This window comes from Balaenoptera acutorostrata, chromosome 11 (assembly GCF_949987535.1).
Source record: "Balaenoptera acutorostrata chromosome 11, mBalAcu1.1, whole genome shotgun sequence".
Lineage (NCBI taxonomy): Eukaryota > Metazoa > Chordata > Mammalia > Artiodactyla > Balaenopteridae > Balaenoptera > Balaenoptera acutorostrata.
The window spans coordinates 64,976,544-65,116,853 of record NC_080074.1 but is presented as its reverse complement, the minus strand read 5'-3'; the positions used below and the strand labels follow the sequence as shown (position 1 = coordinate 65,116,853).

General features: G+C 40.8%; 2 protein-coding genes and 2 non-coding genes across 7 annotated transcripts; all 4 read right to left on the bottom strand.

The window, feature by feature from the left end:
- Window positions 1-9,510: 9,510 nt before the first annotated feature.
- On the bottom strand, window positions 9,511-9,617 carry LOC114237650 (U6 spliceosomal RNA). The gene has a single exon (XR_003623189.1). It is a non-coding gene; the product is annotated as a U6 spliceosomal RNA (small nuclear RNA).
- A 3,765-nt stretch (window positions 9,618-13,382) lies between these two features.
- On the bottom strand, window positions 13,383-48,470 carry CERS5 (ceramide synthase 5). Of its 2 annotated transcripts, XM_007179343.2 has the most exons (11): window positions 48,148-48,470; window positions 24,331-24,436; window positions 23,589-23,719; window positions 22,826-22,883; window positions 20,510-20,560; window positions 19,728-19,820; window positions 17,952-18,080; window positions 17,744-17,850; window positions 16,782-16,938; window positions 15,835-15,943; window positions 14,136-14,270 (listed from the first exon to the last, which is right to left on the bottom strand). In XM_007179343.2, the coding sequence occupies exons 1-11, from the start codon at window positions 48,342-48,344 to the stop codon at window positions 14,263-14,265; spliced, it is 1,146 nt and encodes a 381-aa protein (XP_007179405.1). In that variant the 5' UTR covers window positions 48,345-48,470; the 3' UTR covers window positions 14,136-14,262. The 2 variants fall into 2 exon arrangements, with proteins under 2 accessions (XP_007179404.2, XP_007179405.1); XM_007179342.2 differs by lacking the exon at window positions 15,835-15,943 and having other exon boundaries at window positions 13,383-14,270; window positions 48,148-48,465.
- A 3,103-nt stretch (window positions 48,471-51,573) lies between these two features.
- Window positions 51,574-139,719, bottom strand: LIMA1 (LIM domain and actin binding 1). Of its 3 annotated transcripts, none has more exons than XM_007179344.2 (12): window positions 139,598-139,711; window positions 136,929-136,962; window positions 109,024-109,165; window positions 95,726-95,771; window positions 84,996-85,460; window positions 73,973-74,057; window positions 72,696-72,844; window positions 69,934-70,041; window positions 65,065-65,122; window positions 63,416-63,528; window positions 55,428-55,561; window positions 51,574-53,924 (listed from the first exon to the last, which is right to left on the bottom strand). In XM_007179344.2, the coding sequence occupies exons 3-12, from the start codon at window positions 109,140-109,142 to the stop codon at window positions 52,916-52,918; spliced, it is 2,286 nt and encodes a 761-aa protein (XP_007179406.2). In that variant the 5' UTR covers window positions 109,143-109,165; window positions 136,929-136,962; window positions 139,598-139,711; the 3' UTR covers window positions 51,574-52,915. The 3 variants fall into 3 exon arrangements, with proteins under 3 accessions (XP_007179406.2, XP_007179407.2, XP_028021628.2); XM_007179345.2 differs by having other exon boundaries at window positions 63,416-63,525; window positions 139,598-139,710; XM_028165827.2 differs by lacking the exon at window positions 136,929-136,962 and having other exon boundaries at window positions 139,598-139,719.
- Window positions 96,121-96,193, bottom strand: TRNAG-GCC (transfer RNA glycine (anticodon GCC)). The gene has a single exon. It is a non-coding gene; the product is annotated as a tRNA-Gly (tRNA).
- Window positions 139,720-140,310: the final 591 nt, after the last annotated feature.

Here is a 140,310-nt window from a genome sequence, read left to right as displayed (position 1 = left end):
ATATGTTAACCAAGGACTCCACTGCCTTCTCTGCTTTCTCACTTGCCTGTACAGACAGTAAGGTGACCGTTCTCTCAGCTCCCCAGTGCCACTTCCAAACAGTGTAAAATCAGTCCTTTTTGAGGAGCTTTCTTATATTCTCATTTTCACTCTATTCGAGAACTTGAATACTTCAAATCTTTGGATTCCTTTTTTTCCTTCCAATCTTTCATCCCCTTTTTGGTCTAAACTGCTTCCCTGTCCAGCCTGTGCCCACAGCTGAGCCCCCAAACAGCTGCCCTGCCTCCAGCCTTACCCTTCTCAACCCCAGACCTTGCTCCATTAGTTATCTAACTCATCCTCTTCCTTCTTCTCAGTATATAAACTTGCTTAAGTGGTAGTTTCTAATTTAGAAGATTGGTTTGAGATTAAATGAGACAATTCATATTAATACTCCAGTACCTGACAAGCGATAAATGTCAGCTATTAACACCTGCTGCTGACCTCCATATCTGTATCTTCCAGGTTGACCTTTTGAGCTTCAGATATATCCAATTGCTTGCTATATCCACTCAAATCCTATAGTCCTCTCTAACTTGTCCACGACTAACAGCATTCCTTCATATCTCCAGGACCTACTTGTTTTTTTCCCTTATTTTCACTATCATTTAAGTCAGGAATATGGGAGTCTTATTACACTACTCTCTGTACCCTACTCCCAACCAAGTAATTGTCTTATTAAGTTTTACCATTTAAACATCCATTCAGTCAGTTCTACCCTTGTCATTTCTTGCTTATACTTTTGCAGGAGCCTTTTAGGGGTCTTAGTTCCAATCTTGACCTCATATTTGCCACACTGCTGTCAGAGACATCTATTTGGAACAGATTCAATTATGGCATTCTGCTTCGGATCCCCTCTGAAGCTCAACCATAGACAATAGGTTAAGAATCCCTGACCTATAAGGTCCAGTCCAGACTCCTTGGTATGGTGTATGAGGTCCTTCAGACTTGACCCACCTTATGTTCCTACGTCACCCTTTGTGTTCTAGTAAAATCAAATGACCTGTGTGGTTGCACGTTGTTTCTTGTCTCCATGCCTGTTCTTGCTTTCTCTCTAAATGGAACATCCTTTCTATCCTCTTTTTCCTAAAAGGTTTCTCTGACCCTTCACCCTCCCATGCTGGGCCAAGTATCTATAGAAGACACCACTTTTTCTCTAAAAAAATCTTTAAAAGCACAGGTATCTAAGACAATTTTGAAAAGAAACAAAGATGGGTTGGGGTTACCAGATATCAAGACATAGTAGAAAGCTAATAGTAATCTAAATGTTGTGGTACTAGTGCAGGAGCAGACAAATAGATCAATGGCACAGAATAATAAACTCAGACACAGATCAGTGTATCTGTGAGAAATTGAATATGATAGAGGATACATCACAAACCCATGGGGAAATTCATACTCTATGTTGTTATGGATACATATGTGATTATAATAAAAGTATAAAAAATTGATTGAAAGGACAATAGTAGTCATTACATTGGGGATGAGGTGAGGTGGAACAGGGCAGAGGTTAAAGGGGGTCTTAAATGGAAACTGTTTACTCACAACACTCCTACCACCAAATATGTTTTTCCCACACCAAACAATTCTCCAACTCTCCAGACACCAACTATGTCCTGCAGTTCAATTCTGCCACTAAGCTACGTGGAGTTAGCGCAGACACCACAGGTTAAGGGCTCAGTCATTCACAAGTAGTGGGGTCCCCAGGTTACCCCCACTTTGCCTGACAGCTACAGATCCGTTTCCACGACCTCCTTCTCAGGTTTGCTGTGATGGCTCACATGACTGAACTCAGAGAAACTATTTATTATTACTAGTTTATTATAAAGGATACCACTCAGGAACAGCCAAATGGAAGAGATGCATAGCGCCCATCCCTGTATCAGCATCTCTGTGTGTTCCACCCAGAAGCTCTCTGAACCTCATTGTTTAGAGTTTTAATGGAGGTTCCATTATATAAGCATGATTAAATCATCAGCCATTCAATGGTTGACCCAATCCCCAGCACCTCTCCCCTCCCAGGAGATCGGGAATGTGGGGCTGAAAGTTCCAGCCCTCTAATCTGCCTTCGTCTTGTTCCTCTGGCAACCAGCTCCCAACCTGCTCCCAACCTGAAACTATCTCGGGGCCCACCAAGAGTAACCTCATTAGCAAATAAAAAGATATATCACTCTGGAGATTCCCAAGGGTCTTAGAAGCTCTGTGCCAAGAACCTGGGACTAAGACCAATTATATATTTATTATATCACAATGTCACAGGTCTCTAATTTTTTATTTCTTTTAAAAATAAGATTTGAAGTAAGACAAAAATGTTAGAGGTATTAATTTGGGGTATTGGAAATATGAGAGCATATAGCATTCTTAATGTTTTTCTCTTTTTTTTTTCCAATTTCTCAAAAAGTTGTGGGGAGAAAAAATACTTTTGATAGCTTCCTCTTATTTACTACAGTGGTTCTCAGCAGAAGTGGCACCCCACACACACACAACAGAGGTGAAAGTGTTTTGACTGTCACAATGATTGGGAAGCATCTGTGGCATCTGGTAGGTGGAGGCCAAGGACGCCAGAATTCTTACAATGTCTGGGATAGTCTTACACAACATACTGTCCCAAGTCCTGCACAACTATCAAATGTCCCCATAAATATTCACGTGAAAAAATTTATAATTAGCTGAGACTATAACCTCACTCTTTTACCTATAAATATGAAGTATTTTTTGTACAGTTTTTAGTGTACTCTGAATCCTCTAGGCATGCAACTACTGTATAAATGGAGGGGAGATTGTAGTGTAGTTTATTTAGAACTTTTGTTCACCATTTCAAAAAACCATGCCTTTGGTGGCACAGCCTGTTCCTGGCATATGAATCTCTGACACAACACGATACTATCAGTCTGCATTTGTAGCCACTGTATTCATGGTGAATGTACAGAAGTGCAAGCATCTGAGTGCTAGTATAACTATGCCCAATATTTATATGTGGAAATAATTTTATTATAAATTCTTCTTAAAACATATCCTTTATATTACTATTAGAACATTATGGTGATTTTTAAAAATTATGTGTACAGTAGATAAGTTAAATATTAATTGCATTTAAGGATAGTAAAGGGAGTGTTTTACAAATATTTGTAACCACCTGGTTTAGAAATAATCCATTCATATTTGGTCAACTTTTGCTATGGTGTTGGGGTGATGGTTAATTTTGTTTCAACTTGGCTAGGCTATGGTGCCCAGTTGTTTTGTCAAACATCAGTCTGCATGTTGCTTTGAAGGTATTTTTTAGGTGTAATTAACATATCAGCCAACTTGGAGTAAAGCACATTGTCCTCCATAATATGGATGGGCCTCACCCAATCAGTTGAGGCCTTAAAAGCAAAGACAGAGTTCCCAAAGAAGGAATTTGGCATTAAGACTGTAACACAGAACCCCTACCTGAGTTTCCAGCCTGTGGATCTTGGACTGCAACATCAACTCTTACCTGCATTTTCAGCCTGCCGCCTGCTCTAGATTTCAGACCTTCCAGTCCCTACAATTGTGTTAGCCAATTCCTTGAAATAAATCAGTCTCTCTTGCCCTCACTCTTATTCTCTCTCTAATGTATTGGTTCCGATTCTCTGGAGAACTCTAATAGAGTGGATAATATGTAATATGCCAATATATATCCGTCCAGTCTTACTTCCTGCCTTAGGTTCAGTCCTTTCCTACCTCATTTTCACTTGGAGTACCTACTGTCATTTCAAATAAGCTTGTCAAAACCTAAACTCAAGCAACTGTTTAGTATTTACTGAGCATGAACTATATTTAATAAAGAAGAATAGACTTAGTTGCTGTCAAATTAAGATGAAGGAATATAATTAAGTTCATTGGTTATTACACTAAATATCAATAGACTGAATTCTCCCATTAAAAGACAAAATCTAATAGACTGGGCTAAAAAAGCAAATCCAAATTATATATAGTTTCTAATAAACATACTCACTAATAAAGAGAAGTTGAAAATAGATGGGTAAGACATACCAGAAATGCAAACGAATGTAAAGCAAGAATGGTAATATTAAGAAAGGTTAACAAACACTAAATGGAATAAAGATCATCTGGTAATATAAAAAGACATAAATTATGAAGAAAGGGTGGTTATAAATTTGCAACAAACAAAGCAACTAAAAAAACTAAAGCAAAAATTCTTAGGAATACAGGAGAACAGGTTAAAAATACAATCATGGTGAGAGTCTATCATACTTTGTTCAGACTGAACAGCACTAGAAGAATAAAGTAAGGACTGAGAAAAAATTAATAATACAAACAACAAACCTTATACACACGTGTGTGTATATATAATAAGTAGAGAATAGATCATCTTCTGTGAATATAGTTCACTTATAAACACTAATTGCCTATTCAAAACAATTTTTTAACAAATTTAAAAGTAGGAATTTTACAGATTGCAGGAATTTTACAGACTATTCTCTGATCACATCCAATAAAATTATAAATAAATAATGATAATCTCAACTATGTGGAAATGAAATATTCCTGGGCAACCCTCAAATCAAAGAGAAAGACCAAAACTGAAATTTCTTACCTTCTTTAAAGCAATAAAACAAAATATTTCATATAAAACTGCAGGACACAGCCCAAGATCATGTCAGGAAATGTATGCCCTTAAGTGCCTTTGCAAGAGAAAAAAAAAAATGGTATTGGGCTTTTTATAGAGATGAGAACCACTGGCTACTGGGTCAAGGTCAAATTCCCTATCATGATATTTAAGACCTCTTTTGTACTCCATAGCAACCACCCCTTTCACAGCACTTTTATTATTATTATTATTATTTTAAAATAATGTGTTGGGTCTTCGTTTCTGTGCGAGGGCTTTCTCTAGTTGTGGCAAGCGGGGGCCACTCTTCATCGCAGTGCGCGGGCCTCTCACTATCGCGGCCTCTCTTGTTTGCGGAGCACAGGCTCCAGATGCGCAGGCTCAGTAGTTGTGGCTCACGGGCGTAGTCGCTCCACGGCATGTGGGATCTTCCCAGACCAGGGCTCGAACCCGTGTCCCCTGCATTGGCAGGCAGATTCTCAACCACTGCGCCACCAGGAAAGCCCCACAGCACTTTTAATACTTAAATAATACAGGGCAATCTCTCGTTAATGGCAATACAAGTTTGTATAGTCTTTTTCTATCAGAAATTTAAAGTGTCTATACCCTCTTACCTAGTTATTTCACTGCTAGGACTCTTGCCCGTAGAAGTAGTCACACAACTGTACAATATATTCGTACAAGGTTATTAATTGCAGTATTATGTTAATAGTAAAGAACCTTAAATAAGCTCAAGAATTAGTTAATGAATAATGGTATACCCATAAAATGGAATGTTATCAGTCAAAACCAGCAGAATATGTATGGTATAATCTCATTTTTGTTTTAAAAGAAACACATTTGTATACATTTGGTTATCTGACAAGTGGTTCTAGAAGGCTATATACCAAACTGTTGATAATGATTAGGGTGAATGGAGATGTCATGTACTTGACATTTTTTTTACCATGAGCATATAGAGCTTTTTTTTTTACCATGAGCATATATAGCTTTTATAACAAAAATATTTTTTGTTACAAACATATACAAAAGCTGAAGGAATTTAGAAATAAAACCCATATACTTATTCCTCAGTTTTAATTGTTTTGAACATATTGCCACACTTGCTTCAACAGGTTTTTTGCTTTTTGTTTAAGGAAGAAAAAAATGTGTTCATTTGTATCATATCTACTAGTTTGTAACTTCTTAAGGTCAGGACTCAAAACATGAATATATTTTCAATGGAAAATATTTTAAAATACAGATAAATAAAAGTGCCCCTTGTCACTCCGTCCCACCCCCAACACCCCTTCCCATTTCCCTACTCAGAAATTGCCTGTGTTAACAGTTTGGTGTATTTTTTCTACCATTCTCAATGTGTTTACATGTACATAAAGAAACATATGTTGATTGAATTCTCTTTTTGCTGGTCTCTTCAACTATTCAGAGGCCAAAGACTTAGGAGAGAAGGACTAATGGGCAAAGCTTGGGACACCATAGATCTCCCCACCCTGTGTTAGTCAGGATCAGCTTTGGTAGCAGGGTTATAGCTTGTCCTAGGAACCCTATTGGAGAGAGAGGACAATGAAGGAAAGAGACCAGCCACAAGGAATACCTCCATAACTGCACGAGCCACAATTCCTTATAATAAATTATTACCAGCAAAGCCATGTTGCTGCTAGAAAGTTTTATATTGTTTCCTAAAAGTCTTTCATAGAAGTCAGTTGAGCGAAAGCAGATCCCAAATATACTTTTATAGGCTTAGGGCTTGCGGCTAAACTCTTTTTGGTGAGACCTGCCCTACGAGAGACCTTGCTGAAATAGAAGAAAAAACAGAATTGTATGCCGACGGCTGAGGTGAAGGTGGTACAGATAACCCTACTGTGTATTGCCCTATGCCAATTCATAGGCCCCTTCTTTAAAAAAAGCCATTTTCTTTACCTCTCTTAGGTTACGTCCCAAGTCCTAGGAAAACCCTCTCTACAACTTTTAGAAGACTCATCTTACTGCTTTAAAACTTTGTGGCTCCCATGACCTACCAGCTAAAATTTAACTCTTTAGCCTGATAGTCAAGGTTCTTCACAATCTGGCCCCAAGCAACCTTCTTATTCTCATCTCCTGCCACTTTGATCCAACTGCAACAGATCAGAGTTCCCTGAAAATGCCACATACTTGTTTTTACATTTAAAAAGTTTTTTAAAATGATGAATTATTCCAAACTTATTGAAGAGCACCAGGAATAAAATTTCATACCAAATCCACACCCCCCACTCCATAAAGGTAAGCACTGTCCATCCTGCAGTTGCTGTATGTTTCTGTATGTTTACTACAGAAGTACCCTAAATATATTTTTGGGTTTAAAAAGTAATGTTAATTGCATCAAACGGGACATATTCTTTTGCAACTTGCCTTTTTCATTCAACATTATGTTTCTGATATTTATCCTTCACACTGGTTGATTTTATGTGTCGACTTGGCCACTGAAGGCCCAGACAGAAAGTTAAATAGTATTCCTGGTACATCTGAGAGGGTGTTTCTGGATGAGATTAATATTTGAATCTGTAGACTGAGTAAAGCAGATTGCCTTCCCCAATGGGGTTGGGCCTTATCCAATCCATTAACAGCCTGAATAGAACAAAAAGATGGAGTAAGCTCATACAACTCAATGTAAAAAAACAACCCGATGGACAGAAGACCCGAATAGACATTTTTCCAAAGACGACACACAGATGGCCAACATGCACATGATGCTCAACAGTGCTAATCATTAGGGAAATGCAAATCAAAACCACAATGAGATATCATCTCACACCTGTCAGAATGGCTATCATCAAAAAGTCCACAAATAACAAATGTTGGCAAGGATGTGGAGAAAAGGGAACCCTAGTACACTGTTGGTGGGAATGTAAATTGGTGCAGCCATTATGGAAAACAGTATGGAGGTTCCTCAAAAAACTAAAAATGGAAATAACATATGATCCAACAATTCCACTCCTGGGTATATACCTGAAGAAAATGAAAACACTAATTCGAAAAGATATATGTACCCCCAATGTTCATAGCAGCATTATTTAAAGTAGCCAAGATATGGAAGCAACTAATGTGTCCATCAACAGATGAATGGATAAAGAAAATGTGGTGTGTGTGTGTGTGTGTGTGTATATATATATATATATATATATATATATATATATAAAATGGAATATTACTCAGCTGTAAAGAATGAAAATTTGCCATTTGCAACAACACAGATGGACTTGGAGGGTATTATGCTAAGTGAAATAAGGTAGAGAAAGACAAATACTCTATGTTGTCACTTATATGTGGAATCTAAAAAATATATACCTGAAGCTGATATAATATAAATCAACAATACTTTAATTTTTAAAAAAAGATGAAGAGGGCAGTCTTTCTGTCTACTTGACTGTCTTTGAGCTGGACACTGGTCTTCTCCTGCCTATGGAGTTGGACTGTGACTTACACCACCAGCTTTCCTGGTTGTCAGGCTTTTGGACTCAGATTGGAACTATACCATCAGCCTTCCCGGATCTCCAGCTTGCTGACTGCAGATCCTGAGATTTCTCAGCCTCCAAAACCATATGAACCAATTCCCTATAATAAATTTTTTTTAAATTTATACATAAATATATATATGCCCTACTGGTTCAGACTAATAGATCCATATTAACAGGAAAACTTAGCTCTTCATTTTAATTGCTGTATAATATTCCAATTATATGAGTAAATCAATTTATTCCATTCCTCTAGTGAAAGATCACTGAGTCTCTTCCACTTTTTCCCTCTTATAAACAGCAATGCAATGAGTATCCTTGTACTAGTTTCTATAAAAGACCAATTACTAAGATTTAGCTTTACTAGTTAAGTTGCTTTTCCAAAGCAGTTATGTCAATGTCACTCTCACCAGCAACATTTCCTCATTCTGTTGGTGTCAAGGGGTTTCTATTCATTTTAATTTACATATCATGGATTTCCAGTAAGGTGATCACCTTTTTATTGATTATCCATTGGCATATTCACCCTCTAGGAATCACCTATTCATATCCTTTGCTCCCTCCCCCTCTCCTTTTCTTGCTATTGGTTGTCTTTGTCATTTTTTAAATTATTCATACTCTGGATACTTGTATTTTGTTAGTTATATGTGCTGCAGGTTTGAGGAAATCTTTTGGAACTTTTTTATTTGGTGGGGGGTGGTGGTGGTAGTGTAAGAATCCCACATTGTCTGCATCATCATGTACAGGTCTTTCCAGAGCAGTCCCATAGATAATTGATCTGAAATCAATTTTCCTGCACGTTCTTTTTTTTTTTCTTTTTTTTAAACATCTTTATTGGAGTATAATTGCTTCACAATGGTGTGTCAGTTTCTGCTCTATAACAAAGTGAATCAGCTATACATATACATACATTCCCATATCTCCTCCCTCCTGCATCTCCCTCCTTCCCACCCTCCCCATCCCACCCCTCTAGGTGGCCACAAAGCACAGAGCTGATCTCCCTGTGCTGCGTGGCTGCCTCCCACCAGCCATCCACTTCACACCCGGTAGTGTATATATGTCCATGCCACTCTCTCACTTTGTCACATCTTACCCTTCCCCCTCCCCATATCCTCAAGTCCATTCTCTAGTAGGTCTGTGTCTTTATTCCCGTCTTGCCACTAGGTTCTTCATGACTTTTTTTTTCCCCTTAGATTCCATATATATGTGTTAGCATACTGTATTTGTTTATCTCTTTCTGACTTACTTCACTCTGTATGACAGACTCTGACTCCATCCACCTCACTACAAATAACTCCATTTCGTTTCTTTCTATGGCTGAGTAATATTCCATTGTATATATGTGCCACATCTTTATCCATTCATCCGATGATGGACATTTAGGTTAAAAATATGGAACGCTTCACGAATTTGCGTGTCATCCTTGCGCAGGGGCCATGCTAATCTTCTCTGTATCGTTCCAATTTTAGTATATGTGCTGCCGAAGCGAGCACTTCCTGCAAGTTCTTACCTGGGGACGGGGTTGGAGGTTGTCATGTTTCCCAGACCACACAGGAAGTATACATTCAGGTTCTCAGATTCACATGAAGTGTGGGCCCAGAACTTGAGAAAATTCTCAAGAGCATCCTGACTACACAAGCATTCAAATTTCTTTGCTTTCTCCTTTTGCCAACTGTGTGAATTTTTGATAGTTTCCCCCTTTTGCTGTTGCTCTTTCCGGGTCCCAGCTTTAACTGGAGGTCTCAGTTCCAGCTTCCTGCATGGGGCCGCAATCTTGTCTCTTGTCAGCATTAAAACCCAAGTGCTTAGGTTATATTCTCCTCTCCCTTCAGTAACTGCATCAGCTGTTCTGCCTTCTGCTCTAGTTTTCAATACCTTTGCATCTTTTGTGTCCCTTTCTTGGAAGCTCAGCTGTGCATTAAAGAAAAAAAAAAAACACACCACAACTTTATCCACCATTCCTGGATGTTTGTCTCAGGTTATTTTAGTCTACATTAAGACAGAACTGGGGACTTCCCTGGAGGTCCAGTGGTTAAGACTCCGTGCTTCCACTGCAAGGGGTGTGGGTTCGATCCCTGGTCCGGGAACTAAGATTCCACATGCCACGCAGTGCGGTCAAAAAAAAAAATTTTTTTTTTTTGGCTTCCCTGGTGGCGCAGTGGTTGAGAATCTGCCTGCCAATGCAGGGGACACGGGTTCGAGCCCTGGTCTGGGAAGATCCCACATGCCGCGGAGCAACTGGGCCCGTGAGCCACCATTACTGAGCCTGCGCGTCTGGAGCCTGTGCTCCGCAACAAGAGAGGCCGCGACAGTGAGAGGCCCGCGCACCGCGATGAAGAGTGGCCCCTGCTTGCCACAACTAGAGAAAGCCCTCGCACAGAAACGAAGACCCAACACAGCCATAAATAAATAAATAAATACTTTAAAAAAAAAAGACAGAACTGATAGCTTTCATATACTCCCATCTCTTCCAAACATAACACCTTCCTATTCCTGTTTTCCTGGCAAAGCTCTACTCATCTTTAATGGCCCAGCTCCACTTTCAAGTTTTCTCCCACCTTGCCAAGAATAATTTAGAATAGTTATCACATTGTATCATTTTTTTTTTTCCTTTCCTAACTGCAGTCTGAGATCTTTGAAGTAGAAACCAGATCTTGTTCATCTTTGTGTCCCCAGCTTCTCTGCCACAGTGCCTATCGTAAAGTAGGCACTAAATAAATATTTTATTGAACTGAAAATATCCTCCTGCAGGCATACTGGATCTAAAGTCTGAAGAACTTGGTTTAAAATCAGCATACTATCACCCACTAACCAAACTCATATGATTATTTTTAGGATTGTGATAATGCAAAAGCTCATGATACATTATAGGCAATCTAAGATGTTTGTGTTTTTTGAACAACTTCTGAGACTCAATTTTCTCACTGTGGCAGACTGAATTTTTCAAAGGTGAATGCAACCATACCTCCCATTGCCCATGCTCTTCTGCAGTGACCTCGCCACTGCTTCAAGAGGTAGAATCTATCTCACCACCCCCTTATATCTAGGTGGTCCCTGTGACTACTTTGATCAACAGGATATAGTGGAGTAATGTGTGCCAGTTCCAGTCAACATTCTTCTTTTTTTTCCTGGCCACACCGCTCGGCTTGCAGGATCTTAGCTCCCCTACCAGGGATTGAACCTGGGCCACCAGGGAAAGCGCTGGCGGCCCTAACCACTAGACCACCAGGGAATTCCCCCAGTCCACATTCTTAATTGGCCTAGTGACTTCTGCTCCCTGCATCATGGAATGCAACCACCCAAGGCATGGAAAGGTCATGTTTAGGTACGTTAGTTGACAGCCCTGACAGAGTTCTTAGGGAACAGCCAGCATTAACTTCTAGCCACACGAGTTAATCACCTTTGACGTCCAGCTCAGTTGAGTCTTTAAACTACTCCATTCCCAGCTGCCATCTGACTGCAACCACATGAGATATTTCCAACTGGGCTCATTCAACCAACCAAACCATGAGAAATAATAATTGTTCTTTCAAGCCACTATGTTTTCAGGTGGTTAGTTACATAGTAATAGACAATCAGAACATTCATTTATGGAATGGGGATAATAATCCCTACTTTTACAGAAGTGTTCTGAAGTTCACGTTTTGATGTTGTGAAATCATCTTCAGAGCAGTTAAGCACTATACAAACATGTTATCTTTTCAATAAATAATAAAGTTAAAACTCTTTTACATTCAACAGAGGAGAGGTAATGCCTTGCTTCTCTTACAAATATTCCTAGTTCTCGGGTAGGGATGATGGGTCTGCATCTAACCTGCTCTGCACTGATTTGGGGCCTTCCTCTCAGGCATAAAACCTTCCCAGGCCATCTATAAAACTGGCCTCATGACAGTCTTGCTGCCCCCCGTTAACACTATTATCTTCCGGCTCTGTATTCAAACTCCCTAGCAACCTCTCTCTCATCTCCCACTCTAACTATATGCATATAGTTCCTCTTCAGAACAAGACCCTGTTCCTATAACTGACCCTAATGTCAATTCACTCATCCAAGGCTAACTCTAATCAGTCTATGCCTCTGGCTAAACGTTTCTTCAACAACTATTTTTCCTCATATGAAGTCTTGGGAAGTGTTACAGTATAGTGGTTAAGAATAGAGACTCTGAGTTTGATTCTTTACTAGCTGTTTGAATTTAGGCAAGTTAACCTATTTTGCTGTATTTTAATCATATGTAAAGTGCTTAATACAGTACCTGGCATGTAATAAAGAGCTATGTGTTAGCAATTATTACTTTAATTATTATACCACTTGGTTGCACCTTGTGTCAGATTAACTGGGCCAACTAATTCAGATTGTATTTACAAAGCAATTGTTCAAATTTCAAAAGGCAATATACATACCTTGTCTGACTTTCAAAAGCATTTTCATTCATATTTCATAATTACTAATTTATTCAACAATACGGCAAATTGAGGAACTAAATGTAAGACCCTAGTCTTTTAGTCTTCCTGACTAGCTCTGACCAAATAACTATGTAAGACTTTTTAGAACTTAATTTTTCCGTGCCCTATAGTAAGTCTTTTTAAAATCCAGCCACTCAGTAAGTTTAGTAGAGTCAATATCCCAATAATGTCAATGAACATCAAATGAGTTATCTGATTCTTGGAATAACCTACTTCTTTCAATTTTTATCCATCTCCCTAACAATGAAGCACACCATATGTCTTAATGTACACAAATATCTGGAAATATTTTGGTAATCTGAATATTCACTAAATGGAAAACTATTCTAAGAGATGAATACTACTATTAGTAATTTTGCCTTGACCTCAACTAGAGAAAAATCTAGATTAGGAAGACTGTTTCTCCACAGGCTAAAAGAGGAAACAGAACTAAAAGAGAACACATCTGCTTAGACTCACTTATCGCAATCTTAAGATGTTAACTGACAGTCTCTGTATTCAATAAAATGGGAAATACAGGAAATACTCAAGGTGTCTTAGCTCTTCAACCACAGCCTTTGTTGCTTTAGTAATATACATGCTTTCATCTGCTCAGTATTTTTTCTTATGGTCACTACACATGTTTATTTTTTCTTAAAATATAAAGCCCTAAAATGCAGGCACTCTCTTTCCAGCATGCACAGAAAGGAAAAACTTGGTGTCCAATGGCCTCTAGAATCAGACCTGAAAAAGTTCTTAATTAGATTATGGGTTCAGGGGATTGGGGGCAGAGTCACTAAAGAGGTTGAGACAGCAGATGAGGGTTGAAGCACTTTTAATCACAGAAGAGTAAACAATAGTATAAACCGTTAACAGCTCACCCAGTGGCTGCTGTCCTCCAGCCCTCAGCTCACCTGCTCCTCCCACCCCCCAACTCCCTGCGTACCACTGAATAAAGAGCAGGGTATCTATCAGCAGCTGTCCATCACTACCAGGTGGCAGGAAGGGGACCTAACTAGGGGCCACAGCAATCCTGGCCATCCATTCATGGTTGTCTGTTTCTATATAACGTCATGTGAAACATTCCAGCTCCAAAGGAGGAACAGTGCAGAAACCTGGAGCTGAACTTAGCTGCTCCATTCAGATGGCCAGAGCTTCAAGAGCCATGGGCAACAAGGGAGGGGACTCTCTGGAGCCAGCATAATTCAAGATGCAGCCAAATCTGGGACTGAGGTGGGTTCAAAGGGGACCAGGCTTGTGCCCCAACCTAGGCAACGAAACTCACGCATATGCACAAATACATATGCACATGCGCGCACATATGCACACACGCACGCACACACACAGAGCAAATAACATTACTGAAAGAACCTGGAGGCTATTAAATACAAAATGGCAGAGTTTTTTTAAAAAAAGTGAAAATATTTGCTTCTTTGATTCTCCTCAGTGCCCTGCACACCCCCTAGTCACAGGAGTGCAGATGCGGGGAGGCCCAGAGGAGTAGGTTGCCAGCAGCCCTACAAGTCCATCTATGCTGAAGTCCCCATACCAACCACCTCACTCTTCAGCCAGTAGCTGCCTCCCATGTGACCATTCACCCGACCGGCACCATTGCTGGAGCTGCGGCCACAGGGGCCTTTTGTGCTACTGGTCATATCTTCTTCTTCTGAGCTGCTCTCCACATCACTGCGATCATCCTTAGATACCTGGGTGGGATGGGGCCAAAGGTAGAAAAGGTAAGGACAGAACTTTTCTAGAATCATAAGACAGACAAAGCCCACAGAGCCCATGTTTGGGCATTGCTCCCAATCTGGCCTACTTTCTGGTGGCACCTGACTCAAAATACTATCTGGACCACAGAGACTGTTGTGAATATCCTTTGCCTGCTTTCTGGGTTTCTCTCTCATCATCTCTAATTCCGTTCTCAATGGAATAAGTAGCCATCTTGGTAGAGGAGTTTATCTTTCAGGACCAGCCTAAAAGAGCTGAAATCATTCACCCAGTCATGGTTTAGGTTTGAAGGGAACTCCACAGACACCCTTTCTCCTCCTGTACCTCAAAAAAGAAAAGGCCAACACAAACAATACATATGGCTATCATCACTGCTTCTGTCTTCTGGTGGTGTGGCCACTGCAGTTTTGGTTATTCAGAGTTTTGCTTTATCCCCAAAGCTGATCCACAGCTGGGCTCTTCCTGGGCTCAACTATCAACACCCTATGACTAGTGTCATAGGGTGTTGATAGTTACTCCTCTTGAGCAACCCCAAGATACACAGTATGGTGAAAAGAAAAGCAGACTGGCAGTCAGCGAGTAAAAATTCCCAGTCCGAATCATGCTACTCTCTATGACTCTTTGCCTTTCAACCTGAGCTTTTTGTTCTATATTTTCAAACGAAGGATTTGGATTAGAGCAGTGTTTTTCAATCTGGACTATCCTGCATACCAAGCAAAGTATTTCAGATTCTCTACCGTGGACCATAGAAGTAAAGGAGAGAAACCCAGTGAAACCTATGTCAGACTTTTGCCCTCCCGAACTGAAGGATAATAAATGTGTGGGTTTTTTTTTTTTTTTAAAGTAACTAAGAGAAGGGGGTGAGAAGGAAACAAAACTACAATTGCTGTTGCCAAGGGGTGGGGTAATTGCTTTGGTTAGCTCTAAGATTCTATGGTTTATTATAGTTATCGACCTCTGAACCCAGATAACGAACTGATTATCTGATCTTTAGGAAATTTCCACCAGAGGGCAGTGTGTCTAGATTTGAGGGAAAGGGAGGCTCAAAAAGGAGGGGGGCGGTGGGTGGGTGGGAAGGAAAGGAAAACAGAAAGGGAAAAAAAAATGAGTAGACTCTAATCTTGCCTCAATTTAGGAAAAAGAATATGGCAACTTGAGCTCCATGCAACAATGGCCCAACCTGAGCTCCATATAAAATGGCAGAGTTTTTTAAAGAAGTGAAAATATTTGCTTCTTTGATTCTCCTCAGTGCCCTGCACACCCCCTAGTCACAGGAGTGCAGATGTGGGGAGGCCCAGAGGAGTAGGTTGCCAGCAGCCCTACAAGTCCGTCTATGCTGAAGTCCTCATACCAACCACCTCACTCTTCAGCCAGTAGCTGCCTCCCATGTGACCATTCATCAGACCTGCACCGTAGCTGGAGTCAGCAGAGATACATGCTCTGATACAACCCAGGGAAACAGAAAGGAAAGCAGGAAGGAAGAGAAACACATTCAGACAGACATGCTTCACTGAACACTAGAAGCACAGATACACTTACATGCAAGAGATGAAACTGTCCAGCTCCCACCAGGCATAGAAAAAAGGAAGGAGGTGAGAAAAGAGTGGAGAGTACAGAGTCTGGGTCTAATCCTTCCTGGATAGGTCACCTGGTCAGGAAAGAGCAGGGGAGAAGAGAGATGTCCAGTAGCTACAGCAAGATGCACAGGCACACTGAGCAAGTTCTGAAACCAATTGCAGCCATAAAGAATAGTGACACAAGGGATCATATATTCCTGGGAAACATTCCATCCCTTTGTCCTAGAGTCAGTGTATCCTCTACCAGAGCTCCTCCCCTTGGGATTGTGTATTACCGAAGCCTGAATCCCCAGCCCGCAGGCTAATCACAGTCTGATTGCTTCAGAATTTGCAAAATTCAGTTATGAGTTTTATCACTGAATGATCTTTCTTTGTGCTTTTGGGCTCTTGGCAAAAGATGGGTATTTGAAACCCTGAAGACCTATCTCACTTAAGACCCCTGCCTCATCCAACAGTAAGGTGAGATTGGTACTTAGTCCCTTACATAAACCATATCTTGAACATCACAGTGTGGCCATCTTGGGGTGGCTTGCGACTTACCAAACTACTCCTAGGCAGTCTAACATCTCTGCTTTTATACAGTTTATATCTTGGAGCTCTGCATATGATTTCCTTTGAAAAAAGGCTCCCATGCTAAAAACAAAAATATGAAATCCACGAAGTAGGTAGGTAAGGGGTAGGAAATGGTTGAGGTCATCTCCAAACCTAATCCTGTTTATTATTTTACAATGGTCATTCCTAAAGGACAGGAAGAAGGCAGATCCTTCCTCTGACATCTAAGTCATGTCTTAGATGGCTAAACACTCATACTTAAAGAAAAGATGGAAACTTTGGAGCCCTAGGTTCTTTGCTGGGTAATACCTATTTTCCCACCCAGCCCCAAAGAAAGAAGCCATCTTTCATCCTCACCTTTCCTCGGATCAAGGCTTTGAAAGCAATTCGTGCAATTAGGTAGGACCAGATGACATGCAGAACCTGTAGGATCAGGAGAAGGCCATTGAAGAGCCACCAGGAGGGATAGGGCCCGATCATCTCCCAACTCTCAAAGAGGGTCGTGTTCAGAATCCTGTAAGAGGGAGGCCAATGGTCAGATTCCAGAGTCAAAGCCAGACAGATAGGGATGAAGCTGAATTCCCTGGAAAGCAGAACCTTGTGTTTTCTCCCCATACCTTCTATCAGTTGAAGTTCCAGAGATATTCATCCACAGTGAGAAAAGAATAAAGAAAGGGGCCCATGGAGTTTTCTATCTTTAGGGATAAGGAAAGATATAGAAATCTTAGCAACTGATAGAATAAGTCATATTATTAATCACTTCAAATATACAGAGTTTCACAAATTTGGGACACCGATTTTAATCATAATCCTAGGAGTTACTCAGATCCTCAGGCACATATAGGACAGCTGGTAGCTGATTCCCTCAGACTAAGGAGAATCTCCAACCCACAGAGAAAATGACTTTGTATCATAAAGTAGTGAGTGTAGAAGTGAGAGTGGTGTATGTGTGTGTTGGTCAGAGTGGGAGACAGGGTACAGAGCAGGAAAACAAGCAAGAGCCTGAGAATTTTGTAATCAGTACAAAAGAAGGCAAAGGAATTACTTAGGCATAAAATGAAGACTGCTCCTCAGAGATGAGTCAGGAGAGCCACAGCTAAGTGAGCTGGATGCTCTCAGTCTAGATCACACCTCACTAGAAATATTGTGCAAGGGAAATGAGGTCCTTTGAGAGTCCATAAAGGGTCAGGTTAGGTCAAGGAAGAAGCAGAGCAATATTTAGGGTTAGGGAACCTTGGTGGTCTGTTCCCTAAACTGGTGAAAGGTATCACCAGTTTATGGCTACGTATCTACCATAGCTCCACAGCCCTAACACTTACCAGAATGGATAGATTCCTAGACGAGTCACCACAAAAATAGCACTGAAGATCACAAAAAGGGTGTCACAGAGACGCTGATACTTGGCATAATTGGCCAGCTTGGCTGCCTGGAGAAAGGAAGACAAGAATTGAGCTGGGGAGAAAGCCAGTTCTCAGGAAGAAAAGTAAAGAAAGAGGAATAGTGAGGAAAGGGGGATTGGGGTCTTACCTCCAGCAAGAAGTCTGAGGCATCATGTAGACACATGACCAGAGTTCCCACTCGAACCATGTTGTTGATGTAGGAGAAGGTAATGAGCCCAATGGTGGCCAAGTGATGCACAAACATGATCAGGAAGTCCTAGGAAGGAATGGAAATAAAACAGGCAGGTAAAGGGAAGGCCATAGAGCTGCCGGCCAACTCAATGTCCTGCACTGTTCTCAGAGGGTCTTATCCCACCCCTTAGAAGTTCCATTTTGTTTAAATTCTCCCTCAAGGAGCTGCCTAACATTTGACCCAAAACTCTCTACGTCAATGACTGACCCATAATCTACGTTAATATAGCTCAAAACACAGAAAAGAATAATTTTCTTTGGTAGTTGCAGAACATGTAGAGCTTGGGTGCTGAGCTGACACTTGGAAATAATTTCCCAGGTGGTAGTAAGGCATACAAGCCTTAGATATTTCAGATATCCTTGAAAGTCTAAGACTCTTCTGCTTCGATGAAGGAAATTTCAACCAAAGGGACCTAACGGAAAGGGGAGGTTTGTGAAGGGGGCAAAGCTAAACTATTCCAAAACATTTCAGAGACATGCTAAACAATCCATCTTACTACAAGCACTTCCTGCTTTCAGATTTAAAGCTCAAACTTCCTCTTGGGTTCAAATGCCAAGGTTAGTCCTGGAGAAATCTCTAAATACCTGAGTTATTGGACATATCTAATAAATACTTCCCAGCCCAGTGAGGGAGAGAGGGTGGGAGAGGGCAGGTAAATTTGCATCAGAGAAGCAAGGATATAAAGTCTGTGCTCTCCACAGAGACAGATACAATGGTGTATTTTAGCTCTTGAGTTGGGGATGACTTTACAAATACACATTCTAGAATGTTTTAAAACCAACATATGTATTACAAACCTTTTTATATGTGTCATGTATTAAAATAAAATTTTAGTAAGGAGACCTGTGTCTCCTAATCATAGGAGGGTGAAAGGCATCTGAATTGTGTATCAAGCTTCTAGGTTACACAACAACTAATAACCCAGATCAATTTCAATCCATTCCCACAAAGGCTAACCCTGATTTTCCTTACCAAAGATAACCACGAGTTAGTGACAGATTAGGGTTAGAGCTGCTGGAACTGCATTATGTCAGTTATGTCAGGACACCAATAAAAGGTGAAGATTCTGCCCTTTCTGTCTGCTTATAAAAAACTTAAGTCATTTCCAACTTTGCCACTCTGTGGGCAAGTCAACTCACTTCTCTGAATCTTCGTTTCCTAAACAGTAAGAAAAGGGTAAACTAAATCATCTAAAACCCCTTCCAATTGACATTCTTTAAGTAAGTGGGGTCACCAAGAAGGGAGAACAGAGAGGGAACAAGGGTCCCTAGTGCCAAACAAAAGCCAGATCTAGATCTAGCTTTTCTGGAATCAAGGCTTTTCTTGGATCAGGCCTTACTATCCCTATGTCCTGAGCTTAGGGACAAAGCTCAGACTAAGTTTCCTGAGCTTTGGATATGTTAGAACCTTGGAGAAAATGAGGAAAAGGGTATGCTTCTTAGATGGTTAACTGTTTTCATCCTGGGCTGCCCTGAATGCCTCAAATATACTTCATCATTAGTCAGGTCTCACTTCTGAGAACATTACAAAGAGCTAAAGTCCCATTAAACCTACTTTCTCCCTCTTCTGTGGTCCCAATCAGGGCAGAGAATCTGTCACAATGACAATAATGACAGCTGCTGGAAAGGAGGATGCAATAAGTCAGGGAGTTGAGGGAGCCAATGTCCTTACCTTTCTTTTAATGTCTGTAAACTGAGAAAACATCAGAGACCAATAGAAAGCCAATTCCATGATATAATAGTAATAAAGCCCATTTGTGAGAGGCTGGAAGAGAGAAAGAAGTAGTTAGAATACCAGCTAGTCAAAGACTCATTCCATCTCCCCAAATTTCTCCGTCTCAGAGGACCCATACCCCAAATTATTAAATAACCTTCCTCTCCATCATCTTCCAAGATCTGCAATAGCTAACAGACCTTGGATTGGGGCAGAGACTTAAACCTCTTCCCTTCCACATACACATCTTCAGCTCTCATCTTTCAGAGATCAGGTAAGGTTAACACATACTATAGCACAATCAAATCAGTGTGTCTAGAATTCTGGGCAATTAGTGCTTTTCAGGGGATTAAATACACTGAGGCCTTTCTTTCTTCTACTGTTAGCAGCCCCCTGACATTTTTCTACTATGGACTAGAACCATAGTAGAAAATCTTGAGGGATTCAAAAGGGACACATGAACCAGAAAGCACCTCATTAAGTGCCAGGAAGCTGTTTTTTCTTTCCAGCCCAATTAGGGTGAATATAGGAACCTGGAACAAACAGATCACTGGATTTCACTGCTATGGGGACCCCAAAAATAGATACCCTGAATATATGACTCAAAGAGACTCAGTCCCTAATCCCTCAAGAATCCCACGGAAATGTGCCATCTTCCCTTGGGACTGTCAGTGTACTCTCCCCAACCCCATCTTACACACACACGTAAGACCCCTGTCTTGAAAGGGCTCAGATCCTACCTGATAAGGGTAACTGTGCCAGCACTGTCGGGTGTCCCAGAACCAAGGCGACTAAGAGAAAACAGATAATCCAAGTCAGCCTTTAGAATTCTCCCCTGGCTCATCTATATAATCCCTTTCTCTCTATGCTTGGGGCAAAAGAGTTGGGAAAGAAAAAGGAATCCCTCTTGACAGAATTTAGGGTAACTAAACGGCTAGACTTTTCTTCTAGAAAAAGAAAGTGTTATTACAAAGAGAGAAACCATGCTTTGAGGTACGTAAGAGCAATGAGAGAGCTCTAAGATAGTTTCTGGAAACATCACAACCTGGAATATATAGGAAACTGGGAGGCAGGAAGACAATGATTTCATTTAATAACTGAAAGAGAGATCTCCATGCCAAAGATTCACAAGTCAAAAGTAGTAATCTCGAATGGAGTTTCAATTAAGTCCATTTCATCTAAGTTGTTGAATTCATTACTAATAAATTGTTCATAATATTGTCTTATTATTCTTTCAGTGTCTACAGGATATATAGTGATAGCTTCTTCTTTTTTTTTTTTTTAATTTTTGGCCACACCCCGCAGCATGTGGGACCTTAGTTCCCCAACCAGGGATCGAACCTGCACCCCCTGCATTGGAAGGCGGAGTCTTAACATTGGACAACCAGGGAAATCCCCATGATAGCCTCTTTTTCTCCCTGATACTGGTAATTTGTTTTCTTGTTTTTTTTCTAAGCGTTTATCAATTTTAATTAAACCTTTCAAAGAACCAACTTTTGGCTTTATTAATTTTCTCCATTATTTGTCTAATGCCTATTTCATCGATTTTTGCTTTTTTTTTCTTTTTCCTTTCCTTTAACTTACTTTGGGTTTACTTTGCTCTTCTTTTTCTGGATCTTAAAGTGAAAACTTAGGTCATTGATTTTAAAGCTTTCTTCTTTTCTAATATAAACATTTAAAGTTATAAATTTCCTCTTAAGTATGCTTTAGCTACATGCCACACATTTTGGTATGTTGTATTTTCAGTATCATCCAATTCAAAATATTTTCTAATTTCCCTATGATTTCTTATTTGATCTTTGGGTTATTTAGAAGAGTTGTTTAACTTCCAAATATTTCTCTAGATATCTTATTATTAGTTTGATTTCTATTTTAATTCCATTATGGTCAGAGAACATATTTTGTAAGATTTCAATATTTTAAAATTTGCTGAGGGCTTCCCTGGTGGCGCAGTCGTTAAGAATCCTCCTGCCAATGCAGGGCACACGGGTTCGAGCCCCCGTCCGGGAGGATCCCACGTGCCGCAGAGCAACTAAGCCCGTGCGCCACAACTACTGAGCCCACGTGCCTAGAGCCCGCGAGCCACAACTACTGAGCCCACGCGCTGCATCTACTGAAGCCCATGTGCTCTAGAGCCTGTGCTTGGCAACAAGAGAAGCCTGTGCACCGAAACGAAGAGTAGCCCCCGCTCGCCGCAACTAGAGAAAACCCACGCGCAGCAATGAGGACCCAATGCAGCCAAAAATAATAAATAAATAAAAATATATAAATTTATTAAAAAAATAAAAAATAAAAAATAAATAAAATTTGCTGAGACTAATTTTTTGGCCTAACATATGGTCTTAGTTGGTGTTCCATGTGCACTTGAAAATAATACATATCCTTCAGCTGTTGGTGTAGTGTCCTATATATGTCAGTTAGGCCAAACTGGTTGATTGTGTTGTTTAAATCTTCTACATCTTCAGTGATTTTTGTCTAGTGATTTAGTCAATTACAAAGAGTATTAAAATCTCCAAATATGATTGTATATTTGTCTATTCTCTTCCTTTTCCCTTCTTTCTGCCTTTTTATGTTTCATGTATTTTGAAGCCTCAATTATTGCACTTAAAGGAAAACTGTGGTACAGTGAAAAAAAAAAAAGAGGACTCATGAATCAAAAAGCCTGAAATTCTTCTTTGACTCTGACAATTAACTGAAAAGCAGGAATAATACCTGTTTTACCCACTTTAATGAGTTACTAACTTCATTTCTGTAATGTCTCCTCCTTGAAAGAACAGGACTTTGTCAAGTGCTTTGTAAACCATCACGTACTATGCTGATTTAATTAATTTTTTTATTATTAGCATTATTTATGGGAGAAACAGTAGTCACGAGGTTACTGATGTCAGGCCCCAGACAGAAGACAATCTATTTAGCTTATCACAAGAAAAAAAAAAAATCACAAGAAAAAAAAAAAAAGGGAGTGAGGGACAAAATCTAAAGGTATTTAACTCTTATCTTCAGGGATGTAGGCATGATTAGAACCCAAAGGAGAACCAGAGAAAGTTCAGACTCACCGACCAGAGAAATCTAACTCCATAGCAGAATATACATAAATAAAAAGTGAATCTCCACCTGGATGGGCAAGAAGTAGAAGTTAGATACATATTCACTCAAAAGAAAGTCTGTGAAGTAAAGAAGTCAAGATAGCAGATTTGGGGATAAGACAGTTACTGGTAAGAAATTAAGTTCCCATAATAGGGACAAATACTGTTACCGAAAAAGCCAAAGAGATAAAAATCTTCCAGCCTCTGTTTAAAACAGATTTCCACAAGTGTATACTGGCTTTAGTAAACTTTTCTTCCATATTAGACTCCCTGATGATAGTGCCTATTATTATTATTTTTTTGCATGACAATGAGAAATACAGTGCTCGGTGTCCAGAGGATAATCGGCAAAAACCCAGTGAAATGGATTATAGTATGTCCAGAAAAGGGATGCTTCCCACTAAAATGTCAATTTAGAGCAAGCTGGTATTATCTCTACCAAGGTGTACAAGGGTATGCATATCTACCTATGTAAGTGCCGGTATAGGAATTCATTCCCAACTTATTTGGGAAAGGGGCACAAAATGGAACTACATCTAGCTTGGGGGCAAGCATGTCCAAGAAACTAAAGGTGATCAGGCTTCCAGTTCTCTTCTTCCCAGCCTATAACAGAGTTAGCCCTCCACATCTATTGACTGTTATCCTAACAAGAGAAGTGATTTCCAAAAAGAAAACCTTAGTCCAGTCATACTCCACCCTTCTCCTCACTCCCCACCTCCTTCTGCACACCTACATGCTTTCACAGAATTTAGTGAGCGTTGGGGGCTTGTCCTGATTCCTCCGATGGCGAAACCAGCATTGGATTTTTCGGACATCCCAGTCCAGTTGCTTTGACAGGCCCTCCAGCCTTTTCTCATCAGGATACTGCAGATGTATGACCAGAGTCAGAACATCCCTTTTTCTTCAAACATCTCATTAAATCCCTTTGACTAGCTGAATGGCAAAGCGGCGATAACTATAGTGACTTAAGGAATGTTTTTCTTTCCAGCTTTCATCCCCAAAGTCATTTTTAGTACGAAGTACTATTTTACACATCAAGGACTTTTACCATTCATCTATACACATCCTTGTTTGGTCTTCTCCCTCCAGCCCAAGCTAAGTAAAAAGAGATATTAAAACCCAACCGCAAAGGCTATCAGTACCATCTCCATTTGATTATGCAACTAGGTAATGACAAGAGCTGGAGCAGGGAAAAACAAAATCAAAATATGATGTGTGTCTGGGGGAGAAGGAGGGGTGGTGGTGGCTGCTAGGCCCAGAACTCAAATGTATGTAAATGTGACTTATTTAAGGGATCCTGGCCCAAAGGTATTTCCCTGAGTGGATAAAGTTTTCCTAATAGCTCTATGGACTACCCAAATGTGAAAGATCATCCCATCCTATCCCTACCCTTGGAAATACTTGCTCTTTTATCCTCCCCTGCCCTATGGGATAAACCCCCACACGAATCTTCCTCTGTTTCTTTGCCCACTTACCTTGGTAACAGATATGAACACCTTTTCAAGGATGGCATTAGGTTGGGCCTGATAAGGACCACTGTCCTGGATGCCAACATGGAGTGCACAGGGTTTGGCAATATACCTGTAATGGAGAAAACCCAAAAGCCAATTCTAAAAATGGTTTGCCAAGCATGAAGCAAAGATCCTGATTAGGGGACTGATAAGAGGAAAAAGGGGAAACACTTGGCTGGGAGCCAGGACTTTTTGATTTAGTCCTGGATTCTGCCATTGACTCATTTGAGAAGTGACTTGTTGAAGAAATATTGGAACATAAGCTCTCTTTCCATTTTTCCCTGGCTTCCCTTATCACATCTTGAGCTTTAGAGTCAGAGAGAGCTAGATCAAATCACTAGTCTACCATTTACTGCCTGTATGAACTTGGGCAACTTATTTAATCTTGCTAAAGCTCAGTTCTTTCATCTATAAGATTAAGATTCTTGCTACTCAACATAAGGCCAACAGATAAACAGCATTACTGGTTTTTCCTAGAAGCTTTTTAGAAATACAGAATCTTGAACCCCATCTCAGACCAGCAAAATCAGAATCTGCACTAATAAGATTCCCAGGGGATTCATATTCCCATTAAAATGTTAGAAGCGGGTCTACTTTACATGAATCTTGCAGGTACTATGATATTACATATATGAAGACCGTGACACAAGGAAAGTGCTTAATAAATGGTAATTTTCCTTATATCAAATGATCAAGACGATCTTAATTGGAGGGAAAAGTATAACTGAGACTGAGCTCTTCCTAAACACAAATATCCCGGGTCACGGTCACCTTCCTGCCTAATCAAAAGACTATACGGAAATACTTAGAACTTTCAGGAGCTCTGAAGAAAGAAATTGGGAAACTATGAAGAGTGGTAAGAAAGAAATTACCTATTAGTACTCAATTCTAGTCCCAGATCTACCACTAATAAGTCACATAAACTTGGTCAAGTCACTTAATTCTTGGGTTTTGGTTTTGTCGTCTAAAAGAAGGGGTTATATGAGATGACGTATAAGATTTTTTTTCTCGAGCTTCCCTGGTGCCGCAGTGGTTAAGAATCCACCTGCCAACGCAGGGGACATGGGTTCGATCCCTGGTCCGGGAAGATCCCACATGCCGCGGAGCAACTAAGCCCGTGTGCCACAACTACTGAGCCTGAGCTCTAGAGCCCGTGAGCCACAACTACTGAAGCCCACGCGCCTAGAGCCCATGCTCCGCAACAAGAGAAGCCACCACAATGAGAAGCCCGCACACTGCAATGAAGAGTAGACCCCGCTCGCCACAACTAGAGAAAGCCCGCGTGCAGCAACGAAGACCCAATGCAGCCAAAAATAAATAAATTAAATAAATAAATAAATTTAAAAAATAAAAGATTTTTTTCTCTTTCTAAGATTCCATGGTTATATCATTGATTATAACTAACTTATAACTTTTAGATCTTTGAAAATTGAGGAATTATTCCTTGGTTCTTCAAGAAAGATCTCTCTGTTCTCCACAACCATAGATTTTTATGAGCCTCAGCTCTAGGAAAAGCTTTATGTAGTCACTTTCAGAATAAGTCAAAACCAGTTCTAGCTCTCTTAGCATCTTAGGGAGTCTCATGATGAAATTATAACTGGGAGGCGTAAGATGGAATGCTCTTGACCTATTTTCTTGATCTGCATTCGAATCCAGAATTTATCTCTAAGGGAGGGACTGAAAACAAGAAACTTTGTTTATTGTCTTCCTCTATGAAAACTTCTTTTACCTTTATCACCAAAGTTCCTGAGCCATGGGGAAGCGTTGATTCAGATAAAGTAAGCCACATCTGCAACCCATTCTTTTCTCTCTTTTGCACGAGTGGTATAAAAGTTTCATTCAAATGCCAGTGCTAACAGATACTTTAATTTATACTTCCTAGTATATAATTCTGTGTACAAATATTTTAAACCCCCATTCATGTTTAAACTCCTTGTGAACACAGAGAATTCTGTTTTTGTATTTAGCAAGGTTCTGTACTCAGTAGTTGCTCAGCAATTGACAAGGAACAGGTCTAGTGAATTCCACCCTTATTCTGTTGGAGCTCAGTTTGGACCCAGCATTGATCAGCATCCAGAAGAGTAATTAAGGCAGCCATTCTTGGGACTTCCCTAATAGTCCAGTGGTTAGGACTCCGCGTGTCCACTGCAGGGGGCGCAGGTTCGACCCCTGGTCCGGGAACTACAATCCCATGTGCTGTGCCGCAGCACGGCCAGAAAAAAATTAAAAAAAAAAAGGCAGCCATCCTTTGCTGTTGAGTTGGTGCCATATCAGAGATAAGAGCACTGAATCCTCTCTCCCTGTCTCCTCTCACCTATGTTAACTGAATGAAGAGGTAGATCCAAGAACAAAAAACTGCCTTTCCAATTCCTACTTTTACTCCCTGATCCAGGCCTCTTCCTCAATGCAGTCAGGTGATTAAAGGCCCTGGGGTTAGACAGATTTTACCAGCTAAGAGACTTTGTGAAAGCTACTCACCTACAGAATGAGGATAATAATATCTGCTTCACAGGTTTATTTTAAAGATGAGATGACTTGATGCATGCCTAACCCAGTACCTGACACTTTGTAAACATTCATTAAAAGGCAGCTATTATTATTTTTACTAGGAACAGATAGTTCAGTGTGGGTACTCCCTGACGGTACCTCCAGCAAAGTGAGAAGAGCAAGAAACCCTCTTTTACACAACAGGGATGGGTTTGTACCCTGATCACTTGGGTGAAGCCAAGATTGCTTTATTATCTAGACCTTGAAGCAGACTTAATATCCTAGAGTTGTCATACGCTCACATCCTGCCCTCATTAGTTCAGAGTTCAATGAAAGACATAAAGCTACTGGCATCAAGTCAGTGGCAGCTGTAAGACTCTAAGAAAATTTGTTTATTTGACAAATATTTATTGGGCACTGATTCTGTGCTATAGCATGAAGCACAAAACCAAAAATAAGGACTTATGATTGGAAAAGAATTTTTTTAAAAAAATTTATTTATTTAATCATTCATTTGGCTGCACCAGGTCTTAGCTGCAGCACGAAGGCTCTTCACTGTGGCACGTTTAGTTGCAGCACACGGGTTTCTTAGTTGCGGCATGCGAACTCATAGTTGCCGCATGCCTGTGGGATCTAGTTCACCGACCGGGATCGAACCCAGGCCCCCTGCATTGGGAGCGCAGATTCCTACCCACTGGACCACCAGGGAAGTCCCAAGAATTTTTTCTGTGATAAAAAAATTCAAATCAGGGGACTTCCCTGGTGGTCCAGTGGTTAAGACTCCATGCTTCCACTGCAGGGGGCGCAGGTTGGATCCCTGGTTGGGGAACTAAGATCCCACATGCGTTGTGGCGCAACCAAAAGAAAAAAAAAATTCAAATCAGAACTTTGAGAAACTTCACACCTAGTCATGTGTTCATTCCACATCATTCATCTGGCATTTAGTATAACTTATAAAATAGGTTGGTCAAACTCCAAAGAGCCCAGCATTAGCATTCATCCTTTCTGTTAAATCAGCACTTCTCAAAGCGTGCCTGGAGACCTCTGAGACCCTCTTCAGGAGCTCTGCAAGGTCAAAATTATTCTCATAATTCTATAGTTTCATACTAATTCTTTTCTCTCTCATTCTCTCATGAGTGTACAGTGGAATTTTCCACAGCTTACATGACATATAGCAACAGATCGAATGCAGAACTGATATGAGACTACAGCTACCAGATATTAAAGAGATTCACAAAAATGTAAAATAATGCTATCCTCACATTTTTTTTTGTTTTGGAAAAGTAACTTTTCATAAAACATTAGTTATATTACCAATACAATCAATGTATTGTTACTTATAAGTGAATTAATAAATACAATTTAAAAAATTTTCTATTTTAATTTCTAAAACAGTACATATTGGTAGATATTATCCGTATAAACAAAAACTCTCTGGGGTCCTTGATAATTTTTAATAGTGTAAAAGATTCCTGACATCATAGTTTGAAAACTGCTGTGCTGGACGACATTGTCAAACTCATCTTGTGATTTTCTGTCCTCTCCAGTATCAATGTTACCCAAGTTTTAAAATAATTTGTAAGACCAGACTACACTTTGCCTGAATATCTGAATAAGTAGGTATCTAGTGGTCTACAATGGTAAACTACTCCTTTCCACCTGCCACTCCAGGAACATAAGTCTAGTGACCCAACCTGACTGTATCTGTCCTGCTCTAGGGAGATCATTTCATTCTGCCCCTTTCCTGTCCTCCAGATACATGGCAGCAGCTGACCTAAGCCTGGGTTAATTAAGATGAAATTACTCACTGCTTTGCTTTTTCATACCAAAGACAGGAGCTATATCAACAATTCTATCTTTGTGACCCATTGTAACATCATTGACGGATATGAACTATACACAAATATATTCAAAAGTCTAGATCGAGCTTCTCAACTAGTGTGTCATGGAAAGTAACACAGATGGGCTATACTTATGTTGAGATACTGCTCTTAGCTCTCAGGGTGGTCCACGGGGTGGGTGGTAGCCAGACACCCTTGTCTGTAGCCTTTGGCCTCATATATCCCACTGTGCATGCACATATTATTTTCTATGTGTGCAGCAACATGATTGGGTTGGGAAGCACTGGCTTAGATCAATTTCTGGAAAAACATAAAAATGTCAAAATTGATATATAAAGAAGAAAAATAACCATCAAAGAAACTGAAATACAAAACAAGATGAAGAAGGGAAAAATACAATAAAAAGAGAAAGGTCTTATACAGACTGATGAAGATGGTGTATCATTAGGTGAAGAGTATTGAGTAACTAAATATTTTGAACCTGAATACTCCCTCCACCACCCTCCACATAGAGAGACAGACAGACACACACACACAAACATGGAGAGAAGATAGCTGAGATATTTAGAGGCAAATGCAGAATCTCATAGAAAACATTCAGAAAGTCCTTTCCCTTTACAATTGAATTTTTTTTTTTGGCCACGCCACTCGGCTTGTGGGATCTTAGTTCCCCAACCAGGGACTGAATCCGATCCCTTGGCAGTGAAAGCGCAGAGTTGTAACCACTGGACTGCCAGGGAATTCCCTACAACTGAATTCTTAATAAACCAATCACATTAAAAAATGTAAGTAGCTTCTAAAGAGTTGAAAGAGAAGGAAAAAGTAAAAAGGACACTCGGGGGCGGAGTCAAGATGGCAAACTAGGAGGATGCGAAATTCCCGTCTCCTCACAACCAGGGCACCTACCAGGCACCAGAGGGGGACCACAGACACCTAAAGGGACGGGAGGAAGCCCCAGCGATCCGGTAGTGCGTGGGGGTAGTGAAGGGGGAGGAGAAGTGGAGGCAGGATGGGACTGGCACCCCTGAAGGGTGGCTCGGGGAGGGGAAAAGGGGGAAATTGGGGGACCATTGGGAGGGCAGAGGATCAAAAGGGAGCATGGCCAGGTTTCCCCTGCCCACCTGCTGAGACCCCGGGCCTGATCCTCTGCCCACCTAGGCCCCCTCCAGCCCGGTGGGTCCTGAGGGAGTGGGAGGGAAGGGGGAGCAAAAGTAAAGGCCAGACCTCCAGGACCAGCACCCCGAGGGGTGGCTGGGGGAGGGGAGGAGTTCCTACACCCAGCGGGACCCACCCACGGTTAGGGGTCCAGTGGCGACGGGGGAGACCCTGGGAGAGACGGTGGGGGAGAGGCACGAAGGAATGGAGCCAGTGCTTACCCTGTCCACTTAGGCACCGGGAAGCCTGTTGGGCTCTCCGGCCTAATCCTCTGCCCTTGGAGCCTCCCCCCTGCCGTGCAGAGCCCAAGCCCCGCCCCTACACCCCCACCCAGGGCCCCAACTCTACACTCGGAGACCCCCTCCAACGAGCTGGGCCTAAACCCCACCCACACACCCTCACTCAGCGCCCTACCTCCAAACTCGGAACTCCACACTCCTGAGGCCCTCCTTTCCACATGCTGCCTCTCCTCTTCCCCACAGGTCCTAAGCAGAGGCCACGCCCCACGCTTAAACGTCACCCACCTAGGCCCCACCCCATGCTCAAACGTCACCCCCCCACCTGCCTAAGCCCCGCCCCACCCTAAACACTGCCCCTGCCTAAGTGCCACCCCAGCCTAAACCCCACCCCCATGGCCAAGGCTTTTTTTTTTTTCTTTTCTTTTTTCCTCTTTTAGATTGGGGTTGTTTTACATTGTTGATTCATTGTTGTTGATTCTTTCATATTTTTGTTTTTTCCTAATAAACCTTTTATTTTTCTAATTTTATTTTACTTTTTATACTTTGTTATTGTTCTCTCCTTTTGGCTTGCCCCCCCCCTTTCCTTCTTTTTTCTGTTGTGGTTTTATTTTACCTTGTTGCAGTTGTTTCAATTATAGTTTTATTTTTCCTAATATAATTTTTAATCTTTCTATTTTGTTTTTTCTCTTTCATGTTGTGCTGCTCCTTTCTTTCTTCCTTTTTTTTTTTTTTTTTTAACCATGCCACAAAGCTTGTGGGATCTTGGTTCCCAGGCCGGAGGTTGGGCCCAAGCTCCTGTGGTGGGAGCTCCAAGTCCAAACCGCTGGACTAACAGAGAACCTCAGACCCCAGGGAATATCAGTTGGAGTGAGGCCACCCAGAGGTCCTCATCTCAGCACCAAGACCCAGCTCTATCCAACTGCCTGCAAATTCCAGTACTGGACGTCTCAGGCCAAACAACCAGTAAGACAGGAATACAGCACTACCCATCAAAAAAAAAAAAAAGAAACGATAAAAAAAAAGTTACAGATGAAGGAGCAAGGTAAAAACCTACAAGACCAAATAAACGAAGATGAAATGGACAACCTACCTGAAAAAGAATTCAGAATAATGATAGTAAAGATGATCCAAAATCTTGGAAACAGAATGGAGAAAATACAAGAAACATTTAACAAGGATCTAGAAGAATTAAAGAGCTAACAAACAATGGTGAACAACACAATAAATGAAATTAAAAATACTCTAGAAGGAATCAATAACCAAATAACTGGGGCAGAAGAACAGATAAGTGAGCTGGAAGATAAAATGGTGGAAATAACTGCCAGGGAGCAGAATAAAGAAAAAAGAATAAAAAGAACTGAGGACAGTCTCAGAGACCTCCGGGACAACATTAAACACAACAACATTTGAATTATAGGGGTCCCAGAAGAAGAAGAGAAAAAGAAAGGATCTGAGAAAATATTTCAAGAGATTATAGTCAAAAACTTCCGTAACATGGAAAGGAAATAGTCAACCAAGTCCAGGAAGCACAGAGAGTACCATACAGGATAACCCCAAAGAGAAACATGCTGAGAAACGTATTAATCAAACTATCAAAAATTAAATACAAAGAAAAAATATTAAAAGCAGCAAGGGAAAAGCAACAAATAACATACAAGGGAATCCCCATAAGGTTAACAGCTGATCTTTCAGCAGAAACTCTGCAAGCCAGAAGGGAGTGGCAGGAAATATTTAAAGTGATGAAAGGGAAAAACCTACAACCAGGATTACTCTACCCAGCAAGGATCTCATTCAGATTCGATGGAGAAATTAAAACCTTTACAGATAAGCAAAAGTTAAGAGAATTCAGCACCACCAAACCAGCTTTACAACAAATACTAAAGAAACTTCTCTAGGCAGGAAATGCAAGAGGAGGAAAAGACCTACAAAAACAAACCCAAAACAATTAAGAAAATGTAATAGGAACATACATATCGATAATTACCTTAAATGTAAATGAATTAAATGCTCCAACCAAGACAGATGGGCTGAATGGATACAAAAACAAAACCCATACATATGCTGTCTACAAGAGACCCACTTCAGACCTAGGGACACATACAGACTGAAAGTGAGGGGATGGAAAAAGATATTCCATGCAAATGGAAATCAAAAGAAAGCTGGAGTAGCAATTCTCATATTACACAAAACAGACTTTAAAATAAAGACTATTACAAGAGACAAAGAAGGACACTACATAATGATCAAGGGATCAATCCAAGAAGAAGATATAACAATTGTAAATATTTATGCACCCAACCTAGGAGCACCTCAACGCATAAGGAAAATGCTAACAGCCATAAATGGGGAAATCGACAGTAACACAATCATAGTAGTAATTAACACCCCACTTTCACCAATGGACAGATCATCCAAAATGAAAATAAATAAGGAAACACAAGCTTTAAATGACACATTAAATAAGATGGACTTAATTGACATTTATAGGACATTCCATCCAAAAACAACAGAATACACTTTCTTCTCAAGTGCTCATGGAACATTCTCCAGGATAGACCATACCCTGGGTCACAAATCAAGCCTTGGTAAATTTAAGAAAATTGAAATCGTATCAAGTATCTTTTCCGACCACAATGCTATGAGACTATATATCAATTACAGGAAAAAAACTGTAAAAAATACAAACACTTGGAGGCTAAACAATACGTTACTAAATAACCAAGAGATCACTGAAGAAATCAAAGAGGAAATCAAAAAATACCTAGAAACAAATGACAATGAAAACATGACAACCCAAAACCTATGGGATGCAGCAAAAGCAGTTCTAAGAGGGAAGTTTATAGCAATACAATCCTGCCTCAAGAAACAAGAAAAACCTCAAATAAACAACCTAACCTTACACCTAAATCAATTAGAGAAAGAAGAAATAAAAAACACAAAATTAACAGAAGGAAAGAAATCATAAAGATCAGATCAGAAATAAATGAAAAAGAAATGAAGGGAACAATAGCAAAGATCAGTAAAACTAAAAGTTGGTTCTTCAAGAAGATAAACAAAATTGATAAACCATTAGCCAGACTCATCAAGTAAAAAAGGGAGAACACTCAAATCAACAGAATTAGAAATGAAAAAGAATTAACAACTGACAGTGCAGAAATACAAAGGATCATGAGCGATTACTACAAGCAACTATATGCCAATAAAATAGACAACCTGGAAGAAATGGACAAATTCTTAAAAAAGCACAGCCTTCCGAGACTGAACCAGAAAGAAATAGAAAATATAAACAGATGACTCACAAGGACTGAAATTGAGACTGTGATTAAAAATCTTCCAACAAATGAAAGCCCCGGACCAGATGGATTCACAGGTAAATTCTATCAAACATTTAGAGAAGAGCTAACACCTATTCTTCTCAAACTCTTCCAAAATATAGCAGAGGGAGGAACACTCCCTAAACTCATTCTACGAGGCCACCATCACGCTGACACCAAAAGTAGACAAAGATGTCACAAAAAAAAAACTACTGCAGGCCAATATCGATGAACACAGATGCAAAAATCCTCAACAAAATACTCGCAAACAGAATCCAACAGCACATTAAAAGGATCATACACCATGATCAAGTGGGCTTTATCCCAGGAATGCCAAGGATTCTTCAATATATGCAAATCAATCAATGTGATACACCATATTAACAAATTGGAGGATAAAAACCATATGATCATCTCAATAGATGCAGGAAAAGCTTTTGACAAAATTCAACACCCATTTATGATAAAAACTCCCTAGAAAGTGGGCATAGAGGGAACCTACCTCAACATAATAAAGGCCATATATTGACAAACCCACAGCCAACATCGTTCTCAATGGTGAAAAACTGAAAGCATTTCCTCTAAGATCAGGAACAAGTCAAGGTTGCCCACTCTCACCACTATTATTCAACAGTTTTGGAAGTTTTAGCCACAGCAATAAGAGAAGAAAAGGAAATAAAAGGAATCCAAATTGGAAAAGAAGAAGTAAAACTGTCACTGTTTGCATATGACATGATACTATTCACAGAGAATCCTAAAGATGCTACCAGAAAACTACTAGAGCTAATCAATGAATTTGGTAGAGTAGCAGGATACAAAATTAATGCACAGAAATCTCTTGCATTCCTATACACTAAAGATGAAAAATCTGAAAGAGAAATTAAAGAAACACTCCCATTTACCACTACAACAAAAAGAATAAAATACCGAGGAATAAACCTACCTAGGAGACAAAAGACCTGTATGCAGAAAACTATAAGACACTGATGAAAGAAATTAAAGATGATACAAACAGGTGGAGAGATATACCATGTTCTTGGATTGGAAGAATCAACATTGTGAAAATGACTATGCTACCCAAAGCAACCCACAGATTCAGTGCAATCCCTATCAAAATACCAATGGCATTTTTCACAGAACTAGAACAAAAAATTTCACAATTTGTATGGAAACACAAAAGACCCCGAAAGAAAAACAGAGCTGGAGGAATCAGGCTCCCTGACTTCAGACTATACTACAAAGCTATAGTAATCAAGACAGTATGGTACTGGCACAAAAACAGAAATATGGATCAATGGAACAGGATAGAAAGCCCAGAGATAAATCCACGCACATATGGTCACCTTATCTTTGATAAAGGAGGCAAGAGAATACAATGGAGAAAAGACAGCCTCTTCAATAAGTGGTGCTGGGAAAACTGGACAGCTACATGTAAAAGAATGAAATTAGAACACTCCCTAACACCGTATACAAAAATAAACTGAAAATGGATTAATGACCTAAATGTAAGTAAGGCCAGATACTATAAAACTCTTAGAGGAAAACATAGGCAGAACACTCTATGACATAAATCACAGCAAGATCATTTTTGACCCACCTCCTAGAGAAATGGAAATAAAAACAAAAATAAACAAATGGGATCTAATGAAACTTAAAAGCTTTTGCACAGCAAAGAAAACCATAAAAAAGACGAAAAGACAGCCCTCAGGATGGGAGAAAATATTTGCAAATGAAGCAACTGACAAAGGATTAATCTCCAAAATATACAAGCGGCTCATGCGGCTCAATATCAAAAAAACAAACAACCCAATCCAAAAATGGGCAGAAGACCTAAATAGATATTTCTCTAAAGAACAAACAACCCAATCCAAAAATGGACAGAAGACCTTAATAGACACTTCTCCAAAGAAGATATACAGATTGGCAACAAACACATGAAAAGATGCTCAACATCACTAAACATTAGAGAAATGCAAATCAAAGCTACAGTGAGGTATCACCTCACACCAGTCAGAATGGCCATCATCAAAAAAATCTACAAACAATAAATGCTGGAGAGGGTGTGGAGAAAAGGGAACCCTCTTGCACTGTTGGTGGGAATGTAAATTGATACAGTCACTATGAAGAACAGTATGGAGGTTCCTTAAACAACTAAAAATAGAACTACCATATGACCCAGCAATGGGTCATATACCCTGAGAAAACCGTAATTCAAAAAGAGTCATGTACTACAATGTTCACTGCAGCAATATTTACAATAGCCAGGACATGGAAGCAACCTAAGTGTCCATTGACAGATGAATGGACAAAGAAGATGGGGCATATACATACAATGGAATATTACTCAGCCATAAAAAGAAATGAAATTGAGTTATTTGTAGTGAGGTGGATGGACCTAGAGTCTGTCACACAGAGTGAAGTAAGTCAGAAAGAGAAAAACAAATACTGTATGCTAACACATATATATGGAATCTAAAAAAAAAAAAGGTTCTGATGAACCTAAGGGCAGGACAGGAATAAAGACACGGACATAGAGAATGGACTTGAGGACACGGGGAGGGGGAAGTGTAAGTTGGGACGAAGTGAGAGAGTAGCACTGACATATATACACTACCAAATGTAAAATAGATAGCTAGTGGGAAGTAGCTGCATAGCACAGGGAGATCAGCTTGGTGCTTTGCGACCACCTAGAGTGGTGGGATAAGGAGGGTGGGAGGGAGATGCAAGAGGGAGGGGATATAGGGATATACTTATGTATATAGCTGATTCACTTTGTTGCACAGCAGAAACTAACACAACACTATAAAGCAGTTATACTCCAATAAAGATGTTAAAAAATAAATAAATGTTTTTAAAAGTTAAAAAAAATTTAAAAAATAAAAAGGACACTCAGGCAAAGGGAACAGCATGTACTAAAGCAAAGAGATAAGAAAGGGCTTAGAGAAGTATGCAATGTACAAATCGGGAATGGAGGTGGTGACAATGACAGGGGAAAGAACTATACAAGTAGTTAGGGGCCAGGTCACAGGTACCTTGCATGTTATGCTAAGCTTGAACTTTATCCTGTAGTTAATGGAGAGTCACTGAAAGGCTTTAGGTTATTGTAAAAAATCCATGCTATAAGTAATAAAGCACTGAACTAAGTAAGGCTATAGAAATGGAAAGGCAAGGTTAGATTCAATTGATGGTGAGAAAGTGAAACCAATAGAACTTGGTGACCGGATAGATGTAGGAGGCAAAAGAAAAGGAAAAATCAAGGGTGCCTTCTATGTTTCCGGATTGGGAAACTAAGTTGATTATGGAGTCTCAACCAAGTAGAGAATAAGATAAGAAAAGCAATTTGGGAGTGAAAGATGAGTTGTGTGCATGCTGAATTTGAAGTACCCATGGAACATTGAAATGTAACAGTCTAGTAGGCAAATAAGCTTGGAAAAAGGGCCTAAGATACATACACACACAGACAAAAAGGTATGAGAAAGAAAAAAGAGAAAAAAAGAGAATGAGAGAATGAGAATATAGGTGGTAGCTAAAATTGTGAGGGTGGATGTGACTACATAAGAAAGGAATATAAACTAAAAAGAGAGCCAAGGTCAGAATACTGGGAAACACCAACATAAAAGGTGAATTTAGGGGACAGGAATGTCAGAGGTGGAGTTGTATCAAATGAGGTAGAGATCAAGTAAGACAAGGATTTCAGTATCCAATGGATTTGGCAATTTGGAGACCGGTGGTAACCTTCACCAAAGAAATTCCAATAAAATGGAGACTCTAAAAGATAGTAATGAGTTATAGCAGTGAAAAGATATAAAGGGGAGGAAGAAAGAAGTGGAAATAGCTAAGACTCTCAAGAATCTCCACTAAGAAGAGAAGGGAATGTCTTCACTTCCTGCATCAGAACCACTTTATCTAAAACTAATATCCCTGTGCTTTATATCCATTCTCTTCCTGATTAGAAATTTCATTCTATTTATTCCTATTTTTTTCTATTACCTTTGGCTTCATTCTCTACTTGTTTCTTCTCATCAGACCTTGAACATGCTCAAGTTTTCCCAGGTTAAAACAGTGCTTCCTGTCCCTCACACCCTCTGGCTCTCACCCACCTCACAACTAAAGTTCTTGAAAAAGTCCTCTTCTCATGACTTCTCTTCTAACTCCCACTCATTCCTCAACCTTCCTCTCTCTCTCATCTGGCTTCTGACCCTATACTTCACTGAAGCTGCTCTTGCCAAAGTCATCAATGATCTCCTTATTGTGAAATCAAATGGATGCCTTTCACGCCTGCATCTTACCTGACCACTTAGTGCCATTTGACATTATTGAGCATGTTCTCCCCCTTGAAATGCTCTTTCCTCTTAGCTTCCTTTCTGTCACACTCTTCCTAGTTTTCTCCCTCTATCTTTCTGGCAGAAGAACTAGACTTCTTGGTGTGCACTGCTAGTTGGGTTACCTTGGACAAGTTACTTAACTTTCTCCTTGCTTCAGTTTTCTCATCTGTAAAATGAGGATAACCACAGTATCTACCTACTTCATAAAGTTACTATGAAGATTCAATGTTTAGTACTTAGAGCAGTGCCTGGGACAAAGTAAGTACTTATTAAATGCTAACTACTGATATTATCAAATACTCTATGGCTGTCATACTTCTTATCTTCTTTTGGGTTTCTTTTTCCTCTGCCTTTTCCTAAAACACAGTGTTTCCTCAGGGTTCTATGCAGATTCTTACCTTACTCTACACACTCAACCCTGGGTGATCTCATTCAATAACGGCAGAGGGTCTGTATGGTCCACAGACCCCAGAGCATCCCTAAGATACTCACTGGGGGCTCATAAAGTCAAAACTATTCGTAATAATATTAAGACATTTGCCTTTATTATGGTGTTGATATTTACAATAATGATGCAAAAAAAGCAATGGTGGATAAATTTATGGAAGCTGAGCACAAATCAGGGCAGCGGCACCAAACTGCAGTAGTAGTTACTGTATTCTTTCTTGCTATAGCCTCTTACTTAACAACAACAACAACAACAACAAAGCCAGTTTCACTAAAGAATGTCCTTGATGAAGCAATACAAATGATTAATTTTATTAAATGCCAACCCTTGAGTACATTCTTAAAAAGTATTCTGTGATAAAATGGGAAGTACACAGAAAGCACTTTTATTGCATACCAACGGATACGGTTGTCTCAAAGAAATGCACTTGTTTGACTGATTGAGTTGTATGCTGAACTAAAATCACTTTTTACAAAGAACACCATTTTTACCCAAAAGAATGACTGACAGACAAACTACGGTTATTCAGGAACTGGGTATTTCAGAGACATTTTCTTAAAAATGAATGAAATAAGCCTGTCATTTCAAAAAACAAACACTCTTGCCATTGATAAAATTCAAGCTTTCAAGTGAAAATTAGAAGTTTAGAGACCGGGGCTTCCCTGGTGGTGCAGTGGTTGAGAATCTGCCTGCCAATGCAGGGGACACGGGTTCGAGCCCTGGTCTGGGAAGATCCCACATGCCACGGAGCAACTAAGCCCGTGAGCCACAACTACTGAGCCTGCACGTCTGGAGCCTGTGCTCCGCAACAAGAGAGGCCGCAACAGTGAGAGGCCCGCGCACCACAATGAAGAGTGGCCCCTGCTCGCCACAGCTGGAGAAAGCCCTCGCACAGAAACGAAGACCCAACACAGCCATAAATAAATAAATAAATAAATAAATTTATTAAAAAAAAAAAAGAAGAAGTTTAGAGACCATATATCTGCCTTTGAGCTTGACAACGTCCCAATACTTCAAGGTTTTTCTGATGAGATTGTTACAGTGAGATTAACTATATGATTTTTTAATACTGTGTAATGAAATGTATTGGCACTTAGGATATCTGTATAACTTAGTGAACTAGTATTTTTCAAGTGACCAATACATGATGTCCATTCAAAGTGTAAGACAGACCAGTGGATTTTAACATGAGTGGAAAGCTCATTGATATGGTTTCAGATTCTAACCAACCTCTAAGAAACTACTCCTTGTGTTTTGGTGTAGTATCACAGATAAAATACTTCCCCCTTCCAATAACATATCTGTGTAAAGCCAGCTTTTATTTATACACTTCAACCAAAACAACATATCACAAGGGGTTGAATGTAGAAGCTGGCAAGGAGAATCCACCTATCTTCTACTAAGCCAGACATTAAAGAGATCTGCAAAAATATAAAATCAATGTTTTCCTCTAAATATTTTTTTGTTTAGAAAATTATCTTTCAAAAATGTTATTTATGTTAACACGTAATAGGCTTTTTTTTTTTTTTAATTTATTTTTGGCTGCTTGGGTCTTTGTTGCTGCGCGCGGGCTTTCTCTAGTAGCAGCGAGTGGCGGCTACTCTTCCTTGCGGTGCGCGGGCTTCTCATTGCAGTGGCTTTTCTTGTTGCGGAGCACGGGCTCTAGGCACGTGGGCTTCAGTAATTGTGGCGCATGGGCTTAGTTGCTCCGCAGCATGTGGGATCTTCCTGGACCAGGGATCAAACCCGTGTCTCCTGCATTGGCAGGCAGATTCTTAACCACTGCGCCACCAGGGAAGTCCTATTTTTGTTATTTTTAATGAAATAATAAATACATTTCTTAAATGTCTCGATTTCAATTTCAAATATGAAAAAATTGAGAGGTATATGTAACCTACATCTACAAAAACTCCTTGGGATCCTCAATAATTTTTAAGAGTAAAAAAAAAAAATGCTGAGAACAAAAGATTCAAGAATTACTAAATTATACTATTTATTCACTTATGTGCTGTTGACTCCCAACCATATATTATTTTGTATATTCCCTATACATATGCATGCACATCAGTGTATTTTTCTGAGTAAATTCTTAAGAGGACAGGATTTGCTATGTACAAGCAAATGTGTTATACACATTTGTTGTACACATATATGCTTGCTGTGTACGAGGTACTGCACTTCTCAAGGACACCTTATACCACCAAATCCAACATTTCTTGCATGGTCGGTGCGCAAGTAATCTTTGCAGGTTTTTTTAAGGACTATTTTTTTTTAATTGGCCAATTTGTTATCTTCACTTAGACCTATAAGAGGGCCTTAAAGAATTAAGATGACTAATAACTGTGCAATCTGATGAACCTACTTGGTACTGTGATGAGAAAGAAGGATCAGCATTCTGCTTACACCTTACCTTATTATGAGAGAAGTAAGTCGTGAGATAATAAGAATTACTTAGAGTATATAAGTATATTAAAATGCTTCACAGACACAAACTAATTTAAGACTAAGTTGTAGCTTTATTATACAGTAGCTAATGAATATTTTACTTGCTATAGAGCAGCAAGTAGCAGCAGTTCTCAAAGTATGGCTGGAGAACAGTTGGAGGTCCCTAAGACTCTCATTGTTTAAGAACTCCTCCAACTACCTACATACATTTCTTTCATTAAACATATTTATCTTTTAAATGGGTGAGTAATTATACTACTTAATGCATTTGCTTAAAGTAGGAACACAAATGCATGCATGTTGAATAAGAGGTGGATTAGAGAAAAAGGTTAACAAAAAGCTCTTTCTTAAGAAGTTTTTACCATCCTTCATAACTCAAGAAACAAGTGTTTGTTAGTGGGACATTAAGCCTGTATTTCAGTTAATAACTGTTAAAAGGAACCGAATCCACCTCTTCCAAATTCCCATGACTTAACCTTGTGCATACATTCATTACACTCTATTTTAACCACTGGTTTTCTTGCTCTCTTCCTGCAGGTAGACACCATGACTTACTTTTTTACCCTTGGCACTTAGTTTGATATCTGGCATATACTAAGCTCCCAATAAATAATTGTTTAAGAATGAACAGATGAACAAATGGGTAAAAACTTAATTCTCAACTAAAAGGTAAAGTGTTTCAAGGAAATGTGGCCACCTGTCCTCCTGGGTCATCAGATAACCTACCAGCTACATGTAGGAGGTCAATGACTTCCAGAGAATCAGTAGAAATTCAAGTTAACTAATTTCAGTCTATAACTGTAGATTTCCCCAAGAAGTATTAAACACAACCACAACAATCTGATTTAGAGACCCTTTGTGCCTATAATTGAGACTTCTTACAAATGCTGACACTACCCCAGAACTAAAGACTACAAGATATATACCCTTTTTAAGAAACTCCATAGTTTTGAGAAGAATACAATAGTTTGATTATTCTCATTGCCTTATCAGGGTTGTGTAGCACCTCATGTACAATGAACTACTTGACAAACTTATTTGTTTACACATCATTAACTACTCGACTGAGGAAATATATGCAGAAGAAAAAAACTCCAGAGCAATACTTGGCTAGAAGGCACTGTTAATCGACAGTTACTCAAAATAGACTATAACTAGTCATTTAAATCATTCAGAAAATGATTTACATTTTAAAAATCCCATTATTACTATAATTTTTTAGAAAGCCCCACTGTTTAAAACCTGGTCCAATATACTCAGGACTAATCACCTTCTGGTGCTTAAAAACAAAATCAGGGACTTCCCTGGTGGTCCAGTGGTAAAGAATCGCCTTCCAATGCAGAGGACGCGGGTTCGATCCTGGTCGGGGAACTAAGATCCCACATGCTACGGGGCAACTAAGCCAGTGTGCCACAACTACTGAGCGTGCGTGCCTCAACTAGAGAGCTGGCATGCCACAAACCACAGAGCCCATGTGCTCTGGAGCCCCCGCGCCACAACTAGAGAGAGAAAACCCACACACTACAACTAGAGAGAAGTCCGTGCACCACAACGAAAGATCCTGGAGGCCGCAACTAAGACTGATGCAGACAAAAAAAAATTAAATAAATAAATATTTTTTAAAAACATACTTTAAAATAAATTTAAAAAAATAAAAAATAAATCAAATGTGAATCTACATTAAAATTCTCTTCTTGGTTATTAATACTTATTTGAATCACTATCATCAGCACCGCTCAATAGAAATAATGTGAGCCACATATGTAATTTTAAATTTTCTGATAGGCACTTTAAAACAAGTAAAAAAGAAACAGGTGAAATTAATTTTGATAACATACTTTGTTTAACCCGATATATCCAAAATACTATCATGTCAATATGTAATCAATGTTAAAAATTGAGATAGTTTACATTTTTTTTTCCTGCATTAAGTCTTCAAAATCCGGTGTGTATTCTACACTTAGAACACATCTCAATGCTGACCAGTCACAGCTGAAATCCCCAAAAGCTAGTAGCTACTGTACTAGCTAGTGGTTCCTATACTGGAAACCACAGTACTAGATAATTCAGAGAGAGTTCATATCTAGGAAAACTGCCTTTGCATCTAGGAAAACTAGTTTCAGATTTTTTTTTTTAGTTAGAAGTGACTATGGTTAACTCCTTTTGCAGCAACACCTCAATTAACTTCCCCAAAGATAAAGTAGGAGTGGATTCGACCACAAAGAGCCCATAACTCAGTGAATTCTTTAGAAAGCAGCTTTATCTGCCTAAAACTACCTCTGGTGAGGAAGCCAAAATAGGTACATCTCCCCCTCCCCACTCTATAAGGAGGGTACAGAGTTCACTTGATGCCTCCTCTTCTCCCCATTAATTTCCTCTTTACCCAGCTAGGAGACCCTAGTTTTCTGAATCAGGAAGTGGCTAAAGCAAAAATATCTGACATGTTTCTTTTCTGTGAGAAATATATTGTCTCCAGGGGTAAGCCAGGAACCTGACCTCAGTCATGACAGTATTCAGGGTTGTCTGCAGAGCATCAACACCCACTGCACAGAAAGGGCTGGGGAAATTTTTCCAGGAGAGAGGAGGGACACATAAGGCTTCTGATCATCTGGAGCTTAGTAAGAGGTGGGTTCTTAGATAAGGGCAGAGCCATGTGACCATCTTTTTCAATCTCACTCTGCTGGATCTGCAAACCTGACAATTCTGTGATTTACAATTCAATAAGGCCCAACAGAATACCTTCAGGGATGTAGTGGAATGGGCAATCTCCCTTACAACCTAGTCAGCAGCTATGACCATTCCTCCCAACGCCTCTCTCCAGTCTGGAGGACCTACTAATACTGGGTCACAATGTTGTGACATGACATGGACCTAGAAGGAAGGCAGCAGGTCTGTCAGGAAGAGGAAAAAGGTTCTTCTTCCTCCACTTGGCAGAAGTGGGGAAGAACAGGAAAAAAAAAAAAAGGCAGCATGCAGCAGAGGTAGCAAGGTTTACAAGAGGAAGATGAAATGAGTGGTTAAGAAATGTGCACAAAAAAATGAGTCACTGCTCTTGTTTCTAGTTACAAGATAGGCCAGTAAGTGAGTCTGTTAGTCCCCTGTGCCAGAGGATGGTACTGAGAAAGTTCCTTAGACATGCCAGTGAGGTTGCCTTGGAAGTAACAGGAGAGAAGAGGGGACTGGAATAATGAATGAGCAGCAAGGAGAGCACTAATCTATCTCCTGTATAATTCACAAAACAATTTTCTCCTGGCAACATAAAGCTCCTATTGCAATACCATATTCAAAATAGATGAGCCTACGTAGCTCTGATGATATCAATATTAAGTCTCAAGCTCATACTTGATCCCAAGGAATAAGTGCTCAGGGACTAGATATTAAATTTCAAACAATTTTATCTTTAAGATCCAATTTAAGTAAGACACGGCAGACCTAGCTTGGACTATTCATTCCCTCAGGTCTCAATCATCAGTGTAATATTAAGTTTATTTTTTTATTTTTTATAAATTTATTTATTTATTTACTTTTGGATGTGTTGGGTCTTAGTTTCTGTGCAAGGGCTTTCTCCAGTTGTGGCGAGCGGGGGCCACTCTTCATCGCGGTGCGCGGGCCTCTCACTGTCGCGGCCTCTCCCGTTGCAGAGCACAGGCTCCAGACGCGCAGGCTCAGTAGTTGTGGCTCACGGGCCTAGCCGCTCCGCGGCATGTGGGCTCTTCCCGGACCGGGGCACGAACCCGTGTCCCCTGCATTGGCAGGCGGATTCCTAACCACTGCGCCACCAGGGAAGCCCTAAAAGAAGTTTTCAAGAAAAGGTGGAAGAGTTTCTTATCTCTCTTTTGATAGGGTATAGGGTAGCATGAGTGTGTGCATGGGGGGTGGGGAAAAAGAAAAAACTGCAGAAAGGTGCACAGCATGCAAATATAGTATGGTGAAATTTAACAGAAACAAAGGAATTATAGTTTTGTCTCTCTCAGTCAAGCCAAACATCTATTTCATGTTGAAGATCTAGATTCCGGTTACTCCTCTGGGCATCTGAGTAGACGAGGGTGGACCCTTCTCAAACATTCAATCAGAATTTACTGACCACATGCCACATCTAAGGTATTTTGCAAGGTGCAGGCCACCATAATGCAACCACTTAGCAGAGGCCCACAAAGGAAAAAGCCTCTATTCTTCGGTAGGTAATAATCTCCTATCTGCAGTTCTTTAGCGAAATAGCTAGACACATTAATATATGGTCAGGTGGCTTTTCAAATCGTCCCTATCAGATGAGGCTACAGTTCTCCAGGGATGTGGGAACTTAAAGAATAAAATGGGGACTTCCCTCGTGGCGCAGTGGTTAAGAATCCGCCTGCCAATGCAGGGGACACGGGTTTAAGCTCTGGCCCAGGAAGCTCCCACATGCCGCGGAGCAACTAAGCCCGTGCGCCACAACTACTGAGCCTGCGCTCTAGAGCCCTCAAGCCACAACTACTGAGCCCACGTGCCACAACTACCGAAGCCCGCATGCCTAGAGCCCGTGCTCCGCAACGAGAAGCCACCGCATTGAGAAGTCAGCGCACCCCAACCAAGAGTAGCCCCCACTCACTGCAACTAGAGGAAGCCTGCACGCAACAAGGAAGACCCAACGCAGCCATAAATAAATAAATAAATAAAATTATAAAATAATAATAATAAAATAAACAAATGCTTGGTGTGGTTGATGAGAAGAAAGAGAAAGTAAGGATAAACTGTAAACTCTGTATTTTTTCTTTAGGATATTCTTAAAACAACACAGAGATAATTTATCAAAGGGCATAGTGTAAGACATTAATATATGCAGAACAATTTGAAACAAAAAATGCAAATTTCAGGTCAAATACATTATATTAAATAACCAAGAATAAGATGTACATGGATTTGTTCTCCAAATCCTAGAATAGTAGGAATGGCAGGTTAAATCTTAACTCTTTTTTTTTAAATTTTATTTATTTATTTATTTATGGCTGTGTTGGGTCTTCGTTTCTGTGCGAGGGCTTTCTCCAGTTGCGGCAAGCGGGGGCCACTCTTCATCGCAGTGCGCTGGCCTCTCACTATCGCGGCCTCTCTTTTTGCGGAGCACAGGCTCCAGACGCGCAGGCTCAGTAATTGTGGCTCATGGGCCTAGTTGCTCGCGGCATGTGGGATCTTCCCAGACCAGGGCTCGAACCCATGTCCCCTGCATTGGCAGGCAGATTCTCAACCACTGCGCCACCAGGGAAGCCCTAAATCTTAACTCTTGAAAGGGAGTTTTAAGGAATATGAAAAGTGTCCACATCATACAGTGGAAAGAGAATGGGGCTGGGGAAAACACTCTGGATCTTGGTTCTACCTCCTCCCCCAGGTGAGTATGCAGCCTCTGAAAAGCTGCAAAATGTTTCTAAGCCTTAGTTTACTATTTATATAAATGGAGGTTGGAGTTCTAGCTCTTAACAGTTTATGATTATTATATGAATCACTTTTAGAAACTAGTTAGGATTTGAGAAAGGAGAAAATGTAGTAAAGAGAATAACTGAACCAATATTTCTGATATATCTTTTTCTATACTCGAAAAGTGGCTTCCATTACCTTTACGGAAGTCCAGCACAGTAAGAGAAGAACTCGTAATCCAGCTGTAATTTCTACTGCTAACTAAAGTGGTAGGTCTTAAAGAGAAACAAAGTAGCAAGACTGCTTCTAGGCTTAAACTTTCCTAAGGTCAAACATGACATGAACAAGGTACCTGTCCTTACTAGCCAAGGAATATCATGCTAGAATGCTTTCACATCAGTATTCCCATCCACCCCTTCTCCCCTGACACTGGAGCACCACAGAAACATTCAGATAGAATTCCCACAGGTAAAAAGGATCCTTTCCAGTGGCTGTGCCAGGGGATATGTCTGTCTTCACAGTCACCTGGGGGCACTCCTGGGAAATCTGAAGATATATATATGCAAGCTTATATAAAATGAGTGTTTAGAAGCAACAAGCTAGTTCCTCTTACCACTAACTTGGGGAAATTTCCATATTAGTATATATTTATATGAAAAGCAGAGAATCTTTTCCTAGGACAATGAACTTTTTTTTTCTCTCCTGAATTGTATATATTCCTTTTCAGTCATTATACTGTCTTTCTCTTTTTTTTAGCTCTCATATACAGATGCGAAGGTGGAGAGTACCTGGACCTAGGTTACTCCTAAGAGGGACAAGCGGTTTGTGCCTCCACCCCAGGAATACTTAATACAATGACTATACTTAAACTTCTGGCACAGCACTTTGACGACAATACATAAACACTGTTAAATAATGGATGAATGGTGGGAAACATATAACATATATTTTGAAAGATTTCTGTGTCAGAAGTAGTAGGCAAATCAAAGAAGTAATCCAAAACAGATAATATTAGATTTTCAGACAGTAACAGAGTAGTCTATCTGCAATATAGTCCCGTCCTGGAAAGGGCATTCCTGCTCTATAGGCCAAAGGAACAAAAGATGTCAAAGTGCCATCCTCATTACCTGAGACCTATGCAGAAAGAAGTCACCTTTCCCGGGGTATGAGTAGACTCGATCAAAATCACTCACAGCTATAAGTCCACATTGTAAAATCACCACAAGTCGTCAATGAATATCTTTTATCTTAGACAGCAGACAGGAGCCGCTCACTCAATGAAAAGTGAAAACACTTTTTGTCAAGAACACACGGTCACTTAGAAGCTGGCTCAATACAGCTGTTGTCTCAATACAGCTGTTGTCTCATCCGCCTTAAGGCTCTCCATCCTTTCAACATGACCACTCCTCCTTCCATTTCAGGCCTCCAAGGCCTGTTCTGCAACTAATTTGACACCTTTCCATACTCTGGAAGCCTCAGGCTCCACCACACCCTATCCCTACCAGATTTCTACTCTCTTACGGGCTCTGGCAGAATTTTATTGAAACACACACACACACACACACACACGCGCGCGCGCGCGTCCATGCGGTGTGACGAACCAAGGCTTAGGGCCTAACTAATCCTGTGCCCCTCAACTCTCTGGAACTAAAGTGCCCTCACAAATCTTATCTTCCCATGAACCCAATCCTTCGGCTTGGAACGTCTGGCTCTTGCGCCGACCCTTCAGCTTCCATGCCCCCAACTAGTTCTGGTTCTGGCAGCCCTTTCTTGTTTCCCGCCTCGGGTTCTCGGTCGCAGCTCACACTCAACCTGTTTCTTGGTCTGCAGAATCCTTGGAGGTTGGGGAGAGGCCTATGAGACACCCACCCCGGGCTCTCAAATTGAATGGGTCCAGTGTCCCCTTCGACTCTCACTCTTTCAATGTCCAAGCCCCAAACTCCTTGTCTTTACCTAGGCTCCACGACCACCTCGGCCACCCTCGGAGCATCCCGCGCGCGGCCCAGGCTCTCCCAGCCCCCTGCTTCCGGGCTTCCCCTGCAGTTCGTCTTCCGGTCCTCGACCTCCGCCTCTCCCCCCGGGCCGGCTTCACCAGCCCGCGCCCACAGCCCTTCGCGCCGCTCGCCCGCGGGCTCTCACCGCTCGAAGAGCAGCCTCACGGAGAACACGCCCGCCGCCAGCGGGAACACCGAGAGGATGTGCCGGGCCCGCGGGTAGCCGTAGCCGTCGCCTGGCCCCTCGAGGTCGGCCCAGCTCACGTTCTGGGGCAGCCAGAAGCGCTCGCTCCACAGCCAGCCCCACAGCAGACCCAGGGCTCCCGCCGCCGTTGTCGCCATCTTACGCCCACCCCGCGGCCACCGCCGCCACAGCTTCAGCTGCCGCCCCGGCCAACGGAACCCGCGGGGAGGCGGCCCCGGGGCGGGGCCGGACCGGCGGCCACCCCCTTCCGGCCCCTTCTTGTCTCCGTCACGTCTCAGCCCGCCTCCTCTGCGGGGCCGGGCTTCTTCACCGCCCATCCCGCCTCCCCGCCCACCTCCCTCACCGCAGCCTCCCCGGCCGTCTCTCCTCGGGACTCCGCCCTCCGACCCCGGCCACGCCCCTCCTTTTCCCGCCCCGCCTCCACCCAGCCCTGGTCCCAGCCGCACAGCCAGTCAACGCTTGTGCCGCCCCTTTTTGCTACCGGTTTCGGCCAAGATTTTCCTCCTCCCTCACTCTCCCGTCCAGCTACGGCTACACCCCTTATTTCAGGCATAGCTCCCTTATGGGGACATTCTTCTCAGTCCAGCCAGCTTAAGCTGTTCCTGCTCCCTGGAAGGCCATACCTCTCTCTCGCTCTCTCTCTCCCCCCTCCCTCACAGCCCCCATCTCTCACTTGGGTTTATCGCCATCTCAGCTGGTCCCGCCTACTAGCAGCGTTCTTTTTGCTCCCCACCCTTTTTCTCTCTTCGTGCCCCTCCATGATCTCAACCCCCTGTCCTTGTATATCCCTCAAAATGGACTTTTAAAAATCCTTTTATTCTTCTCATGGGGGAAAGGAAATGGAAGATATCCAAAGGAAAATATAAAGGAAAAAGAAAAGTAGATGATGGCCAATGTTTAATGAGGTTTACTATATGCCAGGTACTGCACTGAACATTTACACACATTATTTAACTTCCTCATTCTATGAAGTAGGTGTTTTATTTACTATTTTATGGATGAGTTAACTGAGGTCCAGAGAGCAGCTTGCCCGAGGCTATATAAACAAGTGGTAGAGCTGAGCTTCTTAACTAGAAAGTCTTTAGATTCCAGAACCCTGAGGCTTTATCCTATAAAGCTCCTTAATTTTAGATTTCCACATTGAACATTGAACTCTTTTGTGGATCTACATAAACAGGGAGGAGAGCCATAGACAAGAAACCTTCAAAACATTGAATTCTAAATTGTCCCTCAACCGCTGGAGAATGCTGAACCCTGGGTGCCAACCGTTCAAACCTGGCAACAAGGTTAATTACGACAGGCTACCTAGAATGATCTGAAAAGAGATTAAAGAACTAATCTTGTCCAAGGACAGAGTATCTTTATACTAGTGGGCATGCTTGCAGCAGAAGATAAAGAGTTTCAAAGGTAGAGAAAGAAGAGAAAAAGAAAGGAGCCACCTTAAGGAGTAGACTAGAAGGTCTGCTTTAGTTCAGTGGTTCTCAAACCTTAGTGTGCCACAGCTCAGACATTAGCTTCTCTCATCTCCCACATGGAGGGTTTGCTAAAAGTTTTCTGGGCTCCATCCAAAGAGATTCTGATTCAGGAGGTTCAGGGTAGGCCTATGAATGTGCATTTCTCATTTCTAACAAAATCAGAGGTCATGCCACTGCTGCTGGTCTGAGAACCACACCGCCTGAAGCCATTTTCGTCCAAACCCAGAAATAGCTTAATGGTAACTACCCTATATTCAAGATACGTTTTAAAAGAAGTAAACTCACAGGACTTCCCTGGTGGTCCAGTGGTTAAGACTCCATGCCCCCACTGCAGGGGGCATGGATTCGATCCCTGGTTGGGGAACTAAGATCCCACATGCCGTGTGGTGTGGCCTAAATAAATAAATAAATAAATAAAAGAAGTACTCTCTCTCTGATCCCATGGGAATTCAATGCAGAGCCCCAAGGAACAAAGAACATGCTAACTTAGCATGCAGAGGCCAACACACAATGATCTTGGTCTCAAGATCTATTCCCAGAAAAACACATGTGTACCATTTCTCAACCTCTTGACTGTTAGAAAACATATTGCTGACAAAATATGTAATGAAAGCAAATTTAGTACAGGTTTCACTTTGGTCAGGAGTGATCTGACCAGCAAGCTGGTAAAAGAACTAAGTTGGCCCCTGTAGCAGTCATGGACAGAGTCTCCTTAACCACCTCGAGTCCCAAGCTGGCCCCTTTTCCTGCTTTACCAACAGAAAAATTCACATCATCCTATTGTCAACATTGACATAGTCCAACAAGTTGCCTTCATTTAGAGAGCTGAGAGAATAAATGATAAGCACTTTTTATTTGGCTGTAGGTTCTTTTGTTTTCTAAGAATGTTTAGTGTTATCTGGTCATTCTCTTGATAAGAATATCCTTTTATTATATTGACTATGGAGCTAATTCTTGTCTCTACTGTCTGTACCTATGTCTATCTTAGCCCTTGAAAGGCACAGAAAGGAGTTCTTCCAAGGGTAATCTCAGCCCCCAAGTACCTGATATATGGTGACATACTCAACTGATACCCATTAATGCCAGCCATAGGCACTCAGACTTTTTGTATAAGGTTAGTAGATACAGGGAGTACAATGTGGATAGGTTAGAGCAGCAAGCAGTGAGTCACACAGTAAAGATAGCTAAACTCAAGCCAAGATTGGATAGTTTATAAATGTCAGCAGGAACTTCTGGATTAACTGTTCAGTGAACAGGGCTTTCTAAATGACTTCAGTCTGTGTTGGGGCCAAGAGCAGATAGTAGTACCCGGACATGCACTTAGAAGACCAGGCAAGATGTTGGAACACCCAGTGACCCTGGAAAATGTTAACAGATGACTCAAAAAGTATTTCTATCTCCAAGGAAATCTACACTCCCATTAAAAAAGGTACCTTAATTGGGGCAGTTGCCTCTGCAAGCAAGGAAATCAAACAACCAACTATGCCTCTGCCCAGGGTAGAAAACAAGTCCATTTTCAGCAGAGGCATTTGGAAATTCCATTTAGCATTTAGGTATACTTGTAAGGTAAATTATTAAATGCGGAGTACAATTAACAATAAAAAACCACCACTGCATTTTGAATTGGTAAAACAAACAGCTCATTTTGAATGTACACAATAATTCTCTTGCCAAGTTGCTTTCAATTTTCAAGAAAAATTTGTTTTCTAGGCGGATGAAGCCTAAGATCAGCCCAACACCACCACCTAGTGGTGAGAGGTATACATTGCATGTCTCTTCAATTGATACCCATCAGACCCATCTGCCTTTTCTACCCAAACTGCTAAGGTAAAAGCAGGTCCTGAGAGACTGTAACAATGTAAAATAATAATGGAAAAGGAACATTGAAAAGTTCAAGTGTAAATTAAAAGCTTTATTGAATAAAAATTTTTCAGAGTAAGCAAGACTGTAAGAAAGCAGAATATTTTACATCTCTAAAAAATATCAGAGCTAAATCTCTAAAAATGCAGTATAAAGAAAAGCCTATACCTTAAAACACCTCTCTCCCCCAACATACAATTTGGAATATCAATTATGTACAACAAATGTACTCAAGTTTATATTGTTCCAAAACCTTAATACTAGAAAACCATCTCCCAAAAAAGGCCTAAAACTGGTTTAATTGCACCCTAGGAATACTGTCTGCCATAAAAATCAATACATTTCAGAGCTTATAAGTATTAAAAAACTAGTGTCCCAGAAAGGGGATATCAGAAGTAGAATATAGGGTTTGGGGATCTGAGCTCAAGTGGTTTAAGGCATTTTTTTTTTCTGTTATTCCTCCTTTAAACTCATCACTTTGCTCTAATATGCAACATGGCAAACAGCAATACAAAAGATCTTATAAAAATATTGCAGCTTACAGTAAATTATGAGAAGCACAGATACCACCAGAGAAGAAAGCAATCACTTGGGGGTGTAGTCAAACTCATTGGCAAATACCATAGCTTATTTGGGACACAATGAATCTCTCCAAGCACTAAGGGTGCTCAAAAGGTGCTCCAAAAAGATGGTTATGCTATATCTCAATAATCCAGTTCAGGATGTGGTTTAGAAAGCAGGATGCAATAAATTCCCCATATATATTGGAGCAAGCAATAAATTCCCCATATATATCAGAGTAAGAAAATTAACCTAAATTTTTTTTAAAAAGACTAAATATTTGATCTCTTAACAGAGGAATACTAAACAATAAATTGGTATTCATGTAAAAATATACAAACTGTGCCCTTTATACTAAAGTGCATTCAGTCACAATGTTTAGGCCCCTAAATCCCTTTTGCATGTTTCCTAATTCCACAATTGAATTTTTAGTGTAACAATGTACTACTAATCATCTCTCCATTTCCATATTGTCTTTTGGGAGTACAGTGGAAGCTGGACCATATCAGTTGGAATATCCGCCCCCCATACACACACACACACACACACTCCCAACCCCCAAAAGACCTTAAAGCAGTTGTGTATATCATCATTGCTAAAAGAGAGGATTTAAGTAATGTTATCTAGCATTTAGAATTGGTTCACTTAAGCTGCACAGTATGGGATTTTTTTGAAGCAAGAACTCTTTTCCAAAGTTACTTCCACATAAATTACAGCTCATGCTAAGACAGCTGTTTTGTGCATCACTTTGATAAAGGGCAGCGGCTCACTAACACTAACATAAATTTATGGCCCAGCATCATTGCAATTTGTTATTCCTCATCTTCATCCTCATCATAGTACCGATTTCTCTTTATCTGTTCCTCCACAGAGAGCTCTTTGACTACTTCTCCCTCCCAGAATCCCACATCCTGGGATTTCTGATTCTGAGTAGTGAATTCTTTAGTGGAGGTGTTGTCTGCAAAGCTAGACCAATTTTTAGACTTGGGTTCTAGTGAAGACTGCTGTGTGAGAAGGTTTCTATCACCTTCATCTAAGTTTGCACCATTTTCTATAAGATTTTCACTCCCCATCTCAAAACTGTGAACTTCCTTACTTCTCCTTCCTGCCTCCTCTCCTCTAGATCCCTTGTTTGGCCAGGTTGTTTTTTCCACACTCTCATTCTTCTCGGAGGCGTTGGCATTTTCCATTTGTTTCCTTTCTGCTACTACACCTCCTCCAAACTCCTCACTCTGCTCTGACAAGCTCCAGCCTTTCCTGATAGGTGGGGACAAGGTTTTGGGGCTCTTGACTGAAGAGGTTCGAAATGAAGCTGCTACAGTGAATGGGCGGCTTCTCTCCTTCAGGGAAGAAGTTCGTCTTAGCTTCTTCAGATCCAGATCTACGTCCTCAGGAGCTTCAGGCTTGCTGATTTCATCCTCAGGAGGCCATTTAGGCTTCGATACTTTGATCCCTTCCTCCAAGGCACTTCCTGAACTGCCAAGTTCAGTAGGGGGTGGCCAGGCAATCCTCAACTTCTTGGTTTCAGCTGGCTTGTCTTCTTTCTCCAGCGGGGACGAGGCCTTGGCTTCCATACTTGCAGTCAGCACACCAACCTTAGCAATGGGGGCATCTTCTACCCCTGGGCTCTGAGGGGTCTCCCCTGCATTTGGAAGCTGGGCTGGTCTCTCCAATGTCTCTTCGTTTTCATTTTTGCTTGCCCACAGATCCTTGTGTGGTCTGTGTCCAAAGCCTTCATCATAGTTGCCTTTAGATTTAAAGAGTTGATTGAAGTGAGGCTTGCAATAGATTCTCCCATGTAAAGAGGCATATGTTCCTAGACTGTTGTTTTTAAAAAAAAGAGCATAAAGTTAACAAATCTGTATACTCTTATTTACACCAGTAGGCTGAAACCTGGCAACTCCAGTATTTTCAGAAAATGCTAAGTGAAAAAAATACCTTTAAAAGCACATCAGTCACTGAGGATGTCCTTTTAAGTACATTTGTTTTATTATCCTTATAAAAAACATGCTCAATTCTAGGTCTGAACCTTCACAAGACATTCTTCCACCTGGTACATGCTCCCATTTTCAAGTGATTTCACTCCCCTCTGTCAAAACTGTTGAAAGAGTTACTTCTTCCAGGAAGTCTTCCCTAGGTAATCCCACCTAGCTCTGATCATTCATATATTTCCTAAGTATTTCTAACCTATAACTACGTTTAATGATATTCCTTTGTAAAAAGTTGCGTCTTCTCCCTCCTAGTTTCCCATTCGTGTTATAATTTAAAAGCATGTTTTTACCGGAATGGGTATAATGCTCTGCCAACGCTTGGCACTGAGTAGATGTCAATGACTAAATAAAGGAAAGCTATGGTTAATAGGAGAACGGTGAGCAGTAGCCAGAAGTCGGTCTACCCTAACAGGAATGCTGGACAGGCCTTTAGGACATCTGGTGTCTCTCACAGGGTAACACATTTTAAAGGGGGGTATAAAAACAACAGCATTTCCACAGAAGAAATATAAAAATTCAAAAATTTAGAAAAATGTGCTCTGGAGAAAAAAATACAGTGGGCAGAAAAAGAACCACTGTGTGGAAGTTACAGAGGCACATTTTGGCTCAACAGAAGGGAAAGTTTTCAAGCTAGTGCTAACACTGGAACTAGCTGTAGTGGGGTATTAACCCCCGCAGAAGTGCCACGTGGGTGCCAGGACATCTTTCAACAGTATGCTGGAAAGGGTGCTTGCTCTGGAAGGAAGGCTGGAGGAAATGACATCCTGGTTACTTCCTCCTCCAAGGTTCTATGGTTAAAATGAGTTAATACGGAATATTTCCCCAACTTGCCACATTTATATCCATACTTTGAGTAACTTGGAAGAAATGATACATAATTATTTTCTCAGAAAATAAAATGAAGCAATATACAGAAAAATATATGCCCTTCAGGATCTATTATTATTGCTCTTTTTAGCATATATATAGTGTTTGGGATAATTTCAAGGGCTTCAACAAGTATCCTCTTGGGATTTCTTAACTGTATGATTCTATGATACCAAGGGAAAACATTCTACTAAATTAGGTCACAGGGGCAGTTACCTGCAACTTACATGATTTAAGCTTCAGTCCTAACATGTAAATTAACATGTGAGAGTACCAAGAAGTTCTAAACACCATTATCATTTGATATAAAATGCCTGTCATTAAATGGTACTTTTTACTTTCTTCAGAGGCCCTCAACAGCACACACTATTAGCAGCACAGATTTTAGTACCAGTGTTCTAAAAACCAAAGACTCCCTCTGGAGGTCCAACCACACAGAGAGATAGCTTGTTTTGGTCTGGCTTACCTAAGTTTGTTGTTGCAATAGGAACAACGGAAGCAGCTGATGTGAAACACCTGCTTGTTGGCCAAGAGACGCTCCATCGAGTAGACTGTTTTCTGACATTCCACGCAGGTCTCTCTTGCAGGTGCCTGAAACTTCTAGGAAAAGAAAAGGACAACTTTAGCTAGCAAAGGCAGCGATGAGTTAGTACTCTGCTGAAGTGGGCCCCGGGATTTACTTTGTTATCTAAGGGCTCCCTTACCTGGTCTGTCAATTCTCAGAGGAACACTAAGCCAACTGCAATTCTATCGGTTGACTCTCTCAAGCCAAGAGGCTCTCCTGAATTCCTTACCCAGATTGTCTGGCTGCCATAAGTGCAGCAGCCACTGAGGATGGGTGGAGCTAGGGCTGGACTGCAGAGAAAGGCTTAGACAAACCACCACACACACACACACACAAGTACACACAAAATGATTCCACGCACAGGAAATGAGGAGAAAATACACATACAGAAGAAAGAAGTTTGATGGTTTGATCCAAGTGCCAAATAAGAAGCAGAACAGACTTTTTAAAGACCAGATTCTGAAGGGGGTAACTTTCAAGGAGAGAAAGCATTTGGCTTTGGGAAGTAGGAAAAGACTTTAAACATCTTTTTATTTATTTATTTATTTATTTTATTGAAGTCGAGTTGATTTACCATGTTGTGCCCATCTCTGCTGTACAGCAGTGACTCAGTTATACACATAGAGACATTTTCTTTAATATTCGGAAAAGACACTTTGATAAAGCATCTCTCAGTCCCCTCTGCATATAATCTTGACTGCTCAATCCACTAGACATAGCATTTTTAAATAAAGCAAAATTGACACATAAATGGAACATTTTAAAAGAGACACAAACTATTTTATTAGGATTCCAGAAGAAAGCATAGCCCAATAAAGCTATAGGTTCTATAATCTTTTTTTTTTTTTTAAAGGATTTTCTTTTCTTTTTTATTTATTTATTTATTTATTTATTTATTTATTTATTTATTTATTTATTTATCTATTTTTGGCTGTGTTGGGTCTTCGGTTCGTGCGAGGGCTTTCTCCAGTTGCGGCAAGCGGGGGCCACTCTTCATCGCGGTGCGGGGACCGCTCTTCATCGCGGTGCGCGGGCCTTTCTCTATCGCGGCCCCTCCCGTCGCGGGGCACAGGCTCCAGACGCGCAGGCTCAGCAATTGTGGCTCACGGGCCCAGCTGCTCCGTGGCATGTGGGATCTTCCCAGACCAGGGCTCGAACCCGTGTCCCCTGCATTAGCAGGCAGATTCTCAACCACTGCGCCACCAGGGAAGCCCTATAATCTTTTTAAAACACCAAATGGAGAATAAAACTAATGTACTGGGTAGGCGGGTGAGTCACAATGGGGATTCATGAACTGTTTGTAAAGTGTGGAATATGGGCGGGGTGAGCACAGCTGTTGCTGGTAAACTCAGTCCTAAACTACATAAAGTAGGTTGTATTAGCACTGATGAAAGCTAGAATTCCAAAACCATAAGCTTTTACATGATAAGAAATAGGGCTTCCCTGGTGGTGCAGTGGTTGAGAGTCTGCCTGCCAATGCAGGGGACACGGATTCGAGCCCTGGTCTGGGAGAATCCCACATGCCGCGGAGCAACTGGGCCTGTGAGACACAATTGCTGAGCCTGTGCGTCTGGAGCTGGTGCTCCGGAACAAGAGAGGCCGCGATAGTGAGAGGCCCGCGCACCGCGATGAAGAGTGGCCCCCGCTCACCGCAGCTAGAGAAAGCCCTCGCACAGAAACGAAGACCCAACACAGCCAAAAAAAAAAAAAAAAAGTTACATGGCCACTAGAGGTGGGGGTGAGAAGTCCCTAGGTGTGTGTGACTCTTGACTTGTCCCAACAGAAACAGCTCAACCACTAAATGCAGAAGCAGCTTTAGTTAAGGTGGCCTGGAAGCTCTTTCAGGCACCTTGGTGGCCTCTGCCGCCAAGATCGGTATGGTGGTAAATAATACCATTTAGTCCCAAAGCCCAGGGCCTGAATGGTTAAGGTAAGCCTAAGATAAACCAGCTTATGGGTAAGACAGAATTTTGATTAAAAAATCCGAAAATAGACCCATAAAAAAAATTCAGACTGCTGGTTCACTTGCCACATGATTCACCAGGAAGTAAAGCAAAAATAGGAATGGTGTTCCAAGTAGATTTGGACAGAAAATGAGAGTAGAAAATGGGCATAAAATGGAAGTAAAGGTTAATATTTATAAAAGGGAGTTTAATAAAATTAGTGCTCCCAAATAGCACCAAAGAATTTAAAAATGAAGAAGGAGGGCTGAGTGTTAACAGCAGCCCCTCCATTCCTAGGGTTAGAGTCGAAAAGAAAAAAAGAATCAAAGACCACAGCTACAACTTAAGTTTACCAAGCATAAGGGAGGAATTTAAATATGATCAAATGTTATTGTATTGAATGCTGCTGGCAGATATTAGGGCGTTATTTGGAGCTCAGAATTGTTTTTTCATTTTCTTTTTTTAAAATTTATTTTATTGAAGTATAGTTGATTTACCATGTTGTGTTGGTTTCTGGTGTACAGCAAAGTGATTCAGTTTTTCATATATATAGTCTTTTTCATATTCTTTTCCATTACGGTTTATTACAGGATATTGAGCATAGTTCCCTGTGCTATGCAGTAGGACCTCACTGTAGAATTGTTTTTTCTTTCTCTCTCTTGCTTTTTTTTTTTTTCTTTGGCCACACCTCATGGCTTGTGAGATTGAACCCAGGCCCTCAGCAGTGAGAGTTTGGAGTCCTAACCACTGGACCGCCAAGGAATTCCAAAATTGTTTTTTCTTATATGGATCGACACATCTAACAAGATAGGACCTAAGTGGAGATGTCCTTGCATAATTTAATTAGGTTTCTCTAAAAGGACTAGGTCCTTGTCTAGCAAGCAGGAAATACATTAAAAGGCAGAATAAAATTTGGGTATAATAGTACAATTGGAGCCACTGGAGAGCGGCTGTACAAATCACAATTCAGACAATGTAAAAGTAATAGGACAAATGTATTTACTTATCAGATTGAAAATCTTTTTCAGTTGCAGGATGAATGTTGTATTTATAATACTTAGGAGAATAAGTGCTCATTCTGGTCGCTAAAGACAGAGCAGGAGACAGAAATTTCCCATGGTAGAGGAGGAAATGGGTATTATTCTGCTAAAGGGGACTGGAGGCCTACAGAGCATGCCTCTGTTACACATACACACACACATACACACACACACACAGTAGGAGAAGGGTGCAGCCCAGTGAATAGAAAGGAAAACCTGAGAGAAAGCTGCAAGTTGAGCTCACATTAGGAGGAAAGTGGAAGGCAGGAGCAGAAATTAGGTACCGGGAGCAGGAAGCAGAAGCTGGAAGAGACAAACAGGAACCTTCAATGAATACACAGCATTTGGTGTGCCCTGGAGGGCTTTTTTCTGCAACTGAGCTGAAACTCAGTTACAGACTCATATCCAAGAATAAGACCACATTTTCTTTTTCAAGTAACTCTGCTAATCGTGGCAAAATCAGCCTCACTCACATCTACCTGAGGCTAGATCAGAGTACCAGCTCAGAAAAGAGAGCTTTTATAGCCTTCACCCAAGGAGTGTCTCATTAACAATTCTTCAGTGTCTTTCTACCTCCCACACCTGACCCCGCCCCCCCCCGTGTCTCCCTCTTGAATGGAACCTTCACCCACAACAAGAGAAAAGGCATTCCTCTCCTTAACATCAAATTAATGGACCGCTAGCGCAAATATCTGACTAACCACAAGCTTCTACCTCGCCAGACCTACCAGATTCCCATTATTCCTCTTCCTTTTTTATATACACCCTTTTCAATATTATTTAATGAAGGTTGATGCGGCAGCTGCCCAAGGGCCCTTATAACATCATAAAGACAAGAGGAGCCCAACATGGTAATATGCCAAGTCAGAGTGGCTGTGGCTGTGCATTCCCTTTATTTCCTCTGTCCTGGGCTCTCAGCCACTTTTCTGCAATCGCCCCCATGTCTATTCAGACAGCAGGAAGCACAGTCAGTGCCCAAACCTCTACCGTTATGGTAGGCCTGGCCCACACCCCGCCCAGGCCGTCAGGTAATGCCTGAACTTGCACAGCCACCTTTAAAACACTGCCAATATTAGAATGTCAGACATTTTTTATCTTTCCAATATATTTTTTCAGTTAGTAAGATGTTTTTTCGTCTCCCCTCCCTCACCATTTTTCAAATGTAGAAACTAAGGTACCAGGATGTCAGATGCCTTATAGAAGTTTGCACAGTCAATAAAAGAATTAAGATTAAAACTCAGAATTCCCGACTCACAAACCAATAGAGTATTTTCTCAATTGTCCTGGAATAAATTTCCATAACTAAAGGAAACCCTTTGGGGAAGGGAGCAGATGCTAACTAACCCAAATGAACATAATTTCACCACAGCATTTTGAACAAACCACAGTCTTCACTTTGTTTCAAATTAAAATATGCAGATAATATCTTCAGGATATTCAGGAATGAGTGAGATAATATATAAATAATTGATGTCCCTAAACACTGTCATGTCTTTCCCATCTGAGGGATGTTACAGGCCTTCTGTAGATCAGCATCTACTTAAAGCTTTTTTACAATAAATTTTTACGACTTCATCTACATTCTTTCACTCTCTTGTCTCATAGATATTTTTTAGTCTAATGAAGGCTCCAGTTGGGGTACACGTCTGTGTGTGGGAGGGGAGCAGGTAGCAGCTGGCCATAAATGGCGAAGCTAATTAGCCTTTAGACACAGTGAAATCAAAAGAAAAATCTGTATTGAAGTCAGGCCTCCATTCCTCAGATAGAACACTATAAAAAGCAGTTCATTTCCTCCTTCCAATTTGTACAAAATATCTGGGTAATTAAATTGAAATTCTTCACCATATAGTAAATGGTTGGGCTGGCTCTGAAGAGCCTTAACCCTTCCCCTAGCTTTCTGTGAAACTCTTTATGAAAGCATTTTGGAGATATTCACACCTTAAACAGATCGCTCTACATGTAGAGGAAAGGTTAGTGCTCTGAGAAAGCAGTAATGATGTAGGTAGTGAGAAAAGATTCTAGATGCCCTTCTAGCATAATTCTGGTAGATTTGCAAAACAGCATAACACTGCCTACCCTGTCCATGCAGGAAGGGACAGGGCACAGAGGGTACAGCCTCTCATGCAGGCTGCCATGTTTTCTCTAAACATCCATCAGCAGGACCAGCCTAGGAACCTGGGATAGGGCTATCCTAGACCAGTAGGTGTTCCCAGGGCCAGTCACATCTCCTTCCTTATCCTCCCCCCAGAAACATTTAGGGAGTAACTTATTTCAATGGGAGGACATAAAGCTTAAGAGATCTCTGGGTCTCTTGAGTTGAAAGGTTCTGATCCTTCCGACAGGGCCCACTGAGCTCTAGATCCAGAACACCTATTTTGAGAAGGAACCTGCAACGTCAACTTCATTAGTGCCAAGTCTCATCAACTGAATTATCTGGCCAGTGTTCAAAATAGATAAAATCCTTACTTTTAAAGACCAGTATCATTTGTGGGGTGTTTTTTTGTTTTCTGTATTTTTACTTTATTAAGCTAAAATTTGAAATGAATTGAGTCTTTACCTTAGATGTCCTGTTTTCAATAACACACAGGCACCAAGGAGCAGTTTTACCAGGATGTGTGGGACCCACAAATCTATTCTGAGAGATCAAGTTTATTCTTAGCTGTATGTAATTTCCCAGACTGGAGGAACAACTGCTGTTGCATGGTCTATAGCCACAAGACCAGTTATGCCAGTAGGTCTTCCTATAAACACTAAAGTATCTATATACTTGCCTGCAGAATGTAAAGAGTAACTTTGAGGAAGAGAAAATAAATGGCCTGTAAATAAAGTGGAGATGTGATTGGGTACCACCCCGAGCTCTGTACACCATAACCATTTGAGCTTTGGACCATGGGCAAACATAGGCAGTGAGGCCAGTTTACCCCAGTCTTTATACAATGTTCAAAACCTGAGGTGTATGTATGTCTGGTGCAAGCAGGCTTGTCTGCATTCTACTGCTGAGTGACCAGAGCCAAAGAGGCAGGCATGAATCTGGGGCAGGTACAGAGGGAGCTTTTCCTCCATCTCCTCTCCCTGGTGTGCCAGGAAGACCTAAGTGAGGTGCATTCCTTCGCACACTGCTCCTCAGCTCAGACCCTGGAGTATGAATCAGGAGGAGTCCCAAAGGTCCAACCCAGGACCAGGAGATCTGGCCCAGCAGTCGAGGGAGGGAAGCAAGACTGGACTGAGAATTCAAATATACTTGAGAACAGATTTTAGTTCTTAGATCAGCCACAGAATTTCCCTAGTCCCTCAGTCACACAGAATCCATGGCCAAGTCAGCTTTGTTAGCTGTTCTTCGTCCAGAACCACAACCCAAGGACTCACATCTGGGCAGGGTTGCTGCTGGAGAAGAAATTAACCCCGTGGCATTTGCTACTTTGTTGGACTTCAGATACTGGAAAAAAAAAAAAGTGCTGATGCCAGCATGAGCAGAACTTCGAGGCCAGAAGAGAGGGTCATGTTAAGTACATGTGCAGATTCCATCACGCAGCTCAGTTCTCTCTCCCTCATTTACTTGCTTTCTCTTGCTACTTTCTTCACTTTTTGTTCCTTTCAATAAACCTTACTCCCCTCTTACATCTCTGCTTCCTTTAAAATTTTCATGTTTACCTTCTTCCCCTGACCTCCCCTTTCCTGGATTCTCCCCTTTCCTCCCTTTGTTCCAAACCCTCACCTATGTCTTAACCTCCATCCTTTCTTTGTTTTTTTTTAAATTAATTTTTATTGGAGTATAGTTGATTTACAATGTTGTGTTAGTTTCTGCTGTACAGCAAAGTGAATCAGTTATACATATACATATATCTACTCTTTTTCAGATTCTTTTCCCATCTAGGTCATTACAGAGTATCTCTATCCTTTCTGTGCATTAGAACTTTCATCAAGAGACCAATCATGCCTACAGTTGTGCGATAGAAACATGGCAGATGTGTGCATGAGGTTGAGGCAGTACAAACCACCTTAAAACTAATTCTACCTATTGAGTTTCTCTCAAATGTTAAAACCTTTGAAACAAAACCCAGCTACTTAAGAGAGCACCAGAGGAGGAAGACACTAAAGAAGTATAAGATAAGTTTGTTATTAACCAAGTGGGTAAATCAGCACTGCATTAGCAAAGCATTCAATTAAAACAAGTTAGGTGAGCAGCCTAAAAGAGGTGTTGGATTTTTTTTTATCTTTGTTTATTTTTATGGGAATATTTACTTGTTCATAGAAAGGGAAAATACTGCTTTTAAAAATTAGTGAATGAAAGGAGACCACAGATTGAGTAGCCTAGTAAAATTTTCCTAGGGTACAAACATCTTGGACATTCCTTAACATCTAATATTATAACCTAGTGTAAGTGTTATCTGAATGGCCATTTTTGTAGCAAATGGACTGGCCAACCCCCACTGGAATGCACACATTCTTTCTTTAAATGCGCTGACCACCAATCATGTTATGGTCAAGTTCCTCAGACCAGGGAGCCATTAAATCTTTAACACTGCACATTCCCATCCAATGGGCTGATTTTAACAGATTTTTCATATTGCTCTTTTTATAGGTTTTTACCCATTCATAGATTTATGAATTTGGACTTAACAAGAAAAGAAGTCAGGTTATTTTCTTTAACTTTGGGTTTTCTTTCATGAGCTTTCCAGATTTCAGACTGGAGCGGTATCAGTGAGGCTTCCCACTCCTGGCTCAAACACCTGAGCAAAAGCAGCAAGATTTCCAGGGAAAGTGACTGGCTCAAGTGTGCCCTTATTTGGCATTTTCATCCCCAGGAAAGCAAAAACAGGTTATAATGAACATAAAGATAAAAGATGCAATGAGCTCTACTAGTAAACCAATGTCTACAAGGCTCCAAGAGAAACTGCCATCATACCTTCACTGCTTTGGGAGGAGAACTTTCAGAAAGGCCGGAGGCTCTGGCATCTGGACTTAGTGGCTTGGGATGCACAGGCTGCTGGAACTCACTCTTAACCTGGGAGTTACCTGCTTGAGTTACAAAAGGAAGACATTTTACAGTATCTCAAGGGAAGGCTCAGAAAAGGTTCCTCCCCAAAGCAAATTTTAGGCACCTCCACTAAGGACAGGTCCTTTCAACACCAGGAAGAACACAGCTTTTCTGTTGAAGAAAAGCATTATTCTAATGCTAAAAACTATGCTCTTACGTTCTCTGTTCTCTCACAAGTCAGGGTGTCAACTAAGAGGCTTTCTCACCCTTTGCCACATGCAGCGGGAATCCAAACCACCCTACATAAGGAAACTTCTGCCCTGTAGCATCTGTCATTTTTTAAGGCTGTTTATAGACTTTGATGGCTTTTTGGTAGTTAGTAATCCCAACAACTCCTTCTGGGGCGTTTCAACTGAACTTGGGAAAATGGGGGAATGTGAGGGGAGAAATTTCATAAGATGTGCTCATGTATATGAGTGTGTATAATCTGACACCATCTTTTTGGTCAGTCCTACAGCGAACATCCATGGATGAAGATTATGGAAAAAGACTCCATAAAGTTTTTTTCATAGTCATTGACGTGTCACCTGCATAAGTTAATTTACTGCCAATATATTTGTTTTATGGAAAACTCAGAAGAGGCACAGAGAAGTCATTCACATAGTTGCTAAGGAACCATAAAAGAATCCCTAAAATCTAGAGTTATGTCAACAAAGTACTGAAAGATTAAGGCTTATTTTTCAAAAAAATGTTTTGCAAACCTAGTCAAAACTCAGAAAAATTTCTAGTCCAAGCAAAATGACTGCAAAAGGAATGTTCTTGGATTCAAGCAGCAAGTTTCTAAAATTTTAAGGCAGGGTTTACTAGAGATCTGTTTGGCTGATACTTCAACTTCTTGCTGAGTTTTCAATGTCTAGTAAACTAATTAACCTGAGGAGAAGCTAGAAATCCATATATATTTTAAAAAATAATACACTGAACATCAGAATCAAAAGTGGACATAGTAAATTAAAAAACTAAGGTTTTTGTCTCTGGGAGAAGAGAGGCTCAAAATGATTCCAAAATAGGATGAAAAGGTGATCAAATTCAGCACCCACAGGAAAATGTCTAGAATCTAGCCAGAGGGAGGATTATAGTACATATTTAGATAAATAAGAAAAAGATATTTTTTAAAGGTTACTCAAATACCAATTCTTTATTCCTGTAAATGAATAAAGTCCTTCTTGGCCAACCTTCTATTAAAATGAAACTTCAAAATTATAGTTTTTATAGCATTAACCCTGAAAAGGTTTGGTACAAAAGACAGGATAAGTTCAATGAGAGAAGCATCAAAAGTATTCAGCTGGCCACAAGTTAATCATATTTCATTGAATTTAACTTCTCTCTTAGGCATGGGATGTGTGAAGGGTACTCAAGCATCAGTCCTTAAAACCAAGTGAAAGATCTGATCAGCTACATTACTGGGTTTAATATGTTACACATTCTCAGCACTGACAGAACTGGGGACCACCCCCGCCAACCAAACAGGGGCTAGAGAACAAGACCCTCTTCCACCAGACCTAAGAATGAAAGCTTACGGGAATCATCTTCAGCAGGGGCGGAACGGGCTGCCAGGCTATTCTCAGATGCAGAAACCTAGAAAAAGAAAGGCAGGGTTGGGGGGGTAGGGGGTGGATTAAGAATCACATTAAAAATAAAAGAGCAAACTGCTATTAATGCCATTAAAACCTGCTGACTCCAGTCAGTCACTGGCTGCCTGGGGGAAATAATGGCCCCCAGAACAGCTGAGCATTTAAACAAAAGGGAGCAAAATGTCTTTTACGAGGATATTAACATGCCTCTCAATTACAGAGTAACTCAAATAACAGACTGCAAGCAACTGCCAAAAGTGTGCATTATCTTCCTTTATAAAAGAAGTTCTAAACCATATCTTTGTACTCTCAAAAAAAAAAGGGGGAGTGGGGAGGGTACAAAACAAAACCCCCTATCAGGGAGGGCAAAGCTCCTCACCACAAACCACAACTCGTATAACTATAACTCACTCCAAGGCAAGATAAAGTCTTTACATATAGGAACTATTCTTTTATTTTCCTAACTCCTTATTTCCCAACCAAATGCATTCTGCTGAAACAAGCTTGCTGGTACAGAAGACCTTCTGATAGCTATAAAACAAATTTATCTAAAACCAACCTTTGGTATTATCTTCAAGGTTAGTTTCCCTTTTTAGTTCCAGTCTCAAAATGGCAGTGTTTAACAAGATGGCAAATCTTATGTATAGGTGATTATTTTCCCCATTTGGCATCAAATTTAAATAAAGTACTTTCTACCAGCTCTCTCTCCTTTCTACTGGCCCCTAGGCCATCCTGGTATCTTCCTCCACACTCAAAATCATGAAGGGTCGGGACTGCCCTGCTGGTCCAGTGATGAAGAATCTGCCTTCCGATGCAGGGGATGCGGGTTTGATCCCTGGTCAGGGAACTAAGATCCCACATGCCGCGGGGCAACTAAGCCCGTGCGCCCCAACTACTGAGCGTGCGTGCTCTAGAGCCTGCGCGCCACAACTAAAGAAGCCCACGCACTGCAACGGAAAGACTCCACATGCCGCAACAAAGATCCCACGTGCTGCAACTAAGACTCAGTGCAGCCAAATAAATAATAAATAAATAATATTAGAAAAAAAAAAAAAAGAAAGAAATGCAGAGAACTTCTAGTGAGGTTATGAGGAAGGAATTTCCCTCCCCCCAAAAAAAATCATTAAGGGTCAAGAGGTGACCCAATGTGCACTCCTCGTGAATATTCTTTCATTCAGATGTCAGGGATTTTATGGGTGATGCTGAGTGTTTATATCAGGATGTCTAATGTACTGAATAAATTTACAATGGAGATTAAGTTGTTGGCTGACTGCAACGTGGTCATTTTTTTCCCTTTATTCTCTGTTCATTACAGGAGTTCTGACATGGTATAAAACAAACCAGTATAATAACAGTTAACATTTATTAAATGCTTACTATGTTCCAGGTATTGGAATGACCACTTTACATGCATTATTTCATTTAATGATACGAAATAAATTTTCTGAAAGTTGTGCATGGCCATAAAAAGCTCTTCAATTCTTGCTAAATTAGGAGGTGCACCCATCCCAGGATGTCCTTCTTTCACCTCCAATTTAGTCACCTTGAACCTGCAGGGTAAACTTAATGCCAATCACGACATCATTGCACACGCCCAACCAGATGACTTCACTGCAGGAATAGCCAGGAGAGAGCATGTGAGATTTTGCTCAAACATTTCATTAAAGAAAAGCACAAATTCATTCACAAGAGGAGAAAGGGAAGAACAATACCTTGACAAAATATCCTATTTCAGGCAAGTTTACCCTGGCATTAATGTCCTTTTGTAACAACTGAAGTTCAAATAGTTCTTAGGTATTGGCTAACAAAAGCTAGGCAAACAGCCAAAAGGATAGCTGAAGCTTTGAAAAATTTTATGAATTTTAAGGCAGCCAAGGGTTCATGAACCTACAGTATACACTTGAAGACTATGTACTATCTTTATCTCCTCTCTTCCCCACCCACTTCCCAATTTGTGATTCAGCTGCAATGATACCCTTTTAGGCTATAATTAAAATGTTTTGATCCTCCAATTCAGCTCAGAGTTCCAGGTTCAAATCAATATGAAGACAATCAAGAAGGAAACATGAAATTAGATATAGGGACAATCCAAGCATGATTTTCCGGATGATCATTTCTCAAATTATGCTCCAAGGACAGATGGGAGGATTTCAATGCTGGGAATATTTTTTTCTCTTAAATGTCTTTTTTACAGTATATAAGAAAAATTCCAAACATATCACTTATACATAAGACATAATCTCCCACTTAAAAAATGGGAAAACCAGGCAGTCTAATGAGAGGACTCACTTGATATAGGACATGTGACATGGAAATAATGCCTGAGCCCACTGTTGCAAGGATGTATGTAATTTGATTATTTTATGATTATGAAACACATTACTGCCACGTAGTTTGTCTTACTATCTCAAAATACATTTGTGACATGGTTTTGTAAAATAAAGCGATTTAATGTTCCTAAATTTTTTCCCGTTCTGTTCTTTGAGTCAAATATTGTAGCCATTAATCTGAGTCTATTTTTCTGTGTGCCTACTTTGGTCCAAGTGTGTAGTACATCTCATGAGTTCCTGTTGGTATGCTGTCAATATATCTATTTTAAAGTCTGTTATAATCAAATAAGTTTGAGAACTATTGCTCTTAACCCATTTTAATTATCTACTCACCTTTTGTAGAATGGCCTCAAGGGTGTTAATATGTGTAACAGAAACAATGACTATACTCCTATTAGTCACTGTAATAGACTTGAAAGCTCTTTCTCCTCATCTAACTTAACATTTGATTATCATATTGACTGAAAGACCAACGAGACTGGGTAATGGATTGGCAGAGAAAATGATAAGTTCACCTGACATATATATTGTTACTTAATCCAACTAAGCCATCCATCTAACCATAAATGTATAAAACCTGATTTGTTTAAAACCTTCCCATGGCTTTCCTCCGACGCAGGACTACAATCATACTCTTAAGGGTTTTTCAAGACCCACCCTGGCCCTCTCCCTCCACCTGTCTCTTACCATTGCCTACAGGTACTTCATGCTCCAGCCAAGTCATCTTGGTTGGGTTCTCTGGTTTCCAAACCTCTGTTGTGTCTGCCTGGAATACCCTTCTCTTTCTTTACTCAACTTTCCCCTTATTCACTTGGCCTATTTCCACACATCCTTCAAGACTTGGCTCAGGTATCACCTTCTTTTTTTTTTTTTAACATTTATTTATTTTATTTTTGGCTGCGTTGGGTCTTTGTTGTTGCATGCAGGCTTTCTCTAGTTGCAGTGTGCAGGGGCTACTCTTCGTTGCGGTGCGCCGGCTTCTCACAACGGTGGCTTGTCTTTGTTGCAGAGCACAGGCTCTAGGCACGCAGGCTTCAATAGTTGTGGCATGGGGGGGGCTCAGTAGTTGTGGCTTGTGAGCTCTAGAGCACAGGCTCAGTAGTTGTGACGCACGGGCTTAGTTGCTCCATGGCATGTGGGATCTTCCCGGACCAGGGCTCGAACCCACGTCCCCTGCATTGGCAGGCGGATTCTTAACCACTGTGCCACCAGCGAAGTCCCAGATATCACCTTCTTTTTTTTTTTTTTTTTTTTTTTTTTTTTTTAAATACATTTATTTATTTATTTATTTATTTTTGGTTGTGCTGGGTCTTCGGTTCGTGCGAGGGCTTTCTCTAGTTGCGGCAAGTGGGGGCCACTCTTCATCGCGGTGCGGGGACCGCTCTTCATCGCGGTGCGCGGGCCTTTCACTATCGCGGCCCCTCCCGTTGCGGGGCACAGGCTCCAGACGCGCAGGCTCAGTAGTTGTGGCTCACGGGCCCAGCCGCTCCGCGGCATGTGGGATCTTCCCAGACCAGGGCTCGAACCCGCGTCCCCTGCATTAGCAGGCAGATTCTCAACCACTGCACCACCAGGGAAGCCCCAATATCACCTTCTTGAGGAAGTCAGGTTAAGGGTCCTTAGTCCAAGCTTCCATGGCCCCTCATAGCCCTTTCACGGCACTTGTTACACTGTTCTACAATAGCCAACCTACACTCATCTCCCTCCTACTCTGTTAGCTTCCTTGCAGGTAAAGACCACGTGGAATGGTTTGTTCACATTTAGTTGCTAAGCTCAGCATTGCCTGTGCTTATCATAGTGCCTAGCTTTCAAAATACTTTGAAGTGAAAGAATGATATTTTCTTGCATAAAATGTGTTTAATAATATACAAATAACTTTGAAGATGATATCTCTATTCAAAACAGATTTTAAGAACTTACATAAGTTGGGCTTCCCTGGTGACACAGTGGTTGAGAATCTGCCTGCCAATGCAGGGGACACGGGTTCGAGCCCTAGTCTGGGAAGATCCCACATGCCGCGGAGCAACTAAGCCCGTGAGCCACAACTACTGAGCCTGTGTGCCACAACTAATGAAGCCCGTGCGCCTAGAGCCCGTGCTCCGCAACAAGAGAAGCCACTGCAATGAGAAGCCCGCGCACCGCAACCAAGAGTAGCCCCCGCTCACCACAACCAGGGAAAGCCCGTGCATGAAGCAATGAAAACCCAACACAGCCAAAAATAAATTAAAAAAAAAAAATTACTTAAGCTCTACATCCTCTGAGCATTTGCTGAGCAAAAGAATTTTCCAATGAAAATTGGTCAGCTATAAGTTGCAGAGCTCCCCAACCAAAATTATGTGACCTCCAAAAAAGACAATCTATCCTGGCAGCTGTTACCAAATTCCCAGACACTCTACAGCCTAGAGTTAGAGTTGTTTCTAATTTTAAGCATCTAATTTAGAACACATGCTTCCCTGGCAAATGGACATCAGACTTTCCAACCCACCTTTTCTCCATCCTGATGGGCGATGCAGACCTCAGGACCCGGGGGCACATTCTCCTTTTGCTCCAACTTATGAGTTTTGATTTCACCACCACTAGCTCTCAACTCATTCTACAAAATAAAAATAGTCTGTGAATTAAAAAAAAGTCTCACGATTCTCTTCATAGCACATCTATTAAATAAACTTGGGATGTTAAAAAAGAAATTATTTTAAGAGGCTTTAAGTCAAATCAACCCCCTAACTCTCACAAGCAAAACCCACTGACTTGTGAAATGACAAAAGCAGCTTTGTGGACACATACCTCAGAGTTAAATATTTATACAACTAGTCTAAAACTGGATGCTCATTAGAATACAGACACACACACAGACCACCCCCCGCATACAATGTTCTCGTGATTCACTCTTCTAGCAGCAGAGCTTGTGGGAATGCAAAGCTGGTGAGTTTTACCAGAAAAGACCATTCTGGAGCAGGGGAAAGGAGATGCCAAGTGCCAATAATTAAGAAAATATACTGACCATATATATATAAATGCCCGGCCTGGAAAGAGAGACAGCAATGATGTATACATATAAAAATTGAAATTATACTTAATGATACCATAAAACAGCCTTTCTTTGTGAGACTTTCAAAGACATGTTTTTAGCATAAAATTCATTCAGTATACTAAAGACATACCTTATTCTACTTCTCATAATAGAGCTTCAACATAAAAAAACAGGCATAAGGAGTCAGAAGGAGTAAGTGTAAACATATTTGTTTTCCTTGCAAAGAACACTTGGGGCAAAATATTAAAATTGACTTTATTACTAGATCCATAATCAGTACAGAGGTAGATGAATATGGACATTTCCTACCTTTAGTCTGCTAGTAATCTAGTACCTTTCTGTTCTCTGTGATTCTTTAGGCATGGGAGAAAAAGAGCGATTTATGGCCACAAGGCCAATGAAGGGAGTGTGAGTGCGACTGACTGATGCAGGTGTGGAATTCCAGGTTGAGGTCTACAGCTCTGGAGGTGCGTCTACGAGGAGGAGCTGGCAGCTAGCACTACAGAAATCAACAGTACAAGAGCCTGAAACTCATTCGTGACCCCACCTCAAAGCCCAGCCTCTGGAATCACTGCCAGAGAGAGTGAGCCTTGCTACAACCATGCTCTATAAGGAGCCTGAGAAATTCTTTGGGGATGAGACAAAACGTGCTTTTTACAAGAATTCCTTAAGACTTTTCAACTCTTAAAATTTACAGAGCAGGCGAACCACAATGCAGAAACTCTTATTTAGGAGTTAAAAAACAAAGTCACTGAACACGTTTTTCCACTTAGGGAGTCACCTGGTAAGAATGTTTATAGCAGGAGGGCACTGAGAAGCACCAAAATCCTATAACAGAGGGAATTAAGCTCCACAGATCATCTGTTTGCTGTATCTCCTGACCTGCCTTTTAAGAGAAGTCTCAATTTCCCTATTTTTCACACTCCCAGTGAATAACAAGCCTGTGATGTTCCACTTCACTACTGATTTACACACAATATCTCTTCTTAAATCAATACTGAAAAATCAAGATGAGATTACTCACTGCCCAGAGACTTAGTCCACCAATAAATACTATTGGAAAATGCATACTTCATAATGTGGGGGAAAGAAGGCTCAGCTCCTGGAATACACATTGTGATTTCTAACAGGCACTAGTTCAGCCTGCCAAATAAAAGTCAATACTGTTCTTCCAATTTTATTAAAAAATAACAATCAAGAGATTAATAATTTGTCATTTGAAATCTTAGAAGGAACAACTGTTTGAAAGATATATATGTATGTGTACATGTGTATATACGTGTGTGTACTTATGAATAAATGGCATTTAAAAGGCAACTTCAAATAAACAGTTCGGTCGTGTCCTCCTGCCAGTTAAGCCTAGGAAAGTATAAAGTGGAAAGACCCTCCATTCTACTTAGAATACGACATTTTTGTGCTTACTGAGTACGTCATCTTCCTGTCATTTCTCTCCCTTTTTCCTATCCACTATTCTATTTGTTTAGAAAATTATTACATCATAAGAAGTAAAGATTAAGTAGACCCTATGTTGTATGATTTAATTTACATGAAATGTCCAGAACAGGAAAATCCATAAAGACAGAAAGTAGATTAGGGGTTGCCAGGGGATGAGGGAAGTGGGGAATTGGGAATCACTGCACAGGTATGGGCTTCTTTTTGGGGTGATGGAAAATTTCTGGAATTAGACAGTGGTGATGATTGCACAACCTTGTGAATATATTAAAAATCACTGAATTGCATATTTAAAAATGGTGATTTTTATGTCAGGTGAATTATATACCAATAAAAATTGCAAAAAACACCCCATCCCACATTAATGTTGAATATATTCAATATTTCTCTCCAGTATTCTCCCTTTCTTCTCTCAAAAACAAAAATAAGTGTTCATGTTAAAACTAATAAAATACTATCAATACTTCTTTAACAACAACAAGATTAAGTAAAAGAGACAGGAAAATTCTCAATGACATTACTGGATGGTAACATCACACAAAAAAATGAGCGGGGTGGGAATGAGGCCTAGGAAAGCAAAGTCAGGATTAGAACATGGTAAGGATTACGAATGAAGCTAGGGTAGGATTTATGTGAAGAGAGAATGGCTGGGGACCAGTAAGGAGCCAAGGCTCACAGGTCAGGGTCTGGGAGACACTTCTAGTTCCCGTGCTCAGTGACCATTTGCTGGATGAATGAACGAATGAATGATGCTGAACACATACTGTATAGTTGGTGGAACTGCTTTGTTTGGACACAGCTGCCTGGTACTTGGCCATTCGATCCTTTATGGAGGTTTCTGACAGGCGTGGGAACTCCAGATTTCGCCTACTCTCGCTTTTCTCTGAGTTGAATGCTGAAGGTGACAACTGACCTGCAAGCATGCAAACAATGTGCTTTATTAGAAGATAAAATGCGATTTGAATGATTTCAAGATTCTAAATTTTGGGCTATTGTAATCTAATATAATCAACCTCTTCTATTAAGAATACAAAGAAGGGGAACTTCCCTGGTGGTGCAGTGGTTAAGAATCAGCCTGCCAATGCAGGGGACACGGGTTCAAGCCCTGGTCTGGGAAGATCCCACATGCCGCGAAGAAATTAAGCCTGTGCGCCACAACTACTGAGCCTGAGCTCTAGAGCCCGTGAGCTGCAACTACGGAGCCCACATGCCACAACTACTGAAGCCCATGCGCCTAGAGCCTGTGCTCTGCAACAAGAGAAGCCACTGCAATGAGAAGCCCGCACACCGCAACGAAGAGTAAGTAGCCCCTGCTCGCCCCAACTAGAGAAAGCCCATGCAGGGACGAAGACCCAACGCAGCCAGAAAATAAATAAAATAAATAAATTAATTAATTTAAAAAAAAGAATACAAAGAAGGAAACCAGGATTATAACTGTCACTTATAAGGTAACATTCACTCAGTTTCCCAACATTAAAAGGAGAACCCTTACCATCACTGAGTGTTATATATTTTAAAATTTTTGTTCATTTAACATGTGAAAAAATTAGATGGCAATGCCATTTTAATTTGCATTTCTTGGATTCCTAGGAGGCTGATGGTTTTCCTATATTAATTGATTTTATTTTCTTTTGTGAAGTGCCTGTATATGCCCCCTTTAAAACATAATAATTCTGCTCTCAAGGTGTTATGTTAGCATCAGTAATACAGGATAACCAATCTTGACATGGGATAATGTCCATCCATGGGAGCCCTCAAGCCCCAGATGACCATGGAGCCAAAACTGTCGGTAACAGTACTTCTCTTATAATCCTGCAAAGTTACCCTTTGGTTAACACAGGTTACCGTTGATAAAGTTGGATTAAAAATACAGAGAAGCTATTTGGAAAAAGCAATGAGATTTGGGAATGGCTTGTATCTAGCAGCCTTTCTTTTAATTTGTACCACTCTTCCTTTAAAAGCATCAGCTTTGAGGTCAAAAGGTATTGTTACTAATGAGTACTTCCTAGAAAACTTCGCACACATGGAACTCTCTGCTTACCTGGGCCTATTTCCAAGTCATCCAGAGAATAGCTGTTTTCAGAGATCTTTCTTCCACCTGCACTTCGGCTTTGGGCCCGAAGAATCTGTTTGGAAAACAAAACCCAGCAATAAGCTTTGCAGTGAGGATGGGAAATCTTGATGCAATGTTCAAAAAGGAGGCCTGCAAATCTCCTTTATAAATAAAATCCAGTAGAGATTAGATTTTATATTAGTTTTTATATACAACAGAGTGTGTTTTTAGTATTATAAATATCAAGCCCTACATATTCACAGGTGCCCAGGGGAAAATAAGTAACTCTATATAGGTAATGCTTTCTGTGAAATATCACTGCCAAACCACCTTAACCAGAAAGCCTCAGAATTTAACAGTCATTGGAGCAGAATCCTCATGTCCCAGATGAAAATGATGTCTCTCCAAACTGCCAAGTCCCGATGGCAGTATCTGCTGTTGGCCTTCTCCGTCCCATTTTATCCCTGCTGTTGCTGCCTGGTTCATGTCTTCATCATCTTTTCCCTGGACTACTGCATTACCTTTCTTTTTTTTTTTTTTAAAGGAACATTTATTTATTTATTTTTTGGCTGTGTTGGGTCTTCGTTGCTGCACAAGGGCTTTCTCTAGTTGTGGTGAGCAGGGGCTACTCTTCATTGCAGTGCATGGGCTTCTCATTGTGGTGACTTCTCGTTGCGAAGCACAGGCTCTAGGTGCGCGGGCTTCAGTAGTTGTGGCTCACGGGCTCTAGAGCGCAGGCTCAGTAGTTGTGACACATGGGCTTAGTTGCTCCGCAGCATGTGGGATCTTCCCAGACCAGGGATCGAACCCATGTCCCCTATGTTGGCAGGTGGATTCTTAACCATTGCACCACCAGGGAAGTCCTTGCATTACCTTTATAATTGGTTCTTCTGCCTTCCAATCAAGGCTCTATGATGCTGCCATTATCCCAAGTAAAACAAAAAAATTATCCCCAAATATAAATCTATGTTACTTGAATTCCCAGGTGCGCAGTGGTTAAGAATCCGCCTGCCAATGCAGGGGACACGGGTTCAAGCCCTGGTCCGGAAAGATCCCACATGCCGTGGAACAACTAAGCCCATGCACCACAACTGCTGAGCCTGTGCTTTGGAGCCCACGTGCCACAACTACTGAAGCCCACGTGCCTAGAGCCCGTGCTCCGCAAGAAGAGAAGCCACTGCAATGAGAAACCTGTGCACTGCAATGAAGAGTAGCCCCCGCTCGCCACTAGAGAAAGCCCGCTCGTAGCAACAAAGACCCAATGCAGCCAAAAATAAATTAATTAACTTTAAAAAATCTATGTTACTCTCTTGTTCAAAATTCTTTAAGAATTCCTAATCACTCCTTGAATTAAATCTAAAGTGCTTAGTATGTCACAAAACACCAGTTCTAGATCTGGTCCCTTCCTACCCTCTCTGGTTATTCTCTTCCTCACCGCTTACCCTCCAGGAAAAGCAAACCACTGGGAGGTCCATGATATTGTAAATGAGTTCCCTCCACCTGGGTTACTCTTTTATCCTTCTGTTGTCTAACAGTGCCTGTTCCTTCAAGACTCAGTGTAAGCTAAGCAACAGTCCCTCTGCATCTGCCCTACCTCTCTTCCATAAATCTAAATAGCCCTTTCTCCGTTCTCAAGGACCTGGTCACACTTCCATTACAATGCTTATCAAATTGTTGTGCATCCCTATACTGGACTGGAATCTTAGTTTACTGAGGGCAGAGACCATGCTTTTATTTTTTTAAATTAATTAATTAATTAATTTTTGGCTGTGTTGGGTCTTCGTTGCTGCGTGCGGGCTTTCTCTAGTTGCAGCGAGCGGGGGCTACTCTTGGTTGTGGTGCACGGGCTTCTCATTGCAGTGGCTTCTCTTGTTGCTGAGCACAGGCTCTAGGTACATGGGCTTCAGTAGTTGTGGCACATGGGCTCAGTAGTTATGGCTCACGGGCTCTAGAGCTCAGGCTCAGTAGTTGTGGCGCACGGACTTAGTTGCTCTGCGGCATGTGAGATCTTCCCAGACCAGGGCTCGAACCAGTGTCTTCTGCATTGGCAGGTGGATTCCTAACCACTGCGCTATCAGGGAAGTCCTATTTTTTATTTTTTAAATAGAAAAGTGGAAGGTACAGATTTATGTAATTAAAAAAATGATTCCTGTAAATTACTACATTTGTATCTCTCAAATTTAGGGTAGATCTCTAATGAAAGTTCCAAATTCTAATTTTAAGACTAGAAAAGTAACTCAAGAAAGCCACTTAGTAAGTATCAGAGGATGTTCCCATACATAATACACAGACAGTATATCATGTTTATTCAGCTTGCAATGAGAGCCTTCAAGCAGATCCTATCATTGAAATCTCAGTTTATTTCCAGATAACTTAACATGGAATAGATGTCTGAAATCCAGTATGACAGGAGACAAGAGTAAAACATTTAGCTCCCTTTTGAATTCAACATTAATAAATAATTATTAAACCTTTAAGTTCAATGGACTAATCAACCAACAATAAAGTTTAAGACAGTGAACTATCCCTTTTTCAAGTCCTCCCCACCCCCCCGCCCCCCAGCCCTCTCTCTCTCCTTGGAGATAGAAAATACGCCACTTTAGAAATCAGAGCCAAGGATTTGGTTTGCTTGTACCCTACCAAAAAAGAATACAGTTTCTAGCAAATTCGATATATATTTAATGCATTGCATCTCCAGTCAGCTTTGCTATTTACATTATTGGTTGAATCTATTTACAAAAAAAAAAAACTAAAAGAAGCTGTAGCAACTCTAACCTTGCCACATCATACTCAGGTCAGCTGCACCAACATCAGTCACATCCACATGACTCCTATGATGCAACACATTCTTGCTCTGGGAGCAGCCTACCATTTGGAAATGAAGATCATCAGCCAAAGTGAAAAGATAAGTTTGGCAGAATACCCTCCATCCACATTTTTCTGTTTTTAAAACATTTCTCATTTGCAGATAGTTAAAGGAAATTCCAAAGATTTATTCCAAACGCTGCTGCACTGTAAAATGATCATTATAAAAACTAAAATTTTCAGGGCTCAAAAAGGGAGAAAGCCTGGAAATACTTTTTTTTTTTTTTTTAAACCAAAAGGGAATGGGTTCTGCAGTCTTAACACTGGAGCAATATTTCAAATATTTACATTCTGTCAAAGGTAAAGTTTAAGCAGAATTCCAAGAGTATGTGTTACATGTTGCAACCTGCTAGGAGTTTAGTTTTCTGTTTGTGCTTTAAGTTCCTACACTGGTGTTATTGAGAGCAAGACCATTTAGAACCAGAACACATGCCCTGCAAGGTTCTTTGGTTTTAGATGCATAAAATTTCCCATCTTCACTAGCTTTTTATTTAAATATTTGGGTTAAATAAAGAGCCATTCCCCCCCCCCCAAAAAAAATCCATGAGGGTTCAATACTCTGAATTATTTTCTTTCAACTATTAAAAAAGTGAATCTGCAAAGTCATTTGGTCTTAGAAAAAAACAGAAAAACGTCTCTGGAAATCAAAGCTATACTGACACTGGTTCTGAGGAGGAATACAGCTGGCTTTTAATGAGCTCCCGGGTGAAGCACTATGCATTTCTTTTAATACCTTTCCACCTCCAAACCACTCAAATATAAAGAATGATAAGATCCCTGCATACCTGAAATGAAATGAACACAATATTGTAAAGCAACTATACTTCAAAAAAAAACCAAAAAACAAAACCAAAACCCCAAGATCTCAAATTCATTTACTATTAATTTTTGATCCTCATTTTACAAGTGGTAATCTGAGGTTCAGGAAGAAGGTGGGGTTTCCTCCAATATTTCTCAGGGAAAATAGAGGAGCACAAAAAGAAAAGAAAAGAAAAAAAAAAAAAACCTAACACCAGGAATTCTGATATGGAAATACTCTTCTGTAACACATTTTTATTACATTTCAATCTTTTTTATTCAGATGGCTGAGGCAGCCTTAATCATCATACTTTGTTAAGAGAAGAGAGAAAACATAAGACACTTTAAGACTTTCTGGAATTTCCTAAAGCTTGGCCTCACCCCACCCCACAAGTCCTCCTTCCTGTCAGCTGACTGCAGTAACTCTCATTAGTGTGACCACCCCTTAAATATTTTCATTAAATCCATAAACCAAATGCATCAACATTTACCAGTAAGAAAATAAGAGTCTGGGGCTTTTAGCCAATAGTCTGTAGAATTTCTTTTCTCTGCAAAGTTTTCTTTAAGAAATTAGGTTAGGTCCCAAATGTCAAGTAAAAAGCAGGATTTCCTGTCCTGTGTATCCCTATTTTCAGGAAAAATTCTCTTTAAAAGTTGATTCTCAACACTTTAATTTACTGAGAGCCACTTCCTTCAACCTTTCAACTTTGACCTTCCTTCAGACTCTCTCATCTCTCCAAAGTCAAGCGTGGAGGAAGGATGACTTTTAGGGAAAAATGGGACTTTGCTGAACTATGCATGGAGATCATATGGTGTAGATAAAATCTGGCCTTAATTTCTCAAAATACTGAGAGAGAAACATTTCCTTCTCCAGGGACCCTCGCAGAAAAAATACAGCTCATTTAAGTACAAAATACACACAGAAGGAGCACTTATCTCCAGGCAGGGGGATTTCTCTCTCTCTCTCTCCATATGTATGTGTGTGTGTGTGTATATATATGTATATACACACACACACACACATATGTATAAATATATATACATATAAATATATATAAATGTTTATATATATATGTGTGTGTGTGTATATATATATATATTTTTTTTTTTTTTTTTTTTTGCTCGCACTGCATGGCTTGCGGGATCTCAGATCCCCAACCAGACTGAACCTGTGCATGGCAGTGAAAACCCCAAATCCTAACCAATAGACCACCAGGGAACTCCCATATTTTGTATTTCTAAGTGTTCTATAAAAATTATGGAGTAGCGCCCACTGGCCGCACCTAGAGAAAGCCCACGCACAGCAACAAAGACCCAGCTCAGCCAAAAATAAATAAAATAAAAATAAATTTTTAAAAAAAGTATGTATTACTCTTACAATTAGGAAGAAAAGAAAGGAAGGAGAGGTAATACTTCATATTTTTAAATTAATATAAATAGATAAGAATGATAAAACCAAATGCTGATGAGGAACTGCTGGGGAATTAAATATGTCCTTAGATTGTGCTAGCAGTGTTACAGAATTATGTCTTTTGACCACGATAACATCATTCAGTAATATAGCCCCCCCCATAATTAAAAATAAAATGTTTCTGCCAAGATGCTTAGAGCTTTTTTATTAGGCTGGAAGAGAATCTAATTACTGGGGAATGATTAAAAAGTATAATGAAGTAACATATTGCCATAAAAGGATAACTACATGAACTAGGAAGATACAAAGGAAGGGCTATATAAAAAAGACCAAACCAAAGATAAAGCACACAAAACAGTGAGCACACAATACCTAAAACCATGTAAAATCTAGTTATGCAACGATAAGAATATCATTGTGCACAATTGGTAAAGGTTACTCTTTTTTCCAGGTTTACTTGGCTTTTTCTGGTTTACTGTGTTGTGTGTGTGTGTGTGAGATTGTTCAGATGACTAATTTATATAAGAAAAACAAACCTCCCAAACTCAACAAGCTTCTAACTCAAGAGTTTTAGTACAAATCTCTTGCAGTTCAGTGTACTTCTCTTCATTGCCCTGATGTTTTTTATTCAGTAAAAAGACTATAAAACGTAGGAAGAGGACAGATAGAAAGCTAAAGTCTTTGAGAAGCCAGCTGTTAATATGTTTTAATTCTTTCCTGGTTTCCTTAGATTTCAAAAATATGTAAGGCCAGGGCTTCCCTGGTGGCGCAGTGGTTGAGGGTCTGCCTGCCAGTGCAGGGGACACGGGTTCGAGCCCTGGTCTGGGAGGGTCCCACATGCTGCGGAGCAACTGGGCCCGTGAGCCACAATTACTGAGCCTGCGCGTCTGGAGCCTGTGCTCTGCAACAAGAGAGGCCGCGATAGTGAGGGGCCCGCGCACCGTGAATGAAGAGTGGCCCCCGCTTGCCGCAACTGGAGAAAGCCCTCGCACAGAAACTAAGACCCAACACAGCCATAAATAAATAAATAAATAAATAGATATATTAGATTAAACAAATAGATCATTAAATTAAAAAAAAAAGTAAGGCCAGATGTTTTTATCTAATAAATAGCTATTATAATATCCATGAAGATAGTGTTTATGGTAGAAGAGGTACTACACAATTTCAGTTCTTGTTCTGATATTAATTAGCCACATGACATCGGGCGTATCAGTTAATTTCTCTGACGTCATCTGTTTCCATCTGTAAAATAGGGATTTTAATATCCTGCGAACAATGAGCTGAATTAAAGAAACTTTTACAATCACTTATAGTTCTAGGATTTATGTCAACAATCTTGATAGGGATTTCTCACTCATTGTAACTCGTTAATGAATTAGAAGGCTAAAGGAAATGACTAATAAATTCATCTGGATACACACCTATGTTGTTTAATCCAGGAGTGAGTCCAATAGCAGAAAGAAAAGGTGATTTTGTGGGGCAAATGATGTCTTCCTGGCCCCTACAAACTCTAATGTAGCCAACCAATGCTTAGAGAATATTCCAGTCTCCTGATATTACTTTTCAACATATTTTATTTTAATGGAACCGGATAGAAACCAGTAAGTAGTTAACTGGCATGAAAATAAGCAGAAAAGAGATGACTGGTCTCTAACTGACACGTCAAAGACAGCCACTTAGGGCAACAAACAGAAAGATCAGGATTCCCTGACTGGCATCTTTATACCTGGATCCATTACTGTCTTACCACAAAAGACCAAAGGTTTACTCAGAGTTACTAACTACGGTAAATAAAACTTAATTTATACGAGTAGGAGGCCTTACGAGAAATGTACCGCTACAGAGAGGTCAAAATAACACTGAGAACTTAAGAGTTCATCGACAGATGAATGGATAAAAAAGATGTGGTGTATATATATATATTGGTTTAATCCTGACCCAAGCAAAAGACAATACTTTAAGTAGGTTATGAAGGTAGAAATACACCTTCCAAATATTTGGTCTTTATTCTCCTATCCAAAGATTTGTGTGAACCAAATAAGTTAGGAACCAAACAGAAAGAATTGAGACTTAAGGAGCCTGTCCCTACATTGTTTGGTGATTTGAATAACCACATCAAGGCCTTTGAAGATTATGGATTCAAATGTCAACATGATGATAACTGAATATTGGTTATAACTGCCTGATCAGCTTTCTCATAAAAGAATGCCCAGAATAGTTACTTTGGCTACCTAAAACCCAGATCAACATATACATGGAGCTAGGGATGCGCAGCCACATTCAATGTATGTCACTGGGGGGTGGGAGGGGGGCTTCTTTTTCCTCATAACTTATAGGTTACATTAATCCATCCACTGCTCATTTGCTCATAGGAATTAGAACTATCATGTTCAACTAAAACATCTGACCAATATAACCTATCTATTCACCAAAGGTAGAGGATAAGTGAGGAACAGGCTTTAATCAGTTCTCATTATTTATAAGTTATTTGAGTTCTAAGCTTCTTTTCTCCTTTTTATTAAATAAACACTAAGAGCCAAGTCATTGTGCTGACCACTGGGAGATAAAAACGTCATTACTTTGAAAGAATTATAGACTGGGGAGTGTACAAATTCATACATGACTATTAAAGAAAGCATGATATAAGTGGCCAAAGAGAAGTAAAAAGAAAATTCTACAGGAGGGTCAGGAGGGTGAAGGTAATTTCATCTGGGAAAAAACTGAGGTAAGGTCTCACAGTCTTCATAGACCTTGAGGAGTAAGATTTCAAGAGGTAGAAATTAGGGGAAAGATATGACTAATTTAAAATGAGGAGTAATCCAGGGTTTGAGTATAAGATTAGTTATGAGACTGGAAAGGTAGGTTGAGCTCAGACTGTAGAAGACCCAAATATTAAATATGGATTAATTCTGAGACATCCAAAGTTTCTGATCAAGGGAATAACATAATTTACAACTATGTTTAGAAAAATAAATAGCAACAGTGTGGAGGATGGAAGGGAAGAAAAAAATGAGAGGCTAATAGGAAAGGTTGCAGCAATACCACAAGGCAAGATGTAATAAGGCTAAACCATAGAAGTAGATGTGGGACCTCTTGGAGAGAATGGCCCATACTTGAGAGATGTGTAGACTTATGTAGATGGCTTAGTAAGTGACTGACTGAGAAGAGGTAGGCACAAAGAAGAACTGATCCCAAGCTTTACAGACCAGGAGATGTGGTGAATGGTGATGCACTAAGAGACACCAGGGGTAGAGCAGGTTTTGGTTGGAAAGATAATGGATTCTTTTTTAGCCTTCTTGAATTTGAGTGCTTAAGGGATATTCACAAAGAGATGTGTGATCTGGCAGGCAACCACAAAATTGGGGCTGAAGCTTGGGTTAAGAATTCAAGATTAGAATCTAGTTTTAGGATCCATCTCTTGGAGTCCTGGAAAGAGATGAGACTACACAGGGAGGGAGAAAAAAACAGGGCTGCAGAGAAGAGATCAGGAAGAAAAGTGGACAAGAACAGAAACCATCTCAGACAAAAAGGGAGTAAGAGAGACTAAGAAAAGTAGAACTCAAGCCAATTAACTTGGCCTCCTGTAAATAACTCTGATAAAAAGATTTAGGAGATAAAAAGATTTAGATCATGCATTTCCATTATCTATGTGCTCCCTGACCCTGCTCAGCTAGTTAGTTGAGATTTAGCCCAGTTCTTTAAAATTCTATTATGGAGACAAAGAGTCACACGATTTGTACCTAATATATGCATTTGTCTCACAGAAGTACTAATTTTTTAGCTCTGAGGTAATCATTCTTACCTGTATACTCTTGCTCCTAAAAGGACTGCTAGTGTCTCTACCATATTTCTCAGAGCTTCCTTCCAAAGATCCAATTATATAACTTCCTGATTAAAGCCTTATCCATATTAAAGCTGAAATTATGATAGCAATAACCATAACCTAGTTTCAAACTGATTAGTTATTCATTAAACTAAAGTAGACAAAACTTTTTTTTTAAACAGTTTTACTGAAATACTAGACAAACATTTTTAAAGTAATCTAGACTGTTTCCAACATGGGTAATGATGCTTGTTTAGAAGCAGCTATAAAACCAAGGGCAGTTGTGTTTTACATTCCCTAAGCAGTCCATTAAATGACAAATGACTATTTAATCAGGAAGTTTAAAAAGCGCATCCACCCAGAAAAAAAGCCCAGGTCAATCTTAGAACCCCTCCATCTTCCTAGACCGTTAGCAATCAGGCTGAGTGCCAGTGTGATCTGGTAGGATCTTTCTTTATATGAGAATTTTTTTCTCTGCTTTGACCAGCCACAAACAGACAGGCTTGTTCTGACCCATCTTTCACTAGACATTTACGAGAAAAAAGTCTCTCACCAGATCCTCACACATAATCAGCATTTTGTTTGCTGCAGTCCCAATCATTTCCTACCTTGGGCCAGTTTTGACATGTACCAGCCTTTTGCACTGAATCTACATTGTGTGTGCTGCCATGACATCAGCCGTCCTGCCCCTAACAGGGTCTGAGAGGAGGAGACTTACAATGGTGCTTTGACTCACAACAAAGCCCCTTCCTCTCTATTTAGGATTTCTGACATTTTTTCCTTCCATTTAAAATTCTTCTTCCCATTTAAATTTTTTTAAGTTTTTTTTTTTTATTAAGACCATAAAGGGGAAAGAGGGAGTTGGCAGGCCTAGAGGACTCAAAATTGAGAGGGATGAGAGTTTAAGAAAAGTCATAAAATGCTTTGTGGTTACATCTCTTGCCAACTGGTTTCAGTGTTAAAACAGAGTAAAAACTCATGCAGAGAAAAGGATTCTAGCTTTGCAAATCTTTAAAAATTCTTTCTATTGATACACCCTCAAACAGATGATCGCTGAACACTAAAGAACTTTTCCAGGTAGAAAAGCAACAGGCACCGCAAGATACAAGAAGAGATGGCTAAATCACACCAAACATAACTGAGGATTCTAGGATAAGTTATCTAATTTTTACCTCGGAAGAAATGCTTCATACCATTACTTCACAAATGTAGAAATTTGGGCCAATACTTAGCTGAAAAAAATCTGCTTTCCCATCTAAAGGGAATCTAGAGTAAATGATGGCTTTGCTCCCCATCAGATCTGTTTATTTCATTATAATGACTGTTGTAACAAACCAACCCCATGTACAAAAGTACATGCAGGAAAGTATGAGAAAACTGGAAAAATTTACCAGCTCTGCGGCCCCTGGATTTTTATAAGTCACCAGCATATGTAACTCATTTTCTAGTTAAGTAATTCCCTCTGGGGACCTGGTCTGCACTCCACATGAAGGATCAAGTTTCATTAGCAGTTGTAGGAAAATGCAACCCTCTGCATTTGCAAGTCAAAACTCCTGAAGGCTATGGCTAGCCTGGCTATCTTCATTGATTTTTCCTGGGATAGGATTTTAGCTGATAGAAAACATTTGTTGGAAGGCACAGATGAGGAAGTTGAGAAGAGAAAGGATTCAGCTAGCAAGGAGACAACTAAGCCTCAGTCTTAATGTTAAATTCTGCCCTTAACACTCAGCCTGCAGCTGTGTCCAGGCAGAGAGAGATTCAGCAGTAATTCCACCCCCTAAAGCTACAAATGACAAAAGGCACAGGAAGACAAATTAAAAGGGCAAGCGTACAAAAACACATAACCCAATCAGCATCAAACTCTTCATTTCTCGATATCGCCCTGAATCCCAGTGTGCACTTGATTTCATGTGAAATTGGGTCACACTCACAAATCTTAGCATCTCTGTAAATAATTCATTTGAGACTTTTTATTAACTACTCGTCTAACTTGAATCAAAAGACATACTGACCACATACTCGCCATTACACAAACCGTCTAGACTAGAAAAACAGCTTTGTTTAGTTACGTGAATTGGCTTTTTCAAGTTTTAAACCCACCCAATCCTTACCTTGGTTTGAGTTGGTTCACCTTTCTCAAACATCATCTTAAGCCTGTTCAGCGGAACATTGTATTTCTCTATTTTGTTTGCAGCTTCTGCATTTTCACTTATTTCGGGTTTTCCTACTTCATGCCTGGATTCTCCCAGACAATTTTCCATTTTTTTACTTTCTGCTGAGTGGTCTTTAAGATGCTCACTGTCCTCGATGCGGGGGTACGGATACTGAATAAGAGCTTCAGGAGGCGATTTGATTCTAGGTCTGGGGTGGACTCGTTCCTCTTGGTCAGCCGCGACCCCAGAGGCAGAGCTGTTTGCCACTTCAGCGGGAGGAGGGTCGCCTCTATGCCTGACCTCGGTGCTGCTGTTTCGCACGGAGTCTGGGAGAGAGTCTGCTCCCAGCACTGGGTTCTCCCACTTCTTCTTTAACACGGTCAGGTTCCCCCTTCTAAAGTGCTGGGGGAGATTTTCAGTGTTCTAGAAGAACAAAAAGTGAATGCCAGTTATAACTTGCCTGCTGAAACATTCAAACATGCTGTTCTTTGTAAAATGAAAGTTAAAACTCCAAGCTGCTCCTGGTCCACTGGCGTTTCAGACAGCTGTGAACAGTTACAGCCCTGCCACATGGAGAAAGCATCCACCGCAAGAGAGGGAGAGGGGAAGAGAGAAAAAGTCAGGAGCTAAAGCAGGAAGTGATAAAACAGGATAGCCTTATAAGGACAAAATGAGAAGAAAGGAGAGCCCAGATCTAATGATAGTTACATTGGAGACAAGGGATTTTTATCCAGAGATTAATAGGGAAAACAGAAAGAAAAAGCAAAATACCAGTTACTTTAAACCCTGTAAATATTCACTAATAAAAGTTCATCATTACATGCCACAAAATTACATCCTGGCTGGGTTTTTTTTCTTCTAAATGAGACAAAGATGCAGTATAGCTAAAACTACACAATACCAATAATTGTGGACAGTAGCATCAAGAATTGAAACTCTCTGTGGAAATTTAAAGCAGCCACCAGACTTTTACATGTATATATCATCATATCCGACATAATTTACATGAACAGTCAAATTTTATTTTTACATAAGAACCTAATCCTTTTTCCCCCCTGTACTTCTCTACATGTTTGTCCATGTATAAATCCTCAGTTTTCAGAAAATTCACTATTTTCCAGATCCTTTGTTGAAAAATACCCAGGCTTCATATGAAACACTACTACCACCCCCTCTCTTGATGGAAGGACACACATTTACACATCCAAGACAGTTCTCTTTCACGTGGGTCAAACTGGAATTAATTTGTACATATAAGACAGATTGAAAACAACCTGGAAAGTGTCAACGTTGTTCCGCAATAATAGAGGAGACATGCTGGGTGAAGTAAAATTCAATGTCCTAGACTCTGAAAGCACTCCTAAATAAATTAAGCAGCAGCACCTTCCCAACAAAGCACAAACTCCAGTACCTTCTTGCCCTCCATTCCTGTAGTCTGTGGCTCACCGGTCTTTCAACGAAGAAAGGACAAACCACCTAGGACTGAAAGACTCTGGGGAATTAAACAAGATTAGCAGCTATATTGGGAATTAAGTCTCTCACCCTATTACTCTTCTGAATACTCTCTGAGAGCCACTTCATCAAGTAGCACCAAGGCATGGAAAAAAGAAAGTTACAGAAGAACAACTGCTTGATATTTGTGTTTAAATCTTAGCTGACAAGATGCTTCATTGGGGGAAGCATGTATGGACCAGAAATATAAGCAGCAAGAAAAGTTTTCTTGTTGGAAAAGAGAGAATTTAAAAGCTGGTGCTACCATAACTGCCAGAAGCACTCTTGGCTCTGTGCACCCTCCTGAGACACAGTGGATGAGTCATCTGGGTCTCCAACTTCACCTGCTCTGCTCTGCCCTGCCTAAACAGGAGCCCTGAGAATCAAAGTGGCATTTTGCCTTGGTAACTGGACACCACTTTTCTCAGAGACACATCATGTGATCAAAGTATATTTACTGACATGCAAAGATGCTCATAAGATACTTTTGAGTGAATAAAGCTAATTATAAGACAGCGTGGGGGACTTCCCTGGTGGCGCAGTGGTTAAGAATCCACCTGCCAATGCAGGGGACACGGGTTCGATCCCTGGTCCTGGAAGATCCCACATGCGGCAGAGCAACTAAGCCCATGCACCGCAACTACTGAGCCTGTGTGCTGCAACTACTGAGCCTGTGTGCTGTAACTACTGAAGCCAGAGCTCCTAGAGCCCGTGATCCGCAACAAGAGAAGCCACCACGATGAGAAGTCTGCGCACCGCAAAGAAGAGTAGCCCCCGCTCGCCGCAAGCAGAAAAAGCCCGCACACAGCAACAAAGACCCAACGCAGCCAAAAATTAAAACAAATAATAATAAAATTAAAAATAAAATTAAAAGAAAAGAAAAAAAAAAACACAGCATGGGGAATTCCCTGGCAGTCCAGTGTTAGGAGTTGGAGCTTTCACTGCTGTGGGCCTGGGCCTGGGCCTGGGCCTGGATCCAATCCCTGGTCGGGGAACTAAGATCCTGCAAGCCACAGCCAAATATTAAAAAAAAATAAAAAAAGACAGCATGATCCCATTTTATAATACACATATATGTTTCTAAATATAAACATAGAAAAGTAGTCTGGAAGAAAAGACATCAGGATGTTAACAGGTTGCCGCGGGCATTTGTATTTTCTTCTTCGTTTTCTCTTTAGGATAAATGTGCTTTCATTGTGTAATAAAAATGAATACAAAAATAAAATTATGCATCGTCTTCATATCACAAGAAAAAGGTTCTATGGAATATCAAATAATTTTGATGTTACTTGTAAACAGCTTGAAAGTTGTCATCTCTACTTTACTTGTGATGACCTGGAAGAGAGGGATTTGTGTGACGGAGTACCAGCAATGTCCCAAACAAGGACCTGGGTGGAGGACATCCCTTAGGGGGGCATTTTAACAGAGGAGTGAATGTGCTCTTTTATTAAAAGGAGTTCTTAAGGATACAAGTTCAAAAGTGCTGGGGTGGGGACAAGTAGGGGAGGGATAGCGCTGTAAGGTCTGACAGCATTAAAGGCCCCAGAACTTGCCATCACTCCTGGCAGCACCACCCAGGTCATGCCAGCTTTCCAGGCCTTTCCTAGAGCTTTCCAGCTTTCCTAGAGCTTGAGGCAAGCAAAGATGGGGCAGAAGCAGTGGCTACAGTCTTTCTGGGGAAGAAAGAGAAGGAAGAAGGCACAGAACAAAAGCTAGAGCTGAAAGCAGACCGGGCAACACAATGAAAAGAGTACTGGACTGAGATAGCCTGGGTTATCATTGGATAGTGGATTATGGGCCACTTACATTTTCTTCTCTTTCTTTATCTGTATTTTCTTTTAATTAATTTTTAGTTGAAGTATAGTTAATTCACAATATTGTGTTAGTTTCAGGTGTACAGCAAAGTGATTCAGTGATTTTTTTTTTCAGATTATATTCCATTATAGGTTATTACAAGACATTGAATGTAATTCCCTGTGTTATACAGGAAATCCCTGTTGCTTATCTATTTTATGTATAGTATCTGTATTTCCTACAATAAACATGCATTACGTATATAATCCAGCTCCATCCAGCCAAATGACCCTGGGCAAGTTTCTTAATTTCTGGAAACTTCCATACAGGGCTACTGTGGAGAATAAATGAGACTATATTAAAGCACATAATGTAGTATTTGACCAGTAGCGGTGACTATTATTAAATGAGTGGCCCTCCCCACTCTCCAGCCATACCTCACAACGGTGATCAACCGCAGTAGCCAGTCATCTCTCAAATCCTGAACTTGGGTTACAGTCACTTACTTTTCTTTCTACTCTCTCTACAGTGTCTACTGTTTCAGAGTAGGGCTGGGGCGGCGGGGGGAGGGGGGGAGCTACAAAATAAGGTGAAATTTTAGTCGATGTCATTTTTGTCAGGGTTTTAACTTTTTCCCAAGTATTTTCCTAGAATAAGGCAGTGGGAGGTCAAGGAGGGTACAAGTTTTCAAGGGCCCCATTGGTTGCTGGACTACCACATCCTCCTTTCTCAAGGTGACATCCAGCACGCTGCTCATCCTATCCAGCAAGGCTGAGAATCTCTGCAGACATCGCCTCTGGACCATAACTGGCTGCCTAAATCCGATCAGGCACACTCAGGAGATGCAATGCAGTGTCCTTTCTGCAGGAGCATTCAACTTGGAAAGGGCCTTAGATAAGTCCCTTCCTCTCTTTGGGTCTGTTATTCCACCCACAAAATGAAGAGGCTGAGTCAAATGAGCTTTAACGTTGAAATCTTGGCAGGGGAATCTTCATCTTAAAAGCAGGAGGATATTTGGTAGGATACAGCAGTGGGGCTAGAAACATGGACTACCGGGATGTACAGCCTCCAAGGAAGGGAATAAATTCCTAGGCTAAGAGCTTCTCAGAAAAGTGGTAGCCAGTCATTATGGAGATGAATGCCCAAACAGCACAGATTTCAAGAAGCGACATATCCCATGCTTAAAAGGAACCTGAAAATATAACTGATGGTCGTATTAATGGTCTGTGCTTCTGTGTCCTAGATGCAAGTGGAAGAGGAAGAGAAAAGGAGGGCTGAATTTCTGGGAGTCCAAGCTATCATGTAACCTGATCCTAGTATTTGCTAAAGGAACAAATTTACCCACTTGCTCCTGAATGTTTCTCTACCTTGCTTTCCATGAGTATTCTTTCACCTGGAGTATTCAGGTGAGTATTCTTTCACCTGTAGAGTCACCTCTATAAATTTATATGTACATTTCTCCCTATTCTTCAGGAGACAAATTAGGTCTCTTACAAGTCTGGTGGATCTTAAAAGCAACTGTCTGTCATTAATGGAAAAACTGGTAAGATTTGAATAAAGCCTGTGGTTTAGCTGATAGCATGGTACCGATGTTAATTTCTCAGGTTTAATAAATGTACCACAGTTATAGAAAATGTTAACATTAGGGGAGGCTAGGTGGAGGTGTATGGGAGCTCTCTATACTATCTTAATAACTCTACTGTAAATCCAAACTTATTTTAAAATAAAAAATTTGTTAAAAAAAAGAACCATCCTTCAACTTTGTCTTCTTCCAGCTATTGCTGTCTCCCACATTTCACAGTTAAGTGTCTTGAAAGCAGTCTCGTGTAGTTGCTATTTCCACTTGACTACTTTCCATTCCCTCTAACTCTACTACCAAAACACTTCTGAAGCAGCACCAATCAGGATCACCAATTACTTCGTTACATTTTTCATTCCATTATCTTATTTTTAACTTATTACTTTTCTCAATTACAAAAGTAATTTAAAAAACTTATTGAAGGGCTTCCCTGGTGGTGCAGTGGTTGAGAGTCTGCCTGCCAATGCAGGGGATGCGGGTTCGAGCCCTGGTCTGGGAAGATCTCACATGCCGCGGAGCAACTGGGCCCGTGAGCCACAACTACTGAGCCTGCGCATCTGGAGCCTGTGCTCTGCAACAAGAGAGGCCGCAATAGTGAGAGGCCCGCACACCGCGATGAAGAGTGGCCCCCGCTTGCCGCAACTAGAGAAAGCCCTTGCACAGAAACGAAGACCCAACACAGCTAAAAATAAATAAATAAATAAATAATAAAAATAAAGGAATTCCTTTAACAAAAAAAAAAACGTATTGTGGGGGAGGGCTTCCCCAGTGGCGCAGTGGTTAAGAATCCGCCTGCCAATGCAGGGGACACAGGTTCGAGCCCTGGTCCAGGAAGATCCCACATGCCGCAGAGCAACTAAGCCTGTGCGCCACAACTACTGAGCCTGTGCTCTAGAGCCCGCAAGCCACAGCTACTGAGCCAGCATGCTGCAACTACTGAAGCCCGTGTGCCTAGAGCCCGTGCTCCGCAACAAGAGGAGCCACCAACCACAATGAGAAGCCCGCGCACCGCAACGAAGAGGGGCCCCCACTTGCCGCAACTAGAGAAAGCCTGCGCGCAGCAATGAAGACCCGACGCAGCCAAAAATAAAATAAATAAATTTATTAAAAAAACCCAAAACTTATTGGGGGGGAAGTCATAGTCAAGATAGGAATGTATATTTGCCTTGAATATATGCTTTAATTTTCCTATTTGACTCCCCCACTCCTCCCAACCAAGATATCCACTGCCAACAGTTTGGTGCACATGCTCTCAATTTTTTCCTTATTTTTATACACTATCTGTAATGTTTTTCTACAAAATCACACTATAGTTACTATTCTGCACCTTGCTTTAATCATTAATGTGCTTTTGAGACCCTTCCATGTTACACAAAATCTTAACCACATAGTATAATATCATATATAACATATATGAGGACTTCCCTGGTGGCACAGTGGTTAAGAACCCACCTGCCAATGCAGGGGACAAGGATTCAAGCCCTGGTCCGGGAAGATCCCACATGCCATTGGAGCAACTAAGCCCGTGTGCCACAAGTACTGAACCTGTGCTCTACAGCTCGCTAGCCACAACTACTGAGCCCGCATGCTGCAACTACTGAGCCCACACGGCTAGAGCCCACGCTCCGCAACAAGAGAAGCCACCGCAATGAGAAGCCTGTGTGCCGCAACAAAGAGTAGCCCCCGCTCACCGCAACTAGAGAAAGCCTGTGCACAGCAACGAAGACCCAACACAAACAAAAATAAAATAAATTAATCAATTAAAAAAAATTATATATATTACTATGATGGATGTAGGTACCATAATTTACTACTACCCCACTGATGGATATTTGCATTATTTCAAATGTTTAAGTACTACAAAGAATCCTGCAATAAATATCCTTTTACTTTTATTTTATTTCACTGGTAAGTTTTTCTCAATTATCAGTCCTAGAAGTAGAATTGCAGGATCAATGCGTACTAAACACATTTAATATTTTAATAGGCATTGCCTAATTGACTTTTCACTAACAGTGGATAAGAATATTCCTCACATGCCAAATATTATTGATCAAAAAAATCTGCCAACTGTTTAGGTTACAATTTATATCCCACAGTTGCTTTATATTTGATTATTAGCGAGGCTAAGTATTTTTTGTATATTTATTGTTTCTTCTTTATTTACCTGTTCATACCCTTTTACCTTTTAACTGCCAACTGCAAAGGGCACTTCTGTTTTTTGTTTTTTTTTTAAATTTATTTATTTTTGGCTGTGTTGGGTCTTCGCTTCTGTGCGAGGGCCTTCTCTAGTTGCGGCAAGCGGGGGCCACTCTTCATCGCGGTGCGCGGGCCTCTCACCATCGCGGCCTCTCTTGTTGCGGAGCACAGGCTCCAGATGCGCAGGCTCAGTAATTGTGGCTCACGGGCCCAGTTGCTCCGCGGCATGTGGGATCTTCCCAGACCAGGGCTCGAACCCACGTCCCCTGCATTGGCAGGCAGACTCCCAACCACTGCACCACCAGGGAAGCCCCGGCACTTCTGCTTTATTTTATTTATCTCTCTATAGCATCTGGTGTTACTGACCACTCCCCCCTTTAACAGAATTCCTTCCTTCCATGGTTTCTGTGACATCCCTTTTTCCTAGATTTCTTCCCATTTCTCTGGCCACTCTTCAGTTTTGTTTTGTTTTTTTATAGGTTTCTCTTCCTCAGTCCCTCCCTGAGGATTGGTGGGGTCTCTCAAGGTTCTGCCTTAGGTTACCTTCTTTACTCACTTTATGTATTTTTCTATAGATGATGTCCTCCTTCTGGTTTCACCCACCAGCTGTCTGTTGATGATTCATGCCCTATTAACTCTAGCCAGATATCTCTCCTTACGTCTCAGTTCTACCTGGAAATCCTATAGACATCTTAAATTCATCCTTGTCTAAAGCTGAAGTCTCGCCTCTCCTCCGTTCACTCCTCACTCTTTAATCTGTTTCTTTTCCTGAATTCTCCATCTTGGTGAATGGGACAATTATCTTTTCAACTGTCCAATGTGCCTGTTCTCTTATGCCTCCATGCTGTGCACGTGCTGCTTCCTCTGCCACTCCTTTGCCCGCTTTGCTTAGCTAATTCCTAGTCATCCTTCAGGCTCAGTCAGGCACTACTTCTTCTGGGAAGTCTTCCTTGACATGTCATAGCCCAGGTTATGAGTCCCCCCTAAATTCTGCCCCAGCACCTTGAATATTTCTTTAAATATATTTTATTTATTTATTTATTATTTTTTATTTTTTATTTTTTTATTTATTTATTTATTTTATTTTTGGCTGTGCTGGGTCTTCGGTTCGTGCGAGGGCTTTCTCTAGCTGCGGCAAGTGGGGGCCACTCTTCATCGCGGCGCGGGGACCGCTCTTCATCGCGGTGCGCGGGCCTTTCACTATCGCGGCCCCTCCCGCTGCGGGGCACAGGCTCCAGACGCGCAGGCTCAGTACTCGTGGCTCACGGGCTTAGTTGCTCCGCGGCATGTGGGATCTTCCCAGACCAGGGCTCGAACCCGTGTCCCCTGCATTGGCAGGCAGATTCTCAACCACTGCGCCACCAGGGAAGCCCGAATATTTCTTTAATATGGTATTTATACCACTGGGATTATAAATTCTACTTTCCAAACTCTAAGCAGTTCCTTGAAGGCAGGGACCACATCTTATTCCTCTTTGTGCCTTCAGCACCTGGCACATAAAAGATGCTCCATAAATGTTCATCCATACTTGTGGTATCAACTTTTGTCATCCTACTGTCTTGAACCTAGTCCAATCAGGCCTTTATCCCATCACTCCCAAATAGCACAAAGTGACCAATGACCTTCATATTGCCAAATCTGATGGTCGGTTCTCAGCCTATCTGTGTGTTTGACTCTGTTGATAACATGTCTTTTAGAAACACTTTCTTCACTGGACATCTGGCACTCCATTCTCTTATTTCCACTGCTATCTCACCAGCTGCTCCCTCTCAGTCTCCTTGGCTGGTTCCTCCTTCAATCTCCAACCTTTAAGCAACAAGGTGCCCCTGAGCTCAGTACTCAGACCTCTTTTCTAGCTGTACTCACTCCCCAGGTGATCTCACGCATCTCTTGTCTTTACAAACCACTGATACTTTGATACACACACATCTCACCTCCAGCCTGGATCTCTTCCAATTCCAGATTTGTACATCCAGGTTCCTATTTGACCTCTCCACTTGTATATCTTAATAAAGAATTTTACATTTAACATGTCCAAAATTGAGCTTCTAATAAATATTTCCCCTTCTCTAAACCTGCTTTTACTGCCATCTTCCCCATCTCAATGGCATTTTTCCTGGTGTTTGGGCCAAAAGCATTGTTGCCATTCTTTTTCTCTACCTTCACTATAAATCCTGCCACTTCTCATCACCTATACAGCTACTATTCCAGTCCGATCCATAATCATCTTTTGCCTAAATCACTGCAATTGTCTCGTAATTTGTCTTCATGCTTCTGCCATTGTTCCTCTAGTCTCTTCCTCCTCTTTTAAAAATTTTAGTCAGATCACATTACTCCTTTGCACACAAACCCTCCAAAGGCCCCCATTCGATCACAGTTAAGGTTCAGGTCCTTACAATGGCCCTACATGACATTTCTCTTCCTATTCCTCAAACACACTTAGAATGTTCTTGCCTCAAGGCATTTGCATGTGTTCTTATCTTCTGCCTGAATTATTTTTCTCCCTAGCTCATGTCCTCAGATCTCTGCTCAAATCTCTCCTTGACCTCTATACTCATCCTTCTTACCTGCTTCATGTTGTTTCATACCTGACACATCTTTATTGTCTGCCTCTCCCACCAGAATATAAACTCCATGGTGGTAGAGATGTAGCCTGTATTAGTGCCTAAAGCAGTGCTTGGCATATAGTGGGTGCTCTACGAATACTTGCTAATTGAATAAATGAAAGGAAAAAAAGAAGGAAGAAAAGAGAAAGGGGAAAAATAACACGCAAGAGAGAGAAGGAGGAAAGAAAAGAAAACAGCAGTTGAGTGAAATGATGGTAAGTTTTCTTACAGTGCACCAGAGGGGATCCATTCTCGAATTACAGGAAAATTAAGTCAAAGACCTGTCAGCATTGCCTCCTTAGAGAAAACAAAGTGACAGGGGCATGTTATGTTCTAATTTAAATAGGTTAGGTACTGAAAGCTGCCAGGAGGATGTTTTCGTAATGCCAGCCAAATTAAAGAATTCTTGCCCAAATATGTGAGGTTTTTTTCCCTCATACCATTAAATCAAGTAAGATCTCAAAAGAAAAACACTATCCAGCCCAGCTGGAAGTTAGCCAGCGGGAGAGTACAAATGGGTATGAGCTCAGAGCTGGTTCTGAGGTTTTCACCTTTGGTGGATCCTGCAGCTAAGAAACTTGCTAACTAGACTGGGTCAAGAAGTTTGATTTAAACAAAGAACCCAGGGGGATGACAACAGCTGCACAGCTGCTACCATTTAAATGCAGAGAAACATTCTGGTTGTTTGATTTGGAAAAAAGGAAACAGCCTGGGAAGCCCTGTAGCCTAATTTGAGCAGAAGCAGTAAGCCATTTTATAACCACAAGCAAAGTACTTGGCTTTCCATCCTTAACTCAGGAAAGAAAAAGTGGCTCAAAAGGAGAACCTCAGGGAAAAAAATAAGATTCTCTGCACCTGAGCCAAGTTCTCCTGAGCAAATGATTCACCAGTCAGACCAGCTGGCACAAATGCCCGGCTCAGCTGACTCGGAGCCCACGCCCCATAGAGGCTGCAGGTGGCTGAGCCACGTGGGCTCTGCCTGCGAAGTTCCACATGTCCCGGGGCTTCCAAATACTTACACTTCTCCTCTTTTCCATGTTTGCTTCTTCAGCTGCTTTCTGGTACCTTCAGAGAAGACGGGGGAAAAAAGAGAATGTCCTCAAATTAGACTTATATTTTTACTCTTTCAGACTTTAAGAAAACCACTTCTGCACACCTATCTCTGCCAGGGATTATCTTTAATCAACTCTATCAGAAGAAGCAGAGAATCAGAGCAGCCCTCACTTCCTGCACTGTTGCAGTCATCTGCTCTAAGAGAAAGACCCAAGACAATGAGGTCAAATGCTAGTAAACAACTGGATAGAACAGAAAGCCTGGGGCTTTTTTCTGTTTTTTAATACTTATTTATTTATTTGGCTGCTCCGGGTCTTAGTTGGGGCCTGCAAGATCTTTAGTTGCGGCATGAGGGATCTAGTTCCCTGACCAGGGATCGAACCCGGGCCCCCTGCATTGGCAGCGCAGAGTCTTAACCATTGGACCACCAGGGAAGTCGCAAGCCTGGGGTTTTAAAGTCCCAGTTTCATCACTTATTCACTGTGATCTCAGGCAAGTCAACCTCTCTAAGCCTCAGTTTCTTTATCTAGAAAATGATGTACTATAAAGCTGGGAAGATTAAACAAGATCACATGCATAAAAATGCTTTGGAATTAGTCAAAGGATATAGCATTGCGTTAATCCTAGGTTGCACATTTCCCCCTCATTCAAGCCTCTGAAATCTTACAATTCCTGTCGGCCAAATGATCAAGAGGTAGTCACACTGCCTGTATGTGTGTGAACTTAGTCTATGCTGTTGGTAGTGTTGCTTTTGCTCAGTTAAATGTATTTGATGATACTATACATGTTTTAAATGCCACTTAAATGTCTTTAGAGAGATTACACTACGATTTGCCATTTAAAGAAAAATTGTTTTACTTTTTATAACTTATGCGTAAGAGTGATACGTGAGAAAAGTTTCTGTGCTAAGCAAGCATTGGTCCTTTTAATTAGCAGTATTTTTTCCTTAGTGGTGCATAAAATAATGGCCCAGCCTACAGTCAGTGGCATCTTAGAGTTGATAAACAGGCTTATATAATTTTATTATTTTAATTTTATTATTACTTTCATCATTTTATTTTATAATTTTTATTACTTGCTCAGAAGATCCCTGAGAAACAACTGAAGTCCCAGGGCTTTTCAGGGGGGAATCAGGTTTTCTGCATTTGAAGACAAAGAAGGCTTGGGAGGTCCAGGTTACAGCAAATCTCCAAACCACTAAGAACCATCTTAACCTGGCTTCCTCAGAGCCTCTGAGTCAAGCACTGAAGGCAGCACCATCACATGGAGAATCCCCACCGCGTGCCTGCATGCCTAGAACTCACCAACCCAACCCTAGAAAAGGGCACATTCAATGGGCCATTTGTTCCTGCCTTAAGGTAGAATTTCAGAATTCACAAGGCATTTGGGCAAGGAAAAGGAGATGAGACAAAAAGGTAAAGAGCAGTATGGGAAAGGGCCCATTCCTCTACCAAAACCAACGTTCAACTCATAAAAACCTTCACAAGCTCAGAACTTCCTTATTGTGTGTGTTAAATAGAACAACCTCATCCAAAATGGAAGCCAGAGGAAAGTCCTAGGTCTGGCACTATTGCTTACCTGCTATGTAACCTGGGTTATATCACTTCATTTACTTGGGCCTCATTGACGAAATTAAGTGTATTTGAGAGGATTTCTAACGTCTCTTCCAGTCTTATTATTGTTTAAATTTTAACAGTAATCAGATATCAGTGTCTCATTCACCAGACTGGGTAATACTCTGAAACTGAGCAGAACTTTCTTATAGGGTAGGGTGAAAGGACTTCCAAAATTTTCTGGGATTTCATTGACCACAGGTTATGGAAGAAAATGGGATTAGAACTGCTATAAATCAAATGACAAGCTAGAAAGATATTTGAAACTTACATTACAGACAAAAGGCTGATTTCCCTAAAATACAAAGAACTCTTACAAATCAATAAGAAACTGGTAAACAACTTAATAGAAAAATGGGCATGACCATAAACATACAGTTCACAGAAAATATCAAATGACTCTTAAATAAAAATAAGAATGTTCAGCCACAAAATAAAAATTCAAACAACACTAAGAACATTTTTTATCCATCAAGTAGAAAAAGCTTTAAAAAAAAAAAACTAACATACTGAGGGTAAATTAATAAAACCTCTATGGAAGGCATTTTGTCAATTTACAAGAATTACAAAATTACAAAAGCACAAATGTTACGATTCGCCAATTTTATCTTTTTTTTTTTTTTTTTTTTAAAGGATTTTCTTATTTATTTATTTATTTATTTATTTATTATTTTTGGCTGTGTTGGGTCTTCGGTTCGTGCGAGGGCTTTCTCCAGTTGCGGCAAGCGGGGGCCACTCTTCATCGCGGTGCGGGGACCGCTCTTCATCGCGGTGCGCGGGCCTTTCTCTATCGCGGCCCCTCCCGTCACGGGGCACAGGCTCCAGACGCGCAGGCTCAGCAATTGTGGCTCACGGGCCCAGCTGCTCCGTGGCATGTGGGATCTTCCCAGACCAGGGCTCGAACCCGTGTCCCCTGCATTAGCAGGCAGATTCTCAACCACTGCGCCACCAGGGAAGCCCGCCAATTTTATCTTATAGGTATACTCACACAAGCAAAAATGACTTTTACATTAGATTATTTGTCATAGCATTAAATGTGATAGCAAATGACTGAAAACAACCTGAATGTCCATTAACAGAGGACTGCTAAATAAATTATAATGTATTCACGCAGTAGAATACTATGCAACTATATAAAGAACAAAAGCACAGTGGTAATGGTTGCACAACAATGTGAATGTACTTAATGTCACTGAAATGTATACTTAAAAATGGTTAAAATGGTATATTATATGATATGTACATATTACCAAAATTAAAAAAAAAAAACAACCCAGTGTGATACTGGCATAAAGATAGACATGTAGATCAACGGAATAGAATAGAGAGCCCAGAAATAAACCCTCACATATATGGCCAAAGGATTTCAACAAGGATGCCAAGACCATCTAATGGGGAAAAGATAGTCTTTTCAATAAATGATGTTGGAAAAACTAGATATCCCCATGCAAAAAAAAGACCTAAGTATAAAAGTTAAAACTATAAAACTCTTAGAAGAAAACAAGGGCAAAGCCTTATGATATTGAATTTGGCAATGATTTCTTGAAATGACACCCAAAGCACAGGCAACAAAAGAAAAAATAGATAAATTGGACTTCAGCAAAATCTGTGAACCAAAGGACACCATCAACAGAGTGAAAAGGCAACCCATGCAATGGCAGAAAATATTTGCAAATCATATATCTGATAAGGGATTAACATCCAAAATATACAAAATTTTAAAAAAATAACAAATATTGCTCAAGAGGTATGTTCTAGGGGCTTCCCTGGTGGCGCAGTGGTTGGGAATCTGCCTGCTAATGCAGGGGACACGGGTTCGAGGCCTGGTCTAGGAGGATCCCACATGCCGCGGAGCAACTAGGCCCGTGAGCCACAACTACTGAGCCTGCGCATCTGGAGTCTGTGTCCCGAAACAAGAGAGGCCGCGACAGTGAGAGGCCCGCGCACTGTGATGAAGAGTGGCCCCCGCTTGCCACAAATAGAGAAAGCCCTCGCACAGAAACAAAGACCCAACACAGCCAAAAATAAATAAATAAATAAATTAATTAATTTAAAAAAAAGTATCAGTGTTAATTAAAAAAAAAAAAAGAAAAAGAAGTATGTTCTAGGGAACTCTCGGGTGGTCCAGTGGTTAGGACTTGGCCCTTTCATTGCCCGTGGGCCCAGGTTTGATCCCTGGTTGGGGAACTAAGATCTCACAAGCCGTGCCGCAAGGCCAAAAAAAAAAAAAGAAATATGTTCTAAGCACTAGAGAAAAAGTAGTGAAAGAAATAACCAAAAGAGACATAGTTCCTGCTCTCAGGCAGCCTATAGCTTAAATATTAAACACGTACATGCACACAGACACACACACACAAATATATACATATACACATACATACACACATATATAGTGTAAATTCTTCAAAGAAAAAGGACAGAGTATTATTCAACAACCTAACAAAGGAACCAAATTGAGAAGGTGGTGGGTGGGGTGTGTATATGTGCGTGTGTGCGCGGGCGTGCACGTGTGCGTGCGTGTGTGTGTGAAGGAAAGCCTTGCTGAGGAAGTGACCTTTAGGCTGAGATCTGAAGTTTGATCAGAAGGAGTCAACCAAGCAAAACGAAGCAAGAAAAGCATTCCAGGCACAGAAGAAGAGCACACACAAAGTCCCCAAGGCAAGACAGTGTCTCATGTGTATCAGATGTACAAAGAACTCCAATGTTGCTGAAGCACTCTGCGATAAAGGCAGAGGTCAGGAGATGATGCTGGGAGGCAAGGGCTTTGCAGGCTATGCTAAGGATTTTTTTTTTTTAAATAATATGTTTATTATTCCAAGAGACATTCCCCTTTTCTTTCTTTTCAATGAAACTCTGAGATTTTTTATGGTGGCAAGGTGTGTATAGCTGGGTCTATGCCTAAATTTTTTTTTTAAATTTATTTATTTATGGCTGTGTTGGGTCTCCATTTCTGTGCGAGGGCCCTCTCCAGTTGTGGCAAGCGGGGGCCACTCTTCATCGTGGTGCGCGGGCCTCTCACTATCGCGGCCTCTCCTGTTTCGGAGCACAGGCTCCAGACGCGCAGGTTCAGCAATTGTGGCTCACGGGCCCAGGTGCTCCGCGGCATGTGGGATCTTCCCAGACCAGGGCTCGAACCCGTGTCCTCTGCACCGGTAGGCAGACTCTCAACCACTGCGCCACCAGGGAAGCCCCTATGCTAAGGATTTTGAACGTAATCTTAGGTACAATGAATGGTCACTGACCCAAGCCATGTTTTTAAAAGAGCAGTGGATGCTGTGTGGAGAATGGACTGGAGGGGGCTGAGAATGGAGGCAGCAATAGTGAGAGAAGATGCTGGCTTGGTCCAGGGTGGTGGCACTAGAGATAAAATGAATAGATTTGAGGTATATTTCAGAATCAACAGGATTGGTAATGAGGAAGACAAGGTCAAGAATGACTCCCAGGTTTCCAGCAGATGAGTCAATGGAAGGAGGAGCAAAGTTGGGGATGGGGAAGACGAAGAGTTCAGCGTTAGCCGTGTTAACTAAAGCATCCACTTGGTGGTGGCAGTGATTAGATACACTGCCTAATCAGAGCTCGAAAGAGAGATCTGAGCTAACAATATAAATTTAGGACTTGTCTGTCCACAGATGACACTAAAGCCATGAAAGTATATGATATCATCTATGAAGAGTGCGTAGTGCAAGAAAAAGCCCAGAACTCAGTCCTGGAGACTCTAACATTTAGCAGTCAGAACATGAAGAAGAGGTGATAACAGAGAATGAGAAGGAACAGATGGAGGTAACAGGAAAACCAAGAGACTCCCAGAGAAGCCAAGAGAAGAAAAAAATGTGGGAAGAAGCGGCAAGGGGTCATCTAAGACAAAGGCTAACAAACATCTCCTTGATTCAGCAACATAGAAGTCTTTGGTAACCCTGGCAATCCTCTTCCGTTATAAATACAATTTATTAACCCATAGTCCTTTTAATGGGCATTTGGATTATTTCCAGTTATCCATCATTACAAATAGTGCTTTGGTGAATGGCCCTGTACATATATTTTTTTCCCCACTTGTACTACTGTATCTAAGAGTCCCTAAAAATGGAAATGCAGAAACACAGTGGATTATGGCTAGAAAGAAACTTAGGACTGGCCTTGAACTTATGTTTCCACACCCGTTGGGTAATCATCTACAGTATATTACAGCAATAATACAGTATATGAAAGCTGGAGCCAATCAGCAGACAGGTTTATTCTTAGCCAATTGTTCTCCAAGGCAAGGAGAACAATTTACACTGTGATTAGTTGGATAAATAAGCTCAGAGGTTCCCTTCCCTTTACTGTCTTAACAGAAACGTATATTTAAAGAAAGATCAAAATAGTTTCCATCTTCAGTCCTATCCTTTTAGCACTGAGGCATCTATCTGTAAGATACAGGTGTATACACTGATGGTTGTCTTGAATTGTTTTGAAACTCCCACTCAAATATCACCACCCTTTATTTGTAATGAAGTACTTGCTAAATAGTAGATACTGTGGAAAGGTTCCACGCCACTGCTTTCTTCCAAGTTAGGTCCTTGGTACTTTTACATTCTGACTCTCAGAATGCTAAGAGACGCTGAGGTACAATACTTCCGAATTAAGTGTTAGATCAGGATTCAGGCCTTAGACTTTCCTCAAAGACGCTCGGAGCAACTAGCATTATTCTGACAAAAAATGTGAAGGTCACTGGATAGGGGGAGAAGTGAAGACATTTTAAAGATCCAAATCTGAGGGAAAAAATATTTGCCATGAGATTTCTATAGTTAAAATCTTATCCCTCTTCCCTTCCCAGATTTTCTTGTCCTCCAGTCTCCTCTTCACACAAAGAATTTAATCTTGCAACTGCTCCTTAATGCTCAGCTGTGAGGCAGGCAGCTGATGGAGGATGCTAAAATTATCTGGGGAGTAATAACAGTGTCTCAACCTTTTCTAAGACCAGAAAACAGAGTTCCTGAGCCATGACTCTTGCTTGTATGCCTTCAAATAGAGCAAAGGTCTCACTGAGCCAAAAAAGGAAAAAAGAAACTCCCAAGTTTTAGGAAATGTATTTTCTTCTGGAATAATTTCACCACCAAAATGTTACAGAGAAGCAAAGAAGTTAACCAGGGAGATCTGAGGGTCAAATTTTTTCTTAATGAAGGGAAACTGGTCACAGAAAACTAAATATAAACCCTGTTCTTTCTTGGGACTATGGAATGGGTAAAGTTATAACAAGAGTGGGAGGAGCAGTGACAGGAGGGCAGGCACGGGTGGTGGAGGAATTAAATGTCCTGGATTAAGCTCTGCCACTATCTTGGGATGTGATCTTTAGTCATAATTGCTGGACCACAAGTTCCTTATTTGTCAGAGGAATGGGACAAAGGTTAGCCAGATCAGTAGTTCTTTTTTGTTGGAGAATCCTCTTTTCAAATGATAACTTAGAACCTCACATATAAAAGGGATCAAAGCAGGACCGCTGGGGTGGAAGGTCACAGGCTCAGCCCTTTAGATCTTCCCGTCTTCCCAGAACTGGCCCCTGAGGTTCCTCTGAAGAACTCAATTAAGATAGTTTGAAAAGCACTGGGCTAGATTCCCTTCAACTCTAAAAATACATGAGTCAAAGAGGAACCTTCTGCAAAGAAACCGAATTCTACCAAAAGAGTCAAATTTTAATCCAGCAAAGGATTATACTATGCTGCAGTCATTTGTGAGGGAAACCAAAGCTAGCTGTTCAAACTGACCATTCAAGAGCATCCTCCCTACTCAAATGTAATGCTTTATATAGTATAGAGGTTTAGTAAAAGAAATAAGTCTGGAGTTATAAAGCACTCATAAGACACAAGCTGTGATGCTAGAAAAACCACTCTTATGGATATATCCATGTAAAACATTATCAACAGTTAGAAAGTAAAGACCAGCTAATCTTACAAACAGCAGCCAGATTAAGCTTCCTCCAGATACCATTTTTATATTAGTCTCCGGTCACAAACCTCCCGAGGTTTCCTACAGTCTCTTAACTAGGCTTATATAGGATTTATTAATTCCAAACCCCATAATAGAGATCGTTTCAAAATAAGAGAAAATCAGGTCAGTTGTGTTAGAAGTCAAAATTAATGTACGTTTTGTGGAAAACAGTCCTGCAATCTGCTTTGGGAACCTACTGTGTGTGAATCCTCAAAGCCTTAAGCCGTGTCGGCAATACGTCTCCACCAAGTATGAAACCTGGAGAAGGAATCCAGGCTGATTCTCTGGTTTTCACTGTCTTAAGTGCACATCATGTCCTGTCCCATTTCTGTGTCTTACCTCCTATCACTCCCCTTCCTCTGCAATGTCACCACCATGGTCCCGGCCTACCAAATAAAATTCTATTCATCCTTCAAAACCAGTTCAATAGTAGGACCTATGCATCAGAAGAAAAATACTAGACAGAAAAAAATCAAAATATTAACTTGGGCAGGTTACTCTCTACTCCTCAGTGTTCTCAACTATAAGACAGGGATAATGTCCCTTCCTCACATAGTTTTTTTGTTTTGTTTTGTTGGCCATACCATGCAGCATGCGGGATCTTAGTTCCCCAACCAGGGATTGAACCCGAGGCTCCTGCAGTGGAAGTGCGGAGTCTTAACCACTGGACCACCAGGGAAGTCCCTCCCTCATATAGTTTTTTTTTTTTTTTCCTCATATAGTTTTTATTAGGATTAGAAATAGTATCGATTTCCATCAAGAGTCTAGCGTAGCTGGCATATTGATTTGGATTAATGGCTTCAGGATTTACAGTTTTGCATAACTGCCATTTGCCTTTATAACCTTTGTGGAGAAAAGACAGTCACCCTACTGTTCTATGAGAAGGTGGCCTCTTAAGGTCCCTTTGCACCTTCTCCCTGCAAGATTAAGAAGCCCCTAAAATAAGCAGCTTTTTCCAACTTCCTCTCATCAGTGCTACTATAGGACCCAAATCCTCTATCTTGAGAATTGGCTGGAATGGACAATGACAGAATAAAACAGTGGGATGGGAACTGAGGAAGGGGTGAGAGTTTCACTGAAGTGACTGAACGAGTTAGGCAGGGAAGGAAGTGAAGCCAGGAAGGGGACTGACATCCATGGCCTGGGTGTCCCGGTTTGGCCAAAGAGCAGGGTCAGTGGGAATAAGAAAGTGGAACAAGTAGAAAAGGAGGCTCTAATCAGAGAGTAGGTTTTCCAGATGCACATTTCAGAGTGGATTCTGGGTGATGAAAAGGTTGGGACTAGATGCAGGGGCATGGGAGACAATGTGCAGGTTGAAGAAGTAGGGAAGATCAAGAAATGATGAGTCCATGGGAATTCCTTGGGGGTCCAGTGATTAGGACTCAGTGCTTTTACTGCCAGGGCCTGAGTTCAGTCCCTGATCGGGAAACTAAGATCCCGCAAGCCGTGTGGCGTGGCCAATAAATAAATAAATAAATAAGAAATGATGAGTCCAAAGTATCAGACAGGTCATTTATGTGGGCCAGTGATTCTACATTGGGGGCACTACTGGCCGGGACATTTGGAAATGTGTGAGAATCTTATTGGGGTCTCTCCCCCACTTTTTTTTGGTTGCCACAATATCATGGGGTACTACTAGCATTTGGAGGAAGGCAAGAAGATGAACATCCTGCACAAGGAAGAGCCGCCTAATCCAAAATGCTAATAGCACCCCCATTGAGAAACACTGAGGAGAAAATGAAGCTGGAAGCTAGCGTCCCCAGTGAAGGCAAGGAGCTTGGCACACCACTGTCCTGAAGGGGAGCATAAGAATACTATGATTAGATGTGAGCTCAAAGCACAGGTTTACAACCTCAGAACAAGGCAAAAAAAAAACAATGGATGGGAAACAGCAGCGGAGATGTAGCACCCCTGACTCCTGGCCCCAGAATATTTCAGGGAAGCATGTGCAGAAAGAGCAGGCACTACTCAGAAACAGAATGCCTGGCGAGGGAAAGCCAAGTTCAGTGAAAGAGAGGTGGGGCTAGGGAGGGTGAAAAGGGTAAGAATGTGGAGAAGTTTCTCTGCAGAACAGGGAGTTTCCAAGTCCCATTAATCACAACTCAAAACTGTCTCAAATCCTTCCCTTCATTTCCACTCCTCCTGCCCCCCACCCTCAATAGCTTTCACTTGGGTTCTCAAGAGAGCCTCAGAATTTGTTTCCATGCTATCAATCTGTCACCTTTCCAATATACCTTTTACATTGTTTCCAGAAGCATCTTTCTAAATACAAGCCTGATAGAGACTTCCCTAGCGGTGCAGTGGTTAAGACTCCACACTTCCATTGCAGGGGACACTGGTTTGATCCCTGGTCAGGGAGCTAAGATCCTGCATGCTGCAGCCAAAAAAAAAAAAAAAAAAAAAAAAAAAAGGGCACTAAATACAAGCCTGATCATAAAAACTTTCCATTGTTTCTGTTGTTTATCTAACTAAATCCTAAACTTAGCATGGCACTCAAGGTCTTCCAGCATCTGGCCCTAACTGAACTGTTCCAGTCCTTTCTCCCTTCTGTATTTCTCCATGCTCGACTGACTCCTTGCTTTCCTATTCCTTTTATTCATGTTCAGCTTCCACAAGCCTTTACTTGAACCTTTACTTGAACAAATAAACCTTATTTGTTCTGCTTTACGTTCAAGTTCACGGCTTTGAGTTCATAAGTCCCTCTCTTCCATTACCAGTGCTTCTTAAACTTCCCTGAAGGTAAAAATCACTAGGATACTTGTTAAAAACACAAACTCCTGGGTCCCATCCCAGATACATTGAATCAGAATCTTTAAGGGAGGAGCCTAAGAAGCCATTTAGGATGGTTTTAAAACATGTCCCCCCAAATCTCTGACATTTCTCTCACCAAAAGGTAGCGTCAAATTCCCCTCCCTCCGAATATGAGCCAGCTTTAGTGACTTGGTCCTAATGAAGAGAATGTGGAAAAAGTGATACTGTATAACTTCTGAGGCTAGGTCATAAAAGGCTACACAACCCCTGGCCCTGACTCCCTTCCTTCTTTGTTCCCTCCTTCCCTCCCTCTCTGGATGCTTGCCCTTGGAACCCAGCCAAGCAAGCCAAGCATCCACATGGAAAAGCCATATGTAGGTGTTCTGATCGTGGCCGCAGCTGAGACCCCAGATGACTGCCAGCATCAACTGCCTGACTTGTGAGTAAGCCTTTAGATGACTACGGCCCCCAGTTCTGAGATACCGGGGATGGTGAGGGGAACAGAGGCAAGCCCTGCCCAAATTGGAGGTTCACAGTAAAATAAGTATTGTCATTATTGCAAGCCACTAAATTTTGAAGATTTTTTTTCCTGTATAGCAATAACTGGAACACCATATTATTCCCCCCAACCATTTTTTTTTTTTTTTGGCCATGCCACTTGGCTGGTGGGATCTCAGTTCCCCAACCAGGGATTGAACCCGGGCCATGGCAGTGAAAGCCCGGAATCCTAACCACTAGGCCACCAGGGAACTCCCTGGAACACCATATTATTAACAGGTACCTCATGTGATTCTTTTTTTTTTTTTTTTTAATTTACTTATTCATTTTTGGCTGTGTTGGATCTTCATTTCTGAGCGAGGGCTTTCTCTAGATGTGGCAAGCGGGGGCCACCCTTCATTGCGGTGCGCAGGCCTCTCACTATCGCGGCCTCTCTTGTTGCGGAGCACAGGCTCCAGACACGCAGGCTCAGTAGTTGTGGCTCACGGGCCCAGTTGCTCCGCGGCATGTGGGATCCTTCCAGACCAGGGCTCGAACCCGTGTCCCCTGCATTAGCAGGCAAATTCTCAACCACTGTGCCACCAGGGAAGCCCCTTATGTGATTCTTAAGATGAAGGAAGTTTGGGGACTTCCTCTACTATACAAACTATACTAAACTATAGTATTACATTCCTTGAGGTCAGGAATTAAGTCTTAATAGCTTTCCAGAGCTTGACCCCTTTTTTCTGAAATAGCTTTATTGATTTTCTTTTTTTGATAAGAATAATACATTTGACATAAAAATTACAGCAATGTAAAAAGCATAACATAGAAGGTAAAAGAGCTATGCGGTCTCACCCCACCTCCACGCCACCTTAAGTGATAACCATGGTCAACAGGATGGAAGGGCAGTGTTTTCCACAGAGCAGGTGGTTGATGGATTTGTCACTGAAGAAAAGGTGACAGTGCAGATTACAGAAACTTCCTACTGGTATTTAGCTGTATTCTAGATATAGCTACAGAATCACTTTCTTCAAATCTTTACCATCTTTCTTCTCTTAAATGTATCATAGCTTCCTATTAATTAACAAATTCTACTAGTGAGGTAAACTCTGCCCTAAGCTCTATGGCATCTCTATTTGAGTGAAGTTAATGGGCTTACCATCTCTGGTATATTATTAACTTATACCATTCCCTCAAGATTTGTTGAGTGCCTACTATGTTCTAATCACCATGCTACACACTAGGGATATAAAATACGCAGGAAAGGGGCCCTCATACCAAAAAACTCATGGTCCAGAGCAGAGGTCAGCAAACTTTTTCTTAAAGAGCCAGATAGTAAATATTTTAGACTTTGAGAGCCATATGGTCTCTATTGCAACTCTGCTGCTGCAACTCTGCTGCACGAAAGCAGCCATGGACAATACACAAAAGGACATGGCTATATTCTAATAAACCTTTATTTACTAAAATAGGCAGCCAGTAGGCTGTAGTCTGCCTACATAGTTTGCACTGTTCAACAGAACCTTATGCAATGGTGAAATGTCTCTGAGATGTCCAGTATGGTAGCCACCAGCTACATGTAGCTATTGGCACTTGAAATGTGGCTAGTACAGCTGATGAACTGAATTTTAAATATTTTTAATTTTAATTAATTTAAATTTAAGCAGCCACATATGTAGTGGCTACCCTATTGGACAATGCAGGTATAGAGTGCACCTAATACTCCCTTCAACTAAAAACTTACCTCAAGGGCTTCCCTGGTGACGCAGTGGTTGAGAATCTGCCTGCCAATGCAGGGGACACGGGTTCGAGCCCTGGTCTGGGAGGATCCCACATGCCGCGGAGCAACTAGGCCCGTGAGCCACAACTACTGAGCCTGCGCGTCTGGAGCTTGTGCTCCGCGACGAGAGAGGCCACGACAGTGAGAGGCCCGCACACCACGATGAAGAGTGGCCCCTGGCTCGCCGCAACTAGAGAAAGCCCTCGCACAGAAACAAAGACCCAACACAGCCAAAAATAAATAAATAAATAAATAATAATTTAAAAGAATCATTTAAAAAAAAAAAACAACTTACCTCAAAATTCATCTCAACCAGAAAGCCTTCCTGACTAGCTTCTGCCCATGGTGGTCACTCTCGCTCTCTTATTTTATATCTAGTCCTTACTCCTGTTCATTCTGGACTTGCTGACATTTTGCTTAATAACTAATGTGTTTTATAATTATCTTTTGTGTTTATAACTCTTTCTTTCCCCAACTGAACAAAAATTCAAATATAGAGAATGTGTCTCCTGATTATTATCATCTTCCTTCTCCACAGAGCCTTGCATGGTACTTAAAATCCAGAAGGTGCTCAGAAAAGCCATTTTACACCATGTACTTCCTTTACCAATCTCCCTGACAGGTGGTAATGTTTGCTCAAGACAGATGGTCCTTTTGGACCAGGATCAGCACTTACTTGGAGAATATTTCTACAATAGCCGATGACTTGTTCTTGTTGACAAGAGAAAGTTCTTTGGCCGTAACCCTCAATGATAGTGAAGTCCATTGCTGTCTAGTAAATGGAGTTGATTCCATCTTGTCTACAGGTACTGAAATACCTATGGGATAAAGAAAGTCAGAATATCAGACACAGAAGAGGATTCTCCAGCATCCAAAGACTGGCAGCAGTGTGGTGTTAAGTGAGAGAGCAGAGAGCCCTGGAGCAGCAGACTGTAGTCCTCTACCGGTTCTCTCAAAAACTGTAACCTTGGTCAGATGATTGAATTTGGGTTGTAGTTTCCTGTAAAACGAGAAGGTTAGATCAGGTAATCTCTAAGGTCCCTTTCAGTTTCCATCATTTTATGACTGACCCCACTGTGCAAACAGTGATTGGCCTTTCCCTGAACTTAAGCCTGTTCCAAAGTCACATTTGGAGTGAAATGTCCCACTCTTCTGAGTTACATCCCAGGGGAAGTACAATTGGCATCTCTGTAGAGTCAGGTCCAAATTAGGTTCTACCTACATCCAAGTTTTTTTGGCTGCCCTCTCTCCCCAAGTTCTGTAGCAATGACCACTTGGTGCTGGGGAGAGAGCTGTGGATACAGCATAGAATAATACAAAGAGCATGGGCTTTAAGGCAAGGTAGACTTCAAATGAAATCAAAATTTTGTAACCTTGAACAAATTATATAACCTTTTCAGTTTTAGTTGCCTCACTGTAAAATGAGAATACCTACCCTTACAGGGTTTTTGATGTGGGTTTTGAGGAGCTAATATACTTAAAATACTAGGCATATTATAGTAGTATGAAGAACATTTTAAGTATAATATAGTAGTATTGGCTTCAAGTCAAAGAACACATAAAGCCATGCCCTTGACATCACCTAGACCCTATCCATTAACTGGATTATTTGTTTTTGCCCCAGTAATTATCAAAGGAGTTCCAACCTTTGTTGGAGGTGAGATTAGAAATGAGTCAATAGTTTCCTTATTTGAAGACTGAACAATATAAATGAAAGTGCTACTTGCAGCTCTCCTGACAACCACAGAGCATAACTTATCTGGTAGAATATATGGTTCATCAGGCACTGCTTCCAACAGCCTTGACAACAGCAGAACACACAATGTGCTTAACCAAGCAACGTGGGCTACCATTTCACACTATAAGTCCTGTGATGCAAAGTAAGTGATAAGTGACCCAAAAAGACCACACTACTTTCCCATTTGTACTACCTGTTCTCCCCACTAAAGCCTTGTCTGAAAACATTAGTTTTGTTGTTTTTGTTTGTTTGTTTAAATCCCCATGTTGTAAGACAACATTGAACCCTCTTATGGTAAGGAGCTCTGGTGTCAAGAGACACATGCACTAAATGGGAGTGTTGGCCCCATTACTTAAAGCTGTGTGTCCTTCCCTAAAACTTAGATTTCTCATCCATAACAACAGTACTTACTTCATGGTATCTTTATGAGGAATAAATAAGATAAAGAAAAAAAAGACCCTGACATAGAATAAGTAAGCAATAAGTGTTAGTTTTTTGTATTATCTCTTCTCCCTGGATAAAATAACCTTAATTCTACACATGTTCTTTGAAATAAACCTGCGTGTATCAAATAATATATGACATTTGTCTATCTGCTTTCCAGTTTGTAACTGACAGACCTACCAGACCTTGCCAGGCCTTTCTCTAACAAGAAAATGACACAGCTGTTTATTCAGCTAAACGTAATTATGTATAACCACAATAATGACCCTTTAAGCCAAGTCCACGAAATACCGAACAACACCTTTAGACATTATTTGGTACAATTATGCTTCCAATGTAAGTACAGGTATAAATGTTGTCAGTTCTAAAGGGATCAATTCTGGATCAAAAAAAACAAAATACAGAATATATGTTCTCATACTTGTTCATTAAAAAAGGAGAAGCATTAATTATTTGAGGGACTGAATGTGATAAAGAAAAAGGATTTTAATTCCCAAGTCCAATTTTGTGATTTTGATTACTCTCCTCCAGAAAGCCAAGGTAAGTCAGAACAACTATCTTGGTATAAGGCTAGGATAAGCACACTTTATACTCAAGGAATGAGGTGGCTCACACCCTGACCACATCTTCACAGAAGCATACTGTTATGTCTTAGCAATGTGATTAGCCACCCTGTGAAACATACAAAGGTGAGAATCAGTACATGATTTTTGATAGACTCTGGTACCAGGTTACTGAGTAACTACTTCCAAATTGTGTATATAATCTGTCGGGCTTGCTAACGCACACAAATACTTACAGCACAAGACAGAATGTGGTTAGAGGCAATGAATGTTCTCGGAGTACAGGACTTGATTTCCTGGCATGGTGGGAGAGAAGGGAAGACTAGGGACTTACAAAACTGGCAGAATTTCATCAAGTGAGGGCAGGAGGCGGAAAGTGCATCTCAGATAGGGGGAACAGCATTACACTGCTAGGGAGCTGAAACAACAAAAGATACTTTAATGGAGTTAGACTCTAGATGCAAGAGAAGTTAAAGTAGGGAAAGACAGAATGAGGACATACTGGGAACAGCCTTGAAAACCATGCTAATAGGATTCCCCGGTGGTCCAGTGGTTAGGACTCAGTGCTCTCACTGCCATGGGCCCGGGTTCAATCCCTGGTTGGGGAACTAAGATTCCACAAGCCGAGCGGCACGGCCAAAACAACAACAACAGCAACAAAGAAAACAACGCTAAGGAATCTGGACCATATTCCAACAGCGGAAAGAACTAGTCTGTGGGTGAGCAGAGATGAGGTCTAGTTGTCATGTGTCATTCCCCAGCACATGCGTGACCTTTATGGCAAATGAAAAAAAAGATTTCCCTGAGCCTCAATATCCACATCTGTAAGAAAAGAGCTCTGTAGTGGATTACCCAGTCTCAATGGGAGTTTCTGAAAAAGCAAGTAACGTAATAAAAGCCATGTTCTAGGGCTTCCCTGGTGGTGCAGTGGTTGAGAATCTGCCTGCCAGTGCAGGGGACACGGGTTCGAGCCCTGGTCTGGGAAGATCCCACATGCCGCCGAGCAACTAGGCCCGTGAGCCACAACTACTGAGCCTGCGCGTCTGGAGCCTGTGCTCCGCAAGGGGAGAGGCCGCGACAGTGAGAGGCCCGCGCACTGCAATGAAGAGTGGCCCCCGCTCGCTGCAATTGGAGAAAGCCCTCGCACAGAAACGGAGACCCAACACAGCCAAAAATAAATAAATAAATAAATTTATTAAAAAAAAAAAAAAAAAAAAAAAAAAAAAAAGCCATGTTCTAAAAGCTGATCCTGGGACTTCCCTGGTGGCGCAGTGGTTAAGACTCCGTGCTCCCAACGTAGGGGGCCTCGGTTCGATCCCTGGTGAGGGAACTAGATCCCATATGCATGCCGCAACTAAGGAGCCAGCGAGCTGCAACTAAGGAGCACACCTGCCGCAACTGAGGAGCCCTCTGGCCACAACTAAGTAGCACACGTGCCGCAACTAAGGAGCCAGCGAGCCGCAACTAAGGAGCACACCTGCCCCAACCAAGGAGCACACCTGCCCCAACCAAGACCGAGCACAACCAAATAAATAAAATAAATAAATAAACTATTTAAAAAATAAAAGCTGATTCTGCAGCAGTGTGTAACTTGATAAGACAGGAAAAGATTGGAGTCTTATTTAGTAGTCAAGAAGATCCTAAAACTGCCTAAGTGAAAGGTAATCAAGGTTTAAATTAGCATAGGTGGGAATGGAAAAGTGGGAAGAAAGAATTGAGAGTTCTTAGAATAAAACGGACTTAGGGTGAGAGAAGGAATCAAAGGTGGCATCATCGAACTTGAACCATTAGAAGGCTGTTGATGCCACTAACAGAGAGTAAACAGAGGAAGATGAGGGGGAATGAGGAGTTGTGCTTTACACATGTTGAGATCTACATGTCAGCAAGAAAAATCCTAGTGATACACAGCAGGGAGCTGAAAGGTTAAAAATCAGACTCTTAGAAGGAAAGGAACATTTTAAAACACTAAAAACATCTAGTTACGCAAAGCACAAGTCTCAATCCTCATAACCACTTTAAAGGACTGGTTTTATTAGCTTACATTTGTGATGAAGAAACCGAGGTTCAGAGATATTAAATAACCTTACAATGATTACTTAGCTATAAAGTAGCAGAGCTGGAATTCAAATCCATATTCTGTCTGATTCCAAAGTCAATTTTCTTTCCACTACGAGTATGAGTAATGATTAAGACCATCACCTTTAGCCAAGGTCGAAAACCGGGCAGCAAAATCTCTGAACTCACCTAGCTGCAACCCACACAAATGATCTTTCGGTAAGAGTGTGGTGGCAAGTATCTTCCCAGAATGGTTAGCATCAGAGATAACTTTAAGTTTAGCATCAGAGGTAACTTTAAGTTTCTCTGAAAAGAATTTCAGAGAAACTTAAAGTTACCTTGGGCCTGCTTGAAATACTCTCCCATCATGAATATCTCGGCTTTCTGGGCTTGCATTAAATGTGTGATATCTCCCCCAACTCACCCACTCTGTCTCAGATGACAGTCCCATTCTCAGACTTTAGGACAACTTCCTTAATCCTAGAAATCCTGTTAAGAGTGAAAAGGGCATGTACAACACCTAAAAAAACTCTTCCAGAAGGATGTACAATATCCTTGAATATTTTTTCCAGAGGCCCAGTGGATTTTAAGATCCAATCCATTGCATTGTCATATACAAATAATGATGGCAGCTATCACTTTTCGGGCACTTACTAACTCTAATTCTTACAACACTCCTGGAGACAGACTATTTCCATTAAAAAACAAACACAAACAAACAAACAAAAAAGCCAACTGTGGTTTATTGAGGTTGAATAATTTGCCTAAGGTCATCTAGCTAACATATGGCCCAGGCAGAATTCAGTGTTCAGACTCCAAAACCCAAACTTCAACTGTGAAGGAAGAACTGCTGGATTGGTGGAACTTTGTGCAAGAGTTAAAGGAAACAGATATAACAAAAATAACTCTAAGATTAACCTAGCCTCAGAGACTGGGACAGTGGTACAGCAAGTAATAATGGCATACATAGAAAGGGGAACTATTTGCTAAGAGGAAGATGCCTTCAGTTTCAGATACATATGGCAGATTTTTACATCAAGAGAGAAGCTTAGAAATCAAGTAATCAAATCCCCGTTTTTACAGTAAGGGAATTAAGCCACATAAACACCCAATAACTTTCCCAAACTCACCAGCTAGTCAGGATGAGAGCCAGAGCTATTCCCAGTTCAAAGTTCTTTTATCACACCAGGTAGCTTGAGGTGGAACAGCTAAACCCCTTTGGGTGAGCTATAGCCTAGATATAAAGATCTCTGAACAAAGGTCCTTGAAAATAAAGGGTTGGGCAATGACACACTGGGAAGTTTGGCCCCAGGTATCTGCTTCCTCAAGAGATTGCTTAGGGTGAGGCCTGGAGCTGCTTGGGAAACAGCTCTAATAAATTCATCTATAGCTTTACCTAACCAAGCAAATTGTCTCCCAGAAACAAGGCTGGGACAAAAGCAAATGAGCTGCCACTAATAAAATCCTGTTCTTAAATATCCAATCTCATGGGATTGACATATATACACTACCATGTGTAAAATAGACAGCTAGTGGCAACCTGCTGTACAGTAGCACAGGGAGCTCAGCTCGGTGCTCTGTGGTGACTTAGATGGGTGGGATCAGGAGTAGGGTGGGAGGAAGGCCCAAGAGGGAGGGGATATATGTATACATATAGCTGATTAACTTCGTTGTACAGCAGAAACTAACACAACATTGTAAAGCAACTATACCCCAATTAAAAAACAAAATCCAATCTCAGTCATATCTTTCTTGCTCTCTCTTTTTTTTTTTTTTTTTTTTTGCTCCTGAGATGGTTGCTTGTGCAAGAGGCATAGTTGCTTGAATATAACCTCAAAACAGAGAACAAAGTACAAACTCACTTGTTAAGAAAAAATGTTATCTTTTAGAAATAGATTGTAGACTTAATTAAAAGAAAAAAAACAATCTAAAAAACTTCAAGGTGCAAAGGGAAATTGTAAGCAAAAGCGACATGAAATGTGTTCCCACATAATGTTTTTTTAGAATATAAACTACATTTATTTCTAAGGTATATTTTTGTACAAAAAATAGTGACTAAATTCACCCGGGCCGTGCGGCATGTGGGATCTTAGTTCCCCGACCAGGGATGGAACCCTAGTCCCCTGCAGTGGAAGCGCAGAGTCTTAACCACTGGACTGCCAGGGAAGTCCTGATGTTGAAATAATTTTAGATTTACACAGGAGTTGCAAAGATAGTAAAAAGTTTCCATATACTTTTCACCTAGCTTTATCTTACATTACCACAGTACAATTATCAAAATTAAGAAATTAACATTGGTACAGTACTACCAAATAAACTATAAACTGTATTCAAATTTTACCAGTTTTTTCATTAATGTCCTTTTTCTATTCTAGGACCCTATACTGCACTTAGTTGTTGTGCCTCCTTAAGGCTCCTCCAATCTCTGACAGTTCTTCTGTTTTTCCTTGCCTTGAATGGCCTTGACACTTTGAAGAGTACTGGCAGATATTATGTAGACTGTCCCTAATTTGGGTTTCCTGGTTTCTCCAATAAAAAGAACCAGGGTTCCTTGGAGAAGTGCTTGATACAGAGCTGGGGAAGGGCAAATACAAGATAAGCCTGGACAGGGAACTATCCTCAGTATCTAATAATAATCTATAAGGGAAAAGAATCTGAAGAAGAATCGATATTATATGTAAATGTATAACTGAATCACTTTGCTGCACACCTGAAACTAACACAACATTATAAATCAACTATACTTCAATTTAAAAAAAGAGATGGGGACTTCCCTGGTGGTCCAGTGGTTAAGAATCTGCCTTCCAGCTGAACTCGGGTTCGATCCCTGTTTGGGGAACTAAGATCCCACATGCCAGGGGGCAACTAAGCCCGCGCACCACAACAAAAGATCCCGCATGCCGCAACCAAGACCCAACACAGCCAAATAAATAAATAAATTTTTAAAAAAGAGATGAAACAAAACAAGATAAGCCTGGAACATCTCTCAATGCTCAAAAAAAAGTTTGTTTTTTAAAAAAATATGATGTTTTCTCAGATTAGATTGAGGTTATAGAATCTGGGGAAGAATACTACAGAGCTGATATGCCTCCTCAGTGCATCATATCAGAAGATACATGATTTTGATATCTTATTACTGATGATGTTAACCTTGATCACTTGGTGAAGGTGGTACCTGCCATGCTTCTCCACTGTACAGTGACTGTCTTCTTCCCTTTATATCCCTTAGTTCCCCCACCAGGGATCGAACCTGCACCCCCTGCAGTGGAAGCACGGAGTCTTAACTACCAGACCACCAGGGAAGTCCCATACTGTGGTGTTCCAATGGTGATTTTCTATTGCCCTCACTCCTTCTACATTTATTAATTGGAATTATTCTATAAGGAAGAATTATCCTTTCTCCCTCATTTATTTATTCAATCACTTATATATACTAGTATAGACTCATGGATATTTATTTTATTCTCTGGGTTATGATAATTCCTGGATTATTTTATTCCCTGGGTTATGTTATTTTGTTGCATAGATTATTCTACCTTGGCCATTTGGAGCTCTTGCAGCTTGGCTCTGGTGTCCTTTCAAGATGCCACCAAATTTTTTTTTTTTTAAGCACTTCCTCACTTTCTAGCTCTGTAAGATGTTCCAGATTCATCTTGTGCTTGCCCTGCCCCAGCTCTGGAATCAACCACTTCTCCAAGGAGGTCTGGTTCCTTTTATTGGAGAAACCAAGACCTGGACATTAGGTGTACTCATTGGTACTGAGATGTCACTGCTTCTAGGCTCTCAGGGGACAGGACTAGGAAATATATGTATGTATATTAACCCACATATATACACATCTATATTTCTATATTTATCTCTATATCTACCTATATATATTTATATTTATATATAAATTTATAAATATATACATATATATTTTTAAACTATAAATTCATAGTGATACTTCTGACTCCAATCTAGCATCACAAAATTCATTCTAGTATTCCCTTTTATTTATTTGTAACTTCTTTCTCTGAGGGTGAGAAGCCTAATTTCATAGAATGTGGAGAGAGATCTAGAATCTCCAAAATGATGCCATTGCCAGTTTCTACTCCCTTGATACACCATATATTTTTTCTTTACACTTAGACTGTTATCCCTTCCTCAATATATTCACCTTTCAAGACTCAAGTGAAAAGACTACCTCCTCAAAGAACCCTTTCCTGAACTGCCCTAGCCTTCCCCCAATCAGCACAGTCACTTCCTCTGCCTTATAATAATTTTATAAATCATACTCGAGGGCTTCCCTGGTGGCGCAGTGGTTGAGAGTCTGCCTGCCAATGCAGGGGACACGGGTTCGAGCCCTGGTCTGGGAGGATCCCACATGCCGTGGAGCGACTAGGCCTGTGAGCCACAACTACTGAGCCTGCGCGTCTGGAGCCTGTGCTCTGCAACAAGAGAGGCCGCGACAGTGAGAGGCCCGCGCACCGCGATGAAGAGTGGCCCCCACTTGCCGCAACTAGAGAAAGCCCTCGCACAGAAACGAAGACCCAACACAGCCAAAAATAAATAAATAAATAAATTTAAAAAAAAAATCATACTCGATAGCAAGATTCTTGAGGTGAGAGGACAGATCTACTTTGCCTCTTACCCTCCTAGTATCTAGTATATTGCTTTTTTAAATAGAAGGAACTCTATAAATATGTCTTGAATAAAACTGCATGAAGGTTCAAATTTTACCCAAAACACTATTAGTACAAAAAATGACTGCCATTATATAGTCCTAAGGCAAGTTGAGATGGTAAATATCATTTTTCAGAACTGTGAATTAGTCAGTAATTTTAGCTTATTCAAACTCTGAGATACACTCAAATGATATGAAAAAAGAAAATGGAACCACTAAATAACTTCAAATACTACACATAAAAGGCTCACTACTCTATTATTCAGCAACATGGTGACATACAAGTCTATAGCATGTGAGAATAATCATTGCTACTGTTCTTGGAAGAGCTTCAGCCAGGTCTCTGTAGAAACATATATCCTAGACAATAGGGAAATTGTAACAATAACCAAACTCCCACGGGTCAGCATGGATATAGATATTTGCATAAGGACAGAGTCGCTTCAATAACATTAGCCTCTTTCTTATATCCTCTATAAGAATATTTTGTTCTTAAAAACACTAAGAGGGAGGGCTTCCCTGGTGGCGCAGTGGTTAAGAATCTGTCTGCCAATGCAGGGGACACGGGTTTGAGCCATGGTCCGGGAAGATCTCAGATGCCGTGGAACAACTAAGCCCGTGCGCCACAACTACTGAGCCCTCGCTCTAGAGTCCGCGAGCCACAACTACTGGGCCCACGTGCCACAACTGCTGAAGCCTGCGTGCCTAGAGCCGGTGCTCCGCAACAAGAGAAGCCACCGCAATAAGAAGCCCCTGCACTGCAGCAAAGAGTAGCCCCCGCTCGCTGCAACTAGAGAAAGCCCGCACACAGCAACGAAGACCCAACTCAGCCAATGAATAAATAAATAGAAAGACATTATTTAAAAAAAACAAAAACAAAAACAAAACACTAAGGGAATTCCCTGGCGGTGCAGTGGTTAGGAGTCCGTGCTCTCACTGCTGAGGGCCGGGATTCAATCCCTGGTCAGCCCTCAAGCTGCATGGCCCGGCCCAAAAAACCCAAAACAAAACAAAACAGAAAAGCACTAAGATCCAGGGCAAAAGTAACGAAAAAATAAGTTGTAAAACTGAGAAGCAATTTCACTGGAAACTGCTCACCAAAGAATCAGAGCAATCTTCACTAGGCACTTACAAATATTCACCCTAAGCAATTCACATGTTACTATTCCAGAGATAAAAGAAGAAAGTACCCTCAGATATAATCTTTCCCCCTACCTGGCCTATGTCAGGAGAAAAGTAAGTGTCACAATACTGACTCTTCTATCTTCCCCAGACTCTAACTTTACCTCCACCTCTGACTTTGCCCTAAAAACATGCTCACATTTCTGGGGGGGGTGTGTGTGGAAATTTGGATATATGGATTAAAGAAATAATCCTTTTTTCTCTTAAGCCCTTTCTCCCCTCAAACTACCATCTCACCTTGCTCCCATCTTTAGAACCTTAGTTTCCGGGTCCTCATTGTTTCCACTTCCTCATCTTCTATTCATCCCTCTGCCCACTTGGGTGTAGCTTCCACTCCCACCATCCTGTTGAAATTATTCTCCTGAAGATCTCTTACTATAAAATCCAAGGACCATGTCTCAGTTTTTACCACTCTCTGTTGACATTTGAGTTGTTGATTAATCCCTCATTTTTGAAATTGTATTTCCCCTTGTTTTTTCTTAAATGGAACTCTCCTGCTTCCTTTCCTATCTTTTAAATCATTCACAATTTTCTCATGCAATCCTCTCTCCCTCTCTCTCTCCACTCACCCCTGTTCCTAGGCATTACTCAAGGGTCAGTATCTCTCCTCTCTCTGGGTAAGCTCACCTATGCTGAAGTCATCAAAGGTCACTTACACCAAATGATTCCCAAAGCTGTATCATAAGCCCTAACCTTCCTGACTTTCCACTGCATGATGGATAGCTTCATGTGTCACATAAATACACAACATAAAACAGCCTAAATCATATGAATCATCCTTTTACCATTACCCTTCAAATTGTTTACTTAACCACAGATAATTTTTCTCTAAAGATGAGCTGGCATATGAATTTTTGCTTATATAAAATAAATAATACAGCATGAAAGACAGTATAACGGTAACAAAATGTGTACAAGGTCTGAAGTCAACAAGAGGACTTCCAGGGTCTCACTCTGCCTCTTTGTAATTGTGTTGACCACAGGCACTTGATTCACCTCTCTGAAGAGTACACCGTCATTAACCTTAGCTCATCAAAAATGCCTAATATGTGACACATAGTGAAGAGAGAATGGCATAGGGGCTACGAGCCTGGGCCTTCCTCCGTACATGTTGCTCCCTCTGTCTGAAAATACTTCAGACCCTCCCTGGCCTTACAATATAGATCCCAGCTTAGATGACATTTTCCTCCAGATGCTTTCCCTAACCCCGAAGACTGGGCTAAGAGGCTCCTCAAGTTTCCAAGGGACTATACCTACCCCAACATTGATCACATTGCATTTTTTGGATCACATTGTATTTTAACTCTCAGAACAGTGCCTGGCACATGGGTGGGTACTCAAGTATTTGTTAAATGAAGGGAGGTTTACCAAGTATCTGAAATCATTTGTTGGATTCACCTATTTTTATAAACTAGTACTTTGGGGGGAAAGAAAGTGAAACAAAACAGTGGGTTATGTTTGTTTATTCCGAGATAAATCATTCCAAATAATGGGAAACCAGTGGATATAGCCACCGAAAAAATGGTCTCTAGCATTAAACTCAGGCAGAATACAACGTAACCTTATCTGTATAGATTGTTTTAGTTCACTCTCTCTGTTGGAATATTTCAGGTATTTTCTTACAAATGCTATTTCTTACAAATAACTGGCTCTTCAGGTAATAAAGCTAAATAGTAATTCTAGAAACTAAAAGAGAGCTAAGATGAGAAATAAAGAGGGGGGAGCCTTAATTCAGTAGGTCACACACTCAAGTGTTCATAAGAAGCACCCAGGAAGCTTGTTTTTTTTGTTTTTTTAAAATTAATTAATTAATTTATTTATTTTTGGCTGTGTTGGGTCTTCGTTTCTGTGCGCGGGCTTTCTCCAGTTGCGGCGAGCAGGGGCCACTCTTCATTGCGGTGCGCGGGCCTCTCACTGTTGCGGCCTCTCCCGTTGCGGAGCACAGGCTCCAGACGCGCAGGCTCAGTAGTTGTGGCTCACGGGCTTAGTTGCTCCACAGCATGTGGGATCTTCCCAGACCAGGGCTCGAACCCGTGTCCCCTGCATTGGCAGGCAGATTCTTAACCACTGCGCCACCAGGGAAGCCCAGGAAGCTTGTTTAAAATACAGATTTCCAGGTCCCATGCCACAATTTTGATTCATTAGATCTGGAGTAGGGTCCAGGAAGACCACATTTTAACAAGAACCTTGAAGTGATTCTAGTGTTGGAAGTCTCTCCCCATCATATGCTGGAAAACACTTAAGTAAAAAGGTCTAAGATCTACACATATTCCAAGAAAAATGGAAAAACAGCAGCATAAAATGTTTTTATATTGTTCATTCCAAATTTTACATTGTCATTCAAATTTGGCAGTGTAAGAAAAATGGCTGCCCTTCAAAGGTTAACTGAGGTTTGGACAGAATGAACCTGGGTCACTGAACTGATAAATTTGTTGCCCGTTATCTAGGTTCATCTAGAACTTCCCTGCCCAGATGGCACAAAATTACTGTGCAGGGACTCCCCTGGTGGTCCAGTGGGTAAGACTCCACGCTCCCAATGCAGGGGGCCCGGGTTCCATCCCTGGTCAGGGAACTAGATCCCACATGCATGCCGCAACTAAGAGTTCGCATGCCACAACTAAGATCCCACGTGCTACAACTGGGACCTGGCACAGCCAAAATAAATAAATAAATAAATAAATAAATAAATAAATAAATAAATAAATAAATATTGTGCAGACCAATAACTCATGATAATAAAATTGAGTTCTTTTTCTTTTCTGAAGATTTTTTAACGGCTTATTTATTTATTTATTTATTTGCCATGCCTCGAGGCTTGTAGGATCCTAGTTCCCCAGCCAGGAATCAAACCCAGGCCCACCGCAGTGAAAGCACCGAGTCTTAATCACTGGACCACTGGGGACTTCCCAAAGTTGAATTCTTTTTACTCTTTTCTCTCTAGATTGGTTTGTTGCTGAATTTAAAATGTTGCTTCAGAAAAATATACATGGTTAAAAATACGGTATCTGAATAGAAATTCCAATTTATTTTTATCTACTGAATATGAGGGTAACTAAAATTTATTGACATGTTAAAGTTAAAGCAAGAAGCCAACAGGCTTGAGCTCTAATCTTTATTTAATCTGCCACTAATTAACACTATCATCTGCTTAACAAGTCATCTCTCAGGGCCTCAATTTCCTCTTGTGTAAAATGAAGGGGTTAAAATAGCCTAGTTTTTCTAACTGTGGGTCACAATTAATGAGTCATGAAATCATTTTTAGTGGGTCAGAACCAGCATGCTTGTTTGTTTATGTTAATGAAAAATGGAATGAAACAGAAAATGTTAGAGTGCATCACACATAGTAGAGGTAAATATTCTTTTATAAAGCTTTTGTTTCAGTTTGTGTGTGTATAAACTGGGTAAGAATGTAAAATAGTTCTTACTGTGGCACGTGGTTAAAAAAAATTATAGTTTGACAAGTGTCGGCAAGGATGTAGACAAACTGAAACCCTCATACACTGCTGATGGGGATCTAAAATGGTGCAGCTGCTTTGCAAAAGAGTTGGCAGTTCCTCAAAAGGTTAAATATATAATTATTGTATGACCTAGCAATTCCACAATTCCACTCCTAGGTATGTATGTATGTATGTATGTGTGTGTATCTCCAAGAGAAATGAAAACACATATCCACACATAAACTTGTCCACGAATGTTTCCGAAAGTGGAAACATTCCCAATGTTCATCAACTGATAACAGATAAACAAAATGTGGTTTATCCATATGAAGGTATATTATTCAGCCATGAAAAGGAAGTACTGATACACGCTACAACATGGATGAACCTTGAAAAAATTATACCAAGTGAAAGAAAACAGTCACAATAGAGTACATATTGTATGATTCCATTTATATAAGATGTCTAGAAGAGGCAAATCTATAGAAAACAGAAAGTAGAGTAGTGGTGACCTACCACTTGCGGGTGGGGGAGAAGGGACTGACTGCTAATGGTTATGGGGTTTTTCCAGGAAGTGATGAAAATGTTGTAAAATGGACTGTGGTGATAGCTGCACAACTCTGTTAATATACCACAAACCATTGAATTGCACACTTTAAATAGGTAAATTGTATGTTACATGAATTATGTTTCAATAAAACTGTTATTTAAAAAAATTATAGTTTGAAAGTCACTAGACTAGATGATAGATATCACTGAGGTCCCTGAGAATTCTAAGTGTACCCCCATACAGGGCTCACTTTACCCATCCTCCCACAATGGTTATTTGGAGGCAGGGCAGTAAGTTATCATGGAAGCACCAACTGACTCCAATTCTGATTCCAGTGCTAACCAGATGCATGGTGACCTCTCTGTACTACCCTTTTCTTCTATGTAAAATGAGGACGATAACCTACCCTACAGGGTTGTTCTAAACATAAAAGGAGATAATAAATGTATACCATGCCTGCACATAGCTTGAGGTCACAGCCAGATCTTGTCAGTCTCCGTATGCTTCCGTGTCTAAGACACATTCAATAAACATTATTCCAGAGGCTTCATTAACAGGATCCATATTTGGGCTTAGTTTACATGTCACATTGTCTTAACAAGGCCTATGTCATTAGACTCTGATAAAAAATAATTCATAAGTGTAATTTTTGCTTCAGCTGTTTCACTTTTTTTTAGTGCAAATATTACTCTCTTTATAATATTGTATAATGGAAAGAAATTAGTGGTCTCTTTAAAACACTGAAATTTTAATTTCATAATTATTAGAAAAGCTACCCATCTCTTCTCAAATGTTTGTTTTGGGCACTTTGAGCAATTACTTTTTGTAGTTTCTATTCAGAAGTCAAATTAGGGGAATTCCCTGGCAGTCCAGTGGTTAGGACTCCGTGCTTGCACTGCAAGGGGCATGGATTCGATCCCTGGTTGGGGAACTAAGATCCCACAAGCCTCACGGCGTGGCCAAAAAAAAAAAAAGTCTATTGAGCACTTGAAATGTGACTAGTTTGTATTGAGATGTTCCTTAAGTGTAAAATACATACCAGATTTTATTTAACAACCTAAATGGGAAAAGAATTTGAAAAAGAATAGATACATGTGTATGTGTAACTGAATCACTTTGTTGTGCACCTGAAACTAACACAACATTGTTAATCAACTACACTCCAATATAAAATAAAAAGTTAAAAAAGTCAAATTAGGGGCTTCCCTGGTGGCACAGTGGTTAAGAATCCGCCTGCCAATGCATGGGACACGGGTTCGAGTCCTGGTCTGGGAAGATCCCACATGCCGCGGAGCAACTAAGCCCGTGCGCCACAACTACTGAGCCTGTGTTCTAGAGCCCGCGAGCCACAACTACTGAGCCCGAGTGCCTAGAGCCCATGCTCCGCAGCAAGCGAAGCCACCGCAATGAGAAGCCCACGCACTGCGACAAAGAGTAGCCCTCTCTCGCTGCAACTAGAGAAAGCCCACACGCAGCAACGAAGACCCAACGCAGCCAAAAATAAAAATAACTAACTAAATAAATACAATTTTTTAAAAAGTCAAATTAAACATTATTCACTTTTTTAGTATAAACGTAACTAAACTGCAAAAAGGATAAGTCCATATATAAATGTTGGAATGTGCAATCAAAATTTTTTTTCTTTAATTAGGTGAGTAGTTTTCAAAAATAGTTCCAGCAGCCAAGGTGTAATCCATCAGCGTCCCTCCCATTTCCCCACACCGTCACCCTCCTTCACCCTCCTCCTTCCTTTTGGGGAACGTCTCCTCCGCTGGTCTCAACAAACACTTCAAGCTGCCATTTTCTTCACTGTCTAGCTTCCTTGGTCAGAGTGACTGGTCAAGGGGTGAGCCTGCTCATCATAAACAATTAGGTGGAAATATATAACATACAAAACAGAAGTCTTGGGCTTCCCTGGTGGCGCACTGGTTGAGAGTCTGCCTGCCAATGCAGGGGACGTGGGTTCGAGCCCTGGTCTGGGAAGATCCCACATGCCGCGGAGCAACTGCGCCCGTGAGCCACAACTACTGAGCCTGCGCGTCTGGAGCCTGTGCTCCGCAACAAGAGAGGCCGCGACGGTGAAAGGCCCGCGCACCGTGATGAAGAGTGGCCCTGCTTGCCGCAACTAGAGAAAGCCCTCACACAGAAACGAAGACCCAACACAGCCCCAAAAATAAATAAATAAATAAATAAATTAAATGCTGGCTTAACTCCAAAAAAAAACAGAAGTCTCTACCTGCTCTTGTCCACCCCTTCTCCCAAGCCAATTCTACTTCCCAAAGGTAACCTCTGTCACAGTTTGGAGTAAAGATTTTCTGATATTGCCTCTATATGTTAATAACAGCAAACACATAGTACTATGTGTCAGTCACTGTTCTAAGCATTCAGTACACATTATCTCATTTTATCTTCACAACAGCTCATGAGGAAGCTATTATCACTATGCCTATCTTACAAATGAGAAAACTAAGGCACAGAGAAGTTAACACACGTCACACGTGAACACACATTTTAAAAAATTGTAATGGTTTTATGTTGATGTGCTATTCAGTAGTTATTTCTTCTTGGACATCTTCCCACATTAAGATGTACAGATCAGATCTACCTCAACCTTTCAGTACCACATACTATTTCACTCTGCAACAGTTTATGACTTATTTAATGAGGCCCGTGTCAATGAACATTTATGTTGTTTTAGGTTCTTCATTTTTAAGAACAGGACTGCAGTGAACATGCTTCTACTATTGCCTACTTTTAGGTGTGCATCTACGGTGTAACTTCCTAAAACAGCATTTCATAGATTCAAAAGACCTATGTATTAAAATTTTTAATAGACATTTCCAAATGTTCCTCAAAAAAAGTTGTATCAATTTATATATAATTTTGCATCAATGTATATTTGAACCATTAGCTATTATGAGAAAGCTTATTCTCTACATCCTTGTCAATGTTGAGCATTATTTTTTTTGTTTTTTGTTTTTAATGTGTACCATTTTTTAAAGTCTTTATTGAACTTGTTACAATATTGTTTCTGTTTTATGTTTTGGCTTTTCGGCCTCGAGGCATGTGGGATCTTGGCTCCCCCACCAGGGATTGAACGCCCACCCCTTGCACTGGAAGGCAAAGTCTTAACCAGTGGACCACCAGGGAAGTCCCATACTGAGCATTATTAATCACTTTTATTTTTTCCAATCTGCTAGATATGTGAAAAATGGTACATCAGTGTTTTAGTTTTTATTCTTTTAATCATAAGGGAAGTTGAGCGTATTTTTAAATGTATATTGGCCACTTAATACACTTACTTTTTGAAACTACATTTATTTTTAAAAGGTCATTTATAAATTGTTTATTATCTCTACAACTTAATTACTTCTTAAATTTGCACAAGGACCTTCTGAATATCATGTGTAACTCCTTGTACAATTCAAATTGCCTCTCACAGCAGCTGTCTTTCCTGGTGTCTGATTCCTATCCAGATCTCATTAATATTCTTTCCAAATAGAAATGTTGCTTCTCTATACAGATGAGATCTTCGTTTCTGTAGAGTTCTCTTCTGTAGGGCACCCACCCAGTACAGCACAGCACAACCCTGTGAGAAGCCTGACTGACACTATGTGACAATCCAGGCATTAAGATCACTCCCTCTGGTTGTGCTTCAGCTGCTACCCTCAACTAGCCAGTCTAAGGCTTCTTAGTCGTGTGAGGGGAAGGGTGCTCTGAATATCAAGATCATCTTTGGAATCTGAATCTCTCATGCGGAGTCCAAACACGTCTAATTTTTCTGAAAAGGGTCCCCTATGATTCCAATGTAAAAACAACTTTGGGAGTGCAGTTTTGGCTTGATCCCAGGGTCATTAGGTCAGAGCAGGAAGGCAGACATAGACCCTAATCACCCACCATCTAGATGACTGTGTCAGAATCAGGTAAAAGTTTGAGCCACCTTAGCATAGGGATCAGTTATATGCAAAGACATTCATTCCATTTGATCTTATTCACTTAATCCTTAATGATACCATGAAATAAATACTATTCTCGTCTTTCAGAGGAAGAGGCTCAGAAAGGTTAAATAACTTGCTCAAGGTAACACAGCTAGTAAGTGGCAGAGCCAGGATTTGAAAAAGTCTGACAGACCCTAATGTCCGTGCTCTGACGATTTACTGAAAATCACATCCTCCCTGTATCTGGGAGTGGTCTGGGCCAGTCTCAAAGTGTCTCAAAACTAGAAATGGAAACGGCTGGGCCACATACCCCAGCCTGTTCCACCTCTAAGTCAATTTTGCCCCAGTTTCTTTCAGCTCAGGTCCACATCTTGAGTCTACCACTTATCTATTTATTTATTTATTTTTTGGCCATACCACCCAGCTTGCGGGATCTTAGTTCCCCAATCAGGAACTGAACCTGGGCCCACTGGCAGTGAAAGTACCAAGTCCTAACCACTGGACTGCCAGGAATTCCCAACCACTTATCTATTAAGTAAAATTAGGAAAATCACTCTAAGCCTTAGTTTCATCATCTCTAAGATGTTCTTTTAGCTTAGTGCTAAAATAAGTGCTTAATAAATATTGACAGTAGTGGTGGTAATAACAATAGCTAACATTCATTGAACATTTACCATGTACTAGATATTGTTTTAATTGTTTTGCAAATATAAATTTATTAATCCTCATAGTAACACACTCAGAATAGTATTGTCCCACTTTACAGATGAAGAAACTGGGGCCCAGAGAGGTTAAATAAATCCTAGCTCTTACTCATTTTTTAGAAGGCTGGGATGGAAACAAAATGATCTCAGGCACAAAGGATAAACCAGAAATGCAGTTCCAATGCACACTGTACTTCATGGTCTACTTATTTTTGTTAAATCAGCAATTTTAAAAAAAGAGCATCTCTGATGTTGTCTCTGAGAAACTGGTAGTTACAACCAGAAAAACTACAGCTGCTCAAAACCCTGACACCATTTCTCTGCATCAAAAAGTCTAAACCTCTGTCAAATTGTACCTTGAAAGGGCCAAATTTTAGGTGTTCTCAACACCTCTGTAAAAACTCTAAGTTGAAGATGATATAATTATCATTTTCTTACATGCTTCTATTACTTTATTCATTCGTTTGAATATCTTATCTTCTTGTACTTTTGAAACCCACATTAGCTTTTTACATAATTGTGGTAATCTTCACAAAGCTTATTTAGACAGTTTAAAGAGTAACCCCCAATTATGGCCTTTACAAACTGACTTCAGTCTAAAATTTTTAGGTCAGGAAGAACTGACCAAGAACCTTTCTAATCTTTTTTTTTTTTCTTTAAATTAAGGAATTACCAGATCTAATCCAATTTTAATTCTATCTCTTCTCTCAAATCTAATTTGTTATTTATTCACTAGGTTCTTCTTCCCCCTTCTCCCCAGTTGATAATTAACTCACTGTAAGGACAAACATAGTCCGATGCAGTGAGGTTTTTTTCCAGTATTTTTTCACACATAGCAAGGAAAATCTCTCCAACTAAGTAAAAAACCCAAAACAAACAAAAAACCCCAAAAAAACAAAACAAAACCCCCACAGATAATGATGTCAATAACTTCAAATTTAAAGTGAAAATTAGAGAAAAGTACAGTTAATTGGAAAAAGAATATAGAAATTTAGAGTTGACTGAGGCCATTACACAAAACATGGATTTACTCTGAATTCCTGTTTCTTCTTTAACCTTTGCACCATTTCATACTTGAACATCAGATGCATCAAATATCAGTTCCTGGTACAGTGCAGGAGCTCAATAAATATCTGTTATATGAATGAAAAACAGTATTATCCTAGTTCTCAGTTCCCACATATCTTGACAAAGGCCCACCTACATAATTGAGTGTCTGCCTATGAACTACATACTCTCAGTCTTGAAAATTACATGCTAATTAAGACAAAGTGGCTAATTAAAGAGTCTTCTTTGCAATGTCAAAGCAGAAGAAATACATACACTTATTTAATAAGGCTGCATCTGTTAAAGATATAACCTCCTTATACCAGTCCTTTGTCCTTAATAATTAATCAAGTTTTCTCCAAATACAGGGCTTCTTAGTTTCACTCCTGGCCATTTCCAGGAAGGGCCTGGCTTCCATTCTTCTTATCTGAAATTTTAGATGATGTATTTTTTTCAGGACTTGCTCAATCTTAAAAGCCAGTTCAGATCAATTTAACCAATCCCTTCAAGTAGGAGAATTAAAACGGGTTTACTGAAAAGTGACTCTTCTCTAGGCAAGTTCTCTAATCTTTCCTTTCTGTAAAAATCTGAGAAGCTAACCCAGAACAATGCTTTAATCAAGGACAAGCATAGCCAAGGCTGGTCACATAAAGAATTACCAAATCACACAGTCACAGAAGTGATAAAGTTTTGCTACTTATGTGAACCAATGCTATGCATCATATTTCTTAAGGACTGGTTACAAACATATTAATGATTTAATTACATTTTAATGTTTACCTTCTAAAATTACATCAAATTACGGTGCTGTTTTTAAAAAGCCATTGAGAGGCATTTATTGAGTAGTGGTCTTTTATTCACCATGGGAAAGTCAATCAGCTTCTTTGGGTAGGTCTCAGTTTCTTTATCTCAAAAACAGATAATAATTCACAAGGGATGGTTATGAGGATTAAGTGAGAAAATAAAAGTATAACTACTTTGAAAAGTATAAATTGCTATAAAAACTATTATAATTTTTAATAAAATTTCAAGCCAGTTTCAAGGAAAAAAATTAATGGGATTAAAAATTATTCTACCCAATGAGGAGAAATTGGAAAAAAATTAGAACTGATTACTTAACATTGTCTGGTTTGGCTAGATGTTAACAAGAAACCCCTTGGTTAATTAAGACTGTTGCTAAAAACTTCTCTAATCAATACACTGTCCTATTTCAGGGCATGTAGTAAGTATAATGAAAATAATTTCATCTTTCCTTGAGGATTCTAGGTAGCTTTCTTATTTTTCTCCTAGAGAAGGAAAGCAGAATAAAATTTCTGGTTGCTTGAAAATTCTAGTCAGTTGGCTCTAGTTTTGCTATACTTGCTTTTAAAAATGTAATGAGAGCTAATAGACTAGTATTGGCCAGCAGTAATAACCCTGAAAGTAGATGCTGACAGTGGTAGTAAAATAGTGGCCTGGATCCTGGGAACATCTTGGAAAACCTGCACTCAGGTGGAACTGAATCCTGCCTATCACAGTATCCAAACCTTTGTCCTGCTACCTTCAGAAATCCTCAGAGACTGCTACCTGATTTGAACCCTGATGGAACTATCTCAAGCTGTTGTCCATTAAAAAAAAACACACACAACAAAACTTTGGATTGCAAACCAAAACAAGACTTGTTAAAAGGAGAAGTCTCTCTTCAAGGCTCATTCATTCATTCAACAAATATCTGAGCACTTACCATGTGTCAAGCAGTGCTCTATTTGCTCAGGATATAACACTAAAAGTGACAGACAAGGTCTCTGCTCTCATGAAGCTTCCATTCCACTGGGGAAGCTGGACAATTAAACACTGTGATTAGTACTGTGAAGGAAATACAAAGAGAGTAACTGGAGTGGTGGTAGGAAAGGGGGCAGATACTTTAGATACTGGTCAGGGAAGGCCTCTCATTTGAGTGAATGACAAATGACATCTGAGGTGAAACCTGAATGATGGGGAGGAGACAGGCAGCCAGCCAGGTGAAGAGAAGAGATGGGAGAGTTTTCCTGGCAAAGGAAATAGCAAATGCAAAGGCCCTGAGGCAGGAATAATATGGCTAGGGAGTGAGTGAGAAGTATGAAATGATGACAGAGCCAGTTTAAATAGGGTTTACAAGGAATGGTAGAAGATTTTAATTTTATTCTAAGTGTGATGTGAAGTCAAACATTGTTAGACAATAGTGTTTGCAAGATATGTTTAATGTATTCTATGAGTATTTAATTGCTTATTACATGTATAATGGTTGCAAAATGAAAAGGAAACGCAAGGTTCTCACACTTAGAAGGTTTACAATCTATTAAGGAAGCAATAATTCATAAATAGTGACAGCACTAAGGTAAAAAATGAAGTAAAAATAAAGTGCCAACTGAAGGCTGGGGAGGGAGCCACTGATTCAAATAGAAGACTTTAGAAAAGGCTTCATTTTTTTAAAGTAGCATTTTATTTGAGCTCTTAAGGAAAAAGGATTTAAGTGGGGGGGGGGCGGGGGGGAAGAGGGCGGAGTCTGAGGCTGTGGGAACTGCATGAGCAAAGGCACAGAGGCAGGAAGGGACAGGGTGGGTCCAGGAAACCGTGAATCATTGTATGGCTACAGTGCCAGGTGGGTGGGTAGTGATGTGAGAGATAAGCTTGGAAAAAATAGGCTGTCGGGGTGTGGGAGTTGGGGTCTTGAATGGCATGCAGAGAAATTCAGACTTGATTTACTTGGGCTTTGGTTCCCCTTAAGTATGTAAAAGAATCTCTTCAGGTACTTGTTAAAACTGCAGATTCCCATGCCCTATCCCTCCAGATACATTGATTTGTAAGTCTAGGTGGGACCTAAGAATCTCCTTTTTAAACCAACACCCCAGGTGATTCTGAAACAGATAATCAGGAAACCATACTTTGAAAATCAGTGTTCTATTTTTTTATGACAAGTCTGGACTGAAAGGGAAAAACTGAAGCCAACTCTAAGGATTGCTCAAGGACTCTAACAAAAAAGGAGGAGCTGAGGACTTCCCTGGTGGTGCAGTGGTTAAGAATCCGCCTGCCAATGCAGGGGACACGGGTTCGATCCCTGGTCTGGGAAGATCCCACATGCCGCGGAGCAAGTAGGCCCATGCGCCACAACTACTGAGCCTGCGCTCTAGAGCCCGTGAGCCACAACTACTGAAGCTCGTGTGCCTAGAGCCCGTGCTCTGCAACAAGAGAAGCCACCGCAATGAGAAGCCTGCGCACCACAACGAAGAGTAGACCCCGCTTGCTGCAACTAGAGAAAGCCCGCGCACAGCAAGGAAGACCCAACGCATCCAGAAATAAAATAAATAAATTTAAAAAAAAAAAGAAAAGGGGGAGCTGAATTAGAAGAGTGATAAAAGAGCCATTATCACTGTTGGGATAGTATCAACCAAAGCTGGTGATTAAATGTGGGAGGAGAGAAGGACAGAAGTGTTCAACACAACTTCTAGCCTTGTCCTTAGGGAACCTGGTGCAGAGGGACCGTCCACATGGTCTACCAGGTGTTGGAAATATGAATCGGGGCTCAGAAGATATGCAAAGGCACTAAACATACTAGTTAGGTACTCCAAAGTAAATTGAAGACAAATTAAAGAATATAAAAAGTAAAACCATAAAATTTAGAAGGAAATTGAAGTTAATACTTAACCCATCTCTGGATGGCAAAAGACTTCTGAACATAAAAGCAACAAAGAAATACCAAAGAAAAAGATCTATAGATAAGAAATAGGGCTTCCCTGGTGGCGCAGTGGTTGAGAATCTGCCTGCCAGTGCAGGGGACACGGGTTCGAGCCCTGGTCTGGGAAGATCCCACATGCCGCGGAGCAGCTGGGCCCGTGAGCCACAATTACTGAGCCTGCACGTCTGGAGCCTGTGCTCCGCAACAAGAGAGACCGCGATAGTGAGAGGCCCGCGCACCGCGATGAAGAGTGGCCCCCAATTGCCGCAACTAGAGAAAGCCCTCGCACAGAAACGAAGACCCAACACAGCCATAAATAAATAAATTAAAAAAAAAAAAAAAGAAATAATATACCACGTACAAAATTAAAATAACTAAACATTTGACCATAGAACAAAGAATTAATATTCTTAAAACGAAGAGCTTATATGGGAATTCCCTGGTGGTCCAGTGGTTAGGACTCAGCGCTTTCACTGCCAGGGCCGGGTTCAATCCCTGGTTGCGGAACTAAGAATTAAAGACAAACAAACAAAAAACCGAAGAGCTTATACAAATCACAAAGAAAAAAACACTAAGAATAGTTTCTGTATGGAATAGTGGAAGTTATTAAATAACTTGGCTTGGTAGCCTAAACATCTTGTCATAAAGAGACTTGCTTTATATGCACTAGAGATGATCGGGCTTTGTCACATAGATCGGCAGGGCTCATTCGATGTACTTTACCAGGTAATCAAGTGTCAATCTACGGGAGTGCCTAAAAATACCGATTGTTGTAACTTCTATTGTCTTGAGGGTACAAATACATTAAATTGCCCCCAAGCTCCACTAAGCCTTGATACCCCAAGGGAAACTGCCTTTATTGCATCCAGTCTTTCCTTGGCTCTATCTATTTAAAATGTGTGCAGGGTCAGGGATGGGACAGAAAACAATTTCACAATGTCTAGTGAGCAGTGGTTCATAAGTCATCCTTTCGATACACAGGTTGTATGGACTTTGGGATCAATAGCCCAACCCTCTCATTTTACAGATGAGGCTCAGAGAAGATGAATGACTTGCCCAAGATCACCTAAGTGGTTGGTTCCCAACACTAAGTTGGGAGTCCTGACTCTTAAGCCAGCACCCTTTCCATCTTGCAGTGCTGCTCCAGCCATCACAAGCTCTGGATTCTCAAAATAATGGACATGTAAAACACCATAGTGTCAACTTCTACACACTTTCCACTTTAATCACTCCACTCATTCAGTTTGGCCTAATAAAAACCTGTACTCCCTCCCCCAAAGTCCCCAATAAATGAAAGAACTCCAAACAAACAAATAAAAAACATAATCAAAATATTAAGACATTTAAAAATGGGAACAGATTAACCAAAAGACAATTCACAGAAATGTAAATGAAGGTATGAAAAAATGTTCACTCTCACTAGTAATTACAGAAATACAAATTAAATCACTTTTGCTTATCAAATTAGTAAAGATAAAAAAATAAGATTCAGTGTTAACGAAGGATGCACTAAGAGGCCCTCACAATCACTATAGGTGAGAATATTAATCTAGTCATTATGAAAACACAATTTGACAGCAGTATTTTTTAATTTTCATGCCCTTTGACCCAGTAATTAAACTTCTAGGAATCTAACCTAAGGAAATAATGAGTGATTCGTACAAAGATTTATGCATAAATTTGTTCTCAGTTTTTCACTCATTAATAATGGTGTAAAAATCAAAACACCCAAGTACACAGTTAAATTTTGCAACATCAATACAATAGGGTGTTAAACATCCATTAAAATTGTTTTCAAATAATTTTGATGCCATGGAAAATCATGGCATAATGTAAAGTGTAAAAGCAGATACAAAACTCTATCTACTAGGGGCTTCCCTGGTGGCGCAGTGGTTGAGAATCTGCCTGCTAATGCAGGGGACACGGGTTCGAGCCCTGGTCTGGGAAGATCCCACATGCCGCGGAGCCGCGAAGCAACTAGGCCTGTGAGCCACAACTACTGAGCCTGTGCGTCTGGAGCCTGTGCGTCTGGAGCCTGTGCTCCACAACAAGAGAGGCCACGATAGTGAGAGGCCTGCGCACCGCGATGAAGAGTGGCCCCCAATTGCCGCAACTAGAGAAAGCCCTCACAGAAACGAAGACCCAACACAGCCAAAAATAAATTAATTAAAAAAAAACAAAAAACTCTATCTACTGTAATAAAATGAACCCAATTACCTGTGTGTTTATGTGAGTGTGTTTGTGTGTATCAAAGGAAAAAAAAAAAAAGACTGAAAGGAAGTACACCAAATAGTACTTCTCTCCAGAACAGATTATGGACTATTTTGTCTCCTTCATAATTTATTTTTTTCCCAGGTTTTCTGTAACTAGCATATATAATTCTTATTTTCAAAATATGTATGGATGTTTGTATATGTGAAAATAAAACAAGAATTATATCTATACTATGAAAAGAGGTTTTAAAGATGATTAATTTGTAAATCACTCACATTCAGGTGTCAGTTGAAGTCATGGAAATAGATCAGATTGCTCGGGGAGAGAGTATAAGGAGAACAGGATGCTGGACAGGACCATGGCAAACACACACATTTAAGGGGCAAAAAGACTGTGAATTAGTGAAGGAGCATGGAAGGAAATGGTTAGATGGAGAACCAGGTAGAGTCACATCAAGAAAGCCACATGAAAGTGGACAGAAAAGTTGTCCACTTGGTCAAATGTTGTCAAGTGATGAGGAGGACAGTGACAGGGCCATTAGAGGGAAATCACTGGGTACTACGCATGGACAGATCAGTTTCCTCTAGTGCTGGTGGTGGAAACCAAATCTGAGCAAATATTACCTGTTCAATAAAATTGACTGTGAGGAAAAGAAGTCCTCTGCTTAAATTATTTGCTTAAGCTTCAGTTTATGGTGGAAAAAGGTTGTGGAAATCTAAAACCAAGTAAAAGCATATCGGGATGACTAATCTATGGGTAATGAAACAAAAATTGGCAATACTTTGGTGTACAAGAAAAAGCATATTTGAGGGATTGTAAAGTTTCCATTTAGTGAGCTCCATTATAGGATAAATAAGGGAAAAAACAGCTCCACACTCGTTACCAGAAGTCCAAAAACCTGTTATCTTTTTTCCCCTAAACATGCAAGTTCTTAGTTTCAGAGCAGTATTAAAGAAATTCTTTAAAAATAAAAATAATGTAAAATTTCATAGTATCATGTTAACATTTTTTTTTTTTTTGCCTTTTTTTTTTTTTTTTTTTTCTGGCCATGCCGCACGGCTTGTTGGATCTTAGTTCCCCGAACAGGGATTGAACCTGGGCCCTCCCTCGGCAGTGAGTGTGGAGCCAAGGAATTCCCCATGTTAACTTCTTATGACTGGACATGTGAAGTTTCTAGAAACATTTTCAAATATAAAGAAATCATCTGACATGCTAAATAATGGATTTCTTGTTGGGTCAAACCTCGTCCTGTTTATGAGAAGAGGTCTGCATTAGCACAATAACTTGACTGAATCTCAAGGACTTTCCCTCCAGCCACAGAATAAACAAATCAGTATGGCCCTACCAAGAGTACCATTTACCATAGAATCTCAATTCCACAACCATTAAGTAGAAACTACTCAACTTACAACCACTCATTTGTTACTAAAGAACCTTGAAGAGTCTGTGTTAAGTAATTTAACATCACCTGGAGATTACTGTACACAATCCAAAATAAAGTACTTTAACTTCCTATCAAAAAACATACAGTGAAAGACCATACCAACCTCAAAAAAAAAAGTCTTTTCTTATGGAAATTCCTGACTTAGGAACCAAGGCACACTTTTTCCTATCTGCAGAAAGAGTACAATTCCAATCTCAGGGAAAGTCACCTATTTATGAGTGTATGGAATTTAGAATGCCTGAAAACTAGTGTTGCTGTCAACATAAATAATGACAAATTCTCCCGATTTGTGGTTAGGTGGCCTTTTATGGCAAAGATGTCTAATGATCTCCCACACTCTCAACATTCTTTTGTGTCTGTGTTGTATGTATGTCTTTGATGAACCTTTCTGATACAGAAGCTCTAACTGTTGAAATATACCAGAGGAGGTACTTCCCTGGTGGCGCAGTGGTTAAGAATCCACCTGCCAATGCAGGGGACACGGGTTCGAGCCCTAGTCCGGGGAGATCCCACATGCCGCAGAGCAATTAAGCCCGTGAGCCACTACTACTGAACCTGCGCTCTAGAGCCTCAAGCCACAACTACTGAAGCCCGCGCGCCTAGAGCCCGTGCTCCACAACAAGAGAAGCCACCGCAACGAGAAGCCCACACACCGCAATGAATAGTAGACCCTGCTCGCCACAACTAGAGAAAGCCCGTGTGCAGCAACGAAGACCCAACGCAGCCAAAAAAAATAAAATAAATAAATAAATTTATTTAAAAAAAAAAAAACAAAGGAAAGAAAAATACCAGAGGAAATCCAGATACTTGAAACCTTAAGAGGAACAATAATTAAAATTTGTACTTGAAAACATAAGTAAACAACAAAATCATCGTAGATACACAAGATACATGCAAATACATACTGTTTTTCCAAAAATTCCTGGTGGGACCACTTTCCTAGAGTGTGAACAGAGAGAAACAATGTCAAAGGAGGTAAGAAATGTGTTCATCAAGTACCATGGCTCATTGCCAAATGAAACAACCATCATCTGTACTATTAACTCAAAATCTCTATTTTATTTTATTTTTTTTAACATCTTTGTTGGAGTATAATTGCTTTACAATGTTGTGTTAGTTTCTGTTGTATAACAAAGTGAATCAGCTATATGTATACATATATCCCCATATCCACTCCTTCTTGTGCCTCCCTCCCACCCTCCCCATCCCACCCCTCTAGGTGGTCACAAAGTACCGAGCTGATCTCCCTGTGCTATGCAGCTGCTTCCCACTAGCTATCTATTTTACATTTGGTAGTGTATATATGTCCATGCCACTCTCTCACTTCGTCCCAGCTTACCCTTCCCCCTCCCCGTGTCCTCAAGTCCATTCTCTATGTCTGCGTCATTATTCCTGTCCTGCCCCTACGTTCATCAGAACCATTTTTTTTTAAAAATCTCTATTTTAAAAATGAAAAACATAATCATATAGAAGGGACTGTGGCATGTTCATCCTCTATATACTAGAACAGTGGCACACTGTAGGCAGTTACTAAATGCCTGCAGTTTATGAAGAACACTGCAGACTACCACAGACTTCAGATCATTAAAACTCTGCAAAGAATCTTCAAACATTTCTGACCCTTTTCTCCTCCACCCTGTCCCCTGCTCCAAAAAACAAGAAAAGAAAAGAAAGAGAAAGACAGAAAAAGACATTTTGAGGGCACCTTAGCAAGAAAAAGTATCCTCTGTCATCAAGATGTGCTGTTAATAGAATTGTTTTCACTGCTGAAGCTTTCTTTTCTTAGAATTATTAGGTGGTTAAAATTTGGCCCACCTTTAACCAGACTCTGGAACAAAACTTGAATGTACCAAGCTAAACAAAGTTACATAATGGACCAAGTTTTACAAAATGGCACTGCTTTGCTAATGTTGCCAATACACTATTCTCTTCCCAGAGGCTCTAGAGTTCAGGGACTACATGATAACAACACTTCTAGGCCCAATTCAGAACTGTGAAAATAGCTCCACCAACTATTTACTGAACTACATAGAATTAATGACAAGTCCTAATCCCATTATCAAAAGGCCATAATGTTGACAGAACATAAGGTAAGGAATATGACTGACACAAATACATGGACTGAAGAGAATCACTCACTATTGCTCAAAGGTTTTTGTTATTGTTGTTGTTTATTTTGTTTTGTGTTCAAGGAAAAGCAGAAGAGGGAATTTTTTTTAAACTGTATTCTCTGTGCTCCTCCAGCACTCTGGGTTGATCTCTAGTATAGCACTGGCCTCACTAATACTCTATGTTGTATCTATTGTCCTGCCTAACCCATTTGATTTTAAGCTATTTTAGAGTAAGAACATTTAGAACTTTGAATCCACAGGGCTGACAATACAAGAGGCACTCAATAAATGTTTTGTCCAAAAAAATGAAATGAGTTCTTAAAGTGATTACCTAGTACCATGTTATGTGTTGTTCTATCAATGCAAAACAAAGAAATACATATGCACACACTCGTTTTTGAAGGTCTACCTAAAACATGATCATCCTTCATCCAGGCTATAACTCCACAGGAGCTTATGAAATGCTCATTGAGGGTCATCTTCTTTTGTGCCTACATCAGACCTCAGAAGAAAGTGTTATTTCATGGTTTCTAAAATACTTATTTGTGAATAGTATTAATAACTATGCAAATGAAAAGTATTCTATTTAAGCACTTAAATCAAGAGCAAAAGAAAGAACACCTAATGCAAAAGAAGACCTCTCCCCTTTTAAAGGGTCACTGTCTTAAAGGCCGATAACTCCCTAAGTATCTTTGACTAACTTGAAAAGTCAAGTCAATAGAACCATCTGGATTAGGCAGACTCTTGAAAGCTGGAATTAGGTGAAAGATAATAGTATTTCAAATATCTCTCACCAGGATTGTAAGCACCAGTAAGGAGGTAAGGAAGGGTGCCAGATGGTTAGCTCCTAGCACCTACAGCTTCAGGCTTAGTAGGTGTAGCCAGGGGTGTACAGTTACCTTATATTAACACCCACGTATTGACAGGTGCCAGCGATATGTACACGATAGCGATTCTGGGGTGACACATCCAGCTGTAAGGACTGCTATATTATCAACTTATCTCAAAAGTCTGAATGGAAGGGGAGAAAAATCGAAGAGGGAGAGAATGGCTAAAAATGGAGAATGGAAAAGAGCAGTTGAATTATCAGAATATTTCCCTGGGAGACTATTTTGAATTTTGATGAACTGCCGTCTTCCTTCACCACACCAAAAAAGTATATACTGTTATATATAGTTAGAAAGGAGTGTTCCTGTTGGAAGAGGAGGGGGTCCTATCAGTTCCCGCCCTCAGGCAGCAAAGGCTCCGCTCTACATAATTACTCCAACCGCAGCGCAGTAGCCAGAAGTGAGTAAAGAGCAAAGGATCAGCAGCTCCTCCACTCCCTTTCTCGAGGGGGAGGGGTTCACGCTCCTTGTGTTCCCCCCACCCCCAAAAGTCGCGGGAGAAAGAGGGTGTGGAGGGAATTCGAGGTCTCCGCGCACCCTCCGGCTGTGGAGGATGTGGAGAAAGAAGGCCCTTACCTGGCTAACAGCGGTCTTTTCTCTGCGCTGCTACCAGCCCTGCTACGGGTCCCTGGCGCTTTGCCTCGCGCACCTGTCGCGACCCAGCTGCAACACCTAGAGCTCCTTGCGGCCCCGCCCCGGTCCGGCTCAGAGCCCCGCCCCAGACCCCGCCCACCAGCGCGGAGGCGCGCACGTCAGACCGTCTCCCGCGCGGCCTCGGGGTGAGCGTGCGTGCCGCCGGCTGCGTGCTCCGCCTCACGGCTGCTCGCGTTGCTCAGCGGTGCGGCGTCGGCGTGGTGAGGGGTGTGGCTGCTTTTTCTAGGAGTCGTGTCTCATTCTTTGTTCTCTGAGGGGGTCCACGCAATTGCACGACCGAGAGCTCTGTGCTTCTGTTCTTTGGCTTTAACCCGCTGACTCAGAGCTTCCACAGTTTGACTCAAGAGCGACTAGCAGGTTTGTCCTAGGTTCAAGTGTAGGCCAGTCACCAACCAGGTTCCTGGTGCTTTGGGGGTAAGTTATGTGCGCAGGGAGGGTGTTCTAGAGGAGGCCGTGGGGTGTAGTGGAAAGAGCTATAAATTCATCCTGGCTCCACCGCTTGAAGTTCAAGTCGCCTCACCTCACTAGGGCAGAGTTTCTTCATGTAAATGCAGGGGTTGGACAAGGGCAGATCTCCAAGTTCTCCAGCAGCTCTGCTCTAGCCGTTATCATTCCTTCATTTAGAGCTGTGCTCT

Bases quoted from the DNA above. Each gene is read 5' to 3' on its own strand.
- CERS5 (XM_007179342.2), bottom strand. From the start codon at position 48,344: ATGGCGACAACGGCGGCGGGAGCCCTGGGTCTGCTGTGGGGCTGGCTG. The intron at 22,884-23,588 runs GTAGGTGTGCAG...TTGCCCATCCAG, and splicing joins ACTAAATTCTGTGAAAGCAT to GTGGAGATTCACTTTTTATT. The intron at 18,081-19,727 runs GTAAGGACATTG...ATTCCTTCCTAG, and splicing joins TTACAGACATTAAAAGAAAG to GACTTCCTGATCATGTTTGT.
- LIMA1 (XM_028165827.2), bottom strand. From the start codon at position 109,142: ATGGAATCAACTCCATTTACTAGACAGCAATGGACTTCACTATCATTG. The intron at 95,772-109,023 runs GTAAGTGCTGAT...TCTTCTCTGAAG, and splicing joins ATTGTAGAAATATTCTCCAA to GTACCAGAAAGCAGCTGAAG. The intron at 63,529-65,064 runs GTAAGCTTTCAT...TTGTAACTCAAG, and splicing joins CCCTGCTGAAGATGATTCCC to CAGGTAACTCCCAGGTTAAG.